Source organism: Salmo trutta, chromosome 21 (assembly GCF_901001165.1).
Source record: "Salmo trutta chromosome 21, fSalTru1.1, whole genome shotgun sequence".
In the NCBI taxonomy this organism is placed as follows: Eukaryota; Metazoa; Chordata; class Actinopteri; order Salmoniformes; family Salmonidae; genus Salmo; species Salmo trutta.
This window is the reverse complement of record NC_042977.1, coordinates 21269121-21395451: the sequence shown is the minus strand read 5'-3', so window position 1 is coordinate 21395451 and position 126331 is coordinate 21269121. Positions and strand designations below refer to the sequence as shown.

The following is a 126331-nucleotide window of genomic DNA, read 5'->3' as shown; positions in this document are numbered from 1 at the left end:
CACACACACACACACACACACACACACACACACACACACATATACAGTCATGGCCAAAAGTTTTGAGAATGACACAAATATACATTTTTACAAAGTCGCTGCCTCAGTTTGTATGATGGCAATTTGCATATACTCCAGAATGTTATGAAGAGTGATCAGATGAATTGCAATTAATAGCAAATTCCCTCTTTGCCAAGCAAATTAACTGAATCCCCAAAAAACATTTCCACTGCATTTCAGCCCTGCCACAAAAGGACCAGCTGACATCATGTCAGTGATTCTCTCGTTAACACGGGTGTGAGTGTTGACGAGGACAAGGCTGGAGATCACTCTGTCATGCTGATTGAGTTCGAATAACAGACTGGAAGCTTCAAAAAGAGGGTGGTGCTTGGAATCATTGTTCTTCCTCTGTCAACCATGGTTATCTGCAAGGAAACACGTGCCGTCATTACTTCACAGGCAAGGATATTGCTGCCAGTAAGATTGCACCTAAATCAACCATTTATCGGATCATCAAGAACTTCAAGGAGAGCGGTTCAATTGTTGTGAAGAAGGCTTCAGGGCGCCAAGAAAGTCTAGCAAGCGCCAGAACCGCCTCCAAAAGTTGATTCAGCTGCGGGATCGGGGCAACACCAGTACAGAGCTTGCTCAGGAATGGCAGCAGGCAGGTGTGAGTGCATCTGCATGCACAGTGAGGTGAAGACTTTTGGAGGATGGCCTGGTGTCAAGAAGGGCAGCAAAGCCACTTCTCTCCAGAAAAACATCAGGGACAGACTGATATTCTGCAAAAGGTACAGGGATTGGACTGCTGAGGACTGGGGTAAAGTCATTTTCTCAGTTGAATCCCCTTTCCGATTGTTTGGGGCATCCGGAAAAAAGCTTGTCCGGAGAAGACAAGGTGAGCGCTACCATCAGTCCTGTGTCATGCAACAGTAAAGCATCCTGAGACCATTCATGTGTGGGGTTGCTTCTCAGTCAAGGGAGTGGGCTCACTCACAATTTTGCCTAAGAACACAGCCATGAATAAAGAATGGTACCAACACATCCTCCGAGAGCAACTTCTCCCAACCATCAAGGAACAGTTTGGTGACGAACAATGCCGTTTCCAGTATGATGGAGCACCTTGCCACAAGGCAAAAGTCATAACTAAGTGGCTCGGGGAACAAAACATTGATATTTTGGGTCAATGGCCAGGAAACTCCCCAGACCTTAATCCCATTGAGAACTTCTGGTCAATCCTCAGGATGTGGCCCAGAAGTTAATTGACAGTATGCCAGGGTGGATTGCAGAGGTCTTGAAAAAGGGTCAACACTGCAAATATTGACTCTTTGCATCAACTTCATGTAATTGTCAATAAAAGCCTTTGACACTTAAATGCTTGTAATTATACTTCAGTATTCCATAGTAACATCTGACAAAAATATCTAAAGACACTGAGGCAGCAGACTTTGTGAAAATGAATTTTTGTGTCATTCTCAAACCTTTTGGCCACGACTGTACAGTGCCTTCTGAAAGTATTCAGACCCCTTGACTTTTTTCACATTTTGTTACATTACAGCCTTATTCTATAATGCATTAAATAAACTCAGCAAAAAAAATGTCCTCTCACTGTCAACTGTGTTTATTTTCAGCAAACTTAACATGTGTAAATATTTGTATGAACATAACAAGATTCAACAACTGAGACATAAACTGAACAAGTTCCACAGACATGTGACTAACAGAAATTGAATAATGTGTGCCTGAACAAAGGGGGGGGATCAAAATAAAAAGTAACAGTCAGTATCTGGTGTGGCCACCAGCTGCATTAAGTACTGCAGTGCATCTCCTCCTCAAGGACTGCACCAGATTTGCCAGTTCTTGCTGTGAGATGTTACCCTACTCTTCCACCAAGGCACCTGCAAGTTCCCGGACATTTCTGGGGGGAATGGCCCTAGCCCTCACCCTCTGATACAACAGGTCCCAGACGTGCTCATTGGGATTGAGATCTGGGCTCTTCGCTGGCCAGGGCAGGACACTGACAATCACGCACAGAACAAGCAGTATGGCTGGTGGCATTGTCATGCTGGAGGGTCATGTCAGGATGAGCCTGCAGGAAGGGTACCACATGAGGGGGGAGGATGTCTTCCCTGTAACGCACAGCGTTGAGATTGCCTGCAACGACAACAAGCTCAGTCCGATGATGCTGTGACACACCGCCCCAGACCATGACGGACCCTCCACCTCCAAATCGATCCCGCTCCAGAGTACAGGCCTCGGTGTAACACTCATTCCTTCGACGATAAACACGAATCTGGCCATCACCCCTGGTGAGACAAAACCGCGACTCGTCAGTGAAGAGGACTTGTTGCCAGTCCTGTCTGGTCCAGCGACGATGGGTTTTTTCCCCATAGGCGACGTTGTTGCCGGTGATGTCTGGTGAGGACCTGCCTTACAACAGGCCTACAAGCCCTCAGTCCAGCCTTTCTCAGCCTATTGCAGACAGTCTTAGCACTGATGGAGGGATTGTGTGTTCCTGGTGTAACACGGGCAGTTGTTGTTGCCATCCTGTACCTGTCCCGCAGGTGTGATGTTCGGATGTACCGATCCTGTGCAGGTGTTGTTACACGTGGTCTGCCACTGCGAGGACGATCAGCTGTCTGTCCTGTCTCCCTGTAGCACTGTCTTAGGCGTCTTACAGTACAGACATGGCAATTTATTGTCCTGGCCACATCTGCAGTCCTCATGCCTCCTTGCAGCATGCTTAAGGCACGTTCACACAGATGAGCAGGGACCCTGGGCATCTTAAATTTGGTGTTTTTCAGAGTTAGTAGAAAGGCCTCTTTAGTGTCCTAAGTTTTCATCACTCTGACCTTAATTGCCTACCGTCTGTAAGCTGTTAGTGTCTTAACGACCGTTCCACAGGTGCATGTTCATTAATTGTTTATGGGTCATTGAATAAGCATGGGAAACAGTGTTTAAACTGTTTACAATGAAGATCTGTGAAGTTATTTGGATTTTTACAAATCATCTTTGAAAGGGTCCTGAAAAAGGGACACTTCTTTTTTGCTGAGTTTAAATCAATTTCCTCATCAATCTACACACAATACCCCATAATGACAAAGTGAAAACAGGTTTTGGAAATTTTTGCACATTTATTAAAAAACTAAAAACTGAAGTACCTTATTTACATAAGTATTCAGACCCTTTGCTATGAGACTCGAAATTGAGCTCAGGTCCATCCTGTTTCCATTGATCCTCCTTTAGATGTTTCTACAACTTGATTGGAGTCCACCTGTGGTAAATTCAATTGATTTGGAAAGGCACACACTTGTCTATATAAGGTCCCACAGTTGACTGTGCATATCAGAGCAAAAACCAAGCCATGAGGTTGAAGGAATTGTCCATAGAGCTCCGAGGCAGGATTGTCGAGGAACAGATCTGGGGAAGGGTACCAAAAAATGTCTGCAGCATTTACAGTCCCCAAGAACAGTGGCCTCCATCATTCATAAATGGAAGGATTTAGAACCACCAAGACTCTTCCTAGACCTCGCCGCCTAGCCAAACTGAACAACCATGGAAGAACGGCCTTCGTCAGACAGGTGACCAAGAACCCGATGGTCACCGACAGAGCTCTAGAGTTCCTCTGTGGAGATGGTTGTCCTTCTGGAAGGTTCTCCCATCTCTGTAGCACTGCACCAACTAGGCCTTTATGGTAGTGGCCAGACGGAAGCCACTCCTCAGTAAAAGGCACGACAGCCCACTTGGAGTTTGCCAAAAGGCACCCCAAGACTCTCAGACCATGAGAAGCAAGATTCTCTGGTCTGGTGAAACCAAGATTGAAATCTTTGACCTAAATGCAAAGCGTCACGGCTGGAGGAAACCTGGCACCATCTCTACGGTGAAGCATGGTGGTGGCAGCATCATGCTGTGTGGATGTTTTCAGTGGCAGGGACTGTGAGATTAGTCAGGATTGAGGCAAAGATGAACAGAGCAAAGTACAGAGTGATCCTTGATGAAAACCTGCTCCAGAGCGCTCAGGCCCTCAGACTGGGGCGAAGGTTCACCTTCCAACAAGACAACAACCCTAAACACACAGCGAAGAATACAGGAGAGGCTTCAGGACAAGTATCTGAATGTCCTTGAGTGGCCCAGCCAGAGCTTGGACTTGAACCCGATCAAACATCTCTGGAGACCTGAAAATAGCTGTGCAGCAACGCTCCCCAACGCTCCCCATCCAACCTGATAGAGCTTGAGAGGATCTGCAGAGAATAATGGGAGAAACTCCCCAAATACAGGTGTGGCAAGCTTGTAGCGTCATACTTAAGACTTGAGGCTGTAATCGCTGCCAAAGGTGATTCAACAAAGTACTGAGTGAAGGGTCTGAATACTTATGGAAATGTGATATTTCCGGGGTTTTTTGTCTTTAGAAATTTCTAAAAGCCAGTTTTTGCCTTGTCATTATAGGTATTGTGTGTAGATTGAGGAGAGAAAAAACGAATCAATTTTAGAACAAGGCTGTAACCTAACAAAATGTGGAAAAAGTCAAGGGGTCTGAATACTTTCCGAAGGCACTGTATATGATAAAGAAATTCACAAATCAAGTCTTACTTTAGATATGTATTTCAAAAAAATATCCTGCACTGCATTCAATCATTCACTAAAGTCCGAAAAGTGATTGAGGAAATTGCATATGAGTAGTGGAATATACAGTACTCCCAGGTGTGTGTACTATGTTATGCTGGGTCTTCCAATAGAATACAGTTCCACATCAAGTAGTTCAGCACTCGTACAGCACACTTAACTTGGGCCACTCATTTGGGTTTCATGAGAAATATGAAAAGTAGCATAAATAACTTCAAACCAGTAAGTAGCATCAACCTTGAACCCAAAAGAATCAACAGGCATTATCCCCAATCACTACAAACCGGTAAAATAAATTCACCAATTTCCACCAATAAACTGAGTTATTTTCAGAACAGTGCTTCACTTGAAATGGCATTCATCTAAATTACATTTTAAACAAAATCTTTAAATTCTTATACAATTTTCTAAAAACAAATCCAAACTAAAAAAGGTTTTTCCACAAGGTTTTTCAACAACAAATGTTGATTTTTGTTACTTATCATAAGGGCACGTAACTCCTTCCTTCAAGAATTAAGACAGCAAACCTTCACATGGGGAGCAACGTTCAAGAAAATAAACTTAATTTGGAATATTTCACTGTTGTTTTAAAGCAATGTGTTGGTACAGCAAATATGTTTGAGGGCTAGTGCCTTTACAGTGTGCACTTTGCTGAAGCGGATGTTTGCGGTCATTACAATGCTGGTGTGGGATGGGATCTTAACTCAAGCTCTTCTACTCCCTCTTGTCTTAATGGCCCAGTGCAGTCCAACATTTTCCTCTGCTTTATATACAATCCCATACTATGAGGTTGGAATAATCCTGTGAAATTGTGAAAATAATAATGCCCCTTTAGTGTATGAGCTGTTTGAAAAGACCACCTGAAATTTCAGCGTGATTTGGTGGGATGGTGTTTTGGCCTGCCTGGTGAAATCACCAGGTGGTAAGTTAGTTAATAGACCAATAAGAAAGAGTTTCATATCGTTCTGCCAATAACAGATAGTTTTCCGTTTTCCCCACTCCAACAGTCCTTGCAAAAATATTGCTTAAGAAATTGCTCTTTCCTAAGAAGCGATTTTTGTTTTTTGTTGACCATTTTAATTGAAAACAATCACAGTAGCTAGGTTTCCATCCAATTGGTGACAGATTTTCATGAAAATATTCAAAAAATCTGCATAAAGAAAATATGCGTATTTTCACACCAAACTGACTTGTTGCGGATAAAAGTCAGTGAGTGATGATGTAGTGCACACAACATGTACTTTGTTGCTTATGTTTTCATGTACCGAATAAAAATCAAAGCGTTCAATGTGTTTCCATCGCATTTTCGACTCCACAGATTGTGACAAAACGAACTGTTGCTTTAAATAGCAAATGTGCCTACTCTGGTCTTGGTATGTGCGCTCTAGCCAATAGCTCGCAGATACAGTGCAGGTAGGCCCTGCGTGTAGGTTAGTCTACATGATGCGCTTATTATGAATAAGAGAGAGAATCTTTCTATTTGTCAAACGGCAGTCGAGCCTCGATCATCATGTCACCAGAATAAGACCCTCTGCATTTATCGGAAAGGAGGATCAAGCTCATACTGTGCACTTTCACCACCCTGTGAAGTTCATAACTTATTTCATCCATAGCATGAAACTGCAGAATTTCCCGAGATGTAGCGGGAGGAGTCGACGACCACACACCATGTCATCACATGACTCCAAATTTACTTTGATATGATGGTTATTATATCAATATTTACAAATAAAGGTGTTTCCACTGCCATTTCTTGCATAATTAATTTTACCGACACAAAAAGATCCCATGTGTCGAAAGAACAAATTATCTGTGGCATTTGCAAAATTGTACCGGAATGTCCTATTTCCACCACAACTATTGTGATTATTATTTCTTTTTTTATACAGTATGACTTTACTCACATAAAAACTGTGAATGGAAACATTCACAGTTGGATGGAGGAGACCATCTCCTTAATTGTTAACTAGAAATGATTTGATATTCAGATAAAACATCTGCATTGGACCTTTAAGACTTGGAGGACATGTACATGGACGCATTTCACACACAGGAAGCAGCGTTGCTCCTTGGATCTTGGTGCATGTTTCTGTATAATAGCATTAGACTGTCACCAAAGGCAGAAACAGTCAACTTCTTTGTCAATCATGCAGTAAAGACAACAAAACACAATGAATACCAAAGCTTGGATACAACCTGAAGCATTCCCACACTAATGCCAACCAGATAGAGGGGTGAATGATCATGACTGAGAAAAGTATAGGACCAGGCCCTTTTCCCATCAGGAATGATCCATTGGCTCCAAGGCATTGGTATGCTCTGCATCCTGGCTATCCATTTCCTCCAGCTCCTCTGACCCTGCATCCTTTCCATCAGGCTTGTTCCCTGCCTCCACTGATGTGCCATGAGCACCAGCAGTAGATACGTCCATAGAAGAGGCCTCCTTGACGCCTGCCCCTGGGGCAGATTGGGAAGCACTCATCTTAGCCCCACTTGTCCTCTCTGCAGGGCCCCCAATGCCTTCCCCTGCATTGCTCTGCTCCCTCAGGTGCCTGTCCATGGAGGCCTGGATGGAGGAGACCATCTCCTGTAGTTTTTTCCTCTGTTCTTCGATCATACTAGGGTCCAGGTGTCGGCTGTCTTTCATGGTGACAAAACCGGGAGCCATGCGCACCAACTCCTTGGTCGCGTCCTCTGAGATGTCAGAGAGGTCAGGTCCCTTGGAGGCACTGGCACTCAGGTCCACCCCACTGCTGTGCTGCCTGGTGATGGGCTTGTGTTCAGGGGGGGAGCCGCCTGGGGCGCTGCCCAGGGAGTGGCCCTTACCCTGGAAGGCGTTGACACTCTGGAGCTGCTCCTTCTTGCGCACCACACCTCCACTCCCGAGCTTCAGCAGGCTGTGAGAGGGGCTTCCCTCCCGACTCCTGGAGGCAGCCTCAGAGTGGAGCTGCACCAGGGCCTCCTTGACGAGGTCCTCCACGTCAGGGCCCACGGGGAAGTGTCCCGCTGCATCCACACACAGCTCCAGACGCTCCTCTGCTGCGTTGTAAACAAACGTCTTCCCAGTCAGGTGTGGGAGGGTGCAGTGCTTGCCATCCATCAGGCCTGCAGATGAGACAAAAGCCATTATAGATGGTCATAAACACAGATCAGTACATATTAGATGCTGTCATTTAAGTTACACAAATTGCTAAGAGGATAAAGCCTATAACAGAAAACATGACTACATACCCATATCTTTCTTCACAATGTTGTAGAAAACTCCACCTTGGTGGAATAAGTGAGGCAGTTTTTTTGCATATGACCAGACATCTTCTCCTGAATATGAATAAAACATACTGCAATTAGCATGTGAAACATGAAATTAAATGAATACAATTAAATTCCTCAGAGAAATGTGTGCTTTTGATCAAAGTTCTAATTCTGTAGTAAAAATAGTAAGGCTGGGAATTGCTGATACGATATGTATCACGATTCGACAAGAGACAAAAGGAGTTTTGGTAATGGAAATAAAGAGCTGAAAACAAATTGGTTCCCTATTTAAAAAGAAGATGGAGAACAAGCTATAAAGGAAATACTGGAGTTTAGGTGCAGGTACAGCCAACTAGTGCAAATATACTAGCGATTTTTCCCCTTGATCACAAAATAATGGGTAGGGCGGGGTGGATATCAAATCTACCATCTTCTCTCTGCCTGAGGCTACACGCGTTTCAATGAATACCGAATGCCAAGTTGGTGATGTAGGCCACACAGAAAGCACTTGGAGTAGATTATAATTTAAACTGGAAAAAAGCCATTATCCACAAAGACTAAGCCTTGATCCATCCATGACAAGCCCACCCAGTCACTCAATACCTGTATTAAGCTACTTTGTCATTCATCCTGCTTCTTGTAACCAATCCAAGAACAGCATGCCCTTATGCTGTGTGAAGCTACTGTCTGCGACACCTATATACCAGCCTCTCACTCCTATCACATTCAGTTGCTGACCTTGTATTTACTGAAGGGATGATCTAAGGCATGACGCTTCTAAGACTAGACTAACTAATTGCCTGGATCTATAGGCCTAGTCTAAAAAGGTGAATCAACAAACAAGTTCTCCATGTACCGGAAGTCATTTTTGACATCTTGTAATGACATCACAGCAGTGTTCTGCTTAACTCCTCTGTCACTTATGTGTTGCGAGATTGTGTCTTTCTTTTGTAGCAGTAAATATTGACCGCCTAACTATTGACTTGAACACTAAAACCTTTCCGCACCCTTCCCTTTCCTTACCCATTAAGGTTGCTAGGAGACAGAGGGAGGACATCTCAAGGTCAATGTTGTCCTGCAGCTCTCTGCTAGTATTCATTCTGCTGGAAGTCACTGGATCATCACTCTTCACAGAGAGGAGGGAATGCAGGGACGAATAGGAACTGGAAGCACTTGGGGCGGATGCCTTGCGGTCCTCTGGACCTCTCAGGATCTCCACAGTCACCCTGTCCCCATGTTGGAGAGCCACCGGCTCATTCTCTGCTCCATCCTTGGGAGGGAAAAGTTCTTTGGGTGGGAATCCATGTCGGATACATTGCTGGGCTGGAGGCATGGTGAACTCATTAGCAATGCTCCTCTGGAGCTCAGAGAAGGTGGTCTGAGCCTGTAGAGTGAGCATGGCCTGCCGCCCGTCGCTAGTGGTGACACGGATCTTCTTCTCCTTACTGGAAGTGGGGGAGAAGGAGGATTTAGTGGGTGTGGCTGGGCCGGAGGAGGAATGTTCCTGAGCAGCACTTGGGGAGGGTGGCCTGCCCTGTCCCTTCTGCTCCTGCTTCAGTCGATCCGTCCTCCTCTTCTGGGTCACTAGGGCCTGCTCGCTGATGCTCTGCTGAAGGCTCCGCTCTGCCTTACTCACTGTAAGCTCCTCTTTGTGAATGGTCTTTGATTTCTGCCCAGTTAGTATGATCTTAGTCGGTGGCTGTGTGTCAACAGCCTGCTGGGTTTCCACCACGTCTGTGAGCCTCTGAGCATGCGCCCCGTCAATGGAGACTGGGTTATACTCGTCTGGGTTCTTCTTGGCAGTGTGATGTAAAATGGTGTTCACCACTTTCTGCACTAGGAGCTCACTGCCAAACTCCCCAGGGAAATGCTTGGTGACCAGTTTCATGGCGACATCATACACGTTGCTGTTCAGGTCCACATTAACCTCATACTGGAACCAGTACACAGTCTCCCGCACGACCCGCCCACCCCACTCCAGAGTGATGGGGAAAGCCTCTGGCAGATTGTCGTATTCCTTTCCCTCCCAGTAGTGCTTAAAGCCACAGCCACATTTGCCCCCCTGGGAGCGGGTGTTGGTTCTGTCTCCATCCAGATACACCACAGAGCCGTTGCCATGGATGTGGCGCACTGAGGTGCCGTGGCACCAGTTGCAGGTGTTCAAAGAGCTCAGCTTGTAGTCAGGAATGAGGATGTCCCTCTCAGGGTCGTAACAGCAGACAACCTTGTTCAGCGGGAAGCTGTAGTTCTTGTCAGGTCTGAGCTTCCCGTGGGTGGATTTAGCCAGGTTGTAGAGCTTACCACCTGGAGCAAGCCACTCTGGTAGAACATGAAGCTCAGAGAGTGCATTGCAGATCAGACAGCGATGTAGCCGGTTTTCCATGACTGATTTCCTGGCAGCCTCCGTCACCTCTTCGGGTTGGACGCCAATCACACCGGTCCGTCTGTAAACGTACTGATGCACGTCTGCCACCAGGGAGGGGTGGATGCCATGCTTCTCCATGAAGATCTCCTCCATGGCATTGACCAGTCTCATCAGATACTTGTCTTGTAAGCTCCTGTCTCCCCCGATGACACAGCTCCCATCTTGTTCCAGCTTTATGTACTTCTTGATGAGCTCCTGTGGCACTCCCCATGCCTTGGGGAGAAGCCTCGGTGGCAGCTTGGGGAGAAGGGTGTTCTTTATCCCGACGAGAGGGATGTAGTGGTTACGCCCTGAGCTACTCCAGGCGATGCATATAGGCTTGTTAAACTTCCCATCTTTTCCTTTGCACTGCTCTTCCGGCACAAGCCCTGGGAGAAAACTTGCAGAGTAATCCCCGGAGCTCCTCATTCCACTCAGTGAATCTAACAAGATTATGGGGCGGTGCAACACATTGGCCAAGCCGAATATGTGAATGTTTCGAAGTCCCAGTGGCACACCCTCCGGTGGGATAAACAGGGGGTCACATTCGTTGATGATGTCCTCCCATTCGGCTGCATCAATAAAATCCTGAAAGAGTGCCTTGTAGCGATCCAAGTTTTGTTTGAAATGTTGTTTCAAATTCTCTCTCAACGCATGCCAGAACAGTTCTCTGCCTACCAGGGCCCTGGACACAGCATGAACAAGACAATGTCCATCTCCATCCACATGAACAGGAATGAGGCATTCTTTGTTGCTGTTCGCTTTCTTCATCTCCTCCAAAGTGTCGTGGAGGTATATCAGGCTCCCGGATCTGTCCTTGCCATAGCCAACCGTAGATACATGCTCCGGTTCAATTAGAAACGCCCTGTCTCCTAGAAGTGAACAGTCGAACATTTCTCCTTGATTCATTTCCCGCAGCAGTTTCGCTTTTCCCGTCTGCTTATCCATTCCATACCTTGTGAGAATAGGAGAAAGGAGCTTGCAATGGTAGTTGGAAAGCCCCATCACTTTCACCAGCTCGGTTCCCTTTTTCGGTGCCCCGGTGACACCGAGTAGGGCATTTCTTAACAAATTGTGAAGCACAACGTCTGGATCAGTTACTTCTTCCACATTTAAAAGATTATTCTGTTCGTGGCGTTGGCCACACTCTGTGCATTCAATGCTAATCGAACCGTAAGCAGGGAAGAATAGCCTCGCCTGGCATTTCGGGTCTGGGCAGGTACCGGACAAAATACGCTTGTCCTTTTTCTTGGAGCCCTGTAGCAACGACATTCTGGCGAATAAAACTATACTATGTATTGATCCTATAAAACCATAATGGTTTAACCACCAAATAACTGGCTAGCAATCCCGCTTTGACTCAAGTACTAAGCTAGTATTTGCTAGAATAACAACCGATAACAACACGGAAGCGATTGTTTTTTCTCTCCATGAAGGAACGACCAACGTCTCGTCAGCAACACTAAAAAAAAGGTACTTCCGGGTCATGGAATTTCAGCAATTTTCAGAATAAAAGTTCCCCACATGATAGTAGAAAATATAAATGTATTCATAATAATGAAAAATAATTGTCTAAACATGAACAATGTTTCAATGTTCATAATTAAATGACATTTGCATTAGAAAACTATTCTAGGTGCCAAAGTAAAAGTGGGGTTGGGATTACTCAGTAGGGTCTGTTGAATCTATATATGGTGTTATTTCATGGGGACTGAGGTCTACAGTATATGCCCAGCAACACTTTCTACTCCACCCACTCCAGTATACTCACAAGAGTTCGTAGAACACAAAACAGCCAATCGCCTCTTCAAGCCTCTTCCTTGAAGTAAATGGATGAGACCCAGAACAGCAAGGCTTGGTGACATTAGATTTGATTTGATCAGCACCTTCTCTGAGGCTATGAGGTCGATGAGCTCATGTTGAGTCTAAATCATACTTCCACACTTTTGTACTGTCACTTTAACTCTCTGCTGACTGACAAATGCAGGACTATATCTAAATGACGAAACTATACATTAACTAATTTAGCTTTCTCTTTGTTTGCTTCCAGTGTGAAATAAACGCCATTCCATACCAGACTTGCACTCTTGGCTTTCCCTATAATGTGTGTGCCAAATTCCAACTATTAGCAGGTGATTAGGTAAGAAAATAATTACTTCAAAGAAACAATGTAATTAATGTGACCAGTAGATGGGGTGTTAACTGACTGGCATACCTGTAAATGACCCACATTAAAATGTAGTTACAAAACTTCCATTAGTAAGGCTCGTCACTTTTTAGTCATCTAGCAAACTCATAACTCACATTGCTTTCTCTCACCTTTTATACAATAATTATTATATCTGGCTCTGAGGAGCATTCATCAGAGATAGGCCTAGCCCAAACTTTCCATACAATCCCACATTGTATTCTGTCTGTTGTCATTCAGTTAAGCCTGTACTCAACTGAACAAACGATGATAAGCAGGCTGCAGACTTCACACATTTAAATCAGCCCAAGGCCAGCCTTACGTGCAAAAAAAATGCATCAGGTCAAGCATTTTGGCTAGACAAATACCATTTATTTTTTGAGGCTGTATCCTAGTAAGATCATGCTGCTATAGGTATCACCCCAATTATGCCTATAGCCTATCAACGGTTATCACAGAGTTTAACAGCGCTTTTCTTCAACCCACCCTGGTCGCAATTCATCAAAATGTTTGCATCTTGGACTTGTGGGTTCGGGTTTTTGTGATTGTGTGACATATAATTGCCTCAAAAAATAGCTCTGTGCTCACTAGGAAAAGGTAGATTCTAGTGAATAGACTGGACCCTGGTTTTCTGGACACACAATCAATCGTTTTGCCTGTGCGGTGTTATATTTGTACCGTAGTGTCCAGTGGCTTCATTTTAAGCTGTTTGACCACAGTAAAAGTCCAGCAACACTTCTTGACCTTGTTCAAACTCACCTGATTTGTATTCTAAGGACTGTAGTGAGTAGACTGGAGCCTGGTTTTACAGACACACAATTGATCGTTTTGCCTGTACAATGTTATATTTCTACCCTATAGTGTCCAGTGGCTCCATTTTAAGCTGTTTGAGCACAGTAAAAGTCCAGCAACACTGGATATGAGCTTGATTTTTTTTCAAACTCACCTTTTTTGTATAATAGTGACTCTGGTGAGTATGCTGGACAATGGTTTTATGGACACACAGTCCATTGTTTTTCCTGTACAGTCGTGGCCAAATGTGTTGAGAATAATACAAATATTAATTTTCACAAAGTCTGCTGCTTCAGTGTCTTTAGATATTTTCGTCATATGTTACTATAGAATACTGAAGTATAATTACAAGCATTTCATAAGTGTCAAAGGCTTTTATTGACAATTACATGAAGTTGATGCAAAGAGTCAATATTTGCAGTGTTGACCCTTCTTTTTCAAGACCTCTACAATCCGCACTGGCATGCTGTCAATTAACTTCTGGGCCACATCCTGACTGATGGCAGCCCATTCTTGCATAATCAATGCTTGGAGTTTGTCAGAATTTGTGGGTTTTTGTTTGTCCACCCGCCTCTTGAGAATTGACCACAAGTACTCAATGGGATTAAGGTCTGGGGAGTTTCCTGGCCATAGACCCAAAATATCGATGTTTTGTTCCCCGAGCCGCTTAGTTATCACATTTGCCTTATGGCAAGGTGCTCCATTATGCTGGAAAAGGCATTGTTCGTCACCAAACTGTTCCTGGATGATTGGGAGAAGTTGCTCTCGGAGGATGTGTTGGTACCATTCTTTATTCATGGCTGTGTTCTTAGGCAAAATTGTGAGTGAGCCCACCCCCTTGGCTGAGAAGCAACCCCACACATGAATGGTCTCAGGATGCTTTACTGTTGGCATGACACAGGACTGATGGTAGCGCTCACCTTGTCTTCTCCGGACAAGCTTTTTTCCGGATGCCCGAAACAATCGGAAAGGGGATTCATCTGAGAAAATGACTTTTCCCCAGTCCTCAGCAGTCCAATCCCTGTACCTTTTGCAGAATATCAGTCTGTCCCTGATGTTTTTCCTGGAGAGAATTGGCTTTTTTGCTGCCCTTCTTGACACCAGGCCATCCTCCAAAAGTCTTTGCCTCACTGTCCGTGCAGATGCACTCACACCTGCCTGCTGCCATTCCTGAGCAAGCTCTGTACTGGTGGTGCCCTGATCCCGCAGCTGAATCAACTTTTGGAGACGGTCCTGGGGCTTGCTAGACTTTCTTGGGCGCCCTGAAGCCTTCTTCACAACAATTTAACCGCTCTCCTTGAAGTTCTTGATGATCCAATAAATGGTTGATTTAGGTGCTATCTTACTGGCAGCAATATCCTTGCCTGTGAAGCCCTTTTTGTGCAAAGCAATGATGATGGCACGTGTTTCCTTGCAGGTCACCATGGTTGACAGAGGAAGAACAATGATTCCAAGCACCACCCTCCTTTTGAAGCTTCCAGTCTGTTATTCGATGTCAATCAGCATGGCAGAGTGATCTCCAGCCTTGTCCTCGTCAACACTCACACCTGTGTTAACGAGAGAATCACTGACATGATGTCAGCTGGTCCTTTTGTGGCAGGGCTGAAATGCAGTGGAAATGTTTTTGGGGGATTCAGTTCATTTGCATGGCAGAGAGGGACTTTGCAATTAATTGCAATTCATCTGCTCACTCTTCATAACATTCTGGAGTATATGCAAATTGCCATCATACAAACTGAGGCAGCAGACTTTGTAAAAATTAATATTTGTGTCATTCTCAAAATGTTTGGCCACGACTGTACAGTGCAATTCATTTTTCCAATACAACAAAAAATACAGTAAGACTTTTCTTAAACATTACATTTCAAAATTGCATCCTTGAACAATAACACCAGTAAATTAACAAGCATCATACAATCAAAATAATTAGTTATTTTCTTGCTTGTCATTGTATATATATTTTTTTACCAGTATGCTAATATTATGTTCTTTACATTCATTTACTTAATCTCCAACCATTTCTCAATGTGCCCCACCTTACAATATTCTTTATAATATACAAAGTAATAATACTCTTTAGCTTTTCCCACCACGTAGTCCATTTTTTTGGCATAATTTTAACATTATGCACCTTGAAATGCTGCAAAAATTATTGATTTTGTATCATACACATAGCGATTTAAGGCAGACTGTTAATTTGAATGTAAAATCTGAAAACCGGAAGTCCGAATGCTGCTGACCTTACTCTGTTGAGCGTCTGTGGCGAAACGTAGTTTGCCATGGGTTGTGGTACATATAGTTTTCTATACTGTGCTAGTTGCGTTTATCTTTTGATATTAGTCCAAACCAGAACACATATAATAATTTAACGAATACTAAGCAAGATTAATTATCTTATTGTGTCAAGTAACTATGCCTATTACAGTCAGATTTGTATAAATTAGTTGTTTATTTAGCTTAAAATTGACTACAAGTACCATGATGCGTTTTGGTTTTGCACAAATCAACCTACTTTATTTAATTATTAATTTACCTGAATATGTTTTACATTTATACACTTCTAGAACAGAGTATGTGCAATACAAGTGTGTGTTAACGAATCTCTAACGTTGCTGTGTCAAAAGATTAACGGTACATGCATGAAGAGACAGCAACATATAAGAAGTCATTATATGTTGACAACATTAGCTAGTATTAGCCACTAGCTAGCTACATTGTAAGTCTTCCCAAATTCGATAAACATTTTGTTGTAATCAATGTCAATATATATTTTATTTGGCTTTACTGCTATTAGCCCATAAAAACGCATTGAATAATAGGTTCACCACATGGAACAACAGCTAGTCCCCCCCAGAAATATCGAATGTAAATAATTATTTCCATAATAGTTTGTAGGCCAAACCGTTGGGACGCTACAGACGATTTTGTGAGAAAACCGATTTTCGGGATGTCTCATGGCCTGACAAACACCGCTCTACCGCGGTCACCTTTCACCGCAGATGCGACATAGGTGGATTGAGAACAGATCTCTAGTTTAAATGAACGGATTTTGATGGGGATTTTGTATTATACTAATTAAATTTTCGCAGGGGCGCGGACATCGAGGTGTATGTACACTAGAAAGCGGTAAATTGCCGAGTGCCGTTCAGGCCGCGCATTGTGACTCGCTTGTGGGCTGCTGGCAGTATATGGCAGCCTTCTCGATTGTGAGTCAAGAATTCAGCATAGCAAGTTCGTATGAAGGTCTTGTTGTTAAATGGGTACATAGTTCAATAGTAATATCCACTAAAACGCTCTGGTGACAAACAAACTTTGCTGCCCTGTTTCCAATTGTCCACATGGCTGGGATAACCTATTCAAGTAAGTAAATATATTTCGACAATGTAAAAAAAAAGATGTATTATTAGCTAACTAGCTACAGTGTACACTGTAAAAAACAAACTCCAAATGCATTTGTAGGTAGGTAGCTAACGCCATGGAGGAGGGTGAAAGGATAGCAGCCCCAACTGTCAAAGTGAGAGGGGAGGCTATTCTGGATAGGGCAGGTACTTTTGTGTAGTTCCTGTCCCTAGAAGTGAGGATGGAGATAATAGTAACAATATTCAGTGCAGTGTAATTTGACTATAATGAAGTTTGTTTCTTGTGAGGTTTTCTGTCCTCAGATAAAGAGTTACAGTATGAAAGCCTGTCTACATATTAAGAGGTCCCAATGAAGAGCAGTGGTTCTCAGTCCTGGTCCTGGGGACTCAAAGGGGTGCACATTTTTGTGCACACACAGATTCCTGTTGAACACTGCCTCTTTAACTACCTTATTTTCTCAATAAGTCTCTCTTCTTCACTTCATCCCTCTCACCTCTTCTCCCTAAATCCTCTAGGTTATACCAGCTGTGTCAGTTAACCCCTCCCACATCTGAACTGGCTACATATAGGGCACAGCATGATCAGTGCTGAGAGGTCACTTGGTCAGGTCAACAGGAAGTATTATTAAAGAGATGCTTTACACTGAGATGCAGTAGTCCCAGAGATAACGATCCAAGGTCAGTTTTGCATTTCACCTAATGATTATTATGATGACTAACAATGTAATAATAAAACATAAAACAAGGCTTAAACATGCTCTCTCTCTCCATCTGTCTCTCGTCTGCAGATATGTTTTGATGTGAGAGGATGCCAACCCCCCAGTCCCATCATCGCCACCTCACCCGCTTTTAAGATAACCTTCGGGCCGATGAGACACTATTATGTAATTGTGATGAACTGAGAGAATATTTGGGTAGCACTGTGATTCATTAATCATATGCTGCCTTCCCTGCTCCTATGTTCTTACCTCTCTCGCCACCACCTCTTTCTTCCTCTGTTTTTATATTGCACAACAGATGTGCAGTGAAGTACAGATTGAACTTGTATTTATAATATTACAATTATAATATTTATAATGCATGTATTTATAACACTTGGATAATGAACTTTCAATAAAGTGTTTCACATTCTCTACTGGTTGAAATTAAGTCTCTCATTTGTTGAAATACTACACCTATCCTGTGTCCTCAGATCAATGCAGATGAAGGGCATTAGATGTTGAGATGAACCGGTTTTACAGTATTTACATGATGCATAGGAAGTGTAGTGCACGTTTAAAATATATATATTTCTGTAATTAAATCCTGTTTCTAGACTATTAGTTACAATGTGTAACCATTGATGTCCCAGGACCAAGATTGGTAAACACTGTTGAAGTGTATAATTGTAATCATTCAAAGACTGGAATTTGATACTCCTGGTATTGGATATGACAAAAATAATCACAGACATTCATACCTGAACTGCACCTTTATTTGCCAAGGTAGACTACATTTTCAGTGAATATATTAAAATGTACAGGCTACAATGTGGGATCTCATGCATGGTAATAACTACATGTATACGACTTGCATCCTTGCACAGTTATATTATATTCTACTCAAACCACAGGCTTCATTAATTTCATTCAGACTGTTTTGAAGTTGACACAACTGGCTATGATAGCTGAGGTTCATGGCTAGGTTCTGAACTAATATGTATACCAAACATTTGTGTCCATACACAGATCGGCTAGATAGCTAGCTACACAGCCATAGGCATACAGGTATTTTTTATCCTCCACTGCACAATAAGCAAGAACATAGTTATCTACATTATTTCATCTATCTGCATGGCAAATATCAGCAAGGCAAGCTTACAAAATTGTACATTCAATTTGCAGTAAATGCTTTAGCTAGCTAGATTATTACATCCATTGTTTCACAAGATGACAGCCTGGTGTGCTGGTTGTTTCAGGAGTCCCTAAAACATTAAACAACCAGAATTACAATTTCCTACTCATGTCAATACACTCATAAAGCTAGCCAGCTAGCTGGCTAACGTTAGCTAGTCAGCGAGCTTGCTAAATCGCGATTTTCGTAAATGAACTTAATGATTAAAAGAATATGCATACTCGTTTGTCTCTACATTAGCTAGCATATTCCTATCAACTGTACATTTTTTGCATGATTCGTTTTGACGTTATAACACTTACATTTGCTTCCATCCTAGAATGTTCGTCAGCCATCTTTCCTGAAGAAAGTCTCCAGCATTGGGTTGCACAGCGTCAAATTCGTCTGTGAACCACTCTGATTGGTCATCACCCAGCGGTCACCACTGGTGATTTGCATAAAGTTGGGAAAATTGTATCTTTTTCACCCCCTCCACGCCACCTTCGCACCGCCCAAAAAGCCCCCCCCCCTCTCCACTGCTCACCGCTTTCCTTCCATTGAAATGAATGGTAAGCGGTGTTTCACCGCGCAGCAACCTGTGCTAGTGTATCATGAGGGTTGAATTTGTCAAAGTGATAGATGGCGGGGGCGCTAGATGGCGCAGAAGACCAAAGTGGTAAAGTTAATACTTTTTTTTCCATGTCACTTGCAGTGCTGCTGGTTAGTAGCTGACAAGATACAGTCATTGCTCTGAAAATATTGAAGAATATTTAGGACTATCAGTTCTCTATGAAAGAACCAGTACTGTTGAAAAATTAAGACAGTAAAGTGCACACACTTGCACTTGGGAGGAATCTGGCAGATATACACAATTCATATTTTACAAGGGTGGTGCTGGGTGGGCGCGCGCGCTATGTTGGGGGGCGCGAGCTAAATTTACGGTGCTAACGTGCTACTGTAGCTACCTGGCTGTTGCTACTTAGTTGGCAGCTGTTGCCTTGTAGTTTGAGCTAGCTAGCTGAGTAGCAAAAGTTCGCAAGTCCAGTAGCTATCCTGGTTGCACAAATGGTGAGTACTGTTTATGCCATTTTAATATAGAAAAACAACTCCGCAACAGGCTTCCATCTATGCCTGTCTCGCATGCATTTGTCGTTGATTTGTTTTATCTAGCTAACTTCAGCTGGCTACACATCAGGTTAACGTTAACTATAGACAACAGGTAGCTAACTAACGTTCGCTAATTTAGTTTATAAAGATTCTAACCAATTTGTGTACCATTATTTACGTAACTTGCTTGTTAGCTAGGTAAGGTATGGCCTAAATGCTAGCTAGATAACGTTACATAGCTAAGATTGTTTGTGTTCAGTGGTTGCTTGACAACCGAAATTAAAGAGACAGCGGGCCATTTCTGGCGAGCTGGGTAACGTTAGCTAGCTAGCTATCATACTTTGCCAGCAATATGGTCAGATGATATTACAACAGCATAACTAGATACCTTTAGGGAAATATGACCAAAGTTAAACTGTCTGTAGTTAATCCTAGACTTGTTGAGGCTGTTTTGTCGAGTCCAAAATGCTGCTACTAGCTAACGTTAGCTACCTAGCCAGCTAACTTTAGCTAAATGTTTACAATTCATGACATTGCTTACTAACGTCAACAACATCACTATTTAACTATTTAATTGACGTTACTATTTACTAGCTAGGTAACATTATATTCTCACCCAGAAGTTCATTAAATGGCTAGAATGTAAATGTTATACTGTTTGCAAGTACATTTGAGCTGTATTATTAGACATTGTTTAATTGTCACTGTCACTTTCACAGTGAGCCTGCATTATAAATGGAGATGGATAATGAACTTAAGAAATTCATCCAGCAACAGAAGGCCAGAGTAGCAGAGGATACAAAATCCACCTTACCTGGAAATAAGGGTGTGTTTCAGTGTTTATTTTTACTGTGGTGATAGAATGCTGAAAATTTTGGACTTGGGTCGTTCCATGTAATTTCAGCAAGCCATGACACCCATCATCTCAGATTGTTCTGAAATCGTTTCTGTAGTTAGAAACAGATAAGATATGCATCATTTTGTTGAAAATAATTTGATCGCTGAGAAATTAAGCTAATAGATTGATTGTCTGTCTGCCACTAACTTTAGCAGGCTTGTAAATGTATGTTGCACATGGCTAGTCGAACGCAGAACTCTTCATTGAGACAATGCTGAAACATCAATCCACAGATGAGTCGGTGCCACATTTTCATTTGTGCCGAAGTCAAAATGAAGGAAAAGAAAGCTTGCAAATTCAGTATTGGTGAAATAAATTCAGGCTACGGTGTGAAACGGGCTTAGAAGTGTTGTCTTTATTAATGTTAATGCAGACTTTGGTGTGCTTATCAATGCTCAACCAAAAACACCTTTCTCCCCCACTTCTATCAATAAGTTATACAAAAGTATGACTGTGTGTGAAGTGTAAAATGCATTCTCTCATGACTAAATGTGTAATGTGATATATTTTAACATTACATTTTTTTTTTACACACAACAAATTTGATTAATAAAATATTTAATCAGTCATCTTCTGCTAATGAAGGGAATGATTACATAATCTTTGCAGGAGGAAGGGAATCTGATTTAATTGGTCCTCCACTCGTGGCTCAGTCATTTAATTCAGGGTAAGTGGAGTAAGCCTCCCCCGGAGCAGGTTAGTTCTGAAGGATTTGTTGCCATAGAAATGTACCTTGCTAAAAGGTGCACCCCTTTCTTTTTACCGGTTATACAGAGTTGAACTCAGTTGATCAAAGTTACCTCGCTAACTGCTCAAACTTGCTTCGGAGGATAGCCCTCTGGTCCATAGACTGCTTACAAGGTAAGAAAACCAATGTGTAATTTTGTAAATTGGGTGAACTATCCCTTTATAACGATGGGGGGGATTCTTTAAAAAAGAATCTAATCACCTAATAGCAGGAACAGCACCATATACATAAACCCAACAACTTCAATAACCAATTTCTCTGAACAGGGGAGACATTTTTTGGGGGGACCATTTCTTTGGATTTCTCATGTCTAACTCATTGTCAGAAAAAAAGCAGGGTCCAAATCAGATGTTAGGTGCTATATTTAACAACGTTATATGAATCCTATAAATTAAAATTGACAATTTGGGTGCAATCAATTAGGTTAATTTAGCAGCTATTCATTTATATTTCAACAAAGTAATGTTGCAGGAATGCTAAACTTTTATAGTTTTCTGTCAACAGAAATCATTTCAGAACAATCTGAGATGGTGGGTGTCAAACCACTTTCTTGTGTTTTTTGAGGTGGAATGACTCACTTGGACATGGATGAAATGCATGCTACTCTGTGTTTGGTGACTGCTGTGCAAATTATTGCAATTTTCTGACCTGTGGCTGGATCAACAGACAAAAGATCACAAGACCTATGACCACACACTCAAGGAAAATATCCCTCCATTTAAGTCGTTCACAGCACAAGGGAAAGGTACAGTATACACTGAGTGTACAAAACATTAAGAACGCCTTCCTAATATTGAGTTGCATCCCCCCACCCCCTCCTTTTGAGCTCAGACCAGCCTTGATTTGTCAGGCCATGGACTCTACAAGGTGTCAAGCATTCCACAGGGATGCTGGCCCATGATGACTCCAATGCTTCCCACAGTTGTGTCAAGTTGGCTGGATGTCCTTTGGGTAGTAGACCATTCTTGATAGACACAGGAAACTGTTGAGCGTAAATAACCCAGCAGGGTTGCAGTTATTGACACAAACCGGTGCACCTGGCACCTACTACCATACCCCATTCAAAGCCACTTAAATATTTTTGTCTTGGCCATTCACCCTCTGAATGGCACACATACAAAATCCATGTCTCAAATGTCTCAAGGCTTAAAAATCCTTCTTTGACCTGTCTCCTCACCTTCAGCCACACTGATTGAAGTGGATTTAACAAGTGACAATAAGGGATCATAGTTTTCACCTGGATTCACTTGGTCAGTCTGTCATGGAAAGAGCAGGTTTTCATAAAGTTATAAACCCAATTTGTAAGATACTTTGTGGTAGATCTAGATCCTGACCAATGGGAAGTCTTATTTCATGTATACCATCCTGTTTTTCAGAGGAGAGTTGTTGTCTAAGTTTACCTTTGGGTAAAGACTATGAGAGGAAGAAACAGAAGTTACATCAAGAGCTCCGTCTGGACTACAGACACTTCATGGCTCAGGTAATAATATTACCAATGCCAAAAGTTATGTAGTTGTTACTTACAAATGTGTAACCTGGCAGCATACATACATGGGCCACAATATTTAGTTGTGTGCAATAAACAAGAGCACTGGAATGGTACGAGTGCAAGGAGTCAGTGCAGGTTTCTACTGTATGTATGTATGTATGTATGTATGTATGTATGTATGTGTTTTTATTATTATATATATATATATTTTTTAACAATGATCTCTGCTTTGGGCTGATTTGGACAATTTGGCCCTTAATTATAGAAAAAAAATGTCAATGCTGCTGAACCAGGCCCACCCCTTCCCCTTGGTGAGAGGAGAGCTGCTAAGTTAACCTAAGAATTGCTATGTGTAGCCTATTTTATATCAAGTTTTGTCAACTGAGGCCTCTTAGTTCATTCCATCTAGCCAAATCTATATATACACTGAGTATACAAAACAACAACCACTCTCTCAACGTGAGCAAGACAAAGGAGATTATCGTGGACTACAGGAAAAGGAAGGTCGAACACACCCCCATTCACATCGAGAGTTTCAAGTTCCTTGGTGTCCACATCACCAACAAACTATCATGGTCCAAACACACCAAGACAGTCGTGAAGAGGGCACGACAACAGCTTTTCCCCCTCAGGAGACTAAAAAGCTTTGGCATGGGTCCACAGATCCTCAAAAAGTTCTACAGCTGCACCATCGAGAGCATCCTGACCAGTTGCATCACCACCTGGTATAACTGCTCGGCATCCTGCTCGGTAAGACGTACAGAGGGTAGTGCATACGGCCCAATACATCACTGGCGCCAAGCTTCCTGCCATCCAGGACCTGTATACTAGGCGGTCAGAGGAAGGTCCAGTCACCCAAGTCATAGACTGTTCTTTCTGCTACTGCACGGCAAGCGGTAGAGGAGCGCCAAGTCTAGGTCCAAAAGGCTCCTTAACAGCTTCTACCCCCAAGCTATAAGACTGCTGAATAATTAATCAAATGGCCACCCAGACTATTTGCATTGGCACCCCCCCTTTATTTTTACACTGCTGCTATTTGCTGTTAATTATCTATGCATAGTCACTTTACCCTTACCTACATGAACAAATTACCTCGACTAACCTGTACCCCCGCACATTGACTCGGTACCGGTACCCCCTGTATATAGCCTCATTTTTGTAACTTATTTTTTAACTTTATTTAGTAAATATTTTCTTAACTGCGTTGTTGGTTAAGGGCTTGTAAGTAAGCATTTCACGGTAAGGTCTACACCTGTTGTATTCAGTGCATGTGACAAATAACATTTGATTTGATTTCCATGACAGACTGGCCAGGTGAATCCATGTGAAAGCTATGATCCCTTATTGATGTCACTTGTTAAATCCATTTCAATCAGTGTAGATGAATCGAATCAAATTTTATTTCTCACATGCGCCAAATACAACAGGTGTCGACCTTGCAGTGAAATGCTTACTTACAAGCCCTTAACCAACAATTCAGTTTTAAGAAAATACCTAAAAAGAAAAAAGTAAGAGATAAGAAAAACAAATAATTAAGGGAGCAGAGCAGCAGTAAATAACAATAGCGGGGCTATATACAGGGGGTACCGGTTCAGAGTCAAAGTAATTGAGGTAATTATGTACATGCAGGTAGGGTTATTAAAGTGGCTATGCATAGATAATAACAGAGTAGCAGCAGTGTGTGTGGTGGTGGTGGGGGGGGGGGGGGCTTGCAAATAGTCTGGGTAGCCATTTGATTAGCTGTTCAGGAGTCTTATGGCTTGGGAGTAGAAGCTGTTTAGAAGCCTCTGGGACCTAGACTTGGCGCTCCAGTACATCTTGCCGTGCGGTAGCAGAGAGAACATTCTATGACTGGGGTGGCTGGAGTCTTTGGCAATTTTTAGGGCCTTCCACTGACACCGCCTGGTATAGAGGTCCTGGATGGCAGGAAGCTTGGCCCCGGTGATGTACTGGGCCGTACTCACTACCCTCTGTAGTGCCTTGCGGTCGGAGGCCGAGCAGTTGCCATAACAGGCAGTGATGCAACCCATCAGGATGCTCTCGATGGCGCAGCTGTAAAACCTTTTGAGAATCTGAGGACCAATGCCTCATCTTTTTAGTCTCCTGAAGGGGAATAGGTTTTGTAGTACTGTCTTGATGTGCTTGGACCATGTTAGTTTGTTGTTGATGTGGACACCAAGGAACTTGAAGCTCTCAACCTGCTCCGCTACAGCCCCGTCGATGAGAATGGGGGCATGCTCAGTCCTCCTTTTCCTGTAGTCCACAATCATCCCCTTTTGTCTTGATCACATTGTGGGAGAGGTTGTTGTCCTTGCACCACACGGTCAAGTCTCTGACCCCCTCCCTATAGGCTGTCTCATCGTTGTCAGTGATCAGGCCTACCACTGTTGTGTCATCAGCAAACTTAATGATGGAGTTGGAGTTGTGCTTGGCCGTGCAGTGACGAGTGAACAGGGAGTTCATGAAGGGTTAAAGACAGGTTAAAGAAGGATTTTTAAGCCTTGAGAACATTGAGACATGGATTGTGTATGTGTGCCGTTCAGAGGGTGAATGGGCAAGAAAAAAATATTGAAGTGCCTTTGAACTAGGTGCCTGCCAGGCCAGGTGCACCGGTTTGTGTCAAGAACTGCATCGCTGCTGGGGTTTTCATGCTCAACAGTTTCCCATGTGTTTCAAGAATGGTCCACTACCCAATGGACATCCAGCCAACTTGACACAACTGTGGGAAGCATTGGAGTCAACATGGGCCAGCATCCCTGTAGAACGCTTTCGACACCTTGTAGAGTCCATGGGGAGAGGGGAGCTGCGCAACTCAATATAATGTTTGGTATACTGAGTGTATATTATTTCAAAAGGGCTGGTAAAACAGGTATCCGTAAATGAAGAGAATTTGCTCAATGCTTCTTCTGTAAAAAACATAAAAAAGGTGCTTGGAACCAAAAGTTGATCTTAAAACTTGTCCTTTCCCTCTCATACATACGGGAGCAGAATGCCTTTCTCAGAGCTCCTCCAGACCTCCCTGATGTTCACTGCAGCCCCAGACCCCCGGTGCACCCTAAGAGGGTCCCCTCTAGGAGAGAGACAGCCATGCTGACCGAAGGCAAGAGGGGGCTGCACAGGGGAGGACACTTCCTGGTGGAGGGCAGTAGGATGGAGGGCCTGAGGCCTGAGGATGGGCTGCTCCTTCCTAGAGAGGCCAGGCTGGTGAGAGTGGACTATGACTCTGAGGAGGACCTCACAGAGGAAGATCTGGAACTTATGGAGAGGAGGAGGCTCAGACAGACGGGGTCTGAGAGAGCAGAAGAGAGGAGGCGGCTAAGAAGACACTACAAAACGGACTTCAAGTATTTTTAAAACACTCCCTTTGTGATACAAAGCATGATGTTGCACTTACCTGTAATGGATTCAGATGTTAGCTATGTAATGGGTTAATTCTTTCTGCTGACATGGTCTTTCTATATCCTTGACTCTAGTTCTATGTTTGAAAAAGTATTGTTAACCTTCCTCTTTTGCGCAGGGACATATCAAGGCTCAGGGACAGGAGAGTTGAGCTGCCTGACGACTACACAGAGACGAGTCATTATGCAGACAGGTTGGAGACTAACGGGTCTGTTGTTCCCGATGAGGATTACTTAGAGCCACGCTGGGGGACATCATCTCTAACCCCCAAAGCCAAGTACTATTCGTATTGAATAACTATACCTATAATTTCGATAACTTACATTTCTAAATGATTGTGGTAACACCAATTTGGTACAAGTGAACACGATTGTATTGTCATGGCTCTCTTTTTGTGGATTTTTAACGCAGTGCATTTTCTGTACGTAATGTACATTTCTGTGAACAACTGCCAAAATATTTAATCTAATCTGGATTAAAGTTTTAATTTTCCATTGTCAGGGACATTAGATGGAAAAGTACAAATGAAATGGGGCTGATGTCATACTGTCATCTGTTGTGCCTGGATCATGGCTTGTTCAAGCTTCTTGTGCCAGCTATTCGTAGAGATTTAGAATCCTCTCATACAATACAATCATATGAAATCCCCAAACCAGCCTAAAATCAGACCAAAAAACCATACACTTTCACTAAAGATAGACAGTTATCGCTCAGTATTTTTCTATCTGTAAAGTGTAAGTGTACTGTGAGTGCTTATAGACGTCCTATCTGCCAGGCTGCAGGTACCAGCAGGGATGAGACCCAATGGAAGATCCAGATCCTCTACCAAGAAGGACGAGCCTGAATTTGCTACCGGACTAATGATTGGTAAAACCAATTCTGTTCAGATTTTTCTTAACTAAGGTTAACTACATGAGTTTATTTGTTGATATTTCTCAAAAAATGTGTTGATATGGCATTTCTGACAGGGGCTGCAGATGCAGATGCTGCCTTGCAGAGAAGGAAGGAGAGGTACAGGCAGGAGCTGCAGGAGCAGATAGCTGAACAGCAGAGGAATAAGAAAAGGTGATTGTTCATGTTTGTTTGATCCTGCTGTATGTGAAGAAGAAACCCTTACATTATCCATCTTAGTGAGATGAGCTACAGGGTCTACATAGTCTCATTTTAGCAGCATTGTAGTCTGAGGTAGATTTGTTTATAAGGCTGTGTTTACACAGCCAGCCAAATTCTGATATTTTGCCACTAATTGGTCTTTTGACCAATTTGATCAGATCTTTTGCCTAATAATTGGACAAAAGATATGAATTACTGCTGCTTACTAGTGGGGAGAACCTCATGAACAGTCTATGTTCTTTGTCTTATTAGAGAGAAGGATTTGGAGCTCAGAGTTGCTGTGACAGGGTCGACTGACCTGGAGAAACAGGCAGATTGGATCAAACCGCTTGGAGCAGTGAATGGTGGCGACCATGCCAGAAAGAGAAAAGACAGCTTTTACCCACCAGGCCAAGCTGTGGACGTACCAGGTGATGAGTTAAATAGGAGACCCAGTGAGGAGAACCGAGAGAGGCTTCCCCCTGAGCAGCCCCGCATGGCCTTCCAGTCCCCCCTGCTGGAGTACAGCCACACCCTGGGCCTCAGCAGTAGAGGCATCTCCCCTTACAGCCAGGCCATTCACAGGAGCATGGACACCCCCAGGTAGCGAAGAAGCAGTAATCCTCATCTGCGTCCTAAATGACACCCAGGGCTCTGATCAAAAGTGGTGCACTATATAGGAAATAGGGTGCCATTTGGGATACACCCCTGATCTATTCAATCTGATACATTCACTAGATTGTTTGACAAAATTAAACATTGCTGTATGATTTAGAATTTCTGTTTCAGGATTCCAGGTTTCTTTCCCCATCCACCATCCACATTGGCAGATGCACATAGAAGTCCCTATGACAAGGTCTACCTCTACCATGGCGCAAGGAATCCACTGGACCCTAACCTGGCCAACTGTAAGCACTACCAGTCTAAGTTAAATATTCAAGCTACATCAGTAGATTCAAATGGTTAAATACTAGTAATACTAGATTGATTGGAGTGTATGTTCTATGATCTAGCCTAATTTGTGTTTTGTGGTATTATATAATATATATTTGGTAACATATTTCATGTGTGTTAGCTAGGAAATTAGCCCATGTCATGTTGCTATACACTTAGAAAGAGGTGTACGTTGGTTTGACTGAAAGTATGTTCATTAGTGTTTGGTGGTTCTATGTTAGATGGTCAGATCCCGCTGACAGTAGGGGGGCAGCCTGTGTCCTACCTGAGCCTTCCTCCTGCAGGGCCTCACCCCAGCCAGACACAGCACAGCCATCCCAGTCAGCACAGAGGGAGCAGCCATCCAGAGCCCCCTCCACAGTAAGTACCCTACTAGTCATCTTATCCTGGCTCTACCCTTCAAAATCCACTCTTCAGTAAGTAAGCCTTGTCTGAGTCAAAGAGGCTCTTGCCCTATGGGCCAATCTCCTGTTTCTGTAGCATGAGGCAGCTTGATGTACAATTACCCCCTGGACAGGATGCTAGTCTCTTCAGGCTACCCTCTAAAGCTACCCTATTTGCGCCCTGTGTTGGACTTCTGAGAAGGTCATGCTCACTGGCCGTCTGGACAGACAGGACTGTTGTTCCCTCCCTGCTGAGTGACGACTGCAGCCTGCACTGGTCTGCTCTGGACAGCTCTGAGCTCTCCCTCCTCCCTTACATCTGCCATCTTTCTTTCTCCCTCCCAATAACTGTCCTCTCTCTCTCTCTCTCTCCCTTCTCCTCTGGCAATCTGAACATCTTTCTCAGTGATAGATTGAAATGTATCAATGCGGGAAATGTGACAAACCACATCAATTGTGTACCTCCCATTTCCCATACCTTTTTGCATGGTATTGATCATTTCAAGTTGTTACATAGATGTATTTCATAGTAGTGAACACAAAGGAATACATGAGTAAATATTTAATCTCTTTCAGCAGACCTGCCAGTGACGCTGCTATCTTGGGTTCAGGGATTGGAGGATTTCCCGCCGAGCAGATCAAGCCATCTAAACAGTGTGTGTTAAGTTACAAGGAGGCACTGAGACAACAGGTACATTTTGAATGTGATTGTGGAAGGCAGCAGTGTCTTTCTCCTCAATGCTTGCATGCATTTCGTCACAGTGTGTTATTTCGGCAGGGAGACACCAGGATAGGGAGGAGTCAGCTTTTTTGCCAGGTAACATGGGTCATGCCATAATAATTCAAGCATATGCGTAAATGAGGGATACAAAGCATGTTTAAAGCAGGTGCTTCTACACAGGTGTGGTTCCGGGGTAATTAAGCATTTAACATTCCATCATGCTTAGGGTCATGAATAAAAATGCTGGTCAGGCCATTATTTTGGCTAACATGGCTCTGACCCCAAAAGATTACAATGCCCCCATCCACAGGGTCACTGAATGGTTTGATGAGCATCAAAATGATATAAACCATATACCATGGCCATCTGTCACCAGATCTCAACCCAATTGAACACTTATAGGAGATTCTGGATCAGCGCCTGAACAGGGTTTTCCACAATCAACAAAACACCAACTTATGGAATTTCTTATGGAAGAATGGTGTCGCATCCCTCCAACAGAGTTCCAGACACTAGTAGAATCTATGCCAAGGTGCATTGAAGCTGTTCCGGGTCGTGGTGGGATCAACGGCCTATTAAGACACTTTATGTTGTTGTGTTTATTTTGGCAGTTACATGTAGATGTGTTGTAGAATCAGATTTGTTTTGTTTTTCTGAACCCATTCTCACAGCAATATACCAATAGGTATGCCTATCAATATACCATTGCATTATTCTCTATTGTCCTCTTTGCTTGACCAGTGAAGACAAAAGCACATCTGGGTTGTACAGAATGGAATAACTTTATTTGTCCTGTGAGGGAACTTCATTTTCGGATAATTGGTATTCTAATGAAAGTGTTCCATCCAAACCTGACTGCAGATTCAGGATAGACAGGAGCGGCGGAGGCTGGACAGGGAGGAGAGGGATCGCTACGAGGCCAAGCTGGAGGCAGACATGAAGAACCACGACCCCTGGGGGAGAGGGGGAGGAGGAGCACCCCTCAGAGACAGCAGGGGCAACCTCATCAGTACGATCCCTCTGCGACTTCCCTCCCTCCACACTATGGTCCACATATTCTCTGTGTTTTCTCACCTTTCAGTAGACATACGTTTGGAGACTGAGCGCAGAGGGAAGAATGTGTAATATTTAAAACCTTTGTAAAGATTACTAATCATAATCGTGTGAATTGTCACCAGCCGATCTGCACCAGATGCACAAGCATAATGAGGAGGCCTACATCAACCCTGAGACATGGCAGAAGATGGCGACAGCCACCATGACAGTACTTCGAGAGGAGGACACTAGACCTCCCTCCACCCACAGAGTCTCAGGTAGATACAGGGGCTTTCACATTGATGTGATTCTCTATAAGGCATATGCAACAGGACAGAGAGGAAGGGTGCATCCCAAATGTCATTCTATTCCGTACATAGTTCACTACTTCTGACCAGAGCCCTATTGGCCGTTTAGGACACAACCCAAAGTGGTAGTGGCACCCTGCCAACCTGTCCAGCTCGCTGTGTCAGGCTCAGCTAACATGTTATTTTGTCATGTGGGTTTCTGTCAACAGGTTTTGTTCAGGCTCCTTTGTTTGCCAGAGGCAGTGTTTTTGGTAACCGGCCCACACCACAGCAAGTCCACGAACAGGACAAGCACAAGGCTTACCTCAAACAACAGGTACTGGATGTCCCGCCTCGGCACTGTGTGGCTAAAATAGTATTTTCACGTCATCAGCTGAAATTCACAAAGTCATGTAAAAAAGCTTATTGCAGAGCTTAAATAACATTGTTGTACTGATGCGCATTGATGGTTTGGTTTACCTTAGTCAGCTAAGATATGTGATTGGATACATGTACACACTCAGTGATTACCCTGGTTGTCTGTCCTGCTGCCTAGATTGAAGAGAAGCGTAAGAAGGAGGCGGAGGAGAGAGAGAGCCAGAGGCTGGAGGAGGAGAAGGAAGAGAAGAGGCTGGCTGAGCAGAGGGAACGCATCCAGAGAGAGTATGAAGAAGAACAGGACAGGAAGAAACACAAGGAGATGGAGGTCAGTATTAACTGGACCAGGGCTTGGATTCACTAAGGGAGCTTTAGCATTAGGTTACACTGCAATACTCTAGCTACTAATATGAGTAACATGTCAATCAGCTGAATGCTATCGTATGACATGAGTCATTCAGTTCAGTAAATCGTTATTGTAACACACACACATTTCAGAGGACTGAACAAGGATTTTTCTCCCTCCAGCAAAAAGCCAAGAATGAGCAGCTGATCGGTCTGGCTGAGGAGCGAAAGAAAGAGGTGGAGAGGATGAAGAAAGAGGCAGAGGAGAAGGAGAACTCTGTCCTGAGGAAGCAGTATGAGAAGGAGAGACAGGCACGTCTAGAGGAGGTGAGCTGACTGGAAAACGCTCAGTTTGACCCTCTGAACAGAGGGGCGGTTTACTGTATACATTAAGCCTATTCCTCGACTAGCAATCATGCTCAATGGAGAATCTCCATTTAAAGCACTCCACTTAATCTGTGTCCGGGAAACTGAGTTGAGTGACGACATTATGGTTGTCTGTCTAAAAGGTACCAAGGGAGCCGTCTCCCCCCATCCCCACCCTCCAGAAGAGGTATCAGGCTCCCCAGTACACCCCCAGACCTCCGTCCATGGACAGCCGTTGCTCTACTGCTGTCTCACTGTCTGTGAGTGACTTCCAGAGCCCATAGCATGTCCTCTTCCACACTACCATTGAGGGAAATAGTTTGACTATGAGGAGATATTAGTGGAGAATGACGGTCTGGTCTTCCTTCCTCTCTTCCCCCTGTAGGAGCGTTCTCTATCAGGGCTCCAGTCCCCTCCAGTCCCAGCCCGCTGGAACCAGCTGAGAGCTGCCGGTAACACTGACTCCCACAATAATACAATACATAGTTGTTAAAAAAACTGTTTTCTCTCAACTTCTGAGATACTGATGTCTGTCTGTGCGTGCCAGAAGACCAGCGGGGTGTGATCAGTGAACTGTCGGTGCTGCGCAGACAGCTGCGTAGCGAGCAGAAACGTCTGGAGGTCCAGCTGCTGCAGTCAGAGTGGGAGGAGCTGGACTCACCTATGAGTGACAGGTAAGGCTGGTGAGGTGATGCCCTCCACTGTTGGTCTCATGGCTTCAGCAAGCCAAGGGTCCAGGCTGTGTGTTAGGACACTACAACTATCTATAGGCTGTGTCTCCAGGCTGACCGATACTGTGTCCAGGCTCAGGGACAGGGAGCGGCCCCAGGTGGATGTGTTTGACATGGCCAGACTGCAGCTGCAGGCCCCTGTCAGGAGACCCTCCTACAGGAACACAGAGCCCAACTACCTGCATAGGATCCATGACTCGCTACAGCTCCGATACAGAGGTGAAGGAATACAGCGATTGTTTGATGAATACTGGGCCGGTCCCAAATGGCACCCTATTCCCTATGTAGGGTCTCGTCAGAAGTGCACTAGATAGGGAATAGGGTGCCATTGGCACATAACTCAGGGCACTGATTGTTATACTTGGAAGTCTAACAGCACAGTGTTCATCAAACAAATGCAGCAACTGGGGTTGTGTAGATCCCCTGTCACACTTTACTTTTTTAGTGCACTACTCTTTACCAGGGTGATCAGTGTTGTCATTCAGTATTGAATGGAGAAGTCATTGTTTGTGCTGCAGATGTTGATTCCAGAGAGGAGGAAGGTCATGGTTACTGTGAGCCCCCTAGGGACAGAGCTGGACAGAGGGTGGACATCCAGAGACGGGCTGATTACAGGGTGCAGCAGCGCAGGATCAACAGCCTGAGAGAACCTGTTAACGGTCAGCAGCATTATCACCAAACACACACACACAGTCTACAGACTCAATATCAACCTCTACTCACTGTCTGCAGACTCATTATTAAATAATCATTGATCACCGACCCGTTGACCGCTCTATCAATAACTAACTCATCAGACGTTGTAAGGGGCTTGAAAATCATTTGTCTTCGCATTTTACAGATTGTTTTGACCTGTCACCACCCCAGCAACAAAACCATTATTTGGTGAGTTTATACTGACCAGTTCATTTAGCTAGTGCACTGAACCACGTACAGTGGTTTATTTGCTGTACAGTACAGCTTGTCTGTGTGTGTGTGTCACTAAGCCTGTACACTCTGTTCTCCCCAGAGGAATGCAGTGGGGGATCCTATGAGAGGTTCCCTGTTGGAGTCTGACAGTGCATTCATTGGTAGGCCCCTTGTGGTTCACTACTAGTAAGGGAAGGCGTGCGTTGGGAATAACACAGTGTGCATCCCAAATGGTACTCTATTTCCCAAATAGTGCACTACTTTTGACCGGCGGCCTATGGGCTCTGGTCAAAAGTAGTGCACTATATAGGGAATACGGTACCATTTCGGACACACCCCAGGTTTTGTAAGGGAAAGAGTGTCTTGAGAATCACACCACTAACTAGAGTACCAGTCAAAAGTTTGGACACCTACTTATTCAAGGGTTTTACTTTTCTCTACATTGGAGAATATTGGCAAAGACATCAAAACTATGAAATAACATCGAAATATATATTTTAGGTTCTTCTGAGTAGCCACCCTTTGCCCACTCTTGGCATTCTCTAAACCAGCTTCATGAGGAATGTTTTTCCAGCAGTCTTGGAGTTCCCACATATGCTGAGCACTTGGTGGCTGCTTTTCCTTCACTCTGTGGTCCAACTCATCCCAAACCCTCTCAATTGGGTTGAGGTCGGGTCATCTGATACAGCACTCCATCACTCTCCTTGGTTAAATAGCCCTTGCACAGCCTGGAGATGTGTTTTGGGTCATTGTCCTGTTGAAGAAAAACAAATGATAGTCCCACTAAGCGCAAACTAGATGGGATGGTGTATCGCTACAGAATGCTGTGGTAGCCATGCTGGTTAAGTGTGCCTTGAATTCTAAATAAATCAGTGTCACTACCTCCTCCATGCTTCACGGTGGGAACCACACATGCGGAGATCTGTTCACCTACTCTGCATCTCACAAAGACATGGTAGTTGGAACCAAAATTCTCCAATTTGGACTCATCAGAAAAATGGAAAGATTTCCACCGGTCTAATGTCCATTGCTCGTGTTTCTTGGCCCAAGAAAGTCTCTTCTTTTTGGTGTCCTTTAGTAGTGGTTTCTTTGCAGCAATTCGACCATGAAGGCCTGATTCACGCAGTCTCCTCTGAACAGTTGATGTTGAGATGTGTCTGTTACTCTGAAGCATTTATTTGTGCTGCAATTTCTGAGGCTGGTAACTAATGAACTTGTCCTCTGCAGCAGAGGTAACTCTTGAGTCTTCCTTTCCTGTGGCGGTCCTCATGCGACCAAGTTTCATCCTAGCACTTGATGGTTTTTGTGACTGCACATTTTTCCGAATTGACTGACCTTCATGTCTTAAAGTAATGATGGACTGTCATTTCTCTTTGCTTATTTGAGCTGTTCTTGACATAATATGGACTTGGTCCCCTACCTTGTCACAACACAACTGATTTTAACTTGTGGAATTTCTTTCCTTCTTAACTTTGAACAAGGCACACCTGTTAATTGAAATGCATTCCAGGTGACTACCTCATGATGCTGGTTGAGAGAATGCCAGAGTGTGCAAAGCTGTCACTTGTATTTGTATTTATTTAACCAGGCAAGTTAGTTAAGAACAAATTCTTATTTACAATGACGGCTTACCAAAAGGCAAAAGCCCTCCTGCGGGGACAGGGGCCTGGGATTTAAAAAAAAAAGAGATATAAATATAGGACAAAACACATATCACAACAAGAGAGACAACAACACTACATAGAGAGACCTAAGACAACAACATAGCAAGGCAGCAACACAACATGGTACAAACATTGGGCACAGTCAACAGCACAAAGGTCAAGAAGGTAGGGGACAACAATGCATCACACAAAGCAGCCACAACTGTCAGTAAGAGTGTCCATGATTAGGGTTAGGGTTAGAGTCTTTGAATGATGAGATTGAGATAAAACTGTCCAGTTTGAGTGTTTGTTGCAGCTCATTCCAGTCGCTAGCTGCAGCGAACTTAAAAGAGGAGCGACCCAGGGATGTGTGTGCTTTGGGGACCTTTAACAGAATGTGACTGGCAGAACGGGTGGAGGATGAGGGCTGCAGTAGATATCTCAGATAGTGGGGAGTGAGGCCTAAGAGGGTTTTATAAATAAGCATCAACCATTGGGTCTTGCGCCGGGTACACAGAGATGACCAGTTTACAGAGGAGTAGAGAGTGCAGTGATGTGTCCTATAAGGAGCATTGGTGGCAAATCTGATGGCCGAATGGTAAAGAACATCTAGCCGCTCGAGAGCACCCTTACCTGCCGATCTCTGAATTATGTCTCCGTAATCTAGCATGGGTAGGATGATCATCTGAATCAGGGTTAGTTTGGTAGCTGGGGGGAAAGAGGAGCGATTACGATAGAGGAAACCAAGTCTAGATTTAACTTTAGTCTGCAGCTTTGATATGTGCTGAGAGAAGGACAGTGTACCGTCTAGCCATACTCCCAAGTACGTGTATGAGGTGACTACCTCAAGCTCTAAACCCTCAGAGGTAGTAATCACACCTGTGGGGAGAGGGGCATTCTTCTTACCAAACCACATGACCTTTTTTTTGGAGGTGTTCAGAAAGCTTGTTGGACACACAGAAAGCTTTGTTGTAGAGCATTTAACACAAAATCTGGGGAGAGGCCAGCTGAGTATAAGACTGTATCATCTGCATATAAATGGATGAGAGCTTCCTACTGCCTGAGCTATGTTGTTGATGTAAATTGAGAAGAGCGTGGGGCCTAGGATTGAGCCTTAGGGTACTCCCTTGGTGACAGGCAGTGGCTGAGACAGCAGATTTTCTGACTTTATACACTGCACACTTTGCGAGAGGTAGTTAGCAAACCAGGCCAAAGACCCCTCAGACACCAATACTCCTTAGCCGGCCCACAAGAATGGAATGGTCTACTGTATCAAAAGCTTTGGCTAAGTCAATAAAAATAGCAGCACAATATTGCTTAGAATCAAGGGTAATGGTGACATCATTGAGGATCTTTAAGGTTGCAGTGACACATCCATAACCTGAGCGGAAACCAGATTGCATACCCGAGAGAATACTATAGACATCAAGAAAGCCAGTCAGATGATTATTGACAAGTTTTTCCAACACTTTTGATAAACAGGGCAAAATAGAAATAGGCCTATAACAGTTAGGATCAGCTTGATCTCCCCCTTTAAATAAAATGATGAACTGTGGCTACCTTCCAAGCAATAGGAACCTCCCCAGAAAGGAGAGACAGGTTAAAAAGGTTGGAGATAGGGGCAGCAACCTTAAAGAAGTGAGGGTGTTTTTTTGGGGGGGTCAAGTTTAAGGAGCTCCTTTAGCACCTCGGACTCAGTGACTGCCTGCATGGGGAAACTTTGTAGCGGGGCAGGGGAAAAAGAGGGAGAAGCATCGGGGATAGTCACATTAGAAGGGGTGGGAGATGAGGAAATGTTGGACGGGCAAGGAGGCATGGCTGAGCCAAATAGGAATCCTGACTTAATGAGTGATTAGCCATGTGCTTCTTCTCAGTAACAACATTAAGGGACATGGGCAGCTGTGAGGAGGAGGGTTTATTCTCCAGATCTTTAACCGTTTTCCAGAACTTCTTGGGGTTAGACCCACAGAGAGAACTGATCCTTAAAGTAACTCACTTTGGCCTTCCGGATAGCCTGAGTACACTTATTTCTTTGCCTGAACAATAGCCAGTCAGCTTGAGTGTGCCGAGCCTTTCGCTAAATGCAATTCTTGAGGTGGAGTAACTCTGCAAGATCACGGTCGAACCAGGGGCTGAACCTGTTAATTCTCATTTTCTTTATGGGGGTGTGTTTGTTAACAATACCACTGAAAATATATTTTTTAAAAAGGTCCAAGCGTCTTTGACAGAGGGGGATCAAGCTAATTCTATACCATTTTACAGAGGCCAGTTTTAAGAAGGAAGGCTTGCTCATTAAAGTTTTTTAGCAAGTGTCTGACAAATCAGGACAGGTCGTTTCACTGAGCAGCCATTACGAACACAGGCTTTAAAACAGTGATCACTAAGGTCATTACAGAAAACACCAGACTGATACCTATCAGGATTATTTGTGAGGATAACATAGAGGAGAGTAGCCTTTTCTGGCTGTTTGGAGTCTTACTTTGTGGGATTGGTGATAATCTGAGGAAGATTTAGGGAGTCCCATTGCTTTAGGACTTGGTCAGGTGGTTTAAGCATGTCCCAGTTTAGGTCACCTAGCAGGACAAATTCAGACTTAGTATAAGGGGCCAGAAGAGAGATTAGGGCAGGTAGGGTACAGGCCGGTGCTGATGGAGGACGATAGCACCCAGCAACAATCAACAAAGAGCTATTTGAAAGATTAATGCTTAACCAGCAAATCAAATTGTTTGGGGACAGACTTGGTGGAGACAACTGAGCATTGAAGGTGATCCTTGGTAAAGATTGCCACTACCCCACCTTTGGAAGATCTGTCTTGCCGAAAAAGGTTATAACCAGAAAGGTTAACATCAGTATTCAAAACACTCTCTTAACCACGTCTCAGTAATGACCAACACATCTGGATTGGAGCTGTGAACCCACACTTTCAATTGATTCGTTTTAGGTAATAAGCTTCTAGTGTTGACGTGCAGAAAACCCAAGCTTTTACGAGAGCAGAAATCAGTGAAGCAGATATCAGAGCACAAGTCAGAATTGGGGCTAGCAACTGCAGATGGGCCAGGGTGTACATGCACATTTCCAGATATCATCAACAGTAATACAATCAAGGCACGGCAGAGGACAGGGAGAGCTCTGCAGTGCTGATTTGACATCTGCATGTGCAAAGGGTTGTTACTTTGCATCAATGCAAAGGGTAGTTACTTTAAAGAATCTCAAATAAACAAATATAAAATATTTGTAACACTTTTTGGGTTACTACATGATTCCATGTGTGTTACTTCATAGTTTTTATGTCTTCAATATTATTCTACAATGTAAAAATGTAAGAAAAACCCTGGAATGAGTAGGTGTGTCCAAACTTTTGACTGGCACTGTATACTTAATCAGTGATTTGTCTCCAGATCCCATGGGTGAAGCCTTTCCAGTGCCCCCCACACCTGAGCAGAAGCCCCAGCTCTCAGCCAGGGAGAGGAGGAGGCTGGCCAAGAGGGCAGACCTGCACAATGTAAGTCCTCTGACAGTCTCAAATAGTTCAGTTCAGACTATCTGGGACCATATTCTCCTAGTGTCTCAGTGCAGCCCCTGATCCCTACATTGTGAATATGGCCTCACTTCTTAAATGAAGAGGCCAGTGGCAGCTCTCCATTGACAATGCTATATTCCTCTACCGTCATTATATCTTGTGCTCTGGCTTGTTTAGGAGCGGGTGTGCTCCAGAGAGCCTGTGGGCCAGCCAGAGACCTACTCTCACCAGTCAGAGGCCAGTCTCAACACTGAGCAGCATGGCAGACGGCATAACCACCACAGGACCAAGAGGCTGCCGGCTATGAGCCACTACGGCCTCGGAACAGGTGAGTGAAGACGGCAATGATTACATAGAGATAAAACCGTAGAGGCTGTCATAGTGTGCCAGAATAGAACAATCTATATCTACCTGGAAGATCTCTCTATGAATGAGTATTAAGAAGATGGGTTGTAGGTATCTCTTCACGGTTGCTCTCTTGTCCAGCAGACCTGTCTAGCGATGAGGATGCGTCTCCGCAGGTTTCCCCTCGTGCCCCAGAACCCCGGGGCTCAGTGGATATGGTTGCCATGGAGCCATGGATCAGACCAGAGACTCTGAAGTGCTTAATGACCGGTCAGACCCCCCGAAGGGAGAGGCTGACCAGCAGAGAGTCTGCCATCCAGGACTAGGAAAGCCCCTCGACCCATCATAGCTAACCTTACACCCTCCCTCTGGTTGTACTATTGATATTACAGCTTTGTTAGACCTGACCGTTTTTCTGCGCAAAAATAATAACACAAGCATTGTGGAGACAAACATTTTTGTGCAGACAAACTCAGTTGTATCACAACTGTTGTCAAACGCTTTGTACATCAGCTGTACAACCGAGTGTTTAGGGGGCCTACATTTGTACACATCCATCACTTGGCTTGATGCATCTACGTCAGTGGTCATGAAGACATAGTATCTCCTCAACACAGAAGGATCATCTGCTTTAGCTTCTAGATTGATGTTGACTAACTTAGCCCTTTGCTTTTGTATCATGGTCTACCTCTGAAAATGTCTCTTGTTAATTTGCAATGCAGAATTAAGCTTCTTGTGAAAAACACATAGATTGTACTTTCATGAAAAATATGCAGATTGTCTGAGAATGGTAGGCAACTCCATTCCTATAAGGACAGTGTGTGCAGGCATTTGCTCCAGTCAAGCACTATTGAAGTTGATTAGTTAAATCAGTTAAGCCTGCCCGTTGCCATCCTCTGAAAGGCGTATTAGAAAGTGATCTAGGGGTGCCTTAGCCTGATGTCCTGAACTGTTCCAAAGACTAATATTTATTCATGTTTTAAATGTATTGTATAATAATGGCACTACCTTTAATGTAAATTGTGTTAATGGCATGTTTTAAAATATTTGTGAAAATCTGACCTCATTTTCAACCTAATTAAATTATTTTAGATAGTTTTGTTTAATTTGCATTCTGGAGCATGCACCCAAGTCATAACAAGTAACTTAAATATTCAGTGAAAAAAAGTCAAATAATCCTACAGGAAAATAGGGTCTCTTACAACAGCATAGTGATGTACCTGAAAATCGTCTGTCAACAAAGTTACTTCTATTGCATATCAATGCAGAGTTAAACCTTTGTACACTTGATTACCACCTGGAACATTCTCATTAGTCTGAGTTGATCTAACAAAAATGAATGTATAGCTCATTCCCCAATGTAACTGACACTCAGACACTTTAACCCAAACATTATCCTCAAATGTGCATCTTGATTTCACAGGTGGCTGAGTGGAGAATGGCTCATAAAATTCGCCGGAACGGAGCAAATGGTATTTCTGTAAACCATGTTTGATACTATTCCGCTCCAGTCATTACCACAAGCCTGTTCTCCTTAATTAAAGGTGCCACCAACCTCATGTCCTTGATGCTCATAACCCAAGCTTTTTGAAAATGACCATACGTGTAGTGACAGTGCAGGTGAAATTATTTAGCAAATTGAAATTGTTTTAATTTAAATGTTTCAGTATATACATCAAATGGAATAATGTTTACTCATTTTCATACATTAGTGTCATATTCCAAAAGACAACTAGAGCCGTGGTAAGGATAAATTTAAGTGTGAAAATGCCAGTACGCTTAAGAAATGACAAGAGTGCTGTTAGTTCAAGAAAACGACAGGTTTTAGTATCGAACAATACTAAAAAGCTGCTTTTGACACCTAGTGGCTGTGCAAAAGAAAATCATTAACGTTACTCATCCTTTTCACTAGCCATTTTATACCTCAGTTTCATAAAAGAATGCCAAGAGACACACGTCACCTTCCATAATGTTAGTCAGCCCTCTGGTCAGACAGGGAGAAGTGAGTAGAATAATTGCATTGTTATTCTAAATCATTAGTATGATATTTCTATGCTGTACCAGGAAGCCATACTGCAGACATTCATTCAGTGCTTTTGTGGGCCCCACTCACTACACTATTGTCAATAGTATATCTCTGGCCGGCACATCACTGTGTGCAGGATGGAGGAGCTTCCAGTACCTTTCTGTGGGCCCTGTCACTTTCAGCTAACCAGTCCGCTTTAAGAATCCCTTGTGGCCCTCAGAGGGGCAGTTCAGAGGGTTAAACATCATCTGTGATCCAAATGGCACTATATAGGAAATAGGGTGCCATTTGGGATGCAGCCTTTCCCTCTCCCACCCCAGAGAGGGAGTGTCTGTGCTGGTCCTGGTCCACTAGTGATGATGTCACTAGCTTCCAGCAAGCCCTAGCTCCTCTCTGGGACTCGGCAGCAGTGAGATGTCGAAGGCATTGCCGATGCGGAGAAAGAACTTTCGCAGCACGGCCCGGAGTTCTGGGATCAGGTCAAACTGCATGATCTCACAGAGGAGTGGGTAGTATCTGGATGCATGGGCCTTGAACTGGATAGTAGAGCGATAAAGGGGATCCAATTAGTTCATTCTCCACAGACATGGGAAGGGAAAGTTACAACTAAGCCTCTGTCTGAATTCATCTTTCCATGTTTCCTTGCATCCTATCTCCACCTTCTCAACCGTATTGGAGGAGAAAGTCCAACCTTTCTCCCCTTGGACTTTCTTCTCCAATGCAATTTGAGAACAAGGCGAGGAATGGAGGAAAGATTAATTGAGAACTCTACTTTGTGATCGACTCACCCTGTCATTGCTGATCTTCACCACCTTGGTGAGGAAGAGGAGGAGGAGATTGGTCCAGGCTTCCCGGTGGCTCTCTGATGTCAGCGTGAGGAAGTAGGCCAGGGCCTCACTACACCCACTGCAATAAGCAGAGAGACATTACAGAAGAGTGTGGCACTTATTTCCAGACCCCGACCAGCAGAATATTAGTCTGGTGGAACCCAGCCTGATCTCAGTGTAACTCACATTCTGTTTCACTTTAAATTTAATGTGAGCGCATCAATCAGTCTGATTGACCAGGCAAGCAAAATACAGGTTCTTGCCTCAGTCTGTACTGCCGGTAATCCCTACTGTCCACAATGATGGACTAAAGGGTGCTGAACAGGCAAACTGTTTTAACACAAGTCAATAGCACAATTTCCTCTAGCTAAGTTCTTACTTGAGCAGTCGTCTCTGCACCTCTTCCCAGGCTGCCTTGCGGCTGGCGTCTGTGTACATGCGGAACAGGATGCGGAGGCCACAGGCCAGACTGTTAGTCTCCTGCTTCAACAGGTTTGGTTTGGACTTCCCCTTGAAACCTGAGTAACACACACACCACACATGCTGTGAGACTGCTGTTGTATGTTAGTCTGTCATTAAGTCATTCAAATGTCACTTTACTAATTCCACAACATCAGACAAGAATTCCATGTAGAGTACTAATTTATAGGATCTCTGTGTCATGATTACAGCTTGGGACGGCAGGTAGCCTAGCGGTTAAGTGCGTTGGAAGTGAAAAATCTGTCAATGTGCCCTTGAACAAGGCACTTAAACCTAAATTGCTCCTGTAAGTCGCTCTGGATAAGAGAGCTGCTAAATGACAAATGAAATGGGATGATCATTTGAGGGTTCTTAGTCACCCACCTGCCTTCCACAGGACAGTCCTCTGCTCGTTGTTGGAGTTGAAGGCCTTGGCGAAGCGGTGGGACTCTAGCAGACAGTCCAGCAGTTTGAAGAGCTGATCTGAGGTCAGATAGCGGTACATTCCGTGGTCCTGGGCCTCCAACAAGACATCTGCATCTACTGGGTCTCTCTTGAGAGGTTGACAACACCACAATGCTCAGTTATAACCAAATGTTAGTCAGCCATCCTGATTGTTTTATTTATTTATTTTATCAGGTAAGTTAACAGAGCACATTCTCATTTACAGCAACGACCCGGGGAATAGTTACAGGGGAGAGGGTGGGGGGATGAATGAGCCAATTGTAAGCTGGGGATGATTAGGTGGCCATGATATGAGGGCCAGATTGGGAGTTTAGCCAGGACACCGGGGTTAACACCCTTACTCTTGTGATAAGTGCCATGGGATCTTTAATGACCTCAGAGTGTCAGGACACCCGTTTAACATCCCATCCGAAAGACATCACCCTACACAGGGCAATGTCCCAAATCACTGCCCTGGGGCATTGGGATATTTACTTATTTTAGACCAGAGGAAAGAGTGCCTCCTACTGGCCCTCCAACACCACTTCCAGCAGCATCTGGTCTCCCATCCAGGGACCGACCAGGACCAAGGATTCACAACTTTTGTTGTCGTTGTTTGTAATAACATTGACAGCCCATCTCAAAATATGATTTGTCATAAGATACATTTTGCCTTTACTGTCTTTCCCTTCAGTTCTTGAAACTGTGTGACTTGAGTACAAACTCCATGGTTACCTGTGCAGCAGCCAGGTTCTCTGCATCCTCCTTCCTGCTGCTGGCGGGGTAGAAGACCATGTTGTCTATGGTCTGGATCAGCTCCAGCTGCACCACACACTTAATGAGCACGCCTGAGAATAACCTCTGCTCCTGCACCTCTGCAAAAGCATTGAGAGACACAGGATAGGCAGCGTGAGGGATGGGGAGAAACAGAGGGGAAGAGAAATAGCAGGTGGGAGAAGAGGTAGTTGCTGTCCCCACTTGCTTCAAGATGTCCACCATTGTTCCTGTACTCAAGAACGCAAAAGGTAACTGAACTAAATGACCCCGTAGCACTCACTTCTGTCATCAGGAAGTGCTTTGAGAGGCTAGTTAAGGATCATATCACCTCTACCTTAGCCGACACCCAAGATCCACTTCAGTTTGCTTACCGCCCCAATAGGTCCCCAGACGATGCAATCGCCATTGCACTGCACACTGCCCTATCCCATCTGGACAAGAGAAATACCTATGTAAGAATTCTGGTCATTGACTACAGCTCAGCATTCAACACCATAGTACCCTCCAATCTTATCATTAAGCTTGAGGCCCTGGGTCTCAATCCCACCCTATGCAACTGGGTCCTGATGGGCTGCCCCCAGGTGGCGAAGGTAGGAAACAACACCTCCACTACACTGCTCCTCAACAACAGACGACACAACCATAGTAGGCCTGATTACCAACAATGCTGAGACAGTCTACAGGGAGGAGGTGAGGGCCCTGGGAGTGTGGTGCCAGGAAAATAACGTCTCCCTCAACGTCACCAAAAATGAAGGAGCTGATTGTGGACTTCAGGAAACCGTAGAGGGAGCACGCCCCTATCCATATCGACGGGACCGCAGTGGAGAAGGTGAAAAACTTCAAGTTCCTCGGCGTACACATCACTGACGATCTGAAATGGTCCACCCACACAGACAGTGTGGTGAAGAAGGCGTAACAAACTTTTACAGATGCACAATTGAGAGCATCCTGTCGGGCTGCATCACCGCCTGGTACGGCAACTGCACCGCCCGCAACCGCAGGGCTCTCCAGAGGCTGGTGCGGTCTGCCCAACGCATTACCGGCAGCACACTGCCTGCCCTCCAGGACACATACAGCACCCGATGTCACAGGAAGGCCAAAAAGATCATCAAGGACATCAACCACCCGAGCCACGACCTGTTCACCCCGATATCATCCTAAGGCGAGGTCAGTACAAATGCATCAAAGCTGGGACGATACACTGAAAAACAGCTTCTATCTCAAGGCCGTCAGACTGTTAAATAGCCATCACTAGCCAAGCACCACCCGGTTACTAAACCCTGCACCTTAGAGGCTGCTGCCCTATATACATTGGCATGGAACACTAGTCACTTTAATAATGTTTACATACTGCTTTACTAATTTCATATGTATATACTGTATTCTATACTACTGTATTTTAGTCAATGGCACTCCAACATTGGTCGTCCTAATATTTACATATTTCTTAATTCCATTATTTTACTTTTAGATTTGTTTGTATTGTTGTGAATTAGAAACACAAGCATTTCGCTACACCTGCAATAACATCTGAAAAATATATGTGTATGTGACCAATAAAATGTTATTTGAGAGACAAAGGTATTGGCAAGGGTGAGACAAAATCTGGGGACGGCTGTCTAGGAGCCAGGGAGTAGGGACTTGCCCCGTAAACCGTCAAACAAACTCACTGGCTGGGGTCCTAGCTTTGGGGCCGTCCTCATATGTGCCTGAGGAGCCACTGTACGTTCTCTGCCTCTGGTTCTCCAGGGAGAGCCTGTCCACACTGCACAGTGACTGCTGGTCCGCCGTACGAGTCTGAATGTCCACTGACTTCTGGGATATGGAGTCCTGAATACACCAGAGAAGGACTTGTATGTAGCTTAGATTCAACACACCTTATCATACATAATCACAACTCAGCATGATGATCCTATTTCTATGAGAGTGTTAAGAAGTAGTGTAATGGGAAGTCAGTGTAAAGTCTCAAACATAAACCAAATAAATGGTAAAAGGGGGATGGCGAACACAGATGAGCAGTAAACCTACCAGGTTTGAGGGGTCGTACAGTGGCATCGGCTCTCCCTCAGTTCCTGCTGGTCTCCACGTCAACAACCTAAGGAGAGGATGCCCAATACAGAACAGAGTCAATCTACTGCTGTTACCGCCTCTAGATAGTTCAAGTTCTTAGAACATAAAAACATAGACAAGACAGTCAATATGAAATCCCTATTGTAGTAAAGCACTTCCTGTGATAGCAAAAGGGTCTTACGCATGAGGGATGGTTGTTTTGAAGATGTCCAGCATACAGTTGCAGGTTTTGTCCCACGTCTCTGGGTGGAACTTCACCCCGTTCAGAATGACCACGTTTTCCAGACAGTTGGTCCCTGAGCGCGCCAGCTGCTCGTTGTCTGAGGAGAGACAGAGGAGGTCAGAGGGAGGGTGAGTTAGAGAGGGGAGAGAGAGAGAGAGGTGAGAGCAGTTCAGAGGTAGAGAGAGCAGGTCAGAAAGAGAAGAGAGAGCAGTTCAGAAAGAGGGAGAGAAAGAGAGCAGGTCAGAGAGAGAGAGATGAGAAAGCAGGTCAGAAAGAGGGAAGAGAGCAGGTCAGAAAGAGAGGGAAGAGAGAGTAGGTCAGAGGGAGATGAGAAAGCAGGTCAGAAAGAGGGAAGAGAGAGAGAGCAGGTCAGAAAGAGAGGGAAGAGAGAGAGCAGGTCAGAGAGAGAGATGAGAAAGCAGGTCAGAAAGAGGGAAGAGAGAAAGAGAGCAGGTCAGCAAGAGAGGGAAGAGAGAGAGCAGGTCAGCAAGAGAGGGAAGAGAGAGAGGCGAGACAAAGCAGTTCAGAGAGAGAGAGAGAGAGGAGAAAGCAGGTCAGAAAGAGAGAGGCCTAAAACTCTGAGGTGTTTTAAATGAGACATGGACAACAAGCCCTCTTCTCTCACCTTGTTGAACACACCAGTACAGTTGAGACAGGATATGGTCCAGGAGAATATCACTGAGAAACTCAAAGTACTGAGTGAAGACATCACAGATGGCGTAAAGTGCATGGTTACAGGTGGTGGTCATCCATTCAGCTTTCTGGGTTTAAAGAGGAAAATTAAGCTCATTAGTATACAGCAGTTGACAGCTTATTCCCTATATAGTGCTCTACTTTTGACCTGGACCCATAGGGCCCAACACACACTATGTATTCTGGCTATGACACAAAGTTCCTTTCAACTTGAGCTTCTTACCTCCGTTTGCTGCTCTGGCAGTTTCATGTTGTCAAAGATCCTAAAGATGATCCTGAACAGATCCTGCCACCAGTGTTTCTCGTAGGTGTGACCGTAGGTCGTCATAATCTCAAACATCACAGTCAGGCCCCTAGAGCAGTGGCAAGGAAACAGGGATGATTTATTAGTAGAGGGTTCACACTCAGTTATTTTATGCTGTTTTATCTATTAAGGCAACAAAACCAGGGATGATCACATCACTAGTGGAACTCAATCAGTATATTGGCAAACAAGGACTAGGGACACTGGTATTCAATCAAATGTATTTTATAAAGCCTTTTTACATCAGCACTTGACACAAAGTGCTTTACACATACCGGCCTAAACCGCAAAGAGCAAGAATTGCAGAAGCACAGTGGCTAGGAAAAACCCAGGTAGGATGAGAGGGGCTTTACCTGGTCCTGATGTCCAGTTTACACCTGTTGATGATGCAGGACAGCTCAAACAGGATGGGGAACCACCCCCTCATCCATACCCGGTCCTCCGGGGCTACATTCATGTCATCACTAGTGTAGTCCTTGAAGGCCTGGCAAGAGAGGGAGGAGAGTGTTTTAGACAGGGTTAGACAGTCTGATGGCCATGCAGAGGGGTTTAAGTCATTACTTAGAACTTCTGCCCTAGTATTTCACGTCCTAGTATTATCTCTGAGTGGGCTACTTGAACTCCTTTGCTATATAGTGCTCACCTGTGGCCTCTCAGACACATATTTGGCACAGTGGCGTATGAGGCGGATGGACTCCATACTGGTGTCAGGGAAGGATGCGTTACAGACAAACTCAGACAGACACTTCACAGCATCCTGGAAGGAGTCGATGGTGGCTGGGAAGTGCTTCTCAAATACATTTGCTGAGAACAAAAATAAAAAATATACTTTAAAATGTATATACAGTACCAGTCAAAAGGTTTGGACACACCTAGTCATTCAAGGGGTTTTCTTAATTTGTTCTATTTTCTACATTGTAGAATAATAGTGAAGACATCAAAACTATGAAATAACACATTTGGAATCATGTAGTAACCCAAACAAGTGTTAAATAAATCGAAATATACTTTATATTCTTCAAAGTAGCCACCCTTTGCCATGATGACAGCTTTGCACACTCTTGGCATTCTGTCAACCAGCTTCACCTGGAATTCTTTTCCAACAGTCTTGAAGGAGTTCCCACATATGCTGAGCACTTGTTGGCTGCTTTTCCATCACTCTGTGGTCCAACTCATCCCAAACCATTTCAATTGGGTTGAGGTTGGTTGATTGTGGAGGCCAGGCCATCTGATGCAGCACTCAATCACTCTCCTTCTTGGTGAAATAGCTCTTACACAGCCTGGAGGTGTGTTGGATCATTGTCCTATTGAAAAACAAATTATAGTGGGACTAAGCGCAAACCAGATCGGATGGCATATATCGCTGCAGAATGCTTTGGTAGCCATGCTGGTTAAGTGGGTCTTGAATTCTAAATAAAATCATAGACAGTGTCACCAGCAAAGCACCCCCACACCAATCACACCTCCTCCTCCATGCTTCACAATAGGAACCACACATGCGGAGATCATCCGTTCACCTACTCTGCATCTCACAAAGACACGGCGGTTGGAAGCAAAAATCTCCAATTTGGACTCATCAGAACAAAGGAAAGATTTCCACCGGTCTAATGTCCATTGCTCGTGTTTCTTGGCCGAAGTAAGTCTCTTCTTATTATTGGTGTCCTTCAGTAGTGGTTTCTTTGCAGCAATTCGACCATGAAGGCCTGATTCACGCAGTCTCTGAACAGTTGATGTTAAGATGTCTGTTACTTGAAATCTGTGAAGCATTTATTTGGGCTGCAATTTCTGAGGCTGGTAACTAATGAACTTATCCTCTGCAGCAGAGGTAACTCTGGGTCTTCCTTTCCTGTGGCGGTCCTCATGAGAGCCAGTTTCATCATCAAAAACCATCAGCGCTTGATGGTTTTTGTGACTGCACTGTGACTGTTTTTGTGACTGAAATTTTCCGCATTGACTGAACTTCATGTCTTAAAGTAATGATGGACTGTCGTTTCTCTTTGCTTATTTGAGCTGTTCATAATATGGACTTGGTCTTCCTGATCTTCTTTAGCAAAAAAAAGATATATATATTTGTCTCATGCGCCGAATACAACAGGTGTAGACCTTACAGTGAAATGCTTACTTACAAGCCCTTAACCAACAATGCAGTTAAGAAAAATAAGTGTTAAGAAAGTATTTACTAAAATAAACTGAAGTAAAATAATTATAATAATAATTAAGGAGCAAGGTGGCTGGAGTCTGGCAATTGTTAGGGCCTTCCTCTGACGCCACCTGGTATAGAGGTCCTGGTGGCAGGAAGCTTTGCCCCAGTGATATACTGGGCCGTTCACACTACCCTATTGTGCCTTGCGGTCAGAGGCCAAGCAGTTGGGTGATGCAACCGGTCAGTATGCTCTAGATGGTGCAGCTGTAGAACTTTTTGAGGATCTGAGGACCCATGCCAAATCTTTTCAGTCTCCTGAGGGGAATAGGCATTGTCATGATAGTTTGTTGGTGATGTGGACACCAAGGAACTTGAAGCTCTCAACCTGCTCCACTACAGCCCCGTTGATGAGAATGGGGGCGTGCTCGGTCCTCCTTTTCCTGTAGTCCACAATCATCTCCTTTGTCTTGATCACGCTGAGGGAGAGGATGTTATCCTAGCTCCACACAACCAGGTCTCTGACCTCCTCCCTATAGGCTGTCTCATCATTGTCGGTGATCAGGCCTACCACTGTCGTGTCATCAGCAAGCGTAATGATGTGTTGGAGTCATGGGTGAACAGGGAGTACAGGAGGGGCCCCTGTGTTGAGGATCAGTGTGGCTGATGTGGTTACCTACCCTTACCTTGTCACAACACCATTGATTGGCTCAAACGCATTAAGAAGTTAAAAGTTAATTTGTGGAATGTCTTTCCAAGGCACACCTGTTAATTGAAATGCATTCCATGTGACTACCTCAGGAAGCTGGTTGAGAGAATGCCAAGAGTGTGCAAAGCTGTCATCAAGGCAAAGGGTGGCTACTTTGAAGAATCTCAAATATAAAATATATTTGGATTTGTTCAACACTTTTTTGGTTACTACATGATTCCATATGTGTTATTTCATAGTGTTGATACCTTCACTATTATTCTACAATGTAGAAAATAGTAAAAATAAAAACTGGAATGAGTAGGTGTGTCCAAACCTTTGACTGGTACTTTATGAAAAGGAAAAATGTATAAATAAGAGTTCAAGGTTTCTGTTTTGCGTTTCTCTTTGCACTACCATGCTATATTATTCTTAATGTTTACAGCGGTAAGTCATGTCATTGACCAAGGACTCTAGTGTTAGTCATATAACCCAACACTTACTGACGATGTAGCCAGTAGTCTGGAAGGCCAGCTCCACGATGCTCTCGTCCTGGTCTGAGGCAGCCAGGTGGAACACTGAGAAGATGTTCTTCCACCCCGACCGGATGTTCCCAGCCTGGGAGTTCACCATCTGAGCTATACACCTCACCACCATGTCTCGAATGGTGGGAGACCTGTAGGCAATGGCATCATTGAATCATTATTCAATCAGTGTATCATTGTAAGATCTGAATCGTTTTCAAGGTTTGATTTACTGAATCATTGCAATGTTTGAATTGTTTTAGGCAACAAAGGATGCAGGATACATTTCTGACCAGCATTAGAATTTCCTTTCATGCATTACTCAGTGCAGATTACAAAATAAAACAAAGTTGACCTGTTCTTTTTCATTATATGTTCAAAAGGCCTCAAGAAATCCTTCTGGAATCGGAAGTTGGCGAGCTCTCCTTTTTCTAAGAATTTCATAGACAGCTGCCTCAGGGAATCCACGGCAAATATAGCCACATCCTCATTGGAGTTACATCCAACCTGTAGAGTTACAAACACATCAATCTCTCAACATCTACTTAAACATCAACACTAAAACAGCAGGTGAACAGCTATAAATACTTGCAAATGATGGACTTTTTCCCCCCAAACAAATATCCCCAAAATAAAAAATAAACCAGTACCTTGTTAAAATGGTTCCCGATGACTTCCCAGATTCTGGACCACTGAAGCCTGATGCGACCCATGTTGTAGTAGGAGATCTCCACAATCTTCTGAAGGCTGAACATGCGTGGGTGTGTTGGTGAGGCTAGCTCGTCCATAGATACGGCACATAACCACCGGACAAAATCAACTGCATAGAGTGAACAAATTCATTTCAATCTGTTATTTTTCACATTTCAGCCAATACATTCAGTTTCACTCGATCAAGCATGGCACTTCAAAACTATATCAAAGAAATTATTTGGAGGGTGCTCAAATGTGTTTCTTGTATATCCCTACTCCCCACAGGGTATGGGGTCATGGGCAGGATCACCTTTGTCCAGCGCCCCTGGAGAAACTGGGGTTAAGTGCCTTGCTCAAGAGTACAGCAACAGAATACAAATGTTTCATCTTTTCGGCTCCGGTAATCAAACCACCAACCTTTCAGTTACTGTCTCAACACTCTAACCGAGGCCACTTGCCACCCCTACACATCATTGGATAAAAATGTACAGTTAGGATAAAATGTAACTAATACCGACCTATTGCATTGCCATCCAGTCTGGTAGACCCAGTAAATATCCTGAAAAAAACATAAAAATATGCCATTTTCTCCATCTGCAAAAGTGAGCGTTTTTATGGTCTTATGGGGAGAGGAGGCATTATACAGGATAAAGGTTTATTGCGTAATAAAACTGGAGAGGGGAAACAATATATTGAATAAATTCCATCAGAAGGCCCATTCTATCAGCCTACCTGTCAACAGCAACAACTACACTCTGGGAGCTTGTCTCTCCAATGGACTCCTGAATACTAGCTATCTGTTTACGGTCCACATGACCTCCAACTGCAAGACAAACAATATGTAATGAGAAAAAGCTGAAGGTTCACATTTCAAGCAAACCCCTTAGTCAAACAATGACACATAACACTACATTATATGTTAAGAAAATATCAAACCATTAACCATGATGTGACATTATCACTAAGATCAACATTGACATACATGTACAGCAAAACTAGCCATTGTGACAGTAGCCTAAAGGGTATCTAATCCAACAGCCTGGGTGCATCCCAAATAGCCCCCTAGTATTCCCTATATTGACCAAAGCTCTATGGGGTTAGGGTGGAATAGGGAAAAGTGTGCCATTTGGAATGCAGACTATATATGAAAAGGAGAGAGGACTGACCCAGTCCCAGGTACTCTGAGCTGTCTGAGGCCTGCTCTCTCAGGCTGGCCAGGAGGCCCCCTTTGGCCGGGACCGTCCCTGAGATGTAACGGGCCTTCACCCCTGTCCCGATCAGCTGGGCCAGCTCCAACTGACTGACACACTTCAAGATCTGTGGAGGCCAGGAGAGAACAGAGAACCTTTCAGATGGGATTTTAATGGAGGGTTACTATACTAATCATCCTTTATGTAGCTATTGAGTCAAGTTCTCTTTTACGATACTGGCTGATACTGATAATATGGAAGAGATGCTAACCTCATGCCAGGAGTTTCCCAGGTAGTTTCCGTCAGTGTGGGCGACGGTGATGAGGGTCTTGATGGTGTCGATGTTCTTCTGTTTCATCTCAGAGATACCAGAGCTGGCTGTGAGCAGGGTGAACCGCGCCAGGGCCTGGACGTACGCATCGCGCTCCAGTTGGATGGTGAAGATGCAGGCTATCCTGATGGCACAGCGGATTCCCTCCAGACACAGAGAGGCTACCTCAGTGTCATCACAGTCCTGAAGACCCACACTGAACGCTGCTAAGAACGGGGTCCATGCCAACTGGGGAAAAACACACACAAGGTCAGTACAAAAATAAACATTTATTTGGATTTCCAGACTTAGGATGTTGGTGCAAAAAATATGACATTTGTGTGTAAATATGTGTAATACTGTCTTAGAATTGGTATTCTGCATTTGGTTCCAGCATCAACTACAATCCCATCTTATACTGAAGGGAATGCATTACTACTGTGAGTAATGGTGACAGCGGTGGGATGTTGTACCTTAAACATTAGTCGGACCATTTAAATAGAACCAGTTTCATTCTAATTCTTATCCTAAAAGTAATTTATTCTAATTCTTAAATTCATGAACTTCTTTGAGGAAAAGATCATGATCATTAGAAAGCAAATTACGGACTCCTCTTTAAATCTGCGTATTCCTCCAAAGCTCAGTTGTCCTGAGTCTGCACAACTCTGTCAGGACCTAGGATCAAGGGAGACACTCAAGTGTTTTAGTACTATATCTCTTGACGCAATGATGAAAATAATCATGGTCTCTAAACCTTCAAGCTGCATACTGGACCCTATTCCAACTAAACTATTGAAAGAGCTGCTTCCTGTGCTTGGCCTTCCTATGTTGAACATAATAAACGTCTCTCTATCCACCGGATGTGTACCAAACTCACTAAAAGTGGCAGTAATAAAGCCTCTCTTGAAAAAGCCAAACCTTGACCCAGAAAATATTTTAAAAAACTAAAATCGGCCTATATCGAATCTCCCATTCCTCTAAAAATTTTTTGAAAAAGCTGTTGCGCAGCAACTCACTGCCTTCCTGAAGACAAACAGTGTATCCGAAATTCTTCAGTTTGGTTTTAGACCCCATCATAGCACTGAGACTGCACTTGTGGAGGTGGTAAATTACCTTTTAATGGCGTCAGACCGAGGCTCTGCATCGGTCCTCGTGCTCCTAGACCTTAGTGCTGCTTTTGATGCCATCGATCACCACATTCTTTTGGAGAGATTGGAAACCCAAATTGGTCTACACGGACAAGTTCTGGCCTGGTTTAGATCTTATCTGTCGGAAAGATATCAGTTTGTCTCTGTGAATGGTTTGTCCTGTGACAAATCAACTGTAAATTTCGGTGTTCCTCAAGGTTCCGTTTTAGGACCACTATTGTTTTCACTATATATTTTACCTCTTGGGGATGTCATTCGAAAACATAATGTTAACTATCACTGCTATGCGGATGACACACAGCTGTACATTTCAATGAAACATGGTGAAGCCCCAAAATTGCCCTTGCTGGAAGCCTGTGTTTTCAGACATAAGGACTCGGACAAAACAGAGATGCTTGTTCTAGGTCCCAAGAAACAAAGAGATCTTCTGTTGAATCTGACAATTCATCTTGATGGTTGTACAGTCGTCGCAAATAAAACTGTGAAGGACCTCGGCGTTACTCTGGACCCTGATCTCTCTTTTGACGAACATATATAGATTGTTTCAAGGACAGCTTTTTTCCATCTGCGTAACATTGCAAAGATCAGACATTTTCTGTCCAAAATTGATGCAGAAAAATTAATCCATGCTTTTGTTACTTCTAGGTTAGACTACTGCAATGCTCTACTTTCCAGCTACCCGGATAAAACACTAAATAAACTTCAGTTAGTGCTAAATACGACTGCTAGAATCCTGACTAGAACCAAAAAATGTGATCATATTACTCCAGTGCTAGCCTCCCTACACTGGCTTCCTGTTAAGACAAGGGCTGATTTCAAGGTTTTACTGCTAACCTACAAAGCATTATATGGGCTTGCTCCTACCCATCTTTCCGATTTGGTCCTGCCGTACATACCTACACGTACGCTACAGTCACAAGACGCAGGCCTCCTAATTGTCCCTTTCTCCTATAGAGCTCCATTTTTATGGAATGGTCTGCCTACCCATGTGAGAGACACAGACTCGGTCTCAACCTTTAAGTCTTTATTGAAGACTCATCTCTTCAGTAGGTCCTATGATTGAGTGTAGTCTGGCCCAGGAGCGTGAAGGTGAACGGAAAGGCACTGGAGCAACGAACCGCCCTTGCTGTCTCTGCCTAGCCGGTTCCCCTCTCTCCACTGGGATTCTCTGCCTCTAACCCTATTACAGGGGCCGAGTCATTGGCTTACTGGTGCTCTTCCATGCCGTCCCTAGGAAGGGTGCGTCATTTGAGTGGGTTGAGTCACTGACGTGGTCTTCCTGTCTGGGTTGGCGCCCCCCCTTGGGTTGTGCAGTGGTGGAGATCTTTGTGGGCTATACTCGGCCTTGTCTCAAGATGGTAAGTTGATGGTTGAAGATATCCCTCTAGTGGTGTGGGGGCTGTGCTTTGGCAAAGTGGGTGGGGTTATATCCTGCCTGTTTGGCCCTGTCCAGGGGTATCATCGGATGGGGCCACAGTGTCTCCTGACCCCTCCTGTCTCAGCCTCCAGTATTTATGCTGCAGTAGTTTACGTGTCGGGGGGCTAGGGTCAGTCTGTTATATCTGGAGTATTTCTCCAGTGTCCTGTGTGAATTCAAGTATGCTCTCTCTAATTCTCTCTCTCTCTCTTACACTCGGGGGACCTTAGCCCTAGGACCATGCCTCAGGACTACCTGGCATGATGACTCCTTGCTGTCCCCAGTCCACCTGGCCGTGCTGTTGTTCCAGTTTCAACTGTTCTGCCTGCGGCTATGGAACCCTGACCTGTTCACCGGACGTGCTACCTGTCCCAGACCTGCTGTTTTCAACTCTCTAGAGACAGCAGGAGCGGTAGAGATACTCTCAGTGATCGGCTATGAAAAGCCAACTGACATTTACTCCTGAGGTGCTGCCCTGTTGCACCCTCGACAACTACTGTGATTATTATTATTTGACCATGCTGGTCATTTATGAACATTTGAACATCTTGGCCATGTTCTGTTATAATCTCCACCCGGCACAGCCAGAAGAGGACTGGCCACCCCTCATAACCTGGTTCCTCTCTAGGTTTTGGCCTTTTTAGGGAGTTTTTCCTAGCCGTTTGGGGTTTTAGGCTGGGTTTCTGTACAGCACTTTGAGATATCAGCTGATGTAAGAAGGGCTATATAAATACATTTGATTTGATTTATCCAAACAGTAATTTATTCTAATTCTTATCCTAACAGTAATTTATTCCAATTCTTATCCTAACAGTAATTTATTCCAATTCTTATCCTAACGGTAATTTATTCCAATTCTTATCCTAGCGGTAATTTATTCCAATTCTTAGCCTAACGGTAATTTATTCTAATTCATATCCTAACAGTAATTTATTCTAATACTTATCCTAACTGTAATTTATTCTAATTCTTATGCTAACAGTAATTTATTCTAATTCTTATCCTAACAGTAATTTATTCTAATTCTATGGGTCTGACATGGTCTAGGTGGGTTACCTTGAACATGGGTCTGACGTGGTCTAGGTGCGTGGCGCTAGTGAAGGGAGCCTGGACGTGGCTGACTGCCTCCATCAGGGCCTTGGCTGTCTTAGCCATCTGCTCCATCTCTACGTTATACAGCAGACGCCGCTGCTTCTCATTGGCCACACCTGGGGACAAAACAGACAGACACTCAGTGAGCATGCTCTCAGACACAAACACACACCTACTGTACACAGTGTCAACACCTAACCACACAAGACAATAATGTTGATGCCATCACTGTGCCTCTGAGGACAGACTATCTTTGAGTCCATGTAGTGTGCTTGTTTCCTTCTTGACCCTTGTCATTTTGTCCACCAGCAACAGAAAATAGACTTGCTTTGTTTGCTGGATTTGAGGGTAATCTTTTTTGCTTCATTCATGGCTATTTTCTTCCCTGCGATTTCATCGTAAATGGCTGACAGGTACTCCTCAGGTAAATCTTTGCTGTCGTTGATTCCTCGATTCATCTTGATGTATTGCTCTTTCGTCATTTTATTCTTCACCTGGAAGAGGGGGAAAAAAAGTCAAAAAAATGTTTAGGTCACAGAAAAAAGCTGTGTCTGAGTGACTTACTTGTGGACTGTGAAGGTCTGTTGTCAACATAATGATTGAGTAAGCCAGGACGTAGGCCGTATCTGCACTGGTGAACTCAGTTTGCCTGAAGGATAAGAAAAAAAGTCCAATGTCATAACATCTACTGGGCAATAACATAACTACCAACATCATCCATTAACCCACACCATGGGGTCTGTCTAGTGAGATGCCAGAGAGACACTCACCCTTGGTTACATTCTAAATATCTGGCCGCAAATTTCTCCATGAGTCGATCGATCTTCTGGGCCTCTCCGGGCAGACGGAAGCCCTCCAGGAACAGACGCAGAGCCGAGACAAAGTCCTTGCCTTGGAAATCCATCTGGTCCACGTAGGCATACATCACCTCTTTATTAATGCGCTCGTTATCCCCGATGAACTCACCCACCTGAGTCTGAAAAGCAAAGTCCATACAGAGGAACTTCAACATACACATAAACAATGAAAATATAGTGTACACTGTATATTCAATATATTTGTGGACAAAAAAAAAAGTGAGAACAACAAAAGTTTGACATTTAACACAGAAGAATATCTGAGATTAAGACAGATCTTTTAGGGGCAGTTTCCCCAGACATATTGAGCTTGATGTTTTGACCAGGACTAGACTTAATACGTGTCTGGTAAACTGTCCCCTGAAGGCTAACAGGCAGTGAATCCCACTGCATGTTATGTAGTTCCAGCGGGTCCTTACAGAATCTAGCCTCTCCTCCTGATGCAAAAACTGAGCTAGGTCCTCCAGCGTGGTACCCAGCATGCCTTGCTCCTGTAGATACTGGATGCCCCTCTTTGGCTTCTTATTGAACCTGCACAGGAAGAGAGAGCGGGGAAATGTCACATCTGTATGACACAGGCACATTTGAGAGCACATATTCTGCTCGGTCACTTTTCACCGACTGAGCAGAATGACTGATCTACAAATCCAAATGATTAGTTATTTAGGATGCAAGTGAAAGCTCCTCTGACATTACTTCCAGTCTCCCACACACTTACAAGTCGATGCCTTGCTCGATGATCTCCTTCTGCTGCTTGAGGACCTCGAACTGCTCTGCGTTGTCCGTTGCTGACATGAGGTTGCTGTAGGAGCCGATGCCTGAGGAGGCGTTGGAGTCCAGGGAGTTGAGGCTACCGTAGTGGTTGATACTCTCTGGGGGCTTGGTGATCTCACTGGGCTCCTGCTCCGCGGGCTTCTCCTGACCTACAGAGGTGAGGGGTGGCACGTAGGGACATCCCATAATGTCAAGAATTACCCTTCCCTTTATAAAACCCTGTCAGAGGTCTCAGGGGCTCACTACGAGGTCTGCTGCTGTAAGCCTGAACACCACTAGTGCTCACAGCAGGTTAGCAAACACAGGGCCACACAACAAACTGAAGGGTCGCTACTTGACTATCAGTTTTGCTAAAACTGATATTCAAGATCAACCCCACTAACTGGAACCATGAGTCTAGGAATAGATTTGATGCTTTACCTGCTCTTCCTTAGAACAACGAAGACAGAGAGCAAAGCAGATCCAGATCGGCAATGGAACATGTCGTGATAAACACAAATATAATTGAGTCTGAGCCGCAGAGAGACGTCAGATGTGTAGTTAGAGATATGGGTGGAAGCAGGGCTGTCGCCTCTCAGTGGGTCGTTAAGAAGCCCCGAGGCTACTGCAGTAGTTATGAACGAGGATGACTTGGTCTCAGAGGAAACGCATTGGCTCTTATTCAACAGTAGGTAGTACTGTAGCTAAGTGGTACTTTACCTAGACTGCTCTGAGAGTTGGGGTTCACAGACTGATCATTGCTCCACTCCACCATACACTTGAGGATGGACACTAGACACTCCAGACCTTTTTTCCTCAAGCTCAGCTCCTACAATAAATAAACACATTTAAAATGGTCACACAACAGGAAAGGAGATGTATGGAAGGTGAGCGTCCATTGGTAGCATATTTTACCTGAGCAGGTGTGGTGCCAAGCTCATGCCCCACTCTGCCCTGCGCTATCTTAGATAGGTAATTGACCAGCCTCTCAAATATATTAGCAGCATTCAGGTCACAGTCATAGTTGACATAGATATCCACCACACTCTGGGCGTCTGTGAGGAGAGAAGACACAGAGGTGAATGTCTGTCTGTCAAAGCCTCAGTAGTGGGAGGTGGCATCAGATCTGGGAGGAGACAGAACACCAAAGAGAAAGACATACAGATAGACAGGTCCTCGGTAGTGAGAAGTACAGTAGACAGACACTAACCTGCACAGATCCTGGTGAGGCTCTGGATCACCATCCATTTATGATCATAGGAGCTGGTGGACGTCTCCAGGATGTAGAGGAAGATCTCCTTGAAAAACACCTGAGGGAAATGTTTAAAAAACCTCCTTACACTCAGTGATAAAACTCCACCAAATCCTGTATAAATCATTTTGTAAAGGGTTTATTGCACAGTAATTTACAAAAGGTGTTCAAACACAACGCACTAATGAAACTAAATGTTGTTATTATTCATTCATAATGTAGAGAGCCAAACAGTTCCAGTGCCTCGATTTGCATCTTGAGGTGGGTCTTGAAGTGGGAGAGGAGGGTGAGGAAGATGGAGAGCGAGAGCGAGAAGACCTCGGGGACCGAGGAGGCGCCGTTCTTGGACAGCGCCACACACAGGTACTGCTTGATGGCATTGATGAACATCTCGTTGGTCTTGAAGACGGGTCCAGCATTCTGCAGGATGGACAGCAGCAGCTGGAGGGACAGCACCTTGGAGCGCAGCTCGTGAGATCTACAGAGACAAAGTTTCCTTGACGCATCCAAATGAAATGCCTTATTATGCATTTTAAGACTCATCACAAGCATTTATGACATCTTTATAATGTCATACAATCCTCTTCTAATGATCTGGACTAACAGACAGTCAGACCGTTGACAACATTATGCATAGACATAACATTCTATACGCCTGAGACATAATAAAGGCTCAAAACATGCTTATAACAAGTTACAATATGTACCCACGCCCTTTAAGGAAAGGGCTACCAAGAGGTTCAATCACACAGTCAATTCCTATGGCCATAGCCTACCGGTCTATTCATACAGTCATTCATTGTGACAGGGTATCGAGGAGACTTTACTTAGGATCAGGGGGTCCATCAGACAGTGGCTTCATAGAGAGTTTGCAGAGGGAGCGAAACACTAAGAAGGCGTCCTTCTGGAGGATATGGGAGAACTTAGCAACAGGGGAGGAACCACTCGTGGCTCCAGATTCCTAGAAAAGGAAATGCACAGATGTATCTTATATTAAACACACAACATCATGTTCATATACACAAATGTACATTAGTACGCCAAATCAGATGCCACTCTAATACTTGGATTTATCAACTAATCTGTTAATACTCCATAGACAGTATTTGAATCTCAAATGGCACCCTATTCCCTATTTAGTGCACTACTTTTGACCAGGGCCATAGGGCTGTGGTCAAAAGTAGTGCTCTATATAGGGAATAGGGTGCTATTTGGGAAGCTATCAATGGCATTCTATGTAGGGGAGCAGTGTGGGTGGGCACCTGAGTGTCGTTGGAGGAGACAGAGAGCCTGTCATCCGTCAGTGAGGGGGTGAAGCCAGTATATATGGGCGTGCCAGGGATACCGTTGGCATGGACGTTCTCTGTGTCGCTGCCCAGCCCGCCCTCCTCCCCCTCCACCACCGGGACTGGCACATTGTCTACACACTCTGTAGCGCTGCACACACTCTCCCTACATTCTACACACACACGCAGGCATGCAGGAACACACACACACATCAGCAAAAGAGCTAAGGATCGTCTCAGAAAACATAACAGTAGGGCTAAAAATGAATTAGAACGTAATAATTCATATTTCTTCCTAGATCAATGTGAACAACTTTCAAGGCACCACAGTGAGTCCAATGTTCTACAGACAAGACCTACTATACCGGAGTATAAAAGGTAAGATGATGTGTTACCTCCAACAACTGTATTGACAACTTCCTGCAGCATGGTCTGGACCATCTCTTGAGCCTGCTCCTCATAGCTGACTGGTTCTTCCTCTACAAGCCCTTCAGCATCTTGCTGGAACAACCCTAGAGATGAAAACGGACTTTACCACGCCCTCCTACGGTGACATTGAAACCATACTGACACAGACGGAGCTGCTATGCAATAAAGTACTGCACATAACTCCTTTGTGAGACCTTCCATTTAATGTATCCACTCCACTATGAGTACAAAACATATTCAACTGCAGAGGATTTCATTTTCATTCTGAATCCCAATAAAGGACATCTGCCTTGTAGAGTTTAACTGCCTCTGGTCAGGCCAAGAAGTCTAGAATGGACGCCACATTCAGACATTAGTAGTATCCTTGGCTTGTCTCCTGTTTCTGTAGCGTGAGGAGGTTTGATGTACAAGTACATCAACGGACAGAACGCTCGTCTATCGCACGGCCTTACCCCCAATCCATCTCCTTCATGCCGAGTGCCAAGCAGACAAACATCGGGGTCCCATTTTGACAGTCTTTGTTATGACTCGGCCGGGGATCAAACTCCCAACCTTGCAATCTCAGGGTGGACACTAATCACAGAGCCACTGAGTTGGTCACACACACGCACACACACACACACACACACACACACACACACACACACACACACACAACCAGTCAAGTTTGGACACACCTACTCGTTCAAGGGTTTGCAAAGCTGTCATCAAGGCAAAGGGTGGCTACTTTGAAGAATCTCAAATTTAAAATATACTTTGATTTGTTTAACAATTTTTTGTTACTACATGATTCCATATGTGTTATTTCATAGTTTTGATGTCTTCACTATAATTCTACAATGTAGAAAATAGTAAAAATAAAGAAAAACCCTTGAATGAGTAGGTGTGTCCAAACTTTAGACTGGTACTGTATATAATAAAACGCCTTCCTAATATCGAGTTACACCCCCCTTTTGTAGACTCAGTGTATATTTATACATTCTTAATTAAGTGCACTACTTAATTACTGACTAGGGCCCATTTGGCTCTGTTCAAAAGTAGTGCATTATCAAGGGAATAGGGTGCCATTTGGAACTTAGCCCTTGACTTCTGCTGGAAGTTTTATTACCTCCTTCCATCCATTTAAGAGCTCTATTAACATGGCAGACCTCTCTCTCTCAGCAGAGAATAGGAATACTAATTCACACACATGGATTTTACAGACAGTGATGTGTATGAAGCTCACTTAATCAAATGCAGTGACTCAGTGACCTATGCAACAATGACTTCCAGAGAGACATACAGAAGAGGACTTTTGACTATGAGTGAGAGTGAGTGACAAAAAGAGAGCGATACTTACCCTGTGCAGCAGCTGCAGTAGCCTGGTCCGCCTCAGTCTGCTCGTTTTCAGCACTGCAGAACACAGAGACGTTTTCTGGCTCTGGGTCCTCGTGGGCATTTTGATCAGGCACCTGGGTGGTCAACTCCTGAGGTGGGGGTGAGGTGGTGTGCTGTTCCTGTTTAGGGGAGGCAGAGGGCTGAGGTGGGGCTGTTTGGGGCTCCTGGTTCTGTTGGGGGGAGGCATGAGGTTTCTGGTCGGGGGGGGCAGGGGACACAAAGTGGGGGGAGGCGAGGGCCTGTTGGTGGGGTGAAGCGGGGGGGCCTTGGTGTTGGTGGGGGGATGAAGGAAGCTCCTGCCGCTGTCGGCTGCTTGGTGACTGCTGCAGATGCTGCTGTCTCAGACGCTCCTTCTCTATCTGTCTGGCCTCCTGGAGCTGGACGCAGAGACACGGACACAGACGGAAACAGACACACACAGACATCATCGTAATGCCTACTTGAAAATCCTAGCCCTAGATTGTACGAAACATAACCATAGGCCAAACAAGTTTGGACCATGCACTGTCAAGCCAAGCACAAAAACAATCACAGCACTGGGCATCATTAGAATTTTGTCATGGTATCAGGTATTTTGTCTTCAGCATACAGCATACAAATCAATATAAGGAAACCAACACCATATTGGTAGCAAAGATCTTTGTGGGCTATACTCGGCCTTGTCTTAGGACGGTAAGTTGGCGGTTGGAGACATCCCTCTAGTGGTGTGGGGGCTGTGCTTTGGCAAAGTGGGTGGGGTTATATCCTGCCTGTTTGGCCTTGTCCGGGGGTATCATCGGATGGGGCCACAGTGTCTTCTGATCCCTCCTGTCGGGGGGCTAGGGTCAGTCTGTTACATCTGGAGTATTTCTCTTGTCTTATCCGGTGTCCTGTGTGAATTTAAATATGCTCTCTCTAATTCTCTCTTTCTCTCTTTCTTTCTCTCTCTCGGAGGACCTGAGCCCTAGGACCATGCCTCAGGACTACCTGGCATGATGACTCCTTGCTGTCCCCAGTCCACCTGGCCATGCTGCTGCTCCAGTTTCAACTGTTCTGCCTGCGGCTATGGAACCCTGACCTGTTCACCGGACGTGCTTGTTGCACCCTCGACAACTACTATGATTATTATTATTTGACCATGCTGGTCATTTATGAACATTTTAACATCTTGACCATGTTCTGTTATAATATCCACCCGGCACAGCCAGAAGAGGACTGGCCACCCCTCATAGCCTGGTTCCTCTCTAGGTTTCTTCCTAGGTTTTTGGCCTTTCTAGGGAGTTTTTCCTAGGGAGTTTTTCCTAGCCACCGTGCTTCTTTCACATGCATTGCTTGCTCTTTGGGGTTTTAGGCTGGGTTTCTGTACAGCACTTTGAGATATCAGCTGATGTACGAAGGGCTATATAAATACATTTGATTTGATTTATTGTGGTTAGTCAGATTAACATAATAATTTCATTAAAACATTTACATGCTTTGCAAGAAGAAGGATGTCCCTAATAATCCTGTTTACATCTGAAATCAGGCTAGCTGATGGCACTCTGTTAAATGCAGAAAATCACCAATCAAACTAAACGTTCTACCACAGTGTCCCATGTTATTTTTGGGATGCATGCTTGATTCGGACATATTATTTTGTACGTGCAAACCACTTTTAACACGCATCCGTTCAGCTGTTCCGAACTCCCTTCCCTCGCGCTAAAGAGGGAGGCTCTCGGCTGGTGCTAGCACATCCGCAGATCAAATACTGTACACTGCTGGAACACCGATTAAGGCGCTTACATGTCCGAACCATTTGAAAGATTGCTCAGAAAACCAGGTGTTGTAATCGCTATATGCTTACTTTGATTTTGACCTCATGATTAAGATGAACAGAGTAAGGCGTTTATATGACTATTGCATCATCTGCCTACTGCTACAATCAGTTTAATAGCAAATGATTAGTGTGCATGTAAACATACTCAATGACAAACACTGTTGCCTTCTTTATTTTTGACTGGCATTGTGAGATTAGGTTTAAATGATGGTACCCATCTGTTGAACTCAACAGGCTGCTAGCATCACAGCTCATAAAAGGTCAAGGCATTCAGTGCAGCAATGCAAACATGGCAACATACTTAAGGGAATAATAGACTGTATCTTCATAATACAGGGGGCTTAGTCAGAGTTGGTTCCTCGGTCGGGTCGGCAGCCAGCAGATAGTTAGGCCTGCACGTTTTTACATTGAAAGAAAATCCTACTTGGCAAAGATAGCAAGCGGCGTGTCACACCAAGATGCCCACACACCCCAGAGGAGAGTTCATATCATCAGCCACTTCAACACCAACCAGTGGAACACAAGCTTTCCCTGAAGCACTCGCTTTCTGGATGACCCAGACCAATTCATCCTGTGATTTGAATGCTAGATATCATTGGAGAGTTAAAATAAAAACGTTTAAAAAAAAATTCATTATTACATTCCAGCTTCTATTCCATCGATGCCAAAATTACAGAAATAGAATTACTAGAATGGGGGAAAAGGCCCTCAGACTACTGACATTTTACTGGAACAATAATGGATATACTTAACATGGCCACTGGTCCACCCATCATGGCACATTGACTTGAATGGGGATTCTCGTTCAAGCAATTCTTTGTGACACCCAGCGAGACAGAGAGAGATAGAGAGACATAGAGAGAGAAAGACAGAGAGAGAGAGAGATAGAGAGAGATAGAGAGAGAGAAACAGAGAGAGACAGAGAGAGAGACAGAGAGAGACAGAGAGAGAGACAGAGAGAGAGACAAAGAGAGAGACAAAGAGACAAAGAGACAGAGAGAGAGAGAGAGACAGAGAGACAGAGAGAGAGAGAGACAAAGCGCTTACTGCTTGGTTCTCCATGCGTGCGAAGATAACATTGAGCATCTGTGTGAGCGTGGCCTTGGCTGTGGTCTGGTTGATGAGGTTCTTGCTGGCCAGGTAGATGTTGTAGCAGGTCCTGACCGCCTGCAGCACCGTGCCCTCGTGGATCTCGATGTGTTGAGAAGTCACCACTGTCAGCAGTGCCTGCAGAGGGACAGCATCCACAGAACTAGAATGCTTTATTCCTATGGGTACACTTAAAATGGCTGCCAGCAGACCCATTCTGGCATCATTGACTTGAATGGAGACACCCATTCAACTTAATATATTTCTATGGCACCAACCTAACAGTCACTACTGCTCACAGTGAACGAGATACTGTAGGTTTTGATAAAATCATGAGGATTGTCATTATTAAAAGGAAACCCTGCAGAAGTTAGAACAATTTCATCTCATTTTAAATAATGATATCGTTAACAAATAAATTATGGGTGCCTCCTGTCCCTGAAAATCCTGATTTTGATGCCATTGCTTAGTGGGCAGTAATATTGAACAGTCAAACACAACAACAGAGGAGTATGTCCACTATGTATGTGCCAGCTGTTAGATCTACTAGCTTGGCACAACCCTGAGAGGAAGGGCCTGAACACACCATTTATGTGTGTTATCTGCTCGGTTAGATGACAGACAGACAGGCCAACAGGGCCAGTCATGCCAGACACAGGATTAACACTGGGGAGGAGAGGAGAGGCAGGCTGGGGCTGGTCTGTCTGTCACACAGACAGGAGGAGAGGAGAGGCAGGCTGGTGCTGGTCTGTCTGTCTGTCACCCAGATTGGAGGAGAAGAGAGGCAGGCTGGGGCTGGTCTGTTTGTCACACAGACAGGAGGAGAGGAGAGGCAGGCTGGGGCTGGTCTGTTTGTCACACAGACAGGAGGAGAGGAGAGGCAGGCTGGGGCTGGTCTGTTTGTCACACAGACAGGAGGAGAGCTCATAGAACACACACCTTTATAATCTGCAGCTGAACACCTTCGTCTGTCTGAGGCCCTTGAAAGCAGCCACATATGGTCTCGATGATTCTATCGATTAACCTCTTTCCAGGTGTAGTGTTGTCTGGAGCGTTTCCAGTGAGGTGGCCATAAGCAATGAGTTTCTGGAGAAAGAAAAGTGAGGATAAACCTTACCTTAACTGTGTATGATACAATTATCCAGAAAAATACTGTAGAACTTTAATAACTGCCATTTGCCAAGATTAGACATACACTTAGGTTGGAGTCATTAACACACATTTTTTCCACCACTCCACAAATTTCTTGTTAACAAACTATAGTTTTGGCAAGTCGGTTAGGACATCTACTTTGTGCATGACACAAGTAATTTGTCAAACAATTGTTAACAGACAGATTATTTCACTGTATCACAATTCCAGTGGGTCAGAAGTTTACATACACCAAGTTGACTGTTCCTTTAAACAACTTGTAAAACTCCAGAAAAGGATGTAATGGCTTTAGAAGCTTCTGATAGGCTAATTGACATCATTTGAGTCAATTGGAGGTGTACCTGTGGATGTTTTTCAAGGCCTACCTTCAAACTCAGTGCCTCTTTGCTTCACATCATGGGAAAATCAAAAGAAATCAACCAAGACCTCAGAAAAAAAATTGTAGACCTCCACAAGTCTGGTTCATCCTTGGGAGCAATTTCCAAACGCCTGAAGGTACCACATTCATCTGTACAAACAATAGTACACAAGTATAAACACCATGGGACCACGCAGCCATCATACCACTCAGGAAGGAGACGTGTTCTGTCTCCTAGAGATGAACGTACTTTGGTGCGAAAAGTGCACATCAATCCCAGAACAACAGCAAAGGACCTTGTGAAGATGCTGGAGGAAACGGGTACAAAAGTATCTATATCCACAGTAAATCGAGTCCTATATCGACATAATCGGAAAGGCCACTCAGCAAGGAAGAAGCCACTGCTCCAAAACCGCCATAAAAAAGCCAGACTATGGTTTGCAACTGCACATGGGGACAAAGATAGTACTTTCTGGAGAAATGTCCGATGAAACAAAAATAGAACTGTTTGGCCATAATGACCATCGTTATGTTCGGAGGAAAAAGGGGGAGGCTTGTAAGCCGAAGAACACCATCCCAACCGTGAAGAACGGGGGTGGCAGCATCATGTTGTGGGGGTGCTTTGCTGCAGGAGGGACTGGTGCACTTCAAAAAATAGATGGCATCATGAGGCAGGAAAATTATGTGGATATATTGAAGCAAAATCTCAAGACATCAGTCAGGAAGTTAAAGCTTGGTCGCAAATGGGTCTTCCAAATGGACAATGACCCCAAGCATACTTCCAAAGTTGTGGCAAAATGGACAACAAAGTCAAGGTATTGGAGTGGCCATCACAAAGCCCTAACCTCAATCCTATAGAAAATTTGTGGGCAGAACTGAAAAAGAGTGTGCGAGCAAGGAGGCCTAGTAACCTGACTCAGTTACACCAGCTCTGTCAGGAGGAATGGGCCAAAATTCACCCAACTTATTGTGGGAAGCTTGTGGAAGGCTACCCGAAACATTTGACCCAATTTAAACAATTTAAAGGCAATGCTACCAAATACTAATTGAGTGTATGTAAACTTCTGACCCACTGGGAATGTGATGAAAGAAATAAAAGCTGAAATAAATCCTTCTCTCTACTATTATTCTGACATTTCATATTCTTAAAATAAAGTGGTGATCCTAACTGACCTAAGACAGGGAATATTTACTAGGATTAAATGTCAGGAATTGTGAAAAACTGAGTTTAAATGCATTTGGCTAAGCTGTATGTAAACTTCCGACTTCAACTGTATGTTTACTGAACTTGTGTGTGTGTGTGTGTGTGTGTGTGTCTGTGTGTGTGTCTGTGTGTGTAGTGTTACCTGCTACTGACCTGTAAACAATCTAGAGATGTGATGACGATGCGAGGACATTTGGACTGGCAGGCTAACTCAAATGGCAGGAAGTACTTGTCTGCTTCTATGACGGTATCCTTGGACTTGACCGGTGGTAGAGCACTGGAATCAGCATTGTTGTCTCCAGGAGGGGGACTGAGGGGGAATACAGAGGGACAGCTAAATGGTTAAAACATTAGGCCAAACAAACATGTCTGAGCAATTCAACCATCTCATATGAAACGTTTGTGCCTCGGTGAGCAATGGCCAACTGCCCCCTATAGGCCTCCATGCTGCAGTCATATTGATGCTCCTGAGGGCCTCTGTAAACACCAGCATTGCTGTGATTCATTCAGGTAGGCAGCTGGAAGTGGAGTTGCGTGCAGTCTGCAGAGAAGGTTAGAGAGGTCGGGAGGAGGTCAGGTGAGGAGTACCAGTGTCGGCATTGTGGACACTGTCACAAAAACACTTGGTGCATTCCGATTCTCTACACTACTCCCGAAGTGTGCACTTGAACACTGCCTTCAATGGAAAAATGGTGGAAACTCCCAAAGCTTACAGCAATCCAATGCTTTCAAATCCATGAGGGGGAGTGTACAAGTGCACACTTTGGGAAAACGGTAGAAAATCAGGATGTAGCTATTGTCAGTTAGCTGGGGGATACTGACCATCAATACTGAGTTACTCTTCTTTATCACGCTTCTCGTCTCGGCTCCTTCCTCCCTCTCATTTCCTCAAACTTTAATTATGAAGCAGATAAGCTTAGTCTTTTTTTCAATAAACTTTATTTGCATATTATCTCAGACTCGAGAGGCGTTAATTTCCCCAATGCACATTTGACACATCAGAAAGAGTTTTGTTTTTAACATTGAGTGAGGAGTGATTCAAGCTTAATAGACTGCTGTGCTATAGTGTGTGTGTCTGAAATGGCACCCTTTTCCCTATATAGTGCACATAAGGGACAAAATGCGATTTTGAATCACTTGGGAGTGTGCCTGGTCAGTGTTTCAGCCTGGGGTCTGGGGTGGTGACTAGGACCTGTGAGAGCTCAGGTGTGAAAGAAATGAAACCTCCAGACACAAGGCAGCGGGAGATGTGTGGGTCACTGAGCTTCAGTTCACTGGCCCCTCTGGCTATTAACCAATCACAACCAAGGGAATGGGGGAGAAGACAATAACAAGAAAACAAGACACATCAAAACAAACCTTGACATTATTTACGACAGATTACATTTCACACATACACTATATCTCAAAATAAACCTACCTCAGTTTCTCTGTTTCTTCTTTAATTTCCTCTGAAAACAGAAAGAGAGAAACAATGAACTAAAGAGCCATGCTAGTGGCCCCGCATGACTGGTTTGATGCTGCTCTTGCTACATGGGCAATAATCAAGGTCAATACATCAACAGCCAATGTAATACCCCAGCAGTAGAGAGCGTCATTACATGAAGGCATGAGCACTTTGTCAAATTAGCCCATGTCCTCCACGACTATAAATTCCTGCCCTTGACCTTCATAGAAGATCCTGCCGAACTGAACCTTCCATACAGATAATGAAGTCGCCTGGTAATCAGGGTTTTGTCTGCATAGAGAAGTATTGGGCGGGTCGCCTAAGTGTTTTTTCGGTCCGCCTAAGTCAAAATAGTAGAAAAGGGAGAGAAAAAAAACGTGGTTTTTGAAATAATTTTCAAGATACTAAAATGTTTTCAGTGTAAACTAGGATGACTAAAACCAGATATAAAGTATGTAGAAAAGATCATAGACCCTGTTTTAAAAAAAAACAAGATCATCTTGGGGAAATAACAATCACCAAAATAAAAACTTGACAGTCAGGGAGAATCTAAAATTCCAAAAGGTATGCATTCAGGAGTATTTTTTGTATGGCATGGGGCTCCTACTGATTTTGTTATAATTTTTGAGTCATTCAGATAGCATAAGGGAAAGGCATAAGCCATGACAAAATGTGTAGAATTTTAAAATTGTAAAATGTTCCCTCCGCCCCATGAAAAAAAAGTAGAATTGCAGGAAATTAGCTATAAAACAGCTACATTTTGTCTCTGAGGCCAAGATAAGGGCCTCTAAAATGTTCTGTCACAGACAGCGCCATTGTCACACCCACCTGTCAATCACCTAAGCCCCATTTTGATCCAGCAAAATAAATCTGGCAATACAATTACAGTTGAGATGCTCAGAGTCTGAACAGGAGAAGAAAAAAAAATCCAATACTGTAATATAATATTACATATCTCTTCATAGGAGCTACTGTCCATTTCATGAGTACTTCATGAGTCATGATGAGATCATAACCAATGGCCTCATGTCAGTGACATCTTCAGTCCTGGCCTCCACCAACCAGCCAATCTATAACCGCAAACCAACTGCTTACATAGTGCAATACTTTGGCCCATGGCAGATAGAGATAACCTCCACTCCATCATTTACATGACATAGTAAAGGGAGGCACCGACAGCTCTATAGCGTACCAGACTCAATCAATACAGAATGAAAATGAACTAAATAACTAGCCTAGTGTAGAGTGGAATGCAGAAGATACAAATGCACCACATGACTTGTCAACCCCAAAAGGCAAATCAGTAAACAATCTGAGAAAAAGTCTATACGTTTTGTTACCACCAACATCTGCACCATGTTTTACCCCCAAAACCAAGTAGAGAGGCAGCAGGTCATCCAGGTGTTTAACGTGGATAATGAAACATCTAGCGTGTGTCTGCGACTCCACGGTCGAGCATCCCATCTACAGCCAGTGAAGGTGAGGTTGGGGTCAGCATCATCTACCACGGTTCATATTGGATGGCAGCCATGTTGTAATGTTATTATCACGATCTGACACTGTAGATGCTGGGGGTTATTGGTGCTCATATGGAGAGTGATGGTGTACAGAGACCCTCTGTTTTAGTTCAATAACCACTTCTCAAATCGGTTGGAAAAGACTTAACTGCATCTCAAATGGCACTCTATTCCCTATATAGTGACCTTTTGACGAGAGCCCTACGGGGTGCTATTTGGGATGCATACTAAAACTTAAGAGTGAACTGTTTAAAATATCGCTATGGACCACACATTCTCCTTGACCATCTACCTAAATGTTCACTTGAATCTACAGACTGATCACAACAAAGCTAAGGTCAAATATATTTCATTATAACATACATACAGTGCTCCCCTATGATTTAGTCTCTGCCTGCCAACTAGGAAAGAGAGAGACAGTTCAAACGCAAATAAGCTGACTACATCCGCTCTCAGTTCATCAACGTTGTATCAGCATGCTTTAGATGTCTAGAGATGAGATGACAGCCTCTACTGAAAACAAAGCTCATCATAGCTCTGCCGTTTGTACTATACCACTTGGAGAGGGGGAGTGGAACAGACTTCAGTGTGCTGCTAACAGTACAGCTTCCTCCACTGTCCCCGACCCCATACCAGGCTCGAACCAGTGAGAACACAATCCAGACTGCGTCCCAAACGGCACCCTATTCCATAGTGCACTACTTTTGACCAGAGCCCTGTGGGCCCAAGTCAAAACTAGTTCCCAACATAGGGAATAGGGTGCCATATGGAATAAGGTACAAACAAAGAACAGATCAGACGTGTTTACCCCTCTCATTAACACTGCAGGTGAACAGTAATTAATTCAGTGGTACAACAGCAAATAATACATTATTATAGTCTTGAGAAGGAAATTAAAATTTAAAAAAATATATATGTTTTTATCAAGACTGGAAATGTGTGATTTGGACGTCTGGCCTTCAGCACGGCAAAGATGAATATTTCACTTTTGAACTACAGTATACTTAGGAGGGTATAAGCAATGCATGATAGGCAGTGTGTAAGTCTGTGCGTGTCATACAGGTCATTCGATATCATTTCAGCAAGCCACCATCTCAGCTTGTTCTGAAATGGTTTCTGCAGTTAGAAACATACAGTTGAAGTCGGAAGTTTACATACACCTTAGCTAAATACATTTAAACTCAGTTTTTCACAATTCCTGACATTTAATTCTCGTAAAATTCCCTGTCTTATGTCAGTTAGGATCACCACTTTATTTTAAGAATGTGAAAAGTCAGAAAAATAGTAGAGAATGATTTATTTCAGCTTTTATTTCTTTAATCACATTCCCAGAAGTTTACATACACTCAATTAGTATTTGGTAGAATTGCCTTTAAATTGTTTAACTTGGGTCAAACATTTCGGATAGACTTCCACAAGCTTCCCACAATAAGTTGGGTGAATTTTGGCCCATTTCTCCTTACAGAGCTGGTGTAACTGAGTCAGGTTACTAGGCCTCCTTGCTCGCACACACTTTTTCAGTTCTACCCACAGATTTTCTATGGGATTGAGGTTAGGGCTTTGTGATGGCCACTCCAATACCTTGACTTTGTTGTCCTTAAGCCATTTTGCCACAACTTTGTAAGTATGCTTGGCGTCATTGTCCATTTGGAAGACCCATTTGCGACCAAGCTTCACCTTCCTGACGGATGTCTTGAGATGTTGCTTCAATATATCCACGTAATTTTCCATCCTCATGACGCCATCTATTTTGTGAAGTGCACCAGTCCCTCCTGCAGCAAAGCACCCCCACAACATGATGCTGCCACCCCCATGCTTCACGGTTGGGGTGGTGTTCTTCAGCTTGCAAGCGTCCCCCTTTTCCTCCAAACATAACAATGGTCATTAAGGCCAAACAGTTCTATTTTTGTTTCATCAGACCAGAGGACATTTCTCGAAAAAGTACAATCTTCATCCCCATGTGCAGTTGCAAACCGTAGTCTGGCTTTTTTATGGCGGTTTTGGAACAGTGGCTTCTTCCTTGCTGAGCGGCCTTTCAGGTTATGTCGATATAGGACTCGTTTTACTGTGGAAATAAATACTTTTGTACCCGTTTCCTCCAGCATCTTCACAAGGTCCTTTGCTATTGTTCTGGGATTGATGTGCACTTTTTGCACCAAAGTACATTCATCTCTAGGAGACAGAACGCGTCTCCTTCCTGAGCGGTATGATGGCTGCGTGGTTCCATGGTGTTTATACTTGCGTACTATTGTTTGTACAGATGAACGTGGTACCTTAAGGCATTTGGAAATTGCTCCCAATGATGAACCAGACTTGTGGAGGTCCACAATTTTTTTTCTGAGGTCTTGGCCGATTTCTTTTTATTTTCCCATGATGTCAAGCAAAGAGGCAAGGTAGGCCTTGAAATACATCCACAGGTACACCTCCAATTGACTCAAATGATGTCAATTAGCCTATCAGAAGCTTCTAAAGCCATGACATCCTTTTCTGGAATTTTCCAAGCTGTTTAAAAGACACAGTCAACTTAGTGTACAGTCGTGGCCAGAAGTTTTGAGAATGACACAAATTTTAATTTTCACAAAGTTTGCTGCTTCAGTGTCTTTAGATATTTTTGTCAAATGTTACTATGGAATACTGAAGTATAATTACAAGCATTTCATAAGTGTCAAAGGCTTTTAACAATTACATGAAGTTGACGCAGAGAGACAATTTTTCAAGACTTTTGCAATCTGCCGTGGCATGCTGTCAATTAACTTCTGGGCCACATCCTGACTGATGGCAGTCCATTCTTGCATAATCAATGCTTGGAGTTTGTCAGAATTTGTGAGTTTTTGTTTGTCCACCCGCCTATTCAGGATTGACCACAAGTACTCAATGGGATTAAGGTCTGGAGATTTTCCTGGCCATGGACCCAAAATATCAATGTTTTGTTCCCCAAGCCGCTTAGTTATCACATTTGCCTTATGGCAAGGTGCTCCATCATGCTGGAAAAGGCATTGTTCGTCACCAAACTGTTCCGTGATGGTTGGGAGAAGTTGCTCTCGGAGGATGTTTGGTACCATTCTTTATTCATGGCTGTGTTCTTAGGCAAAATTGTGAGTGAGCCCACTCCCTTGGCTGAGAAGCAACCCCACACATGAATGGTCTCAGGATACTTTACTGTTGGCATGACACAGGACTGATGGTAGCGCTCACCTTGTCTTCTCCGGACAAGCTTTTTTCCAGATGCCCCAAACAATCGGAAAGGGGATTCATCAGAGAAAATGACTTTACCTCAGCCCTTTTTGTGCAAAGCAATGATGACGGCACGTGTTTCCTTGCAGGTAACCATGATTGACAGAGGAAGGACAATGATTCCAAGCACCACCCTCCTTTTGAAGCTTCCAGTCTGTTATTCGAACTCAATCAGTATGACAGAGTGATCTCCAGCCTTGTCCTCGTCAACACTCACACCTGTGTTAACGAGAGAATCACTGACATGATGTCAGCTGGTCCTTTTGTGGCTGGGCTGAAATGCAGTGGAAATGTTTTTGGGGGATTCAGTTCATTTGCATGGCAAAGAAGGACTTTGCAATTAATTGCAATTCATCTGATCACTCTTCATAACATTCTGGAGTATATGCAAATTGCCATCATACAAACTGAGGCAGCAGACTTTGTGAAAATTAATATTTGTGTCATTCTCAAAACTTTTGGCCACGACTGTATGTAAACTTCTGACCCACTGGAATTGTGATACAGTGAATAATAAGTAAAATAATCTGTTTGTAAACAATTGTTGGAAAAATGACTTGTGTCATACACAAAGTAGATGTCCTAACCGACTTCAACTACAGTTTTGGCAACAAGAAATTTGTGGAGTGGTTGAAAAATGAGTTTTAATGACTCCAACCTAAGTGTCTGTAAACTTCCAACTTCAACTGTAAGTTTTCCGGCGACAAAAAAAAGATATAATTTGATCTCTGGATAATTAACTAATTGATTGCACACAAATTGGCCATTTTAATTTATAGGATTGATATTATATTAATTAAAATAATACTCAACATTTGGTTTGCCAAAAGCCACCCATTCGCTTTTACCCCCAGTTCAGAGAAAGGAGTCATTATTGTTGTTAGGTTTATGTGCCATTATACATCCTTATATTACCAGGTCTTACCACTAGATGGTACTGTTGCTGCTATTAAGTGAAAAACCAGGAACAATGTTAAAAGGATAGTTCACCCAAATTATATATTGGTTTCCTTACCCTGTAAGCAGTCTATGGACAATGGATGCCAAGGTTTTGTTTTCGCTTTGCTCGCACACACTTGTCTGTGGTTCACACCTGTCTGTTAGCTGTGCTGCCCCTGACAGGAAGAAAAGGAAGCGTGCGCACAGAAAGCTAGAACAAAACATTGTCATAATGAAATAATTCATCAAAAGTCTAATATTGGGCTACCGAACACCCTTCTATTATGTCAGTAACTTATGGTTACGTCCCAAATGGCATCCATTTCCTTTATAGTGCACTACTTTTGACCAGGGCTGTGATGACTATGGAATTTTGACTAACGATTAATCCACGAATAGTCCGAATTATTTTTGCAGGAAAATGTTTTGAGCTCATAATGTATCTTTTAAAATTATATATGACACACCTAATGAACACAATACAGCTTGTGGTGACACCCCTGTCTCGAATTGGAAATACAGTGCCTTCGAAAAGTAATCAGACCCCTTGACTTTTTCCACATTTTACTTTACAACCTTATTCTAAAATGTATTACATCTTTTTCCCCCTCAATCTACACACAAAATCATTTTTGCAAATGTATTACAAACAAAAAAATGTAAATATCACATTTACATAAAGTATTCAGACCCTTTACTCAGTACTTTGTTGAAGCACCTTTGGCAGCGATTACAGCCTCAGGTCTTCTTGGGTATGACGCTACAAGCTTGGCACACCTGCATTTGGGGAGATTCTCCCATTCTTCTCTGCAGATCCTCTGAAGCTCTTTTAGGTTGTATGGGGAGCATTGCTGCACAGCTACTTTCAGGTCTCTCCAGAGATGTTCGATCGGGTTCAAGTCCAGGCTCTGGCTGGGAAACTCAAGGACATTCAGAGACGTGTGCCGAAGCCACTCCTGTGTTGTCTTAGCTGTGTGTTTAGGGTTGTTGGAAGGTTAACCTTCACCCCATTGTGAGGCCCTGAGCGTTCTGGAGCAGGTTTTCATCAAGGATCTCGCTGTACTTTGCTCCGTATATCTTTCCCTCGATCCTGACTAGTCTCCCAGTCCCTGCTGCAAAACAAAAAAAATCCACACAGCATGATGTTGCCACCATGCTTCACCGTAGGGATGATGCCAGGTTTCTTCCAGATGTGACGCTTAGCATTCAGGCCAAAGAATTCAATCTTGGTTTCATCAGACCAGAGAATCTTGTTTCTCATGGTCTGAGATTCATTTAAGTGGGCTGCCATTTTCCTTTTACTGAGGAGTAGCTTCTGTCTGGCAACTCTACCATAAAGGCCTGATTGGTGGAGTGCTGCAGAGATAGCTGTCCTTCTGGAAGGTTCTCACATCTCCACAGAGGAACTCTGGAGCTCTGTCAGTGACCATCGGGTTCTTGGTCACCTCCCTGACCAAGACCCTTCTTCCCTGATTGCTCACTTTGGCCGGGTGGCCAGCTCCAGGAAGAGTCTTGGTGGTTCCAAACTTCTTCCATTTAAGAATGATGGAGGCCACTGTATTATTGGGGACCTTCAATGCTGCAGACATTTTTTAGTACCCTTCCCCAGATCTGTGACTCAACACAATCCTGTCTCAGAGCTCTGCAGACAATTGCTTTGACCTCTTGGCTTGGTTTTTGCTCTAACATACAACTGTGGGACCTTATGTAGACAGGTGTGTGCCTTTCCAAATCATGTCCAATCAATTTCATTTACCACAGGTGGACTACAATTAAGATGTAGAAACATCTCAAGGATGATCAATGGAAACAGGATGCATCTGAGCTCAATTTCGAGTCTCATAGCAATGCGTCTGAATACTTATGTAAGGTATTTCTGTTTTTCATTCATTTAAATATATTTCTAAAAAACAGTTTTCGCTTTGTCATTATGGGGTATTGTGTGTAGATTGACGAGGGGAAAAAAATATTTGTATCAATTTTAGAATAAGGCTGTAAAGTAACAAAATGTGGAAAAAGGGAAGGCGTCTGGATACACTGTAAAGCTTATCCTCCTGACCTTGCTGTTCTGATCCTAAAATGATGACTAACTTTACCCTATTCATGTAAACATTTAAAACTGCTATTTGGTAAATTACTGTATATCAACTTAAAAATAAAGTTGAATTCCCTTTCCCTCCTAAAATGAATGTCGGTTACATGATTATTGTGCCAGTTCTACTTTTTTTACCAGGGCCCATAGGCCTCTGGTTACAAGTAGTGTATTTTATAAGAAATGGGGTGGCATTTCTTATACATTCCCTGTTTAGTTTCGATCAGCAAACTCTTGTCCCATTGCCACTGAGCAGTCCAGGTCACATTACCCTTCTTGAGCCACATCACTCACTGCAATGTTGAATAATTGCAAATGGTAATCCTGAACAGGCTATATTTGTTGTTGTACCATGTTTCCTCTCCTTAGATAATTCAATTAATACCATATATGCATTTGTGTGATCTGCCCATATAAACAGTAAAACATTATTAACCCCGGCTTTGAAAGGCACAGGGAAATCACGGGATACGGTTGCGGTCACGATGTGGTGTGAGAGCACCACCCCTTTCACACCTGCGCTACTAGGCTATAACGCAGATGACAACAAGCATACACATTATAAGAAACGACATATCTGATACTGATCAAGCTTGATTTCTGTTTTCGGCCCACTACTTGAATCGAATCTCGATTCAGTCCATATTGATGCTACAGTGTATGCAAGCACTTCATTTATCGAACTGGGGAGTTCGTGACATGCACGAGAAGATGTGGGTGACAAATGATGATGACATCCCAAACTAACACATTGTTGTCACACTTAAACTCACCTAGGGACACTTCACAGGCTTTGCTCAACTGGGAATGGTGAGCTTTTTTCACCTCCTTATCGGCTAAAATCTTCTCCAGTGCTCGGGTTAAAAACATGTTTTTCGTTTTACTGTCATACATGATGTGATGGAACTGTAGTCAAAGCAGCTGTCCCATGGACATACAGCTGTTCCTGTAGTCTTCTTTTTTTAGCCGAGTCTAATATAGGAGTACTAAGTAGAAAGCTACATATCTTTTATTCCAGAAAGGAAATCCCACAAATTTCTATTAGCAACCTGTCAGCGCCATGTTGAAAGGAATCAACGTCATTCCGTCACTTACGTCCGCGACTCCACAATGATAATACTGTTACTGTTACACTCGGACTGTGACCAATTAGGTCACTTTATTTGTCTTGTGATCAGTTACAACTCATTATTCTCACCAAACATGAGAATGGTGAGTTGCTTGAATCTGTAGAGAAAAATATACTTCATTGGTTATCTGAATTTCCCAATTCGTTTTTACTGATAGGAGGGGACTTTAATATTACCATAGATAATTCAACTGATAGATGGCCCTCAGGTAGGCCAAACAATCAGAATTTGGGTTTAATACTTTTTATGGAAAATTTGGAGTAACAAAAGAGGTTCCAGACAGTCCAGAATGGATTTTTGGCTTATATCGAAATGTATTGATAGTGAGTGTGTTACTACAAATATTTGTATTACTCCCCTCAGAGACCATAGGGCCATTTACAGCGATGTCAAAATATTTACCCCTGATACTAACCTTGGTAAAGCATCCTACTGGAAGCTAAATAGCTCTTTATTAAATAATATCAAATTGACCAGAAATACAGTGTAGACATTGTTAATGTTGTAAATGACTATTGTAGCTGGAAACGGCTGATTTTTAATGTTATATCTACATAGGCGTACAGAGGAATAAAACTGGCCTTCTTTAGACTAGTTGAGTATCTGGAACATCAGCATTTGTGGGTTCGATTACAGGCTCAAAATGGCCAGAAACAAAGACTTCCTTCTGAAACTCGTCAGAAAGAGGAGTGGGAGGCCCCGGTGCACAACTGAGCAAGAGGACAAGTACATTAGAGTGTCTAGTTTGAGAAACAGACGCCTCACAAGTCCTCAACTGGCAGCTTCATGAAATAGTACCAACAAAACACCAGTCTCAACGTCAACAGTGAAGAGGCGACTCCGGGATGCTGGCCTTCTAGGCAAGAGTTCCTCTATCCAGTGTCTGTGTTCTTTTGCCCATCTTAATCTTTTCTTTTTATTGGCCAGTCTGAGATATGGCTTTTTCTTTGCAACTCTGCCTAGAAGGCCAGCATCCCGGAGTCGCCTCTTCACTGTTGACGTTGAGACTAGTGTTTAATGAAGCTGCCAGTTGAGGAATTGTGAGGTGTCTGTTTCTCAAACTACAGAGGGACTCCTCTTTAAAAGGAAGAGTCCTAATAACCAAGGCTGAAGGTATCTCTAGGCTAACATGTTGGGCTGAGTATGGTGGGCTGAGTTTTATGGATTTTACTACTTTAACTAATACTTTTAAGATCAATTGGATAAAACAATTCCTAAGAAGACCCACTTCTATGTGAAATGTTATTCCTCATCATGTCTTCTCTACTTTTGGTGGCCTCAACTTCCTGTTGGTTTGCAATTATAATATTGACAAAGTTCCAGCGAAACTCTGCTTTTCATTAGCAGGTTTTCTTGTCATGTTTCCTTAATTTAGAAGCATACATTTTCTCCACACAGATATATATATGGAATAATCGGGACATATTGTATAAAAATACCTCTTTGTTTTTAGAATATTGGTTCCGAAATAATATCCTATTGGTGAGCCAACTGGTAAATAATATCCTATTGGTGAGCCAACTGGTAAATAATATCCTATTGGTGAGCCAACTGGTAAATAATATCCTATTGGTGAGCCAACTGGTAAATAATATCCTATTGGTGAGCCAACTGGTAAATAATATCCTATTGGTGAGCCAACTGGTAAATAATATCCTATTGGTGAGCCAACTGGTAAATAATATCCTATTGGTGAGCCAACTTATTAGTGAGCAGAGGGTCTTTTACTTAATTATAAGGAATTCTTGTCACTTTACATCCTTGTAACGCCTAAAGATTTTGCAATTGTTTTAGATGCCATTCCCTCAGGTGTTGCTTTATTATTCAGGAACGTGTCAAGACCTGACCCTCAGGACCTACCTTCCGTTGACCCTGACTCATCAGTAGGAAAGATTTTTTATTTTAGTCAATTCAACAATAACAGAGCGATACGAGCCTTGTTTCAACAGGATGTTGTATCTATACCTTATGTCATGCCTTATTGGAATGGTTTTATTGATAATGTCTGTTGGAAAAAAGTTTGGATGTTGCTACACACATGCTTATTAACAAAATTAAGGAAGTTTATTTTTAAATTATTCATAAATATTATCGTGCCAACCACTATATGAAGAAGTAAAAAAAAAACATTAATTCAAACTGTACCTTTTGTGATGACCACCCAGAAACAGTGTTGCATATTTTTTTGGCATTGTATTCATGTAAGAAAACTGTTGCAAGACATCAGTAGATTTATAATTTAACACATTAATGAAGATTTCACACTATTATGGAGAGATGCACTGCTTGGATTATTTACTTATGATAGAAATAAATTGAAACAATTTTATGTAATTCATTTCATTATTCTTTTGGCCAAATGTAATATTTCACAAACGTAAATGTACCTACAAAACACAATTTATTACCTGGCAAAAAGAAATAACTATATTTTAAGATAAAAAAAGCTGTTAGAATTATAAATGTGTGTATGTCCCTTCAGGTCCTTGTGTAATGTGATATTGTACCCCCTAGCCCAAATGTCCTTTGTATATTCTTTATATATACACACACACTTGTGTTCCCAATGCACTTTTGTATTGATTTGTTGTTAATAAAAAATGTTTTTGAATATTGTTACTGCAGGGTGGGGGGACAGAGCATCAACTTTTGCACCACTGTCCAGTTAGATCAATGTTACAGCATTGTTTCACTGTATTATGCCCACCCCAAAAATAGTATATAATATTTAGACACTGTCCAAAGTGGCCTTGAATAAACATAATTAACCATCTATTAAATAAAAGATAACTCCCATTGAATATGATATAGTTCACCCAAATAGCAAAATGACATATTGGTTTCCTTACCCTGTAAGCAGTCTATAGACTAGGTATGACAACAATCAATGCTTTGGTTTTGTTTACCTGGCCACTGTTTCAAACACTTTCTTTTTAGCATGTGTGGCACAAATCCAATGCAAGACAACGGTACCTATACTGAAAAAATATATAAATGCAACATCAAATCAAATTTTATTTGTCACATGCGCCAAATACAACAGAGCTGTGTTCAAATACCCATACTGTATACTACATACTTAATGAGTATATACTATTAGTTCATTTTAGTATACTGTAAACGAACGGTATCCTTTCTGTTAAGCGTACTAGCGATTCGCCTGTCTACCGGAAGTTGATGCTATTGCTATGCAACCTCTTGCTAGCTTTTTAGCATAACAAATTACTAGATAGACTTCGGGTGTGTTTGTAAATTCAATCTGGAGAGCCAGTGCGCTCTGTGCGTTCGTAAATTCAGGGCATGGTCAGATTGAATTTATGAATGGACAGAGCTTTTTACTCTCATGGCACACACTGGACGCTTGGAGTAGGGTTGATCCGAGCGTTCTGACCTCACAATGGCAGTCAAGCACCCAAGCTAACTGGCTAGCTACTTTCAGACACAAGTGAGAGAACACCGCACTCTTGACCATTTTACTCACACTTGCAGAGCTGGCTAGGACATCACCTCCAAATCATCCTAAAGTATTTACAATTGATTGTGTAGCTCAAAGTCCCTTGTAGATGATTTGGACATGATGGGTGAAAAATTCTAATATTGATACCATGACTTTAAATGGATTTGTGCCACAAATGCTATAACCACAGAAGGAGCAGTTACCAGTATCTTCCCTAACGTTCGCATTTGGAAACAGTGGGATTAGGGCCTAATGGATTTATTTCATTATATGAACTGTAACTCAGTGAAATTGTTGCATGTTGTTTTTATATTTTGGTTGAGTGTAGGAAAAATGCATCCTTCATACAGTATTACATCCCTACTCTGCCACCTTGAGTACAGCCGCCTTACCTGTCAGGGTCAATGGAAGAAGACAGTCCACAGCGCCACACAGTGTTTGCATACCAAATGGCACCCTATATCAGTGTTTTCCAACTCCAGTCCTCCAGTACCCACAACAGTAGACATTTTTTGTTGTAGCCCTTGACAAACTGATTCAACTCATTGAGGGCTTGATGATTAGTTGAATCAGGTGTGCTTGTCCAGGGCTACAACAAAAATGTGTACTGTCGTGGGTACTGGAGGACTGGAGTTGGGAAACACTGCCCTATATAGTGCACTACTTTTCAAGAGGGCCCATAGGTAAAAAGTAGTGCATTGTGTAGGGATTAGGGTACCATTTGGAACACACACTTAACCAGTTTTAATCATGTTACGTGTTTATTACCTGCTCCAACAAGCACTTCTTGACCAAAAATCGCGATTCAATTCAATATTTATTTTGGGGAATTTTAATTGACAGATGTCAAGTATCGAAGGAATTTGTAAACAGTGTGTCCACAAACAATGTACATTTTCTTTCTTATGATGTCAACCATATAGCAGAGGCATTAACTTGTCATTAAAACACTGTCATTTGAAATTAAATAAATATAATACTGCTAAAAAGGGAAAAAAATAACATAAATCTACAATCTACCTGAAATAGTCCTTATGGTGACATCCAGGTCAAATCCTTATTTTATGCCACATACAAAGACTGATAAACAGCACTACACAGGGCGGTAAGAGTGAGAGCTCCAGAGGAATAGTAGGTTTGACGGTGAGGATCACAAGAGTACCAGAATTCTGCAGCAAACATCCTGGTACTATAGGTACAGTAGGTTGAAAAGGTCTATTAATGGCAGCAAGTCAACCAAAAATCCTAGAGTCCAATTCTTCACAGTCCACAGTCAGTCTTATAATTGAGTTCCATGACATGAAGTCAAGAGCATTTCAGAATCAGCAACATCAACTTCAATCAATTAGTAGGAAAAGTAGGCACTGAGAAACATAATACTGTAGCCTTTCACTAACAGACTCAATAACACTAAAGTTAGGAGAATCCTTGTCGCAAAATGTAGCCTAGCTAGAATTGTGATTAATTTGCACCCGATTTACTCTATGTATTCTAGTTATTCTTTCACATGAAATGGAATGTTTGACTAAGAGTTATGCGACTTATTTCCATTAATAATAGTGTCTGGAGTCCTGAAAAATTATTACATGCAGCAATTATGTCTATCACAACTACTACCGGATGCATTACACTGTTATTAGCTGACAATGTCAGTCATTTTACTATAAAGAGCTATGCTACCTTTCTATATTAACGGTAACATGTTATAATATCCCATAGTTTTAACGCTATTAACTCTAAACCAACAGCCACATTGTATCATGTAAGTAAACATAATGTTTTATTGTCACATACACCGGATAGGTGAAGTGAAATTTGTTGTTCACAGGCTCAGTGCTGTTCCACCTGCCCAAATTCAACATAGATACATAGAAAAGCATAATTTTTGCTTCTAATATTTAAGTGCTAAAATAAACTGAAAATTACGATTATTCCACCAAATATTTGTCGAGTTATTTCGCTTGGGGAAATGACACAGCTTCATTTGAGTATTTCTACAATATTGCTTACCACATCTGACTAGCGGGTGTCCTCAACCACCCTGTAAAACCAACAGCAATATGTACTTGATTATTGCATGTTACACCCATGAACTACTTGTTTCAACGATCTTGTTCCCCTCCAGCTTATATCACTAGTCTCCGAGACGTAGTGCTGTTCTAGAATCAGGTCGTCTCTGTCCATGTCATTGTATTGATTACTGAGCTGTGGGAGTTAGTAATTCCCAGCCCTAAACTGTTCTAGAATCAGGTCGTCTCTGTCCATGTCATTGTATTGATTACTGAGCTGTGGGAGTTAGTAATTCCCAGCCCTAAACTGTTCTAGAATCAGGTCGTCTCTGTCCATGTCATTGTATTGATTACTGAGCTGTGGGAGTTAGTAATTCCCAGCCCTAAACTGTTCTAGAATCAGGTCGTCTCTGTCCATGTCATTGTATTGATTACTGAGCTGTGGGAGTTAGTAATTCCCAGCCCTAAACTGTTCTAGAATCAGGTCGTCTCTGTCCATGTCATTGTATTGATTACTGAGCTGTGGGAGTTAGTAATTCCCAGCCCTAAACTCGATTTAGCACTGCTTAAGAAATTAGTCTGATGTCCTTTGAATTAATACAAATATACAACACAAATACAACAACAAAAAATTCACCAAAAGGCAAAACAAACAACCTCAGCAGCCATGATTGATATCACTTTAACAGTTGTTCAGTAGAACATGCTCTATCGTAGACATAGTGAGTAGTTGGACATTATAAGAATTATTATCGGTTACACAATACATGGGAGAAGTGGCCCTGCTGTTGGTAAATCAATTCATTTAGGAATCCAGTTATAGACCTAATAAGCTATTCTAAACTACTGGCCACAGACTCCCAGTCTTCGCTCGAAGGTAAGGTGAAAGCCGGTGACAGAGGCTACTTACTAAACTACTGACTAACTAATGTGAAATAGTGGTTGGTTTGTGTGGATTAGCTAATCATGGGAAGCACAGCAGTCTCTTTGCACCAGCAGCACGGGTCTGGTCTGCTCCACCACAGAGCCAGCAGGGGGTCTGGTCTGCTCCACCACAGAGCCAGCAGGGGGTCTGGTCTGCTCCACCACAGAGCCAGCAGGGGGTCTGGTCTGCTCCACCACAGAGCCAGCAGGGGGTCTGGTCTGCTCCACCACAGAGCCAGCAGGGGGTCTGGTCTGCTCCACCACAGAGCCAGCAGGGGGTCTGGTCTGCTCCACCACAGAGCCAGCAGGGGCTCTGGTCTGCTCCACCACAGAGCCAGCAGGGGGTCTGGTCTGCTCCACCACAGAGCCAGCAGGGGGTCTGGTCTGCTCCACCACAGAGCCAGCAGGGGCTCTGGTCTGCTCCACCACAGAGCCAGCAGGGGGTCTGGTCTGCTCCACCACAGAGCCAGCAAGGGGTCTGGTTGGTTAAAACATTGTATACGTGCCAAACGGCACCTTATTCCCTATGTAGCGCACTACTCTTGCCCTGATCAAAAGTGGCACACTATAAAGGGAATAAGGTACCATTTGGGACGTAAACATTTCAATTCGGATTTTTGTCTGAAACAAGACATGTTAATAAGAGACCGGTAAGCAAAAGATCCCTTCGTTCTATAAAGCCCATGGCACACGAAGCAACACTGAGGGGGGTCATCATGAGTGCACTTAGATTGTGCCCCAAATGGCACCCTGTTCCCCATGTAGTTCACTACTTTGGACCAAAGACCTATCGGCCATTGTCAAATGTATAGCACTACAGTATATAGAGAATAGAGTACCATTTAGGATGCAGCCCAAGTGTGTCTGAAATAGAACTACGGCGAGGGATATATTTGTGGGCCTGTCTATGAGGTAACCACAGAGAAGTGGTTCCAATTCCAAACGTTTCCAGATACATCTTTTCCAAGTCAACCACTCATCATTACACGCAGGTCTGGGGCGATACTGAATGACATTTCCAGATTGTATGGAAAGGGAAGGCAATGCTCAATGTGTGCTTTTAATACAGCTTGCCATTGAATAATAGGGGAAAAGAAACGACCTTGCATAGTAGAGGATTAAGTTTATGCTCGCTGGCCAAGCTGCTTAGCTCAGTCACCTCGTCTTGCCGAGGTCTTAGAATGAACACTAAAACTGAGCAATGGAGGATATTATTCATGTCATTTTCACCTAGCGCCACGCAACAATACCGTCACTACGATCGAGAAGTATCGAAGGTGCACTTTTCTAAAGAGATGATATGCATTCCCTCCCATGACGAAAACAAACCAAAGAGAAAAGGACACCAACATACTAGGTAGAGGGTCGATTTGCTAACTGGGGTATCCATCCCAGTTTCTTCCTGTATACATGTTGACCAACCGCTGCCTGTCTGAGTGACGTCTTGTGCGTGTGAACGTATACTATAATACCATACGAGTGAGAACCCAGAGTAAGAAAGGCAGACATTGCAGAGACTGTGGATGGCAGGGCGGTAGGAGTTGCACTCAGACACGGGCAGACACCTGTTCCAGAGAGCGAGCGGGAGGGCGAGGGGCCGGCGGGGTTATTGCTTTCAGGCTGTTCCCCGGGCAGCTCTGGCTGCTGAGGCCCCTGTTGAGGACGGGGATGATGGGAGGTTCGTTGCGTGGTATATTAACGGGACAGGAGCGGGTACGGGCGTGTCCCTTGTGTCCCCCGGCGTGGCAGATGAGGTCGCTCACCGTGTCCATGGGCGAGAGGTGTTTCAGCCAGCGCTCCAGACGCTCTTCCTTGTACTTGATGGAGTACCAGGTGAGGAAGATGAAGATGAAGCCAATGAACTTGAGGCTGGCGGCCAGGCCGAAGTAGACGAAGCGGAAGGAAGTGACATCGTACTCCCAGCAGGAGCCGTGGACGCCACAGTCCTGCTGCCACAGCATACAGGTGGTGTCGATCACCGCCCCAAAATAGATGGGAGTAGGTATGTAGGCTGAGGAGAGAGAGGAGAGACCGTTATGATACAGAAGAAGTGGATGGTTGTAGGTATGTGGGCTGAGGAGAGAGAGGAGAGACTATTCTAACACAGCACGCATGTGGTGTCAATGTGGAAGTGGGGATGTACAGGGAAGACAAGGACAGAGGAGCGATACATACTCATTCAGAGAGGTTAGCAAAAGACACGTTTCAATTTTTAAAACCTTATATTTCTAGCCTAATTAAGTTTTGAATATTGGCAATAAAAGGGGGGAAAGAAATGTACAAAAGATGTCAACCTCAGAGAAAATGTTTTGATTACTGTTCAGATCCTCTTAGTAATTTTCTCTGACATGAAATGGGAACCTGTCTTTTCAAATTACATTCTGAACCAGATTCAGTGTCCCAATGGGACCCTATCCCTATCGAGTGCACTACTTTTGACCAGCGCCCTATGGCACTAAATAGGGAGACACCCTAAAAAATAACCTCTCAGTATTGAACTCTGTATTTCACTGAAGCTGCATCACTCACCAAGGGTCCTGAGGAGAACAAACTGCATCCCGAGTGCAAAGGGTCTCTCCTGCTCTTCTACTGACCTTGAGGAGAGGAGGAAGAAGGGAGGAAATGGTGAAGATAGAGGTGCAAAATGATGATAACCTGGGAATCCTTAAAGTTTATTCCATCCTGATTCTAGAAATCATCCAACCGGAATCACAGAAAGTAACCATCATTTTACAACCCGATGAAGAGAACAAGAGAGCTCACAACCACTACCTTACAATCCCTTCGATAAGTGTGTTTTGTTCTGTGTCTATTCCGGGTCAATACCTAAGAGTGACAATGATGGCGGAGGGCTGAGCGCAGGCCGTGATGAGTGTGACGATGAAGAGGAAGATGAGGAAGGGAATGAGGGTGCTGCAGGTGCGGTCACACTTCCCCGACACGGCGTAGCCGTTCTCGTTCAGGTAGGTCTTGACGATAACCAGCTGCAGCTGGTTGACTTGGCCGTTAGAGGAGGGGGTGATGACCTGCCTGCTCTGGACACACGCACAGTCAGAGTAGTTCCTGATCTGAGAGACGGAGAGACACAGAACACCAGGCATCATTCTCAGCTCATCTTATTGTACTATGGAAGTCAACTCCTAAGGCGCAACTGTGCGTACCACAAGAAGTGTGTTATTCAAGTACTACCAATGTAGACTGTACACGGATGCTTAATTAATGTTTGTTCAATGGTCAGTAAGCTATAACTAGGTTCTAACAATATTGTTTTTCCTGTGGTAACTCACATTAACTCACATTATGGCCAGGAAAAACTCCTGGCCCTAGCTTTAGGTAACTTTCCAAAAATGCCCAGGTATTACAGAAATCCAGTTAGGAATATTTCTAGAAACAGGAGGGAATAAGCAGAGAATCTGGGAATTTGGGGAAAGTTACCATCATTTTGCAACCCTACTTTTGTGACTGAGGGACTCACTCCTGTGCTGTCGTTGCCCACACTGCTGCAGCCTGCCAGGCAGGGGTTGAAGTAGGTGATTCCGTCTGAGCCACAGACTGGAGCGTACTCATGGATCTTACAGCCACAGTTCACATTACACCCTCCAGTCAGGTTACGATGGGTCATAGTCAGCGTAGGACTGAGAAAAGTGAAGGAGAGAGATTATTTAGAGAGTGGGAGGGAAAGAGATGGGGGGAGAGGGAGGGGAAGAGAGACAGGGAAGAGGCAGAGGGAGAGAGAAAAGTGGGGGATGAAGAGAGCTAAATACCGTAGGTCATTTTCCACTATCACAACGTAATTCTTATTCAGACTGATTAAACAATGTTAAGAAGACTATCTTACCATGCTGCTATTCAAAGGTCACATTTACACTGAGATTTGCTGCACCAAAATACATTGCTCAGAACCGAGGACAATTAAACCAGTTAGCATGTATACACTTGCTTATTGAACATCTCTTTCCAAAATCATGGGCATTAATATGCCAAGTTCTTCCACACCAATCTCGACAAACCATTTCTGTATGGACCTCGCTTTGTGCATGGGGGTATTGTCACGCTGAAACAGGAAAGGGCCTTCCCCAAACGGTTGCCACAAAGTTGGAAGCACAGAAATGTCTAGAATGTTATTGTATGCAGTAGCGTTAAGACTTCCCTTCACTGGAACTAAAAGGGGCCTAGCCCGAACAATGAAAAACAGCCCCAGACCATTATTCCTCCTCCACCTAACTTTACAGTTGGCACTATGCATTGGGGCAGGTAGCCTTCTCCTGGCATCCACCAAAACCAGATTCATCCATAGGGCTGTCCCCGACTAAAAAAAAAAAAGTTTGTCGATCGAAAGTTGTCTGTTCTTTCAAGCAATTTGAAACGTGTATTTTTCCATATATAGACACACCCTTTGTGTTTTAATAAAATCAACTATATGCTTGTCTGATGCTTTAAGCTTACTGTTTGATGAAATAAGACAAATGTCTCAAGAGGGAGCCAGCGATCTAGATAACTAGAAGAAAAAAACCTTAACCTGACCCAACCATCCTCCACCCGCTCCTGCTGGCTTCTCAGATTCTGCCATTACTCTCCTGAAGTTGTTGGTAATAGGCTACAAGAGGAGTTGGCAACCTTTCATGTGGAATACCAATTTATCTTACCATTTCTACCGATCTACGTGCCAGTTATGGTTTTAGTATGCACATTTGTGGAACATTTTCATTTATAATAACGTCTTCATATCTCAAAACCAATGTCATGTGGTCAATCAAAATTATATCCAAATCTAAATGAAAATGAGACAAACCTAAAAAGTAACTTCTATTGTCATTGCCAACTATGTAAAAATATCCCACATAAAGCCAACAAACCAACAAATAAAAACATTGCAGCCTGCAGGTAGAACATATACTGATAAAAAAAAATGAATCTCCTATAAATCCCATTGGCTACCCAAGGCCTGTCTGCAACGAACTTGCAACATTGGATAAAATATTCTGTGCCCCCAGAGTGTCCAGCGCCAGTGAGCTCAGGACAGACTGTAGTCTATTTGGGATAAGAAGCAGTGCTTGACTTGGGCAGGAGATCACCGGAGATGAGTAACGGCACCTCCAATGTTCTACTGCTTGATCTCCTGTTCCTCTTATAGAATATTAGCTCTAAAGTATTGTTATCGGTTATCGAAAGGGATAGAGCTGGAAAGATTTTTCAAATTGACAATAGTTCCTCAATGTATGCTTTGTCAATGGATGTAAAAACAGACTGTTTGCTTTTTGAGGTGAAGAAAACATTACTTTGGGACAGGGGCGCAACTTTGATTTTATAAGTGGGGGGGACGTAACATTATTTTAAAACATTTACCCAGTCTGATAAACACTCCAAACAGCCTACCCAACCACTCTGAGGCGTCAGCATGGTCCTAAAGCACATTGTTAGTGGTGGTGCGTTTAGCCAATCAGATCTCCAAAATAGGCACATTAATATGCCTACATTTGTGTGCAGGCCAGGCAGCCTTCAGGCCTATGTAATTTACTTCTATGCGTAATCAGGTGTGCGTCCTTACCTTAAAATTGACAGGAGTGCTCCAAACAAAAGACAATTACTAAAGTGAATTGACAAAACTCGTAAATGGAATGAAATAAACCAAAACTTGTTTCTCACAAGTGTAGCATAGGTTGTGCGCTCTGCAAACAATGTCCACTCCGACAATTAGAACGGTAAGACTGGAATAATAATGTGTTGAATGCATTAACAGAAATGACCCAAAACAAACAAACATTGTAGATTAGAGATGACAGGAATGAACTGTAAATGTACTACTGGTGATACAGTATATGTAATAGGGGAGTGATATACACTAACCATCCAACGCAAACAATTCACACAATGAAGTTAGGAAACAATGAATGCGCCCAAATTGGCAGGAGAGAGCACATTCTGGAGAGAGACGTGCATCTGGGCGATGCGTGGTCAATCCGACGTCTGCACTGGCCACGCAGCATTTACGGTGACACGGCCTCTGCAGAAGTCAGGGCATTCACACTTCTTGTGCTTTGCTGAGCAGTGCAGAGCGGTTATGAAGGAAGTTGTCAAGGAAGTGGGTTTATGTTTATACAGGATGTACCGCCCCCACCTACCGTCAGCCAATCACGTATATAGAGCTATACACAGCCCGCTGCATTGTTACAACATTTGGAAGGAGCATGGTGATGCGGTACATAGCTCCATTTGGTCTCTGCATGTCTCCAGAGGCTCCGGAATTGTGCCACACCCTCCATATGGAGCCTCAACCACATTTTCGGATCAAGCATAAATTGGCTTTTAGTCTAGGCCTCCCACAATGAATTACTTCACTGAGATGGGCGCAAATATATCAGCACTCTGTGGTCCCGTTCTGTGAGCTTGTGTGTCCTACCACTTCTCGGCTGAGCCGTTGTTGCGCCTAAACGTTTCCACTTCACAATAACAGCTCTAGCAGGGAAGAAATTTGACGAACTGACTTGTTGGAAAGGTGGAATCATATGCCGGTGCCACGTTGAAAGTCACTGAGCTCTTCAGTAAGGCCATTCTACTGCCAATGCTTGTCTATGGAGATTGCATGGCTGTGTGCTCGATTTTATACACTTGTCAGCAATGGGTCAATCAAATGCATCAGGGACAGGCACCTTTTTCCCTTTATAGTGCACTACTTTTCTCCCTATGGGGTCAAAAGTAGCCTTGCATGAGCCTTGGCGTGTACGAGCCAGAACGGCTCATAGGAGCAGGAGCCTATCTCCTGTTTCTGTAGCGTGAGGCAGCTTGATGTACAAGTGCACCACCTGGACAGGACGCTAGTCTATTGCAACGCCTTACCCCAAATCTATCTCCTTAATGCTGAGTGCCAAGCAGAGACACATCACATCCCAATTTTACAGTCTTTGTATATCCTGGTCAAAAGTAGTACACTATAAATGGGAACAGGGTGCCATTTGGGATGTAGCCAGAGGTTGGATCTAAGAGAGGGAACAAGGCTCCAGGACTGTAGAACAGAGAGTTAATTCATCTAGATCATAACAGTGTCGTGCATTAGAGTTCTTGTGTCTGGGGAAGGACTATGTCCCAAATGGCACCCTTTTCCCTATAGAGTTCACTACTTTTGACCAGAGCCCAATTGGCCTTGTTCAAAAGTAGTGCACTACATAGGGAATAGGGTTTTCATTTTGGACGGGGACTCTGATGTGTGCCGAGGTGATATTTCACATCAGGGGCCTTCATGATGGTCACCTCCTCTTCTCATCATCACTGGGAAACACACACACACTAAACTTCCTCACATTGTTTAATACTTTGATATGGGTTTTTTGGAGGCTGGAATGTTTGCAGAGAAAGAATTCAATTAATTTTGGGGGAGCTGAGAGAAAGACGACAAGATCGACAGGGATTGCAAGAGGGAAAAAAGTTCAGATTGAAAGAGAGGGGTACTGAGTGAAGGAAGGAAGGTGTGGTTCTTACCCAGTGGTGTATGGTATGTTGATGCCTCCTAGGTTGATGCTCTCACAGCCCACTATGAACAGAGTAGAGAAGCAGAGAAGAGATACCCCACTACAGATCATGGCCAGCTTGGCTGACTCTCTAGCTCCCAGCTTCAGCTTCTTAATTATGTAGCCCCCCAGGACTATACCCACCCCAGCACTGGGCACGATGATCACACCTGTGACAGCAGGAGGCAGAGAGAGAGAGAGAGAGAGAGAGAGAGAGAGAGTCAATGATGAGGTCTCTAGAAAGCATAGATTAGATCACGGCAATCTGTGTAACATCTAGACGCATGTTATTCTACAACATAATTTAATTTGGGCCTCCTGTTCACTTTCAAACACATCATCCAAACAGAAAGAGCAGAGTTGAAGCTCCTTTTCAGGGGGAGTGATAAGGAAGCTTTAAGACGGCTAGCTGTACAACTAATGTTCAGTGACGGAGTGAAGGCCCAGCCAGCAGCCATGAATAATACAAACACTCTTCCTTAAAATAAAGGGGGCACCTGGGAGATGGTCAAGTAGTGAGTATTGAGTGTTAAACTCACAGTGGCCCCACTGACGTGGAGTAATCTTAAAGACACAGACCACTTCAGGCTGTCCCGGAAGTGTCCCTGACTAAGGAGCTTTTGAAGGCAAGGGCTCTAACTGATCTCTGTGGTGAAGCTGGAGACAATATACCTGTGTTCCAAACAATGCGCTTCAGAGGAGTGTTAGGTGTGTATTGACTGAACAAAAATATAAATGCAACATGTAAAGTGTTGGTCCTATGTTTCATAAGCAGAAATAAAAGATTGCAGATGTTTTCCGAAGTTGGTGCACAAATTTGTTAACATCCCTGTTAGTGAGCATTTCTCCTTTGCCAAGATAATCCATCCACCTGACAGGTGTGGCATATCAAGAATCTGATTAACCAGCCTGATCATTACACAGGTGCACCTTGTGCTGGGGACAATAAAAGGCCACTAAAATGTGCAGTTTTGTCACAAAACACAATGCCACAGATGGCTCAAGTTTTGAGGGAGAGTGCAATTGGCATGCTGACTGCAAGAATGTCCACTAGAGCTGTTGCCAGGGAATTAAATGTTCCTTTCTCTACCATAAGCCGCCTCCAACGTCATTTTTAGGGAATTTGGCAGTATATTCAACCAGCCTCACAAACACAGACCACGTATATTGCGTTGTGTGCGTGAGCGGTTTGCTGATGTCAATGTTGTGAACAAAGTGCCCCATTGTGGCAGTGGGGTTATGGTATGGGCAGGCATAAGCTATGGACAACGAACACAATTGCATTTTATCAATGGCAATTTGAGTGCACAAAAATACCGTGATGAGAACCTGAGGCCCATTGTGAGGCCCATTTTTTTTTAACGGTATTTGTGACCAACTGATTCATATCTGTATTCCCAGGTCATGTGAAATCCATAGATTAGGGCCAAATGAATTTATTTCAATCAACTGATTTCCTTATATGAACTGTAACTCAGTAAAATCAATGAAATTGTTGCATGGTAGGTAGGCTTACATATTTTTTCAGTATAGATGTGTTTACTAGGGCTGTCAAATGATAAAAATAAAATCTGTGGCTACGGTTCTAGACAAGTCTCTCATTCACCATTATGGCCTTATTGTAGCTGGCATTTGTGACTGAGACTTATAAAAGTGTGCTCAAACAATGTACATTTGTGAGTGCTAGGCATACAAATATGATTATTTATTAATAGCTTTGAAACAAGCTCTAGTTGCAGCCGCAACTGGACTAGATTGTGAACAACTTGGCGGAATGCTCTCAGCTTGACTGCCGCGAGGGAGATTTGCACAATATCGTTCGCGAACTGCAGTCATAAGTGCGATTTCATATTATTTTTTTAGTAGGGGAGTTAGGCTACATGCAGCTAATTACATGTCGTACACAAAATGCATTATCGACATGTTTGTACAGACTTGGTTGTTGTAATAGTATTGCAAACATAAACACAACACTAATCTCTCGTGGACAGATGAAACAGCGAGGATCTGTCAAGGCACATAAAATGATGTGAATACAAGCAGCAGTAGTTCCTGGTTTGGGGTTTTGTCATTGATGATTTGGATTAATTAAGATTGGGCGAAGGCGGTGCTTACATTAGTGCGGTGATTTCACAAACCCGTGTGTGGAGGATAAACAGTTTCCACACCCACAAAGTCAAAATTGGCTATGTTGTAAAAATTCATGAAAACAAAAATGTATTTTTTGGCCATGATAAACACGGGTGAAATTAACGGAAGAGAGGAGTTTGGCTAGAAGTTTCCGTTTGCGAGGGAAGAGAATTCGCTTCCTTCCTTTGCACAAAGGTAATAACAACTGTTAATGGGATTCCCCCTCAAAGTAAAACAGGAAATGACAAACTTTCACATGAGAATTTTACTACTGGGTAACCGAGATTAGCATAACAAAAACAGGCAGTCTAGAGATGTCATGTTCTTCTTAGCTGCTGATTTTTTACACAGACAGGCAGACAACTCTGTATTCGCAGCCACGACCAAAAACAGAGTTTTACAGAAATGTATCTATCACGATTAATCGCAAATTCTGAATTTGCTTCAATTGAGCTGTAATTTAAGATTTTTTATACAAACAGCATTATGAGAATATTGATGTCTTGGTTTTGTTCAAAGTAACGGTTAGAAAAATCTGGTCAATTGATAAAGCTCTTTCGTAAACCTTAATATCAACTTGTTTTAACATCACACTGTTGTTTTTAGCTGTATAGATTTATTTATAATGTTTTCGGTGTATTTTTAACGCTTTCAATGTTCGTTCAAAATACACAAAAATACAAAGTGCACTAAAATTACAAAAAGTTTAAAGTTAATTGAGTAGATAATAGATGTGTATTTACCTGTGTAGATACTAGTAGTGCATTTACCTGTGTAGATACTAGCGCTGGATGCCGGGATGCCAAACTGTGACTCGATGAACTTGGGTATGAAGGTGATGAAGGCGGTGACGATGGCGCTCTCTGCAGTGTAGGACAGGCTCACAAACAGGAAGGTGACATTACTCAGGATCCTCACTGCAGCCTTAGGCAGCTCTACACAGGGACAGGGAGGGAGGGAGGGAGGGAGGGAGGGAGGGAGGGAGGGAGGGAGGGAGAACGAGAGAGGGGGAGAGAAATAAAGATGTAGGGGAACAACACTGCACGTTAGCAAAAGGAGCATAAGACAGACAGAGACACAGGGAAGGCTGACGGACCATTTATATTATGGAGCTATGCAAGGGTACATCTGCTCACCAGGAGGACATAAAGGATTATGTACAATGTACAGTAATTCACTTCACATTCCTATTCAGATTACCCACTACCTTAATAGGAACAACATTTTCTCTGCCCATAATTAGTATGAAACCTCATTACAGTAGTATCCTATATATTTCAACTTAGTAAACTTAATAAGAACATAAAGAGGCAAGTACATTGTAATTCATTTGTTTTAGTGCGAGAGAAGTTCAGCTCTAGCTGTATATAGCGGTCTGTGATAGTCTATAAATGCTTGACATGGTTTGTTGCTATGATCAGTATCAGTAACGAGGTTTCCAGAAACTTGTCGAGTGATTTTGTGTCGACATCTAAAAAGTTTGCATAGAAAAGAGATGTGACAATTTCCTGCTACAGTGCGTTTCCAATGAACTGTCTAAAAACAGCTGGACGTAAGGACGTCACACCTAATAAAAACACTTCGCAAAAACCTAAAATGTCGAATAAAAATGGCTGAAGTCTTTATATTATCCATTTAGGCAATCCTTGCCCTGTAAAGAACAAATATTTTTATAGTTGAAAAAATTGGCATTTAGAATTAAATGTGGAGAGGAGCTTTATAGTAACGTGATGACATCATGTGCCCCTCGTACCTTGACAATTATTTGGCAATCATAAGTTTCCATCATTTGTTGCAATAAAGGAGCGGTAGCTAGACTAACGAGCCAGCAGCCGGAGGGCTGCCAGTTCGAATCCAACGGGACAAGTCTGTTGAGAAGCGAGTTGGCAACCGGAGGGTTTCTGGTATCAAATAATAGATACCATTGCCTGCCGTTGTGCCCTTGAGCAAGGCACTTAATCCACCACAACAACAGCTCCCAGAGCGCCCAGTGTGGCAACCCCCCGCAACTCTCCAAAACCTGTATGTGTATCTTTCAGAGAGGTAGGGTTAAAAGCGGAAGTAAAATTTCAGGTGGACCTTGTGTGCAATTGAACAATAAAGTGATCTTAAAATAAAGAATGTTTGACAAAAGAAAAACCCACTCCTGTAGAAACAGATATACAAATGTTGTTGATCTTTAGAAAACTCCTAGATCTGCCCGCAATTATTTTTTGGGCGAAATTGTTGTTGTCGAATAAACCTGGTCAATGGAAACCTGCATAGTCATAGTATATGAGAGGCAAGAGTCAGTGAGATAACCCTGCTTCTTACAGCCTCAATAGTGCCCCAAAATGCAACCTAATAGCTATATAGTGCACTTCTTAGGGAATAGGGTGCCATTTGGGACATACTGATCCTCTCTCTCTGTATAGCATACCTTTAATGTCTTTCCCAAAGCCCATGGATGATGTAACCTTCTGGCTCTTGCTGTCGGCCTTCTCCTTGGTGATGTCATCATCGCTGGACACGTTGTCCAGGGTGATCTTTTTCCTCTTCTTCTTCTTCTTGTTTCTGGGAGGCAGCTTCTTGGGGAAGGCGAACATGGGGAATATGACCAGTAGCATGGCAATGGAACAGAGCAGGAAGCCGCTCCACCTGAGAGAGCAGAGAGGGTTTAGCTTATTGATGGGGGTGGGGTATCGATTCTCAAAAAAAGAACAAAAATGTATGACCTGCTGTTTTCAACTCTCTGGAGACAGCAAGAGCGGTAGAGATCCTCTGAATGATCGGCTATGAAAAGCCAACAGACATTTACTCCTGAGGTGCTGACCTGTTGCACCCTCTACAATCACTGTGATTATTATTATTTGACCCTGCTGGTCATCTATGAACATCTTGGCCATGTTCTGTTATAATCTCCACTCGGCACAGCCAGAAGAGGACTGGCCACCCCTCATAGCCTGGTTCCTCTCTAGGTTTCTTCCTAGGTTCCGGCCATTCTAGGGAGTTTTTCCTAGCCACCGTGCTGTTTGGGGTTTTAGGCTGATCGAACACAGCATGGAACACTGGAAGAGTAATAGTGCATTTGGAAAGTATTCAGAGATGTTCGATCGGGTTCAAGTCCAGGCTCTGTCTGGACCACTCAAAGACATTCAGAAACTTCTCCCAAAGCCACTCCTTAGTTGTCTCGGCTGTGTGCTTAGTGTCATTGTCCTGTTGGAAGGTGAACCGTCACCCCAGTCTGAGGTCCTTAGTGCTCCGGAGCAGGTTTTCATCAAGGATCTCTCTGTACTTTGCTCCGTTTATATTTCCCTCATTCCTGACTAGTCTCCCTGTCCCTGTTGCTGAAAAACATCCCCACAGCATGATGCTGCCACCACCATGTTTCACAGTAGGGATGGTGCCAGGTTTCCTCCAGACGTGACGCTTGGCTTTCAAGCCAAAGAGTTCAATCTTGGTTTCATCAGACCAGAGAATCTTGTTTCTCATGGTCAGAGTCCTTTAGGTGCCTTTTGGAAAACTCCAAGCGCCTTTTACTGAGGAGTGGCTTCCAGCTGCCCACTCTACCTTAAAGGCCTGATTGGTGGAGTGCTGCAGAGATGGTTGTCCTTCTGGAAGGTTCTCCCATCTCCAAAGAGGAACTCTGGAGCTCTGCCAGAGTGACCATCGGGTTCTTGGTCACCTCCCTGACCAAGGACCTTCTCCCCCGATTGCTCAGTTTGGTCATGCGGCCAGATTTTTTATTTATTTAATCAATTTTAGAATAAGGCTGAAACGTAACAAAATGTAGAAAAAGGAGTCTGAATACTTTCCGAATGCACTGTATGTACAGTATTTCAAATCCCACATTTGACAAGCTAACATGTACATAACATACATTTCTAACATCATCAATCAATCCCATCATATTTAACATATTAGGCCTAAGCATTAACAATCAAATATGTAAACGTCTAAAGATAAACAAATATATATACACGATTTTATTAGATATTTTATAAACAATACAAAACACATACGAACGACTAGATCATTACATCACACCTGCCCAGAACCACTAGCCCCCACCCCCATCTCCAGCGTCCTTATCACTTTCCGCCAAATGGGCTCAAACTGCACCATTTTGTTTCTCTCTGTCGCCCACGCACTTACATTTTTTTATAAAAGAATTTCACCTTTCCATTGCGTAAACGACAGAGCATTGGCTGATTTACAGTTTGAGTATCCATTTATTTTAAAGAAATTATGAGAAGAGTATTGAAATTGGATGTATTTGAAAATATCTACCATGGTCAATCCACAATTGCTTTTTAAAGTTGTCATAGAAATAAATGTATTTCCTATTACCAACTAATTTACAGTTTCTATGCCTTTAGTATTCCATGTGGGCCAATTTATCAATGAATTCTGAAGAGCTATCCAACGATTGTTCCATAAGGTTGTGTTTCTTGTGAGTGATATTGGTTCTTGTAAAATGTGTTTCATTTTCTTCCATATCATTATAGTATTCTTAACTATGAAGTTATAATGTTCCTTCGAAAATAGGCACATAAAAATATTCTGGGTATGAGCGTATCTTCAATATGTACCCATTGTTCCTCTTTTGTGCATTTAACTATATGTCGCAAGTAAAAGCCTTGGGTAGAGAGTTCCTACAATTCCAAGTGTGGAAGATTAAAACCACCCTCAGACTTAGAAAAATGTTAAACTTTCCTTTTTATTCTATGAAATGTATTTGCCAATATAAAAAGTCTTATGACCTACTATTCTTTTTTAAAGAATGTCTTCGGTTGGATAGCAGTCGCTGTCCATGGTTCTGAAAGACCATGTTGCTATGTGCATAATAGCAAAGTTGATCAGCGTACTGGTGTTGAGAACAATGCGGAGTCGGCAGCAGCAGAGTGAGGAGACGAGAAAACAGCACTTGCCTTAAGACCGATCCTGCTTGTGTTGCCTGTTTGAGTGTTTGTTTAATAGCCTACTGATTCCATGAGCTCCTAGCCTCATGCAACCACAACATGTCAGACTAAGCAATTTAACAAATCCGGACCTTTTTAATCTTTGCTATGCTGTAATAAAGGATTTACACTTTTTTCCATTAGAACAGCCTCTCAGGTATTACTTAAAATGTCCTTAGTGTTATTTACACTGTTCCAAATGGTCCGAAAAATTATAATATTGTAATATAACAGCACCCGTTTTAGGCTGGGTTTCTGTATAAGCACTTTGTGACATCTGCTGATGTAAAAAGGGCTTTATAAATACATTTGATTGATTTTTTCCCTTTCCCTCTTGAGCAACCATTAAATATCCCCTCGTTTCGAGTTTCTCTTTCATGTCCTCCGCATACCTTTTGCTGTCACATATTTTACGGTGTTCAGAGTTTGTAATAACCAATTTATTGATGCGAGTATGACAGGCTATAGGTCAGGCCCTATTGGTCACGTGCATGCTAATGCATACATCTGTCATGTAAAGAGAGCAAAGGTTGAGGGATTAGGGAATGTTTTTCCTAAACAAATTAAGGATTTTGGTAACAGAACTTTTCAGTCAGAAATGGCTATAATTAAGTTTCAGCAACACGGACTGCGCCATAAACGCTGCTGATGTTGTGTGGTAGTTGCTGCAGCAGGGAGGGGAGAAAGACAATGCACACAGGCTGTCTTTATTTTTTACCACAGCAAGCCTGAACCCAAATCAATTGCGGTCGGACAACCCCTAGTCATTTCTGCGTCTTAATTATTTTATCAAACAGTGCGCATAAAGCATCAGACAAGCTCAGTGCATATAGTTAATTTTTTTTAAACACATAGACACAGGGTGTGTCTACATGTAGAAAAATACATGTTTAGAAATTGACTAATCAATTGGTGGAAAGAACAGGCTATTCTCGGTTGACCAAGATTTTATGGGGGGGTGGAGACGGCCCTAAAGGGAAGCCATGGCTTGTTGGGTTTGAGTCGCAGTGTTGCTTTAGCCACAGATTGGTTTGCTGTTGTAAATAACTGACCGCTCCATTCTCTCCCGGTTACTTGGTGATTTTGATATATCGATTTTAAAGGCTTATGTGATGTCTGGTTTCTTTATATAACCACAGTCTTGTTGATACAAAACTGAGCTACTCTCTCCCCATGCGTCTTATCGGTACGCGCAAGCGCCTCTCTAACATTTCTATTCAATCGCATAATTTAACATATTCAGTGAAAAGTCTGGAACATTACCAGTTGCCAATGAAGCGAGGGTCGCTCTGATCGATGTTGACGATAGTCTTGGGGTCGACGTAGAAGCCAATGAGAACTCCTCCCATCAGGTACCCAGCAGCCGGACCCAGGGCTCCCATCACATACATGACAGCTGCAGAGAGAAAGAAAGACATGAAGTGAGGCATAAGGACAAATGTACATGTTGAGAATGGATAAGAAGAGTTGGAATGCTAAGCGAACGGAGAATAAAGAGTATGGATGCATCCCAAAATGGCACCATATTCCCTATATAGTTCACTACTTTTGACCGGAACCCAAATGGGGCCAACGTCATTAATCTAATGGTGCTAATGCTACTATGAACATGATATCCTCAAACACCTCAGCCAGAAGTGAACAGGGCTGCGTCCCAAATGGCATCCCTATGTAGCGCTCTACTTTTGACCCTTCACTATCTAGGGCATATGGTGCCATTTCTAGACACAGGCTAGGCCTTCCCTTTCTGTATCATCCAGCAGTTCACACCCACATGACACAAAACTGCATGTCATCACATCATGGACCAAGCAGTCTTCCTCCTGTTTTGGGGCCCATGCTCCTGCCAAGTTGCAGGCCTAATCTCTTATTTGAGCAGAGTACTATTTTTGCTTGCTGCACCCGTTATGGAACAGGCTCCGATGCAGACACACAGCAGCAGGAGCGTGGGCCCCAAAATGGCACCCTAATCCCACCCCTCTCCAGGCTTACCCCCACAACAGTGTTTTATGTTAATGTGATCTCTAGTGTTATTGTGTTTCCATCAGGTCGTGACACTAAAGGCTTGTGGCGAACAGATTCAACAACCTCTGCATCATTCAAGACCGTTGCTTTGTGAGAAGGTATTAAAGTGAGAGCAGGTCCACTGGAGTCATGGCTCAGTGAGACACGGGTGCCGGCCCGCGAAGATGGAAACAGAAAAGTCAACCTTTTGGGTAAAACACTGGTGGAAATCCTCAATGGAAATGAAGCCTAATGACCAGGCACCTCATTTATAACTGTTGTGGAAATTTCGGCAAAAATGTCTGTGTGTACCATTTCTGAAAAAAGTTAAACACATTGATTTATAAACCTCTATTCGCTGTATAATGTGGAACTATTGGCATTAAGGCCAAATGAAATTAAACGCAAACGAGCGTGTACACGCTGGAATTAGAATGCACGGTAGTGAATGGCAGAAAACAGATGGGCCGTGAGCGTCAATGCCGTCAACAGCGTCATGCCTGTAAAGTGAGCAGATAAATTGTCAGAAAATAGACTGTTCGTGCATTGTTTTGTATAGTTAAAAGGGTCTATTTAGTGTTGATAAGTTTAGCTGCCAGTGCCAATAATACATACAGTATTTGAAAACAATAACTTTATGCCTACCGTTGTTGATTTCAAGCACAGGCATATAGCCTAGGCAGGTGGCTGGGAAACTCGAGGAACTCCATTCAAGAGAGAATACTGTTACGTATACTGAAGAATATAAACGCAACATGGAAAATTTCAAAGATTTTACTGCGTTACAGTTAACAGTCAATTTAAATAAATTCATTAGGCCCTAATTTATGGATTTCGCATGACTGGGCAGGGGCGCATCCATGGGTGGGCCTGGGAGGCCATAGGCCATTTTCCCCACAAAGAGCTTTATTACGAAATAAATACTCCCAGTGATCTTCGGTTGTGAGGCCGGTTGGGCATTCTGCCAAATTCTCTAAAATTACGTTGAAGGCGGCTTATGGTAGAGAAATTAACATTCAATTATCCGGCAACAGCTCTGGTGGACATTCCTGTAGTCAGCATGCCAATTGCACTCTCCCTCAAATCTTGAGACATCTGTGGCATTGTGTTGCGTGACAAAACCACACATTTTAGTGGCCTTTTATTGTCCCCAGCACAGGGTGCACCTGTGTAACAACCATGCTGTTTAATTAGCTTATTGATATGCCACACCTGTCAGGTGGATGGATTATCTTGGCAAATGAGAAATGCTCACTAACAGGGATGTAAACAAATGTGTGCACAACATTTTAGAGAAATACGCTTGTGACTATGACACATTTCTAGGATCTTTTATTTCAGCTCATGAAACATAGGACCAACACTTTACAAGTTGCATTTATATTTTTGTTCAGTATAGAAATAACGAGACTAGCTGAATTCTTTATAAACTGCTCTGGTGTATTAGCTACAACTCGCCTCACACTCATAACAGAAAACAGGTACGGTGGCTCCCACAAGGTTAGTCCAAAGAAACACACAACAATAATTCACAAGGGCTACATTGCTAACATCATGACAATATAAATTGGCATACGGTACACAGTATGTGAATTGATGCACTCTTACACACAAATTTTAATGCCATCTTTTCCGTTTGGTTTGGCATGCGAAAGACTAAGTTAATATTGAACAACAATTTATCTATAGATAATTGGGTTTATGTCATGCCTTGGTATAGGCCCTGAGATTAAATAGGCAATGATGTCACAATCCTATTGCACAGCAATACTGTAGCCTACCCATATCTTCCTTAAGCTACCGTTCTAATCTTTAGCAGTAATTTGTGCTTTATCTGGAAAAGGATTGTGTCAGTTTCTGAAAGACAAAACAATAGCAAATTGTCGTGGACCTGTCAGCAGAACGTTTGAATTCAACAATCTCGTGTCAACTTTTCCCCCAACCTACAGTGCCTACAGAAAGTATTTACACCCCTTGACTTTTTCCATATTTTGTTGTATTATAGCTTGAATATCAAATTGATTTTTTGGGTCACTGACATACACACAATACCCTATAACGTCAAAGCGGAATAATGTTTATTTACAAATTCTTACAAATGAAAAGCTGAAATGTCTTGAGTCAATAAGTATTCAACCCTTTGGTTATGGCAAGCCTAAATACATTCAGGAGTAAAAATGTGAGAAGTTACATAATAAGTTGCATGGACTCATTCAGTGTGCAATAATAGTGTTTAACATGATTTTTGAATGATTACCTCATCTCTGTACCCCACACATACACATAAGTTCCCTCAGTCGAGCAGTGAATTTCAAACACAGATTCAACCAAAGACCAGGGAGGTTTTCCAATGCCTCGCAAAGAACGGCAATTATTTGTAAATGGGTATAAATAAATAAAAAAATCAAACACTGAATATCCCTTTGAGCATGGTGAAGTAATTAATTACACTTTGGATTGTGTATAAATATACCCAGTGACTACAAAGATATAGGCGTCCTTCCTAACTCAGTTGCCAGAGAGGAAGGAAACAGCTCAGGGATTTCACCATGAGTTTAACAGCTGTGATAGGAGAAAACTGAGGAAGGATCAACAATATTGACAGTGAAAAGAAGGAAGAAATGCACTTTATGTCCTGAATACAAAGCGTTGTGTTGTACTGGATTTGCTCCAAACTTATTACTGAGTATCACTCTCCATATTTTCAAGCATAGTGGTGGTTGCATCATGTTATGGGTATGCTTGTAATTTTCAGGATAAAAAAGAAACTGAATGGAGCTAAGCACAAGCAAAATCTGTTTGTCTGCTTTCCACCAGACACTGAAAAATGAATTCACCTTTCAGCAGGACAATAACCTAAAACACAAGGCCAAATCTACACTGGAGTTGCTTACCAAGAATACAGTGAATGCTACGGATTGGCCGAGTTACAGTTTTGACTTAAGTCTAATTGAAAATATATGTCAAGACCTGAAAATGGTTGTCTAGCAATGATCAACAACCAATCTTACAAAGTTTTAAGAATTCTGAAAATAATAAGTGGGCAAATGTTTCACAATCCAAGTGTGGAAAGCTCGTTGAGATTTACCCAGAAAGACTCAGCTGTAATCGCTGCCAAAGGTGCTTCTACAAAGTATTGACTCAGAGGTGTGAATACTTATGTAAATGAGATATTTCATTTCCAATACACTTCAAAAAACATGTTGTCACTTTGTCATTATGGGATATTGTGTGTAAATTATGTACATTTTAATCCATTTTGAATTCAGGCATTAACAACAAAATGTGGAATAATTCAAGGGGTATGAATACTTTCTGAAGGCACTGTAAATATGGTTGGGCAGGCAACCATAAAAAATGCAATAACAGTCCTTACGCTTTTATTTCTCGGGTGTTTTTTGTTTTACTTGACTTTCTTCTTTAACTTTTATTACTGCATTGTTGGGCAGAGCAAGCAGGAAAGATATTTCACTGTATATAAACATTTTTACATTTTTGTCATCTTATCCAGAGCAACTTACAGTTAGTGCATTCATCTTAAGACAGCTAGGTTGGACAACCACATATCACAAGCATATAAAGTATGGGGGAGGTCTTCAAATGCAAGTGCTGGTTCAGGGGTCGAGGTGAGGAGGAGGATTAATTTAAAATACTGTTTGAAGAGGTAAGATTACAGATGTTTTCAGAAGATGGGCAGGGACCCTGCTGTCCTAGCTTCAGAGGGAAGCTGGTTCCACTATTGGGGTGCTTGGACTGGGCTGAGCGAGCGCTGCCCTCTCTTACGGGTGGGAGGGCCAAAAAACCTGAGGTGGAGTACTCAGGTTGGGGTGTGTGGTTTGAGCATAGCATGAAGGTAGGGGCAGTCTCTTACTGTACTTGGGCTCGTGCAAACTTAACTTGATACATACAGTTGATGTCGGAAGTTACATACACTTAAGTTGGAGTCATTAAAACCCATTTTTCAACCACTCCACAAATTTCTTGTTAACAAACTATAGTTTTGGAAAGTTGGTTAGGACATCTACTTTGTGCATGACACAAGTAATTTTTCAAACAATTGTTAACAGACAGATTATTTCACTGTATCACAATTCCAGTGGGTCAGAAGTTTACATACACTAAGTTAACTGTGCCTTTAAACAGCTTGGAAAATTCTAGAAAATGATGTCATGGCTTTAGAAGCTTCTGATAGGCTAATTGACATCATTTGAGTCAATTGAAGGTGTACCTGTGGATGTATTTCAAGGCCTACCTTCAAACTCAGTACCTCTTTGCTTGACATCATGGGAAATTCAAAAGAAATCAGCCAAGACCTCAAAAAAAATGTGTAGACCTCCACAAGTCTGGTTCATCCTCGGGAGCAATTTCCAAACACCTGAAGGTACCACGTTAATCTGTACAAACAATAGTATGCAAGTATAAACACCATGGGACCACACAGCCATCATACCGCTCAGGAAGGAGATGCGTTCTGTCTCCTAGAGATGAATGTACTTTGGTGCGAAAAGTGCAAATCAATCCCAGAACAACAGCAAAGGACCTTGTGAAGATACTGGAGGAAACAGATACATAAGAATCTATATCCACAGTAAAACGAGTCCTATAATTGACATAACTTGAAAGGCCGCTCAGCAAGAAAGAAGCCACTGCTCCAAAACCTCCATAAAAAAAGCCAGACTACGGTTTGCAACTGCACATGGGGACAAAGATCATACTTTTTGGAGAAATGTCCTCTGGTCGAATGAAACAAAAATAGAACTGTTTGGACATAATGACCATCATTATGTTTGGAGGAAACAGGGGGAGGCTTGCAAGCCAAAGAACACCATCCCAACCATGAGGCACAGGGGTGGCAGCATCATGTTGTGGGGGGGGGGGGGCTTTGCTGCAGGAGGGACTGGTGCACTTCACAAAATAGATGGCATCATGAGGCTGGAAAATTATGTGGATATATTGAAACAACATCTCAAGACATCAGTCAGGAAGTTAAAGCTTGGTCGCAAATGGGTCTTCCAAATGGACAATGACCCCAAGCATACTTACAAAGTTGTGGCAAAATGGCTTAAGGTCAACAAAGTCAAGGTATTGGAGTGGCCATCACAAAGCCCTGACTTGAAACCTATAGAAAATCTGTGGGCAGAACTGAAAAAGCGTGTGCAAGCAAGGAGGCCTACAAACCTGACTCAGTTACACCAGCTCTGTCAGGAGGAATGGGCCAAATTTCACCCAACTTATTGTGGGAAGCTTGTGGAAGGCTACCCGAAACGTTTGACCCAAGTTAACCTCTCTTGGGCAGGGGGCAGTATTTTCACTGCCGGACGAAAAACGTACCCAAATTAAACAGCCTACTACTCGGGCCCAGGAACTAGAATATGCATATGATTAGTAGATTTGGATAGAAAACGCTCTGAAGTTTCTAAAACTGTTTGAATGATGTCTGTGAGTATAACAGAACTCATATGGCAGGCAAAAACCTGAGAAAGAATCCAACCAGGAAGTGGAGGATGTGAGGCTGTAGTTTTTTCAAGTGATTGCCTATCCAACACACAGTGACTTAGGGTTCATTTTGCACTTCCTAAGGCTTCCACTAGATGTCAACAGTCTTTAGAAAGTTGTTTGAGGCTTCTATGGTGAACAGAGAGCCAACAAAGGAAGTTGGAAGTTCATTGGCGCGCATGCACGTGAGGGGTAGCTGTGTTCCAAAACGTTTTTTCAAGACATTGGAATCGTTCGGTTGGAATATTATTGAAGTTCTAAGTTAAAAAGGCCCTAAAGATTGATGCTATACAACGTTTGACATGTTTGAACGAGCGTAAATATAACTTTTTTTAAACTTTTCGTCGTGACATTTTGGCCGCGCTTCCTACATTTGGAGTAGCTTACTGAACGCGCAAACAACAACAAGGTATTTGGACATAAATTATGGACTTTATCGAACAAAACAACATTTATTGTGGACCTGGGATTCCTGGAAGTGCCTTCTGATGAAGATCATCAAAGGTAAGTGAATATTTCTAATGCTATTTATGATTTTAGATGACTCCAAAATGGCAGGTATCTGTATTGCTTGATGTCTTTTTCTGAGCGCAGTACTCAGATTATTGCAAAGTGTGCTTTCCCAGTGAAGCTTTTTGAAATCTGTCACAGCGGTTGCATAAAGGAGATGTTCATCTATAATTCTTTGAATAACAGTTTAATACAGGGAACACTTAAACAACACAATGTAACTCCAAGTCAATCACACTTCTGTGAAATCAAACTGTCCACTTAGGAAGCAACACTGATTGACAATAAATTTCACATGCTGTTGTGCAAATGGAATAGACAACAGGTGGAAATTATAGGCAATTAGCAAGACACCCCCAATAAAGGAGTGGTTCTGCAGGTGGGGACCACAGACCACTTCTCAGTTCCTATGCTTCCTGGCTGATGTTTTGGTCACTTTTGAATGCTGGCGGTGCCTTCACTCTAGTGGTAGCATGAGACGGAGTCTACAACCCACACAAGTGGCTCAGGTAGTGCAGCTCATCCAGGATGGCACATCAATGCGAGCTGTGGCAAGAAGATTTGCTGTGTCTGTCAGCGTAGTGTCCAGAGCATGGAGGCGCTACCAGGAGACAGGCCAGTACATCAGGAGACGTGGAGGAGGTCGTTGGAGGGCAACAACCCAGCAGCAGGACCGCTACCTCCACCTTTGTGCAAGGAGGAGCAGGAGGAGCACTGCCAGAGCCCTGCAAAATGACCTCCAGCAGGCCAGAAATGTGCATGTGTCTGCTCAAACGGTCAGAAACAGACTCCATGAGGGTGGTATGAGGGCCCGACGTCCACAGGTGGGGGTTGTGCTTACAGCCCAACACCGTGCAGGACGTTTGGCATTTGCCAGAGAACACCAAGATTGGCAAATTCGCCACTGGCGCCCTGTGCTCTTCACAGATGAAAGCAGGTTCACACTGAGCACGTGACAGACGTGACAGAGTCTGGAGACGCCGTGGAAAACGTTCTGCTGCCTGCAATATCCTCCAGCATGACCGGTTTGGCGGTGGGTCAGTCATGGTGTGGGGTGGCATTTCTTTGGGGGGCCGCACAGCCCTCCATGTGCTCGCCAGAGGTAGCCTGACTGCCATTAGGTACCGAGATGAGATCCTCAGACCCCTTGTGAGACCATATGCTGGTGCGGTTGGCCCTGGGTTCCTCCTAATGCAAGACAATGCTAGACCTCATGTGGCTGGAGTGTGTCAGCAGTTCCTGCAAGAGGAAGGCATTGATGCTATGGACTTGCCCGCCCATTCCCCAGACCTGAATCCAATTGACCACATCTGGGACATCATGTCTCGCTCCATCCACCAACGCCACGTTGCACCACAGACTGTCCAGGAGTTGGCGGATGCTTTAGTCCAGGTCTCGGAGGAGATCCCTCAGGAGACCATCCGCCACCTCATCAGGAGCATGCCCAGGCATTGTAGGGAGGTCATACAGGCACGTGGAGGCCACACACACTACTGAGCCTCATTTTGACTTGTTTTAAGGACATTACATCAAAGTTGGATCAGCCTGTAGTGTGGTTTTCCACTTTAATTTTGAGTGTGACTCCAAATCCAGACCTTCATGGGTTGATAAATTGGATTTCCATTGATTATTTTTGTGTGATTATGTTGTCAGCACATTCAACTATGTAAAGAAAAAAGTATTTAATAAGATTATTTCTTTCATTCAGATCTAGGATGTGTTGTTTAAGTGTTCCCTTTATTTTTTTGAGCAGTATATTTTATCAACGTTTATGATGAATATTTTTGTAAATTGTTGTGCTGATTCATGGGCAGTATTGGAGGCAAAATATTTTCTGAACATCACGCGCCAATGTAAAAGGCTGTTTTTGGATATAAATATCAACTTGATCGAACAAAAAATGCATGTATTGTGTAACATGATGTCCTAGGAGTGTCATCTGATGAAGATCGTCAAAGGTTAGTGCATAATTTTAGCTGGTTTTCTGGTTTTTGTGACGCCTGTCCTTGCTAGGAAAATGTCTGTGTGGTTTTTCTTGTGTTGGAACAGTCCTAACATAATCTAACTTTATGCTTTCGCCGTAAAGCCTTTTTGAAATCGGACAATGTGGTTACATTAAGGAGACATGTATCTTTAAAATGGTGTAAAATAGTCGTATGTTTGAGAACTTCGAATTATGACATTTTGTGGTTTAGAATTTGAAAACTGGCACAAACATTTTTGGGTATATTTTGTGCATATGCAGTTTATAAATGAGGCCCCAGGACCCTGGTCAAAAGTAGTGCATTATGTAGGGAATAGGGTGCCATTTGGGAAACATCCCATCATCATTGTCTGGCTCTTGTGGAAATGCAGTCCTCTAATTGTTGAATGAATTGAATGTGAAATGCTCCTGTTGGTTTCTACATGATGCAATTGCCCTGTAATAAAAACAGGGTGACGTAACCATTGAGGTAGAAAAATAATGGTTACATTTTTAAGCTTCTCTTTGGAGGCACAAATGTTTTGTGTGTGTGTGACTGTGGAGCAATAAAGTTGACAAGTGACCCCATTCCCCAACTGCTCTTCTGTAAGTCTCCTAGACCAAGGCAGATTCAGAGACATGTACATTTGAACTGGTTGTACTGTACGGACAGTGTGGTTCATTTGAATGGGGAACAAAGTGGTGAACTACCCATTCAGTCAGAGTCCATTATTATCATTAATACATTGCTTAATTACATACAGTATATTCTTAGGGAGCTGTTCTGTCTCTCTACAGCCTTGAGTACATGAGCTCAGACGGGTGAAATTAGGTGTTACTGTTAGTGTCCTCGTCCTGTACTCATAAAGGAGATTGATGCAAGCGAAACGGGCCGGATGTTACAGAAAAATTATGCGAGCCTCAGCCTGGCAGCTGGATCAATTGGGACCCTGTGACCTTGCGGGAGGGAGGGAGACCGACGGCACAGGGTCAGGCACAATGAAATGTGGGATGACTGCATCGTCATAGCAACCTGCTGACACTGCACTGTCATCTTACAACTTTCCAACAAATCTGCTTTATTTCCCATAGGCAGCCCCCCAGATCCCAGCCCCAACTGAAACAGAACTGCCTGTATGACCAAATGTAGAGGACACCAACTGAAACAAAAAACAGCAAACCAAATATATACACTGCATTCAGAAAGTATTCACACCCCTTGACTTTTTGCACATTTTGTTGTTCTACAAATTGGGATTAAAATTGATTTGTCTTATTTTTCTCAACGATTTACACAAAATATTCTGTAATGTCAAAGTGGATTAAGATGTAAGATTAATGAAAAGTATTCAACCCCCTGAGTCAAAACATGTTACAATTGTCTTTGGCAGCCATTATGGCTGTGAGTCTTTCTGGGTAAGTCTCTAAGAGCTTTGCACACCTGGATTGTTCAATATTTGCCCATTATTCTTTTTTAACCTCTCCAAGCTCTGTCAAGTTGGTTATTGATCATTGCTAGACAGCCATTTTCAAGTCTTGCAATAGATTATGAAGCCGATTTAAGTCAGAACTGTAACTAGGCAGCTCAGGAACATTCAATGTTGTCTTGGTAAACAACTCCAGTGTATATTTGGCCTTGTCCTGCTGAAAGGTGAATTTGTCTCCCCGTGTCTGTTGGAAAGCAGACAACCAGGTTTTCCTCTCGTGCTCAGCTCTATTCCGCTTACTTTTATCCTGAAAAAAATAAATAAAAAATTGCTAGTCCTTGCTGATGACAAGCATATCCATAACATGATGCAGCCACCACCATGCTTGAAAATATGAAGAATGGTACTCAATGATGTGCTGTGTTTGCCTCAACAGGGACAAAAGGCAAATTTCTTTGCCACATTTTTTGCAGTATTACTTTAGTGCCTTATTGCAAACAGGATGCATGTTTTGGAATATTTTTTATTCTGTACAGGCTTCTTTTCACTGTCATTTAGGTTAGTATTGTGGTGTAACTACAATGTGGTTGATCCATCCTCGGTTTCCTCCTATCGGGCCTCCCAAGTGGGTGCAGTGGTCTAAGGCACTGCACTGCAGTTGCTAGCTGTGCCACTAGAGATCCTGGTTCGAGTCCAGGCTCTGTCGCAGCCGGGAGACCCATTGGGCGGCGCACAATTGGCCCAGCGTCGTCCTGGTTAGGGGAGGGTTTGGCCAGCAGGGATGTCCTTGTCCCATTGTGATCTAGCAACTCCTGTGGCGGGCAGGGCGCATGCACCCTGAAGAACACCATCCCAAACAGTCGCCAGGTGTACGGAGTTTCCTCCGACACATTGGTGTGGCTGGTTTCCGGGGTAAAGCAGTGTGGCTTGGTTGGGTCGTGTTTCGGAGTACGCATGCCTCTCCCGAGTCTGTACGGGAGTTGCAGCAATGAGACAAGACTAACTACCAATTGAATAACACAAAATTGGGGAGAAAAAGGGGGAGAAAAAGGGGTAAAAGTAACAACAAAAAAGCCATTAAACTCCATAGCCTAACTGTTTCAAAATCACCACTGACCTCATGGTGAAATCCCTGAACAGTTTCCTTCCTCTCTGGCAACTGAGTTAGAAAGGATGTCTGTATCTTCGTAGTCACTGGGTGTATTTATACACCATCCAAAGCGTATGGTGGGGTCAGAGAAAGGCCCAAAAAATTGCCAAAGATTCCAGTCACCCAAGTCATAGACTGTTCTCTCTGCTACCGCGCGGCAAGCGGTACCGGAGCGCCAAGTCTAGGTCCGAAAGGCTCCTTAACAGCTTCTACCCCCAAGCCATAAGACTGCTGAAAAAATTAATCAAATGACCACCCGGACTATTTACATTGACCCCCCCTTTGTTTTTACACTGCTGCTATTCGCTGTTTATTATTATCTAAGCACAGTCACTTTACAAATGACCTCGATTAACCTGTATCCCCGTACATTGACTCAGTACCGGTATCCTCTGTATATACCCTCGTTATTGTTATGTAATTTTGTGTTACATTTTCATTACATTTTTTTACTTTCGTTTATTTAGTAAATATTTTCTTAACTCTATTTCTTGAACTGTATTGCTGGTTAAGGGCTTGTAAGTAAGAATTTAACGGTAAGGTGAAATTGTATACCTGTTGTATTCCACGCATGTGACAAAAAAATAATGTATTTGAATTAATAACTTCACCATGCTCAATGGGATATTCAGTGTCTGTATTTTATTTTTACCCTTCTACAAATAGGTGTCCATCTTTGCGAGCCATTGGAAAACTTCCCTGGTCTTTGTGGATGAATCTGTGTTTGAAATTCACGACTCGACTGCGGGACCTTACAGATAATTGCATCAAGCTGTTTAAAGTAGAGGTCGACCGATTAATCGGAATGGCCGATTAATTAGGGCCGATTTCAAGTTTTCATAACAATCGGTAATCAGCATTTTTGGACACCGATGTTTTTTGGGGGTTTTTTACCTTTATTTAACTAGGCAAGTCAGTTAAGAACACATTCTTATTTTCAATGACGGCCTAGGAACGGTGGGTTAACTGCCTTGTTCAGGGGCAGAACGACAGATTTTTACCTTGTCAGCTCGGGGATTCGATCTTGCAACCTTCCTGTTAATAGTCCAATGCTCTAACCATACGCGAGTGCAGCAAGAAGCCAAGGTAAGTTGCTAGCTAGCATGAAACTTATAAAAAAACAATCAACCTTAACATAATCACTAGTTAACTACACATGGTTGATGATATTACTAGTTAATCTAGCGTGTCCTGCGTTGCGTATAATTGATGCGGTGCCTGTTCATTTCTCATCGAATCACAGCCTACTTCTCCAAACGGGTGATGATTTAACAAGCGCATTAAGCACTGTCGTTGCACCAATGTGTACCTAACCATAAACATCAATGCCTTTCTTTAAAATCAATACACAAGTATATATTTTTAACCTGCATATTTAGTTAATATTGCCTGCTAATATGACTTTCTTTTAACTAGGGAAATTGTGTCACTTCTCTTGCGTTCCGTGCAGTCAGTCAGGGTATATGCAGCAGTTTGGGCAGCCTGGCTCGTTGCCAACTGTGTGAAGATTTATTCCTAACATTTCTTCCTAACAAAGACTGTAATTAATTTGCCAGAATTTTACACAATTATGACATAACATTGAAAGTTGTACAATGTAACAGCAATATTTAGACTTAGGGATGCCACCCGTTAGATAAAATACGGAACGGTTCCGTATTTCACTGAAAGAATAAACGTTTTGTTTTCGAAATGATAGTTTCCGGATTTGACCATATTAATGACCTAAGGCTCGTATTTCTGTGTGTTATTATGTTATAATTAAGTCTATGATTTCATATTTGATAGAGCAGTTTGACTGAGCAATGGTAGGCAGCAGCAGGCTCGTAAGAATTCATTAAAACAGCACTTTCGTGCGTTTGCCAGCAGCTCTTCGTTGTGCTTCAAGCATTGAGCCGTTTATGACTTCAAGCCTATCAACTCCCGAGATTTGGCTAGTGTAACCGATGTGAAATGGCTAGCTAGTTAGCGGGGTGCGCGCTAATATCATTTCAATTGGTGACGGCACTCGCTCTGAGACCTTGAAGTAGTTGTTCCCCTTGCTCAGCAAGGGCCGCGGCATTTGTGGAGCAATGGATAACGATGCTTCGAGGGTGGCTGTTTTCGATGTGTTCCTGGTTTGAGCCCAGGTAGGGGCGAGGAGAGGGACAGAAGCTATACTGTTACACTGGCAATACTAAAGTGCCTATAAGAACATCAAATAGTCAAAGGTATATGAAATACAAATGGTATAGAGAGAAATAGTCCTATAATAACTACAACCTAAAACTTCTTACCTGGGAATATTGAAGACTCATGTTAAAAGGAACCACCAGCTTTCATATGTTCTCATGTTCTGAGCAAGGAACTTAAACATTAGTTTTTTTTACATTGCACATATTGCACTTTTACTTTCTTCTCCAACACTTTGTTTTGCATTATTTAAACCAAATTGAACATGTTTCATTATTTATTTGAGGCTAAATTGATTTTATTGATGTATTATATTCAGTTAAAATAAAAGTGTTCATTCAGTATTGTTGTAATTGTCATTATTACAAAGATTTTTTTTATTTTAAAATCGGCCGATTAATCGGTATCGGATTTTTTGGGTCCTCCAATAATCGGTATTGAAAAATCATAATCGGTCGACCTCTATTTTAAAGGCACAGTCAACTTAGTGTATGTAAACTTCTGACCCACTGGAATTGTGATACAGTGAATTATAAGTGAAATAATGTCTGTAAACAATTGTTTGAAAAATGACTTGTGTCATGCACAAAGTAGATGTTCTAACCAACTTGTTGAAAAATGAGTTTTAATGACTCCAACCTAAGTGTGTGTAAACTTCCGACTTCAACTGTATATATCCACTTTGACATTGTGGGGTATGGTGTGTAGATCACAAAATATAAATGTAATCAATTTTAAATTCAGGCTGTAAAAACAAAATCTATAAAAAGTCAGGAGGTGTGAATACTTTCTGAAGGCACTGTAGGCCTACCCCCCTTATTTCCATAGCAAACCAGAACATGGGCAGAATGACGCTGAAACTTTTTTTTTTTGGGGGGGGGGGGGGCAAAGTTAAAATCCTTAGTTGCAACATCCATTTTTGTACGTATTAATGATAAATACTCATTGATTCTTGAAGAATATAACTTATAAACGCCTCATGAGCTTGTTCTATGTCCCTTTGTATAAGGCAAGCAACACTGAAGCATGCACGAGAGCACCAGCTGTTCTGGATGACTGTGTGATAACGCTCTCGGAAGCCGATGTGAGCAAGACCTTTAAACAGGTCAACATTCACAAAGCCGCGGGGCCATACGGATTACCAGGACATGTACTCAAAACATGCGCGGACCAACTGGCAAGGGTCTTCACTGACACTTTCAACCTCTCCCTGACTGAGTCTGTAATACCTACATGTTTCAAGCAGACCACCATAGTCCCTGTGCCCAAGGAAGCGAAGGTGACCTACCTAAATGATTACTGCCCTGTAGCACTGGTTATGGCTCACATCAACAGCATCCTCCCTGATACCCTAGACCCACCCCAATCCGCATACTGCCCCAACAGATGACGCTATCTCAAACTAATCAAAATGGCCACTGGACTATTTACATTGACACCCCCCCTCTACCCAATTGGTTTTGTACACTGCTGCTACTCGCTGTTTATTATCTATGCATAGTCATTTCACCCCTACCACATGTACAAATTACCTCAACTAACCTGTACCTCCACACACTTGCTTGGTACCGGTACCCCATGTATATATTACTTCATCTGTGGATCTGTGGGGGCGGTACGCGAATTGGAGTGGGTTTAGAGTGTCCAGGAGGATGCTGTTGATGTGAGCCATGACCAGCCTTTCAAAGCACTTCTTTGCTACCGACATGAGTGCTACTGGGCGGTAATCATTTAGGCAGGTTACCTTCGCTTCCTTGGGCACAGGGACTATGGTGGTCTGCTTGAAACATGTAGGAAATACAGACTCGGTCAGGGAGAGGTTGAAAATGTCAGTGAAGACACTAGACAGTTGCTTTGAGTACACGTCCTGGTAATCCGTATGGCACAGCGGCGTTGTGAATGTTGACCTGTTTAAAGGTTTTGTTCACATCGGCTAACGAGAGCATTATCACACAGTCATCCGGAACAGCTGGTTCTCTTGTGCATGCTTCAGTGTTGCTTGCCTCGAAGCGAGCATAAAAGGCATTTAGCTCGTCTGGTAGGCTTGCATCACTGGGCAACTTGCATCTGAGTTTCCCTTTGTAGTCCGTAATTGTTTTCAAGCCCTGCCGCATCCAACGAGCGTCAGAGCCGATGTAGTAGGATTCAATCTTAATCCTGTATTGACGCTTCGCTTGTTTGATGGTTCGTCTGAGGGCATAGCGGGATTTATTTTAAGCGTCCGGATTAGTCTCCCGCTCCTTGAAAGTGGCAGCTCTAGCCTTTAGCTCGTTGCGGATGTAATTCATGGCTTCTGGTTGGGATATGTACGTACGGCCACTGTGGGGACGACGTCGTCAATGCACTTATTGATGAAGGTGATGTACTACTCAATGCCATTGGATGAGTCCTGAAACATATTCCAGTCTGTGCTAGCAAAACAGTCCTGTAGTGTAGCATTTGCGTCATCTGACCACTTCCGTATTGAGCGAGTCACTGGTACTTCCAGCTTTAGTTTTTGCTTGTAAGCAGGAATCAGGAGGATAGAATTATGGTCAGATTTGCCTAATGGAGGGCAGGGGAGAGCATTGTATTCATCTCTGTGTGTGGAGTAAAGGTGGTCTAGGATTTTTTTCCCCCTCTGGTTGCACATGTGACATGCTGGTAAAAATTTGGTAAAACGTATTTAAGTTTGCCTGCATAAAAATCCCCGGCCACTAGGAGCGCCACTTCTGGGTGAGCATTTTCTTTGCTTATGGCCTTATAGAGTTGGTTGAGAGTGGTCTTAGTGCCAGCTTCGTTCTGTGGTGGTAAATAGACGGCTATGAACAATACAGATGAGAACTCTTGGTAGATAGTGTGGACTACAACTTATCATAAGGTACTCTACCTCAGGTAAGCAATACCTCGAGACTTGTTTAATATTAGACATCACGCACCAGCTGTTATTGACAAATGGACACACACCCCCATCCCTCGTCTTACCAGACGTAGCTTCTCTGTTCTGCCGGTGCATGGAAAATCCCGCCAGCTCTATATTATCTGTATCATCATTCAGCCACGTCTCGGTGAAACACAAGATATTATAGTTTTTAATGTCCCGTTGGTAGGATAATCTTAAATCGTAGGTCATCAATTTTATTTTACTGTGGGAGTTGACTCGCTCGCCTACGGAGTCCAAGAGAATAATTATGTTGTATTGTGTTGGTCAATCATGGGCACACTCATGACAACCTGACCTAATAAACCTAGTAGCAACAAAATGTCACACTGTTTTGAGATTATATACAGTAGTATGTATAATCTTAGATTAAAAGCTACTGTAAGAACCCTCTTAATATGTAAAAGAACATCTGGTTATCTAGCCTTTTTTGGACTAACTATAGGTTCATTCTCTCGTTTCCAAAGCCTATAAGTCCCTCTTCCTGGAACTCCATGAATAACATACAACGAGTAAACATTTGCTCCATTACCTAAGAGTTATGTCCTGTCCTCAGAGTAATTGTCTGTCTGTGGCTCTATCAGACTGAACAGAGATCTGTCAAGGACCATTAGTGTTGTCCACTCTAGCCTACGTCCCAAATGGCACCTTATTCCCTATATAGTGCACTACTTTTGACCAGAGTCTGTCCTCCTTCACAGCCCTCATGTTCCAGCTAGCCAGACAGGTAATGATGGGCCAAGTTCTGTCACATCTTGGCCAGTGTGTATCCAGCCATTGTACAGCTGGCACCAAGTGACCGCATGATCAAAGCTGCTCGGTCCTTTGTGAACTGGCCTTCCACAAGAACACCGTTAGACTGGGACTCGAAGAAAGGGGACTGACTTTGGGCTGTGTCAAAGGCTTTCTTTAGAGGGTTCTAGTCAAAAGTAGTGCACTATATAGGGAGTAGGGTGCCATTTGGGACACAAACGGGAGCTAATTCTTTTGTGGAGTTTATTTTCTCTGAGTGTACCGGAGGCAGGCACCAAGCAGCCACATGGGCCACCACAGAATACAAGCCTGTATCATAACTATTCTTTATTTTCAGTGTTTAGGCCTTTTTTAGGTTTACCTTGTTTCAGACCACTGGAGAGAAAAGATCTAGCACGACAGTTGAAAGGGACAGGGATTGATTGAATAACTGAAGTCAAAGTGTAAGTAGCCAATGTCATAATGTATTGTAAGGCCTTGTGTATAGGCAGAGGCAGGTGGAAAGGCAGTAGGAAAAATTCCATCTGAAACCAAACAGTAGGCCTGGTCAGTAAATCTGGCACAGAGGTGGCTAGCTGAGTTGCCTTCCTCCTTTATCTCCTAGTTTATTACCGGTGCGCTGTGTAGTCTTCGGACCTTTCACACCCCATCTCACACACACACATTCACGTCTTACCTAGATAAAGAGAGGCATTCTCCTTCTTGACGTTGTCGTCCAGGTAGGTGGGTCCCAGGGTGTAGATGGGCGTCGACCCCATGCCTACCAGGATCTGTGCAATGATGAACAGGGCCACGTACAGGTTGTGCTCATTACCCTCCTGGTCTCTGGGACAAGACACATCCAGGAAGTCCTTGCCACTGCCGTTGTTGTTCATACACAGGCCCTCGTTGCCCCGGGATGGTATCACCTCCAGGATTTGGTACGGAGGGGAGATGAAGTGAGGCAAGGAGAAGAGTGCTGCTCCAACGGCTATGAAAACCGCACCCACGGCCAACCATCTGGGCCTCTGCCCTCGGCCTCCGAAGTAACTGATGAAGACCACCACCAGCAGACTGCCTATGTCAAAGCAGCTGACGAGCAGGCCAGACTCAGAGCTCCGGAGGCTGTACCTCTTCTCTATGGTGGTGATGACACTGCTAAGGTAGCCAGACACCATCAGTGACTGGATGAATGTCAGGTAGCACATGCAGAATAAAAAACAGCGAGAGTCTTCGAGAATTGCATTCATGTATTTCCTAGTGGGTAAACGCATCAGGGGTAACCTGGAGGTGAGGAAGCCTTGCCTCGTTGGGTTTTTACTCCTGGGCTTGCTCACCTGTGTCTCTGTGTTAAATGAACTACTCATCCCCACCACACTAGAACTGGAAGGGGAATAGTTAATGTTAGTCCTAGTGGAGGATTCAGGTAGAGGTTGGTTCAGGTTGATTCTCTGTGGGAGTTGGATTAATTCAGCGCACTTTTCCTCCGTTATTGACGCCTGCTGCTGCATAGACTTGGCCAACAAGGACTTGCTTTGCTGGCCTGAGTCATTCAGAGCAGGTAAACTTTTGGATTTGAAGTTAGTGCTAGCAGCGTCCTCCTCCTCATACTGACTCAATAACTCATCATCTGCTTGAAGGGGTTCTGACAGGTCATTCTCTGTCTCCTTGTGGTCATCAGATGCCATTGTGTTTTGTTGTTGAGCTGGCTGAATTCACAAGAGTTTGGTTTAAAAGTCCAGTCACTGCATTCAATAGCTGACACCACTTACACTATAATATACACATTTCATCCAGTAAAAAACAGCTTCGGGCTGCAAGCCAGGCCCAATAAAAGTGAGAAAATAAGGGATAATGGCTTCTGCGTTGGCTGATCTTTGCACTGCCTCTATGTTTATCTCGCGAACCCTTGCGCTCTGCCAGCATCTGATTCTTGAGCTCGAGGCCTCCGGTGTCGTGGATCGTCCTCTCGTGCCTTTAGCCGCTGCAGATGCTCACCATCACTAACGTTAACTGAGGCGGTAGAGGATGTTGCTGTTTTGAGTCAAACAGAAAGAAAATGGACTTGGGTCGATGACACGGCAGAGTTGACATGGTCCTCCTGGAATCCCCTTTACAAAAAGAAGAAAGTAATACATTTCGGACATTTTGAGTGTGTTCACCTCCCCAGTACCACCTAACGTTAGCTGTCATTTTCATGACATAATCTGTATGTTTTGAGTAGCTAGGCATCTAATGTTAACGTTAGACATGAAAACGAACAAATTAAACCAGTCTTGACATTCAACAAAAAAAAAACTGACATGCTACTAAAAACACCGTTGAATGGCCATCTAGCATTTACCGACGTCGACCAGTTTTCAATACAACCCCTGCATAAAAATAGGCATAAATAAGTAGCTAGCTAACGTTATCTACAGTCGCCTAGTAAACACTGCGGCTAGCTCTGGCGAGCGACTGCTGTTGATCTGCTGGTGGCAGGCTTGTAGCTAGCTAATAATAGCTGTTAATGAAAATACAATCGCTAACAAACCTGACGATTCTAAGCAATAGCAGGGCCCTTGATTCTTCATTTAAAGGTCCCATTTAAAACCCATTTGACGGCCGGTATCAAATTGCACCAGACAAAGATATCGTCATCCCTGTCTGTAGCTTTACATTCTGACTCTCTCACTCACTCACTCACTCACTGAGGAGAATTACGTTGTTTACCACGACCGGGTAGTACTAGCCTCTGTAGCTTCCGAGGCCCCTCACTGGTTCGATTTTACTGGGGCGGAAGTGTCGTGTGGCCATATCAAATATTTGTATAACTCATTGTTCTATCTGTGGCCATATGAAGTGATGCTAATGCTTGGGGGTGAAGTTGCCCCTAAAAAAAGATCTAGAATCAGCTTATTGTACAAAGCCCAGCACTTGACAATGCAGCTGTTAATGGTCAATGCAGACTTGTGATCAGTTGCCAGTCGCAGTTTGCTTCTGCATCTGGCAAATGCAATGCCAGTGACATAATATCCTCAGTTCAATCATGCGTGTCTGTGACTTCGTTGCATTCGGAAAAATGATACTTCACTTCATACTATTTTTTTAAAATACGGATATAGTCGCATTTATCAGCTTTATTGGATGGTATGTATTTTCTGTGTGTTCGGCAAAATAAAATGTTATCTGCTGGACAATTATGCCCTCTGCTGATAAGGGGAAGAACACAGGATGGCCCAACCAGGTGATGTACATACAGTACATACCCCTTGAATTATTCCACATTCTGTTGTTACAGCCTGAATTCAAAATGGATTAAATAGATTTCATTGCTCTCACCCATCTACACACAGTACCCCATAATGACAAAGTGAAAATTGTTTAGAATGTTTTTCCAAATGTATTGGTAATTACAGTACGTCAAGTTTGGACACCTACTCGTTCAAGGGTTTATCATTATTTTTACTATTTGCTAGTAAAATGACAAGCATACCCTTAACATGATGCAGCTACCACCATGTTTGAAAATATGAAGAGTGATACTCAGTGATATATTGTTGGATTTGTCCCAAACATAACGTGTTGTATTCAGGCATTCAAGTGCATTTCTTTGCCACATTTTTTGCAGTTTGACCATGCAGCTGTTAATAGTCTGCCGGTGGCCTTATTACAAACAGGATGCACGTTTTGGAATAGTTTTGTTCTGTACAGGCTTCCTTTTCACTCTGTCATTTAGGTTAGTATTGTGGAGTAACTACAATGTTGTTGAGCCATCCTCAGTTTTGTTCCATCACAGCCATTAAATTCTGTTTTTAAAGTTACCATTGGCTTCATTTTGAAATTCATGAGCTGTTTCCTTCCTCTTCAGCAACTGAGTTAGGAAGGACACCTCCATCTTTGTAGTGACTGGATGTATTGATACACCATCCAAAGTGTAATTAATAACTTGCTCCACCATGCTCAAAGGAATATTCAATGTCCGCTTTTTTTTGTTGTAATTTTTTTTAATCTACCAATAGGTAGAACATATCCCTGGCCTTTGTGGTTGAGATTCACTGCTCGACTGAGGGCCCTTACAGATAACTATGTGTGGGTAGAGATGTAGGCATTCAAAAATCATGTTACACACTATTTTTGGCACAGTGAGTCCATGCAACTTCTGTGACTTGTTAAGCACATTTTTACTCCTGAACTTATTTAGGCTTGACAACAAAAGGGGTTGAATACTTAGACTCGACACATTTCAGCTTTTCATTTTTACATTGTAAAAATGTCTAAAAACATAACTCCACTTTGACATTATGGGGTATTATTGTGTGTAGGCCTGTGACACAGTATTTTTAATCCATTCTAAAGTTCAGGCTGTAACAACAAAATGTGGAAAAAGTCAAGGTACACAGATACCCTGTCGTAATACATGTAACAGTTGTTACTACAGTGTGGCTAACTGATTACATTATAGAATAATTACAGTCTGGAAACTGAATAATTATATTCTGTCAACCTTATGGGATAGAGACAAAAATTGTAGACCAAGTCAATCAGTAATTACACTTCAATCAACATAATAAAAATAATTTATTTACAATGCCATAAATCATAAATTAGCAAGCAGCATTGGCAAAAGCAATATTAGTCAACAGCTTGCATAAGGTGTAAATTAATTTTGCATAAAATGCCCACAGTGGATGAACATCGATGCAGGTGAACATAGTGCCATTTAATATGAACATCACACCTGCAAAAATACATTTCTGAACCGTAACAACGAGCTTTCTACACGAAAACTCTTGTTTTACAATATTGCTTTGATTTACCATTTCGTTGTTTACATACTCATCTTAAGAGTCAATATGAAACAACTGTACAAATAATACAACCCACAACTGATCACAAATAAAATGTGAAAAATAAAGAAAAAAGCTACTGTGAAAACCAACCAAATAAACCAGGGGTGTAGTAGTCTAACCATAGCACAAGTACAATGGTTGCATCTGAAATGGCATCCTATATAGGGTGCCATTTCAGATATGACCATTGAGTGATGATGCACACTTCAGTATTGTCATCTCACTATACATATATGATACAACTGTCAACTTCACAGTAATACACAACACAGAAAAACAGGTCTAAGGCATTATGCTAGGTCTTTAGCATGTTAAGGTACTTGCATGTAATATTTACCAATTGATCAAATAGCAAACTGTAAATTAAGAACATTTTTTCAAAAAAGTTTTGATCAGTCAGAATCAGAGAAGAAAAAAGTAATTCAATTCAACCAAACCTTGTGAGTGAATTGAATATTCGTATGCACACTCTTTCCTTAAAACTTGTCATTGTGATTGCCAAAATGCATACCTTACAAAAGGCTGTTACTGTGTTAACACTTCATGGCTTACGTTTATTTTAAAGGTTGTTTAATAAAATCTTTGGATTTGCAACGAGAGCAGTACATCCATTCTATGACAAAAAAAAAAATGTCTTCCTTTTTTTGTGACTTAATTTGCATCAGAGCATCCTAATGTTCAAAATTTTCTCAACTCTTAAAAAATGCCTTGTTTAGGAAAATATTAAATGAATTGGGAGAAATTGGCCATCACAAAAATAAGAAATATCCTTTGCATCGTCAAAGAGATATCATAATAACCAGTGCAAACCTACAAAATAGATATTTTCTGGCCACACATTTTCACAAACACTTGATTATGTGAGGCCAACTTCATTTCAGCATTTACAGACAATTTGGAATTTTCACATTCTTCTAAAAAAAAGCAAAATTATATATAAAAAAAATGCTAAATTAAAAGTTCTGTGAGATCTCATATTTGCTATGTGCTTACAGACTATAAACTAAACTGGAGTAGTACAGGAATATGGCGTGAAAAATACATATTGCCTGTCCATTTTACACATGACTGAAGCAGAACTTGTTTAGTACCTTCCAGGTTATCTATAGACATTACCCCCAATCAACAGTCAGAGACCACCTTAAAGAATTCAGTTATGCCTGTTGGCAGGCCTGTTCATTCCTTTCACTGTGAGGTTGAGGTGAAGTGCAAGGAAAAATCCTTACGCAATGAGTTGAAACCCTGAAAAAAAAACAGTCCTTTGAGTTAATCAACACAAACGGTATGACTGTAGTCACATTTCAGTGGTTGTTTTTTTGTAACACCAGGCTGGAGAGAAAACAGACATCTTATTTCATTCATTTATACTGCAATATATACACAACCTATGAACATTCACCTTCATACATATCGCAGCAGGGGGGATTCACTAACATTTCATCTAAAACTACAGGACTTAAAATGTAATTCAATTAGACACAATAAGGTAACATTTTAAGGGATAATTGTTAAGTCACTTAACCCTTTCCTCCCTCTTATAGTGTCATACAAATAATGTTTCTAAAGTTTAAAAACTATAAATACCTGTAGAACATTTATTTTATAAACCTCAAGAGACTACTTTAGTTAGGCTTACAATATAACCATTCATAATCAAACACAATTGTATAGTTTATGCTCTTCGAGCCATTTATAATATATCGCTTGTCTCACACCCGTGCATGTGTATACAGTACAAACGCACAAAGAAAATATTGTTATTAAAAAAAAAGACCCGGAGAGAGAGTAGTAAAGAGTGTATTTTCTGAGGGGAGCCATAGTCTGAGTTCTATCCCTTAATTAATACATTCATCTGACCAGATGCCTGCTGACAGGATCAGTTTTGAGTCTATATTCTGTGAGTATGGGTCCGTTGTATGCATGTGTGTATACGTGTGTTTGTCTGTATCCATTTTCTGTGTGTGTGTGCAAGTGTGTCAGAGTGTGAGATGGACGATATGGACAAAAATCCATATTGCCACAAATTGCCTGACTTGATGCGATAATGATAAATAGAACGATAAGTTTACCACAGTTAATTTATTATCCATTAAACTACTACTACCAGTTTGATGGTTGTGGCCTACAATTGTCCCATTGACATTAACCCATATTAGCAAACCTACAGCACCAGGCAAAAGGTTGGGACATACCTACTCATTCAAGGGTTATTCTTTATTTTGACTATTTTCTACATTGTAGAATAATAGTGAAGACATCAAAACTATGAAATAACACATATGGAATCATGTAGTAACCAAAAAAACTGTTAAACAAATCTAAATATTTTATTTATTTGAGACTCTTCAAAGTAGCCACCCTTTGCCTTGGTGACAGCTTTGCACACTCTTGGCATTCTCTAAACCAGCTTTATGAGGGAGTCACCTGGAATGCATTTCAATTAACAGGAAATTATTTTCTTTTTAATGCGTTTGAGCCAATCAGTTGTGTTGTGACAAGGTAGGGGTGGTATACAGAAGATAGCCCTATGTGGTAAAAAACCAAGTCCATATGATGGCAAGAACAGCTCAAATAAGCAAAGAGAAATGACAGTCCATCATTACTTTAAGACAAAGGTCAGTCAATACAGAACATTTCAAGAACTTTGAAAGTTTCTTCAAATGCAGTCGCAAAAACCATCAAGCGCTATGATGAAACTGGCTCTCATGAGGAACGCCACAGGAAAGAAAGACCCAGACCTCTGCTGCAGAGGATAACTTCATTAGAGTTGCCAGCCTCAGAAATTGCAGCCCACATAAATTCTTCAGAGTTGAAGTAACAGACATCTCAACATCAACTGTTCAGAGGAGACTGTGTGAATCAGGCTTTCATGGGTGAATTGCTGCAAAGAAACCACTACTAAAGGACACCAAAAAGAAGAAGAGACTTGCCTGAGCAAAGAAACAAGAGCAATTAACATTAGACTGGTGGAAATCTGTCCTTTGGTCTGATGAGTCCAAATTTTAGATTTTTGGTTCCAACCACTGTGTCTTTGTGAGACGCAGAGTAGGTGATCTCCGCATGTGTGGTTCCCACCGTGAAGCATGGAGGAGGTGGTGTATTGCTGGTGACACTGTCTGATTTATTTAGAATTCAAGGCACACTTAACCAGCATTGCTACCACAGCATTTTGCAGCGATACGCCATCCCATCTGATTTGCGCTAAGTGGGACTATCATTTGTTTTTCAACAACACAATGAACAAACACACCTCCAGGCTGTATAAGGGCTATTTGACCAAGAAGGACAGTTATGGAGTGCTGCATCAGATGACCTGGCCTCCACAATCACCCGACCTCAACCCAATTGAAATGGTTTGGGATGCGTTGGACCACAGAGTGAAGGAAAAGCTGCCAACAAGTGCCCAGCAGATGTGGGAACTCCTTCAAGACTGTTGGAAAAGCATTCCAGGTGAAGCTGGTTGAGAGAATGCAAAGAGTGTGCAAAGCTGTCATCAAGGCAAAGGGTGGATACTTTGAAGAATCTCGAATATACAATATATTTTGATTTGTTTAACACTTTTTTGGTTACTCCATGATTCCATATGTGTCATTTCATAGTTTAGATGTCTTCACTATTATTTTACAATGTAGAAAATAGTAAAAATAAACAAAAACCCTGGAAGGAGTAGGTGTGTCCAAACTTTTAACTGGTACTGTATTTCATTTCAAACTTCACATTTCTCTAGTATAGGCTACTTATCGTAATGAACGATATCAGCAAAATGCCTGCGATAAGTGGTCGGTGTTGATCATTTCAGTTTATCGTCCTAGCTACATGTGTGTTTGTCCGTTTTGTGTGTTTGTGTTTGTCCATTTTGTGTGTGTGTGTGTGTGTAGGACCTAAGTCACACTAAGGTGAATGCAGTTGGTTGGTTCAAGATGTTGTGTTCTTCAGTAGGTGAGTCTTTGTCCAATCAAAGTCCCAGGTAGAACTGCAGGAGCTCCTTGATTGGTTGGATGCCAGTGTTTTCATTGGGTGTTGGCCGTTTATACTGTGTTGTCCTACAATCGACCGGGGTTAGCAATAGTTCTGAAAAAGAACATGGTTATATTTTAAAAAGGCAGAATTCAGTGAAATAAGACAGACAACATTCTAAAAGAGACAGGGGATTTGAAGGACGTATGCCCTCGATGACCCATCGGTGCGGTCTGTTTTGATGTGTAAACGTTTTTAAATCCTTAATGTTGGGCAGACAACATACGATGAAACGTTACTCGCTCGGGTTGCTTCACATGTCAATCCCAACTGTTCTAGAATGAGGCTATCGCCTTGTCTCAAGCCATTATCATTCACCTGTGGAAGTTGGAACACATGGAGACTTTTGTTTAATGTTCCACTACAC

At 43.0% G+C, this 126331-nt stretch overlaps 4 protein-coding genes across 9 annotated transcripts; 1 reads left to right on the top strand and 3 right to left on the bottom strand.

Moving 5' to 3' along the window:
* Positions 1 to 4584: 4584 nt before the first annotated feature.
* On the bottom strand, positions 4585 to 11791 carry LOC115156920 (deubiquitinating protein VCIP135). Its single transcript, XM_029704748.1, has 3 exons — positions 8899 to 11791; positions 7855 to 7941; positions 4585 to 7728 (listed from the first exon to the last, which is right to left on the bottom strand). The coding sequence occupies exons 1-3, from the start codon at positions 11549 to 11551 to the stop codon at positions 6905 to 6907; spliced, it is 3564 nt and encodes a 1187-aa protein (XP_029560608.1). The 5' UTR covers positions 11552 to 11791; the 3' UTR covers positions 4585 to 6904.
* A 7398-nt stretch (positions 11792 to 19189) lies between these two features.
* Positions 19190 to 39935, top strand: LOC115156919 (centrosome and spindle pole-associated protein 1). 4 transcript variants are annotated; one of them, XM_029704744.1, is made up of 29 exons: positions 19190 to 19558; positions 20317 to 20423; positions 21270 to 21356; positions 21748 to 21773; positions 21910 to 21988; positions 22620 to 22723; positions 25721 to 26076; positions 26250 to 26408; positions 26907 to 26998; positions 27100 to 27196; positions 27497 to 27826; positions 28013 to 28131; positions 28399 to 28537; positions 29137 to 29251; positions 30143 to 30290; positions 30460 to 30594; positions 30834 to 30940; positions 31160 to 31309; positions 31510 to 31653; positions 31836 to 31952; positions 32078 to 32144; positions 32240 to 32366; positions 32476 to 32642; positions 32942 to 33082; positions 33265 to 33308; positions 33433 to 33493; positions 38374 to 38477; positions 38673 to 38823; positions 38982 to 39935. In XM_029704744.1, exons 2-29 carry the CDS (start codon positions 20333 to 20335, stop codon positions 39164 to 39166), a joined length of 3642 nt encoding a protein of 1213 aa, XP_029560604.1. In that variant the 5' UTR covers positions 19190 to 19558; positions 20317 to 20332; the 3' UTR covers positions 39167 to 39935. The 4 variants fall into 4 exon arrangements, with proteins under 4 accessions (XP_029560604.1, XP_029560605.1, XP_029560606.1 ...); XM_029704746.1 differs by adding an exon at positions 21105 to 21162 and having other exon boundaries at positions 19545 to 19558; positions 21748 to 21988; XM_029704745.1 differs by lacking the exon at positions 21270 to 21356.
* A 531-nt stretch (positions 39936 to 40466) lies between these two features.
* Positions 40467 to 77745, bottom strand: LOC115156918 (brefeldin A-inhibited guanine nucleotide-exchange protein 1-like). Its single transcript, XM_029704743.1, has 38 exons — positions 77420 to 77745; positions 68838 to 68868; positions 67571 to 67727; positions 65643 to 65789; positions 64662 to 64841; positions 61782 to 62196; positions 60409 to 60525; positions 59990 to 60186; positions 59555 to 59688; positions 58971 to 59205; positions 58686 to 58785; positions 58391 to 58530; positions 58196 to 58304; positions 57441 to 57645; positions 57142 to 57253; positions 56636 to 56841; positions 56430 to 56514; positions 56194 to 56359; positions 55830 to 55981; positions 52170 to 52457; positions 51875 to 52025; positions 51441 to 51531; positions 51227 to 51267; positions 50666 to 50835; positions 50371 to 50522; positions 49995 to 50167; positions 47307 to 47467; positions 47017 to 47147; positions 46583 to 46712; positions 46292 to 46427; positions 45625 to 45763; positions 45402 to 45468; positions 45044 to 45203; positions 43332 to 43471; positions 42537 to 42705; positions 42073 to 42211; positions 41655 to 41772; positions 40467 to 41402 (listed from the first exon to the last, which is right to left on the bottom strand). The coding sequence occupies exons 1-38, from the start codon at positions 77538 to 77540 to the stop codon at positions 41232 to 41234; spliced, it is 5736 nt and encodes a 1911-aa protein (XP_029560603.1). The 5' UTR covers positions 77541 to 77745; the 3' UTR covers positions 40467 to 41231.
* Positions 77746 to 82031: 4286 nt separating this feature from the next.
* On the bottom strand, positions 82032 to 119865 carry LOC115156917 (solute carrier organic anion transporter family member 5A1). Of its 3 annotated transcripts, none has more exons than XM_029704740.1 (10): positions 119806 to 119865; positions 117813 to 119226; positions 100005 to 100137; positions 96221 to 96438; positions 94572 to 94736; positions 91643 to 91841; positions 87642 to 87801; positions 86993 to 87234; positions 86696 to 86760; positions 82032 to 86177 (listed from the first exon to the last, which is right to left on the bottom strand). In XM_029704740.1, the coding sequence occupies exons 2-10, from the start codon at positions 118801 to 118803 to the stop codon at positions 85714 to 85716; spliced, it is 2637 nt and encodes an 878-aa protein (XP_029560600.1). In that variant the 5' UTR covers positions 118804 to 119226; positions 119806 to 119865; the 3' UTR covers positions 82032 to 85713. The 3 variants fall into 3 exon arrangements, with proteins under 3 accessions (XP_029560600.1, XP_029560599.1, XP_029560601.1); XM_029704739.1 differs by having other exon boundaries at positions 119649 to 119850; XM_029704741.1 differs by having other exon boundaries at positions 117813 to 119216; positions 119649 to 119850.
* Positions 119866 to 126331: the final 6466 nt, after the last annotated feature.

Coding starts and splice junctions, on each gene's coding strand:
- LOC115156919 (XM_029704744.1), top strand. CDS start 20,333: ATGGAGATGGATAATGAACTTAAGAAATTCATCCAGCAACAGAAGGCC. Junction 30,941..31,159: donor AGGCTTACCTCAAACAACAG/GTACTGGATGTC, acceptor CCTGCTGCCTAG/ATTGAAGAGAAGCGTAAGAA. Junction 33,083..33,264: donor CCTGAGAGAACCTGTTAACG/GTCAGCAGCATT, acceptor CGCATTTTACAG/ATTGTTTTGACCTGTCACCA.
- LOC115156917 (XM_029704740.1), bottom strand. CDS start 118,803: ATGGCATCTGATGACCACAAGGAGACAGAGAATGACCTGTCAGAACCC. Junction 100,138..117,812: donor GAATGCCTCTCTTTATCTAG/GTAAGACGTGAA, acceptor TTCTCTCTGCAG/CTGTCATGTATGTGATGGGA. Junction 94,737..96,220: donor CTTTGGGAAAGACATTAAAG/GTATGCTATACA, acceptor GTCCCTGTGTAG/AGCTGCCTAAGGCTGCAGTG.
- LOC115156920 (XM_029704748.1), bottom strand. CDS start 11,551: ATGTCGTTGCTACAGGGCTCCAAGAAAAAGGACAAGCGTATTTTGTCC. Junction 7,942..8,898: donor TCTCCTAGCAACCTTAATGG/GTAAGGAAAGGG, acceptor ATTCATATTCAG/GAGAAGATGTCTGGTCATAT. Junction 7,729..7,854: donor CATTGTGAAGAAAGATATGG/GTATGTAGTCAT, acceptor TCTCATCTGCAG/GCCTGATGGATGGCAAGCAC.
- LOC115156918 (XM_029704743.1), bottom strand. CDS start 77,540: ATGTATGACAGTAAAACGAAAAACATGTTTTTAACCCGAGCACTGGAG. Junction 67,728..68,837: donor GAAGAAACAGAGAAACTGAG/GTAGGTTTATTT, acceptor ATTCCCCCTCAG/TCCCCCTCCTGGAGACAACA. Junction 52,026..52,169: donor TGGGAAACTCCTGGCATGAG/GTTAGCATCTCT, acceptor TGGCCTCCACAG/ATCTTGAAGTGTGTCAGTCA.